This window comes from Tachypleus tridentatus, chromosome 6, assembly GCF_004210375.1.
Source record: "Tachypleus tridentatus isolate NWPU-2018 chromosome 6, ASM421037v1, whole genome shotgun sequence".
Classification (NCBI taxonomy): Eukaryota; Metazoa; Arthropoda; class Merostomata; order Xiphosura; family Limulidae; genus Tachypleus; species Tachypleus tridentatus.
Window position 1 is genome coordinate 119,782,213 of NC_134830.1, and position 144,179 is coordinate 119,926,391.

At 34.0% G+C, this 144,179-nt stretch overlaps 6 protein-coding genes across 9 annotated transcripts in view; 3 read left to right on the forward strand and 3 right to left on the reverse strand.

Annotated features, from left to right (window-relative positions):
- The first annotated feature begins 20,570 nt into the window (after positions 1-20,570).
- On the forward strand, positions 20,571-24,485 carry LOC143251697 (uncharacterized). Its single transcript, XM_076502946.1, has 3 exons — positions 20,571-20,624; positions 23,502-23,572; positions 24,362-24,485. Exons 1-3 carry the CDS (start codon positions 20,571-20,573, stop codon positions 24,483-24,485), a joined length of 249 nt encoding a protein of 82 aa, XP_076359061.1.
- On the forward strand, positions 21,314-60,046 carry LOC143253446 (xibalbin-1-like). 3 transcript variants are annotated; one of them, XM_076507350.1, is made up of 4 exons: positions 21,314-21,446; positions 54,071-54,158; positions 56,123-56,177; positions 59,365-60,046. In XM_076507350.1, the coding sequence occupies exons 2-4, from the start codon at positions 54,083-54,085 to the stop codon at positions 59,492-59,494; spliced, it is 261 nt and encodes an 86-aa protein (XP_076363465.1). In that variant the 5' UTR covers positions 21,314-21,446; positions 54,071-54,082; the 3' UTR covers positions 59,495-60,046. The 3 variants fall into 3 exon arrangements, with proteins under 3 accessions (XP_076363465.1, XP_076363462.1, XP_076363464.1); XM_076507347.1 differs by lacking the exon at positions 21,314-21,446 and adding an exon at positions 32,481-32,552; XM_076507349.1 differs by lacking the exon at positions 21,314-21,446 and adding an exon at positions 32,481-32,552 and having other exon boundaries at positions 59,368-60,046.
- Positions 60,047-75,570: 15,524 nt separating this feature from the next.
- On the reverse strand, positions 75,571-88,911 carry geminin (geminin DNA replication inhibitor). The gene is made up of 6 exons (XM_076507351.1): positions 88,664-88,911; positions 86,563-86,658; positions 85,778-85,952; positions 80,227-80,309; positions 79,363-79,452; positions 75,571-77,013 (listed from the first exon to the last, which is right to left on the reverse strand). The coding sequence occupies exons 1-6, from the start codon at positions 88,760-88,762 to the stop codon at positions 76,993-76,995; spliced, it is 564 nt and encodes a 187-aa protein (XP_076363466.1). The 5' UTR covers positions 88,763-88,911; the 3' UTR covers positions 75,571-76,992.
- Positions 88,912-98,173: 9,262 nt separating this feature from the next.
- On the forward strand, positions 98,174-105,371 carry LOC143253448 (uncharacterized). Its single transcript, XM_076507352.1, has 2 exons — positions 98,174-100,963; positions 103,319-105,371. Exons 1-2 carry the CDS (start codon positions 100,278-100,280, stop codon positions 103,509-103,511), a joined length of 879 nt encoding a protein of 292 aa, XP_076363467.1. The 5' UTR covers positions 98,174-100,277; the 3' UTR covers positions 103,512-105,371.
- Positions 105,372-110,573: 5,202 nt separating this feature from the next.
- On the reverse strand, positions 110,574-115,733 carry LOC143253449 (LYR motif-containing protein 9-like). Of its 2 annotated transcripts, none has more exons than XM_076507354.1 (3): positions 115,575-115,733; positions 112,309-112,401; positions 110,574-110,847 (listed from the first exon to the last, which is right to left on the reverse strand). In XM_076507354.1, the coding sequence occupies exons 1-3, from the start codon at positions 115,686-115,688 to the stop codon at positions 110,833-110,835; spliced, it is 222 nt and encodes a 73-aa protein (XP_076363469.1). In that variant the 5' UTR covers positions 115,689-115,733; the 3' UTR covers positions 110,574-110,832. The 2 variants fall into 2 exon arrangements, with proteins under 2 accessions (XP_076363469.1, XP_076363468.1); XM_076507353.1 differs by having other exon boundaries at positions 115,500-115,729.
- A 12,027-nt stretch (positions 115,734-127,760) lies between these two features.
- The window catches only part of LOC143253450 (G protein-coupled receptor kinase 1-like), a 54,235-nt gene continuing 37,816 nt past the window's right edge, over positions 127,761-144,179 (reverse strand). Inside the window, exons 16-21 of the mRNA XM_076507355.1 lie at positions 141,013-141,175; positions 140,592-140,757; positions 139,273-139,406; positions 132,164-132,289; positions 128,497-128,649; positions 127,761-128,170 (exon numbers count right to left, since the gene is read on the reverse strand). Of these exons, the coding sequence (XP_076363470.1) occupies positions 128,500-128,649; positions 132,164-132,289; positions 139,273-139,406; positions 140,592-140,757; positions 141,013-141,175 (739 nt within the window). The 3' untranslated portion in view covers positions 127,761-128,170; positions 128,497-128,499. The remainder of the gene's footprint in view (positions 128,171-128,496; positions 128,650-132,163; positions 132,290-139,272; positions 139,407-140,591; positions 140,758-141,012; positions 141,176-144,179) is intronic.

A 144,179-nucleotide genomic window follows, 5' to 3' on the forward strand; every position in this document is an offset into this window, starting at 1 on the left:
TTTGCCACAGTTTGAAAAATTACAACCTAACGTGTTATTCCAGCAATATAGAACACGATGTTAGATGTAAATACACAGAGCTTTTCAAATATAGAACACGATGTTAGCTGTGAATACACAGAGCTTTTCAAATATAGAACACGATGTTAGCTGTGAATACACAGAGCTTTTCAAATATAGAACACAATGTTAGCTGTGAATACACAGAGCTTTTCAAATATAGAACACGATGTTAGCTGTGAATACACAGAGCTTTTCAAATACAGAACACGATGTTAGCTGTGAATACACAGAGCTTTTCAAATATAGAACACGATGTTAGCTGTGAATACACAGAGCTTTTCAAATATAGAACACGATGTTAGCTGTGAATACACAGAGCTTTTCAAATATAGAACACGATGTTAGCTGTGAATACACAGAGCTTTTCAAATATAGAACACGATGTTAGCTGTGAATACACAGAGCTTTTCAAATATAGAACACGATGTTAGCTGTGGATAGACAGAGCTTTTCAAATATAGAACACAATGTTAGCTGTGGATAGACAGAGCTTTTCAAATATAGAACACGATGTTAGCTTAAAGGGCTCTATAACAGTGTAGATTGACAGAACTTTCCAAACATTCAACACAATGTTAGCTTAAAGGGCTCTATAAGAGTGCGGATAGATAGAGCTTTCCAAACATACAACACGATATTAGCTTAAAGCGTTCTATGAGAGTGTGGATCTACAGAACTTTTGAAACATAGAACGCGATATAAGTTTAAAGGGCTCTTTAAGAGTGTGGCTAGACAAAGCTTTCCAAACATACAACACGATGTTAGCTTAAAGATCTCTTTAAGAGTGTGGCAAGACAGAGCTTTCCAAACATACAACACGATGTTAGCTTAAAGGGCTCTTTAAGAGTGTGGATCGATAGAGCTTTTCAAATATAGAATACGATGTTAACTTAAAGGGCTCTATAATAGTGTGGACCTACAGAATTTTCTTGTTTCTTCTTGGATAGATTCGAATTATTTATTGTGATAACAATTATGACACAGCTTAAACTATGATAATAGCTATGGCAGAACTCAGACTATGATAAGCCTAAATCAGTGAACAAGTGTCTTGTTTTTATTGATGAAGCCGTAATGGCGGAACAGTGGCTTAACTAAAAACAGTTATAATTTCCAAAGTCGTCTCCGGTCGTGTATTATTTATCCTTTTAACTATGATAATAACTGTGGGACAGCACAGACTCTGATGATTATGACACAACTGAAATTATAATAGACATTGTTGTGAAACAGTTCGCACTATGAGCAAACCGAGTTCACACCCTGCCATCACTTGCGGCACGACTTACACGTACTCTAGGTTAAAACTGGCATTATGCAATGAATATTTTCTTTTTCCTTAAGAAAATTTTGTATTGATAAAAGTTGTAATATATTCGAATAACACATCGGAGGTAGTGACTTCTAGTGGCACAGTTGTATTTCTGCGGACTTATGTCACGAGAAACTTTTGTTAATGTTCGTTTGATACACAGTGATACAAATATCAGTACAAATGAAGTGAAAATTAAATGTTGAAAGAGCTAGACTGGCCTCAATACACAATAACAGAGAAGTATATATCGGATAATGAAACGGAAACGGACTATGGGGACAACACTCTTAAGTTTGGTAACTTAATAGCGAAAGCACTAGACCTCAATATGTCATGAAACTAAACACCAAATTGGGCAATTGCTGCGGTTCTGAGCAAATTAGGTGGTTGTATGTTTTACTGACCGTGTAACCAGAGACGGAGAATGAACGAAAACTGGTCGAATAAAAGATGAAGTGTGCTAAACCTCTCATGCGTTTACGAGGATAATGGTGCTACATTATGATTTGTTATATGTTAGTAAAAGTTTTGACTAATTAAGAGGTTTGATGAGTATTACTTAGACGTGTTGTTTCCTTCTTGTGTCTGATAATCGAAACACTTACGTTTTACCTTCCTTCAGCCATAATTAAATAATGTGATAAAATTCAGTGCGAAGTAAAGCACGTGTCGATTGAAATTCAATAACATGTGCAAGGTGCTCACAGAAAACCTCGCGTTCGGTGAGAGTTTTGAACTCACATTCTCGGGTTCGTATCCGATTAAGCCTCTGTTTTCACTCGTTTAGCTAAAAGGGTTTAAAGGCACCCGAATTGTTGTAATAAGCTGTCCCATGGTGAATGGTTTATGAAACAACTGTTACAAGTCACTGACACTGTAAAAATCCTACCGACATAACCTACGCATGGCTGTATGTTCATTGACTCTCATAGAAGACTGAAATTATGCATGAACAACAGATAGAATTGCTGGAAGAGTGAGTGTGTGTATGTGGTTTTTTTTATAGCAAAGACACATCAGTATATCTGCTGGCTCCACCGAGAAGAATCGAACCCCTGATCTTAACGTTGTAAATCCGTAGACTTACCGCTGTATCATTGGGGATCTACTAGAATTTAAACTGGATTATACATGAAAATAAATCCGAATTAAGATGAAGGACAAGATAGAAGAAAAAGAAAGTCTGAATAGCATAAAAATAGTCTTCGATAATATTGACTGGGTTGTAAAGGTAGCCTCAGAGAATGAAAGCTAATAATATGTAATATAGGCTACATTGAAAGTAACCATATGTAAAGTGTACCAATTTAAAAAGGTCCGGCATGCGGCCAGGTAGTTTGCACGCTCGACTATTAACCCGAGGGTGGCGAGTTCGAATCCCTGTCACACCAAACAAGGTCGTCCTTTCAGCGGGGGCGTTATAATGTGACGGTCAATCCCACTATTCGTTGATAAAAGAGCAGCCCAAGAGTTGGCGGTGGGTGTTGATGACTAGTTGGCTTCCCTCTTGTCTTAAACTGCTATATTAGGGATGGCTAGCGCAGAAAACCCTCATGTAGCTTTGCTTGGAGCGAAAATTAAAAACAAGCAAACAAACCAATTTAAAAGTGGCCATTGAAAGCATTAGATATAATACACTTCTACAGGGACACAATATAGCTTAAAAGTAACCAGCAAGAACATAAATTAAACTCAGTTTAAGCAAAGAAAGTTTGGTTGTTGCTCAACATAAAGCTATAGATCCAGCTATCTGTGTCCTGTCGATCGAGAGTGTCGAAACCTGATTTTTAGCGTTATAAGCTCTCATCGTCCGGAGGACATCAAAGAAAACGTAACTTAGAAGTGTTTTGAGCCACCAACTACACGTGTAGTGTCTAATAAAGCAGCATGTGCCCGAATTGTGAAGCTAAGCACTCACGGTTCGTGACAAGTTTTCGCAAAACATTGCGTTCTGCACATGACGTTATACCCAAGATATAAAGAGAGTATCAGTCAAGTATCCTGCTGTACAATTAGATTAGTCCAAGAAGTAGCGGTAGGTGTTGCTCGCTAGCTCCATTCCCTCTAATAAATCGTTTTAAAGTTAAGACTGTCATACGTAACTAATCTATGAAGTAGGATGTAGAAGTTAGTCTTATTATATGTTTACAATATGAGGATCAATACACATGAGTAGTTAAAACACTGACGAGAGCAATAAACATAGGGAGTTGAAAATGTGACAGGATCGATAAACATGGATAGTTAAAACACTGACAGGATTAATAAACATGGGTAGTTAAAACACTGACAGGATCAATAAACATGGATAGCTGAAACACTGACAGGATGAATAAACACATTTAGTTAAAACACCGACAGGATCAACAAACATGGATAGTTAGAACAAAAATGGGTAGATAAAACGCTGAAACGATAAATAAACACGGATAGTTAATGATCCGATAGGAAGTTAAAACACTAACAGGGTCAAAAACATAGGTATTTAAAAGACCGCCCGTACCAATAAACATGGGTAGTTGAAATACCGACATGATCAATTCACATGGGTAGTTAAGACACTTACAGGTTCCATAAACATGAGAAGTTAACACACTAGCAGGAAAAATTAACATGATAGTAAAACACTGGCAGGTTCCTTAAACATGGGTAGTTAAAACACTAACAGAAAAAAAAAACACGAGTAGTTAAAACACAAACAGTATCAAGAAACATGAGTAATTAATACACCAACATAATCAATTAACATGGGTAGTTAAAACAACTACAGGTTCCATAAACATAAATAGTTAAAACACTAACAGGAAAAATTAACATAGGTAATAAAAACACTAATAGGAACAGAAAAACGGGTAGTTAAAACAGAGACAGGATCAATAAACATGGGTGTTAAAACATTGACAGGATCAATAAACATGGGTAGTTGAAACACTAATACAAACAATAAACATGGGTACTTAAAACAACAGGAACATCAATAACCATGGGTAATTCAAACGTTGATGGATATATGAACGTAGGTAATTGAAATACTGACAGGATCAATAAACATGGGTAGTTAAAGCACTGACAGGATGAATAAACGTGTGTAGTTGAAACACTGACAGGATCAATCAAAATGGGTATTTAAAACACCTGCTTTATCAATAAACATGGGTAATTGATACATCGAGAGAATCAATAAACATGGGTAGACGAAAACCAAAAAGGATCAGTACAGTTGGGTTGTTAAAATACTGAGAGGATTAAGAAAAATGGGTTTTTAAAACACTGGCACGATCAATAAACATGACTAGTTGAACACATATGAATAATATATACAGGTAGTTGAAACACTAACAAGTTCAATAAACGTTGGTATTTGAAACATTTATAGGATCAATAAGCATGGGTAATTGAAACACATATGGTCAATAAAGATGGATAGTTATAACACTGACAGGATCAATGAACTTGGATAGTTCAAACACTTATATGATCAATAAACGTGGGTAGTTGAAATTGACAAAATCAATAAACATGCGTAGATGAAACACTGATAAGATCAATAAAAATAGGTAGTTAAAGCACTGGCAGGATCAATAAATACTGGTATTTGAAATGCTTGTAGGACTAACAAATAAGAGTAGTTGAAACACTGACAAGATAAATAAACGTGGGTAGTTGGTTAAAACATCGACAGTTTCAAAAAACATGGGTAATTAAGATAGTGAGAGGGTCAATAAATATGGGTACTTGAAACACTAACAGGAACAATAAACATGGGTAGTTAATACACCAACAGGATCACTAAACATGGGTAATTAAGATGGTGAGAGGGTCAATAAATATGGGTACTTGAAACACTAACAGAAACAATAAACAAGGGTAGTTAATACACCGACAGGATCACTAAACATGGGTAATTAAGATGGTGAGAGGTTCAATAAATATGGGTACTTGAAACACTAACAGGAACAATAAACATGGGTAGTTAATACACCGACAGGATCACTAAACATGGGTATTTGAAACACTTATAGGAGTAATAAACATGGGTAGTTAAGACACTGACAGGATCAATAAAGAGAGGTAGTTAGAACACTGACAGGTTCAATAAATATGGGTATTTAAACCACTTAAAGGATCAATAAATATCGGTAGTTTAAACTCCAACAGGATAAGTAAAAAGCGGTAGATAATCCTCAAACAGGATCAATAAAAATGGGTACTTGAAACACTGACAGGATCAAAAAACATGCATATTTCAAACACCAACAATATCAATAAAATGCGTAGTTAAAACGCTGACAGCATCAATAAACATGAGTAGTTAAAACAACAACAGGATCAATAAAATGCGTAGTTTAAACGCTGACAGCATCAATAAACATGAGTAGTTAAAACAACAACAGGATCAATAAACATCGGTATATAAAGCACCGATAAGATCAATAAATATGTGTCTTTAAAACACTGAGAGGATCAATAAAGATCGGCAGTTGAAACACAAACAGGATCAACAAGCATGGGTAGTTGAAACACTAACAGGATCAATAAATATGGTTAGTTGAAAAACTTTATGAACTATAAACATGTATGGCTCAACAATGACGGGATCAATAAAGTTATTCTTAAAATACTAACAGGAACAGTAAATATGGAAACTTGAAAAATCTGACAGGATCCATAAATATGGGTATTTAAAACACCGATAATATCAGTAAACATGGGTGGTTAATACACCGACAGGATAACTAAACATTGGTAGATAAAACACCAACAGGATTCGAAAACATGAGTGGTTAGACACTCTCAGGATCAATAAACATATGTAGTTAAAACACTGGCAGGTTAAAAAATATGGGTAGTTAAAAACTGACAGTATCAATAAACATCGGTAGTTAAAACACTGACAAGATCAATACAGTTGGGTAGTTAAAACACTGACAGGATCAAAAAAGATTGGTAGATGATACACTAACAGGATCAATAAACATGGGTAGTTAAAACACTAACAGGAAGAATAAACATGGGTAGTTTAAACAACATCAGGATCAACAACACTGAATGGATAATAAATATGAGTAGTTAAAACATTGAGTGTTCAATAAATATGACTAGTTAAATATTTATATGATTAATAAATATGGATAGTTGAAATATTGACAGGATCAATAAATTTGTGTAGTTGAAACATTTATATGATCAATTAAAATGGGTAGTTTTAACACTGACAGAATCGATAAACATGGGTAGCTGAAACACTTATATGATCACTAAATATGGGTAGTTAAAACACTGACAGGATAAGTAAATATGCGTAGATAAAACACAAACAGGATCAATAAGCATGTGTAGTTAAAATACTAACAAAAGCAGTAAATATGGGTACTTGAAACACTGAGAGGATCAATAAATGTGAGTAGTTAATAGACGAACAGGAAAAATAAGTATGGGTAGTTAAAATGCCAACAAGATTAATCGATATTAAGTTAAAACAACAACAGTATCAATAAATATAGGTAGATGAAACACTGATAGGATCACAAAACATGGGCAGTTAAAACATCGGTATCATCAATAAACATGGGTAGTTGAATCTCTTATGGGATCAATAAATATGGTTAGTTAATACAAAAACAGGATCAATAAATATGGTTAGATAATACAAAAAACAGGATTAATAAATATGGTTAGTTAATATAAAAACAGGATCAATAAATATGGTTAGTTAATACAAAATCAGGATCAGTAAACATGGGTAGTTAAAACACTTACAGGATCAACAAACATAGGTGAATAAAACACTGACAGGATCAATTAACATGACTGGTTGAAACACTTATATGATTAATAAATATGGGTTGTTGAAACACTGCCATGATCAATAAACATAGGCAGTTGAAACACTTATATGACTAATTAACATCGGTAACTATAACACTGACAGGATCAATAAACATGGGAAGCTGAAACACTTATATGATCATTAAATATGGGTAGTTAAAAGTGTGAGAGGATCAGTAAATATGTTTAGATGAAACACAAACAGGAACAATAAACATGGGTAGTTAAAATACTGGCAGGAGAATTAAATATGGGTACTTAAAACACTGAAAGGATAAAGAAAAAAAAACGCCAACAAGATCAATAAATATCAAGTTAAAACAACAACAGTATCAATAAATATGGGAAGATGAAAAACTGATAGGATTACTAAACATTGGTAGTTGAAACACCGACAGGATCAATAAACTGCAAACGTGAGCAGTTAAAACAAAAGTAGTATTAATAAACATGGGTAGATGAACCACATATATGATAGCTAAATCGGAGAGGTTGAAACACTAAGAGTTTCAATAAAGATGGGTACTTAAAACTGACAGGATCAATAAACAAGCGTAGATAAAACACCGACAGAATCAATAAACAAGGGTAGTTAAAAAACTGACAGGATCAAAAACACGGGTACTTAAAACACTCATACAATCAATAGGCATAACTTGTTGAAGCATTTATATGATCAATAAGAATGGGTAGTTATAACACTAACAGCATTAATAAATATGGGTAATTGAACCACTTATAGGATCAATAAACATGGGTAGTTATACCACTGACAGGATTAATAAATATAAGTAGTTAAGACACTAACAGGATAAATAAACATGGAAAGTTAAAACACAAAAAGATAAACAAGTATGGGTGGTTAATACACTTACAAATTAATAAACATGGGTAGTTAAAACACTCACAGGATCAAAAACAGGGAAAATTAAAACACAGAGTCAATAAAAATGACTAGCTCAAAAACTGACAGGATCAATAAACATGTGCAGTTAAAACACTTGCAAAATCAATAAAAATGGATAGTTAATCTCTGATGAGATGAATAAACATGCCTAGTTAAAACACTAGCAGGATCAGTAAACATGGGTAGTTAAAACAGTGAGAGGATCAATAAACATGGGTAGTTTAAACAACAAGAGGATTAATAAACATCGGTAGTTAAAACACTGACAAGATGAATAAATATGGGTAATTAAAACACTGAGAGGATTAATGAACATGACTACTTGAAACACTTATAGAATCAATAAATGTGAGTATTTAAAACACTTATAGGATGAAAAACATCGGTAATGAAACACCAACAACATCAATAAATATAAGTAGTTAAAACAACAGGATCATTGGTAGTTAATACTCAAACAGGAGCAGTCAGTATGGGTAATGGAAACATTGACAGGATCCATAAATGTGGATATTTAATGCACCAACATGATAAATAAATATGGGTAGTTAAAACGCCAACAATATCAATAATTATGAAGTTAAAACAAATACAGTATCAATAAATGTGGGTAGTTGAAACACTCATAGCATCACTAAACAAGGGTAGTTAAAACACAAACAAGATGAATAAACATGGGTAGTTAAAACAAAAACAGGATCAATTAAATGGGTGTGGAAACATTGACAGAATCAACAAACATAGGTAGTTAAAACACTGACAGGTTTAATAAACATGGGTAGATAAAACACTCACAACATCACTAAACATGGGAAGTTAAAGCACTCACTCAATCATTAAAAATGTGTAGTTAAAACACTGGCAGGATCAATAAATTTAGGTTGTTAAAAACTGACAAGATAAATAAATTTGAGCAGATAAAACATTAACAGGATCAATAAAGATGGGTAGTTCAAACACTTATATGATCAGTAAACATGGGTAGTTAAAACACTCACAGGATCAATAAACATAGGTACTTAAAACACTGACAGTAACAATAAACATGGGTGGTTGAAACGTTTATAGGATCAATAAACATGGGTAGTTAAAACAGTATAAGATCAATAAAAATGGGTAGTTGAAAAACTGACAGCATCAATAATAAACGTGGGTACTTAAAAACTTATAGGACCAGTGAACACGGGTAGTTGAATCACTGACAGTATCACTAAACATGGGTAATGAAACACCGACAGTATCAATAAACATGGATAGTTAAAACACCTACAGGATCTATAAACATGGACAGTTAAAACAAAAACAAGATCAATAAAAATTGGTACTAAAAACACTGACAGGTTAAATAAATATGGTTAGTTGAAACACAGACAGGATCAATACAGTTTGATAGTTAAAACACTGATAGGATCAATAGAGATGGGTAGTTGAAACACTGCCAGGTCAATAAACATGAGTGGATGAAACACTTATGAAATATGTAAACATGGGTAGTTGAAACACTTATATGATCAATAAACATGGGTAGTTATAACATTGATAGGATCAATAAACATGGACAGTTCAAACACTGACATGTTAAATAAACATAGGTAGTTGAAACACTGACAGGATCAATAAATATCGGTGGTTAAAACATTGACAATATCAATAAACATGGTTTGTTAAAACACTGACAAGATTAATACAGTTGGGTAGTTAAAACACTGAGAGGATCAACAAAGATTGGTTGTTGATACACTGACAGGATCAATAAACATGGATAGTTAGAACAACAACAGGATCAATAAGCATGGGTAGTCCAAACACTTATAGGATCAATAAACATGGGTAGTTGAAACACTGAGAGGATCAGTAAAGATGGGTAGTTAAAACACTGATAGGATCAGTAAGCTTAGGTAGTTAAAACACTGACTGGATCAAGAAACATTGGTAGTTAAAAATTTGACAGAATTAATAAACATATACCACAATAATTGTTTTCCAACTTTGTAAGTGGTTAAGACTCGAAAACATTTGGTCAATTTTATCAATAAATAATACAAAAAGGTCCTACATAACTCAATAAATCATTATAAAGTAGTCCAACATAACTCTAAGCAGTCAGACTTTAGCTTGTGTCATGAGGTAAGCTTGATTAATTACTTCTGTGGTACATGTTCGATCACAAAGTTAATGCATTGCTTCTCTGGATCGAGCTGCTAATATCGGGGTATCCGAAGCGACAAGGTTAAAACTACTGGTCTTTACTGATTTACGTTTGTATTCGTACGACACCAAGTGTCATCGTGAAAGTTATATTGATAATGATAGGGCACGAGGCTGAGTCTTCAAAACTTAATCGAGTATTTCGAGAACTTCGGAAACTAGAAGTCACGAACCTTGTTCGTTTTTTTTTCGTTTGACCTTGAAACCTAATAAGACATTCATCAGGAAATGGAACAAGATCCATAGTTGTATAGAAGGAAAAAAACATGAGAACCCGTAACAAACTGCCATCATCCGGGTTTGGGAGGATACCTTGTTTCTATTGGTTCCTTGAACTTGACCATCAACTAGGTAAAGGCATCATAACGACATACAACAGTCAAGCTGGTTCTTTATTTTGTTGTGTTTCAGTGAATTTTCCTATGCTGTTTCTAAATTAAAACTTCAGTTATTTGTTACAGATTTTATCCAGAATTTCATGTATAGATATTTATATTATATATATATATATATTTTCTATATGTTGTTGTTGTTAATATGGTAACAGTGAAAAACTTTTGTGCGTTAAATTATTGAAAGAAATGATAACAAATAAGTTGGATAATTGGTTCTTCTTAAATATGACAGGTTAGGATCGGTCTGTTCCTTTGTTTTGAGGTCATTCACAAAGATAAACATTGGACTATCTGTGCTCGTCCCATCACAGGTTTCAAAACCCGATTTCTAGCGTTGTAACATCATAGATACACTGTTGTGCAACTGGGGAAGGGGGCGTTAGGATAAGCGAACTAGGTAAACATGTGATGAACAAAATGTGAATGTTCTATATACAGGCATCGTCAATGTTATCAGTCTAACCTGAACACAATACCCTGACTAATGTGTGTCCTTTTATAGCACCAGGAACTGACGTATTATCAAGACGGCTTATATGGATATTAAAACTTTAATTAGTATAAGTTACAGTATACATTTTTATTTCAAGTTCGTTCCTCTTCAGCACGAATGACGGAAAACTTCGTTAGTGGCGAAGGTACCTAACCTTTCATTCAAGACAGATCAATTTGACCGGACTTTTGTTTCGACACAAAGCTGCACTGTGGCTATCAATGCTGTGACCACCGCTGGGATCGAACCTCGAATTTTAGTGTTATAAACCCCAGCACTCACAACCGTTTCCAATTATTAAAATTTTTAATTTCTTAACGTAGTGCTTTATCACGTTCCGTTTTTTTTCCTGATTTTTATTACGCAGAATTACCTTCGTTAAATAATTACACCTCTCATCTATGTAGATTCCTTCTCTCCCTTCACAAATTCTTTAGCATTTACATGCTTAATTCAAGTGTGAGTATTTATATGCCACGCGTTTTTATACACTAAACGAGTGGTATACTTGAACAGACATTAGTGCCACTCATCAGCGCCGTCTGATAAACGGATTCTTGTATAAGGAGATTCCTACTTTTACGTGACATTACACATTCCTACCCCTCTAGCGGTAATGGTCTCTAATAGGTATCATAATTAATTAGCAAAACGACTAGAGCGCTAATTAAATGTAGGGAAACACAACTTACGGGCTCATTATCAGAGTAATAAGTGTAAGACGGTAAGGAACATCAAATTAAAAGTCTGGCTTTCAGAGACACTGGATTTTGAAACATTTTCTGATTGCTTAATAAATTATCTGCATCTTGGTATGCCGCGATTTCAGCCGCATCATTTCAATAAACGATTCTCTGAAAAAACGAAAATTGTTTTTCAATAACCACACTTTCAGAGCTGCATTGCCATAACTCAGCTTATCTGATTAGGATGCTACTGACATGAAGGTGCTTCTTTGAACAGAAAAAAAACGATTTTGGTGTAGCTAATTTGATGTTTAAAAAAAGATGTAATACACATATAAACTATCGGGGTAGTTAGGGATTTTAGACACCACTGACTTGTTAACTGCAAATGGTATTACAAAGATACTCACAGATCGCTGCTGATATGTTATCGAAAAATAATATCATATATAAGAGATATATGAAGGATACTTCTGTCTTGCTACCTAAGAGTGTTACTATTAATATATTAACAAACTACAGTATTACTTTCAAACTTATAAACGCGATGCTTTGGACATATTACCGTTACATCTGTAGTGAAATCTAAGCCTAAACCTGTACTTTTAATAGCGGACAAACATGTTTTACAAACAAACATAAATAACTCAGGCTTTATATAAAATTCGTAGATATTTGAGTGTAACTCATGTGCTCTAAGTTCACAATAGCACAATCAGAAGGGACTGTACATACCATAATGGTTTCCATGCCCACCATATGATTCGAATCTTTCTACGAGCACACTAGAAATTAATATGTTTGCGTGGGTCATAAGTAAACTGTTTATATTAAAAACCAACGGTAAAAATACATCTGTAGCTATTGTAGTTACTGTGTTTTATGCATACAATAGGCTTATGTTTTTTTTATCTGCACATTTTGTTCTAAGATAATTGTTATTATAGTCAACCTGTCTCTGCTGCAGAAGTGAGGTTTTATTGAGATCTTTCTTTATCATTTAGTTCCAGCCTGTTCGATCAAATAATATGTAAAATTCAATTTCCATACTTCCCTAAAACACACAACCAGTCTCACATTCTAACTTCTATCTCCAGTAACATTTTAGTATGTTTCCTAAACCCGTTTGATATTCTATGTTCTATCTCCAGTAACATTTTGATATGTTTTCTAAACCAGTCTGACATTCTAAGTTCTATCTCCAGTAACATTTTGACATGTTTCCTAAACCCCTCTGATGTTCTACAAGTTCTATGTCAAGTAACATTTTGATATGTTTTCTAAACTCGTCTGATGTTCTACAAGTTCTACATCCAGTAACATTTTGACATGTTTCCTAAACCCCTCTGATGTTCTACAAGTTCTATGTCAAGTAACATTTTGATATGTTTTCTAAACTCGTCTGATGTTCTACAAGTTCTACATCCAGTAACATTTTGATATGTTTTCTAAACCCATCTGATGTTCTAAGTTCTATCTACAGTAACGTTTTGATATGCTTCCTAAACCCATCTGATGTTCTAAGTTCTGTCTCCAGTTACATTTTGATATGTTTCCTCAACTAGAGAATAATTCTCCAGTTGCATTTTAATATTATTTTTGAAATTAAACTTCATTGTTAAGTCAATTATTTAATTAGCAACGATCTAGATTATTTTAAATAAGAGACACGAACAGAGAGAATTAGAGATTTCCACAAGTTATATAATATACAAAATTGCAGTCTGCGCATGTGCAATATTCATTTAACATCTCGGTCTGTATGTTCGTGCATAAAATTCTAATTATGCTTATTACACGCTGTATAATAAAGCTTTCTGTTTTTTCATATAATTGAGTCTAGAAAGAGGAACACAATTTATATGCTAATACTGTATTTTTAATATGTTTACAAATTATGAAGTTAGCGAACCATAAAATTCAGTTACGCTTTTATATGCTGAAATTGTTCGAACATTTCGCCATCGGTTAAAGTTTCCTTCGCCAGTAACTTTTATCGCTTGTTGCGTTCGTAATTTAACTTTTTATTACGTTTCTCAAAATTTTCTGAAACATTAATATACTGTTTTATGGCTATATTCCACCAGGAGCTCTCAAGTAAAATGCGAACAGTTATCTCCAGGTTGTTGCTAGTGCATGGTTATTGGCTGTATATCCATGATGTCAAAAGACGTAGATACAATTTCCTCCAATGAATGGCTCTTTCAGAACAGCGAGTTATCGGTCTCATGTTATTTTCACACTTACAAAGCCTTATACGAAAACTTTACTCTCTCATGTGAAAAACAGAAGAAATAATATTTTTCTTAAAATAAAATTATTACATCGTAATCTTGTTGTTTTGTTAATATTATATATAGTTCATATGACATACAGACGAACTTTACTCACTCAGACCTTACTTAGAGCATAAGTTTGTTTCTACAAATTCACGTAGGTTCTAAAAATTATATCAAGCGTCGAATTAGGTTCTCGTGGTTTTCATTAAGGGCTTCTACTGATCTAACAACTAGTACACGCTGCCACAATACAAGAGCTTATAACAGTTAATTTTCATTCGTTAGTTATCGATATTTTCGGCCATAATACCAGTAATACCACACGAGGTTTAGCTAACTGAAGACTTAAATTAGTCCTAAATACACGCATACTAAGGTAAAAACGCTATATCGTCCTCATAATGAAGATAAATTATGTATATCTGAAACTAACAGTAAGAGAAATAATGGAATATAAATTTATTAACAAAACTGGTGTTTCACTTGCTATTGCTTATTGAAGTTAGATCAGGTTTATAAAACTTGTGGTCTTTATTTGTAGTTTACGCTTTAATTTAATTACGTTTAATTTAACTCCTAAACAGAACAGTTTATGCATTTCACTTCTCTACTTTTATTTAAAGAGATAATAATATAAATACTGTTTATTTCAGAAAATTTATGGTAAAAAACCACGAGTTTTATAAATCTTTGTAAAATCAATACATACATGTACTACCTTTCGTAGGCCTTTCAACTGCTTGGAACAAAACTGATTTAATATTATAAATAGAAATTTGTATAGCATTTTCATAATTACACGCGTAATAGATTTCATCATTGAATACATGAAAATAGAACTAACTTGGATTTACTTTCTTAGGAAAATGATCCAAAACATTCCATTTAACCTACCCAGAAAACGTAGGAGTAATTTTTCATGAGCTCGACATGGATCGAACAGTTAAAAAAACAATATTAGTCTAAATATTACCTTCGCTTTTATATGCATTTTGTTATAAAATTGAGTGTAATACAATCTAGTTAGTTCAGTGTAATGGACCAACTGTTAAACCATTCAACACATCAGCATGAGATAACGACCACATCCTCAACATAGTTTATGGCCAGCTTCGATCTTCGCATATGTTCGAGTGTTTGTTTGTTTGTTTTTGAATTTCGCTCAAAGCTACTCAAGAGCTATCTGCGCTAGCCGTCCCTAATTTAGCAGTGTAAGACTAGAGGAAAGGCAGCTAGTCATCACCACCTCTTGGTAGCCAACTCTTGGGCTACTCTTTTACCAACGAATAGTGGGACTGACCGTCACATTATAACGCCCCCACGGCTGAAAGGGCGAGCATGTTTGGTGCGACCGGGATGCGAACCCGCGACCCTCGGATTACGAGTCGAGCGTGTTAACCACCTGGCCAGTTTGATTTTAGTAACCCTATTTGGAATTTCAATTACATGTTTTGTTTTAAAGCATGTACTTTGGCATCACAAACTGTATATATATAACATAGAAATCACCAAATAAAGTCGCCTAACTGATAGAAATGTCTTAAAGTGCTAAAATTATCGTTTTCTTAGGTTTCATTGTTATTATGCTCCTTAAATAAATTCAGATGGTGAATAGTAGTTTTAGATGAAAAACATTGTGCTTGCATTATTTCTAGTTACAATCCAAAAGTGAGGCTTGCAACTAGGATTTAAACATGATAGACAAAGCATCCCCATTGTGTGTGCGTGCTAGTTCACATATGCCTCTCTTACTACGCTACATTTGTTATTTCTTCCTTATACTTTATCTTAAGAGTTATTTGTCTACCCTCTGTAGGCCACAAATTTTAATTATTTGAATTACACAAAGAGACACGGCAGATAAATACATAGAAAGAGAGAAAGATACTGTAAATTAATGTAACATACTTTATAGATGACGTAATTTCAAACATTCATCAGGTAGGCACTTTTGAATTATGACATCATATCCATCCTGATAGCTTCACGTGTCAACGGTCTGTATTAAGAATAAACTCAACGCACGACTTCCTCAACGCTCAGTGGATAACGATGCGGAAAAATCTACTTCCATATTTTTTAAGTGAGAAATACTGCAGACGAAGAGCCATTAAAGATACTGATATCAATGGGTGCAGTTCATTCTTCCGAGATCTAATTTTGTACAACAGTACAGAAATATTTGTAAAGTTCACCAAGAAGGCACATGCAATGAGATAACGCGAGTTCTTTCTCATGATGTGTAACATCAGTCAGTGCGTGTGCGTTAAATGAAACAGAAGGTCCAGTTGGATTTCTTTACAGAAATAATAAGAAAATAAGTGTGAAATTCTTTAAAAGAAAAACTTTTTTATTTTAAATGCCTTGATTGTTTTTTACTAAGCCTTATTCAACTCATAGATAAAAATTAGTTTGTTCCGTGTTAATGTTGTGATTGTTTTTTTTTAAAAAGAAACCTGACCACTGACGTAATTTACTAACACCAGATGTCGGTTGTATCCGTGTGAAATAAACATCTGGCTCCATGGAAATCTGTGGGAATCAGCGTAGGTAGCAAGTACAGGGATTTGGAAGAGAGTAAAAAAGGAACAGTCAGTCACCACCAACTTAGAGACCTTGATGAACAGTCGCCTGTCCTCAAGAACTACAGGAGTTTCCTTTACCAAAGACCGCGAAAGATCTCATTGAACATTCGTCTCACAAGAACAACGATCTGTATAATCCTTGCTGATCATTTTAGCTTCTCACAAACGGCACAAGAATGGAACTGGATACCATAAAGCAGTCTGTCTTCTCTGGACTGCTGAAAGTGAAGGGAGGTAGTACATAAAATCTAGACTGGTTGGTTCCAAGACTGGGGGCAGAAATACAAGTAACCGAATCCTAAGAGCACCATGGTCAGACTATGCATGGTTAAAGTTAAAACAAAGAAGGTGAGAGGTTCGTAGAAGAAGCCTCTTAACCAAATCTAGTACATCTTTACTGACAGGATGTCCATCTTATCTCCACTAGTAAGGTGAAAGTTCAAGACTTATAGAGTACTCTATACAATAGCTGTTAAAGTATAGATATGATTTCAAACACTTTGAAATATAAATGTTCTTACTTGGCCTATTCATCAGTCCATTTGGATTGTATCGCCTTTTCTTGAGCCTAAAGACTCCTGCTCATGTCCACGTAAAGCCTATTATTCATTTAAATCTATACAAAACAAAAAGACCTGTATGCTCTAGTTGTCCCTAGTTTTGAACTAATAAACTAGTTGTTGTATACATATACATACCACTCAAAATAAATAAGGTATAATACATTTTAATTAGATTCTGAATAGAACAAACTTTGTATATAGAGTGACACTAAAAATCATCCTCAGTCATTAGAATAGCTAATTAAATGTATTGTTCTTACGTATCTATTAATAAAGATTACTATAGATATTACAAGACTGCCTTCTATGAATCTTACAGCACTAAATGAGGGATGACTATGTTTGAATTGTGGTGTTCGTGAACTGTCCGTTGAAAACACAAATTATTGTGAATATATAGGCTTAAACAAATATCTATATCTAATTTTCTGTTCCTATATGTGTCTTTAGCCTTATTCTGATACAAGTTTTTATACTTACACGCCTGTATTAATATAAATTATATATGTTCTCAAAATCTTTATATGGCTGCAAGCTTGTTTTTATATGTTATTCACATCTGTAGGCTAAAGCTAAAATAATTTATCTATCGATTTATGCAAGACTTTATTAGTATAAACCAGTATATATATAAATATCGTTAGAGTAAATTTGCTCTATAATAAAAAACAAAACTGTGTGCAGCAGTTAGTTAATAACTAGAGTAAAGAGAACAAAATATCAGAAGTCTCGAAATCAGAGACCAGTTTCCACACATTCGTGCATTTTTTTCAATTCCATCTTCTCATGAGACTAAAGAGGGCCCTTCTGTAATTTTAAGTCTTATGATAATTTGTTTCATTTACTATTGTTTTCCACTAAATTCGTTTATATTTAAACATATGTTTAAGTCTAAATTGTTGTTGCTCTAAATATTTATCATTGATAATAAATAATCATGTATAGCAACATGTTAAACACACAATATCTGGTATATTCGTTGTTGACTACGTCCTTCGTTCAATATCAGGGCTCCATCAGTATAGAAACCAACAAGAAGTAGTACCACCAGTATAGAGAAACCAACATGTAGTACCATCAGTATATAGACCAATGAGAAGTAGTACCATCAGTATAGAGACCAACAAGAAGTAGTACCATCAGTATAGATAGACCAACAAGAAATAGTACCATCAGTATAGAGAATCTAATAAGTAGTACCACCAATGCATAAAGATCAACAAGAAGTAGTACCACCAGTGTTGACAAACCAACAATTAGTAATATTATTATAGAGACCAACAAAATGTAGTACCGCCAGTATAGAGAAACCAACATGTAGTACCATCAGTATAGAGACCAATAAGACGTAGTACCAACAGTATAGCGACCAACGAGAAGTAGTACCACCAGTATAGAGAAACCAACTTGTAGTACCATTAGTATAGATAGACCAACAATGATTAGTACTGCCAGTATAGAGACCAACAAAAAGTAGTACCATCAGTATAAAGAGACCAACAAGGATTAATACCATTGTCGGAATCACAGAATACAAATCCACGTTCAGAAGATGGTTTAAAAGAATGCAAAGTCCTCGGTTAATGGGCAGTTCAAACATTGTTCATTGTTATGTAGTCCAGTTTGTTCGACGTAGTCAATAAAAGCCATGGTACAGGTGAATGAAAATCTTTTAATTGTTCTAAAGAACCATCAAAGTCCTGATGAACGTGTACTTACCCATCAGGTGCCTGATATTTTTTAAACTTTCACGTTATACTGTATAAAATTAGCTTATTCAACTGAAATAATTTTGATACAATTGAGAAAGAAATTGTGTCAACGGTCCTGTGATGGCTAAAAAAACGTTTGGTTAGCGAGATCCAAAGATAATGGATCGTAACACTTCACAAGAAATTATTGTAGTTAATCTAGTTTCGATCAAACTCTTTGCTGCAACAAAGTTGAAACTAGACAAAAAAAAAGTATCACAAGATATAAAGACTTCCAATTTTATGATCATGAGAGAATTATCCAGAAATTTAACTTTCGTTCTATGGTTGATTACTTCAGTCTCCAAAATATCTACTAGGACTAATAAATAAGAAACAGTATTATAGCCCGAATATTCGTCTCTCGTGTTACTTTTTATTTACTAATGATTTTTAAAAAATAACGTTAATTGAAACAAAGTCCTAATACTTGATGGTATAATAACCTTTATTACTACGATAAAGAAAATATGAAAAAGAAACATAAGTAGATCTCTTTTCAAAAGAAAAGACTGCTGGGGGAAGAAAATTAAAAAGTGAGAAGACTTCTTAAAACATCAGCCTATCGATAGTTTGTAAGTTGTGAAGTTAAAATTAAAAAATATAATAAACAGCAGCCTAGCGATGACATGTAAGTAGTTGATATTAAGAAATATAATAAACAGCAGCCTAGCAGTGGCATGTAAGTAGTTATATTAAGAAATATAATAAACAGCAGCCTAGCAATAACATGTAAGTAGTTGATATTAAGAAATATAATAAACAGCAACCTAGTGATGGCATTTAAGTAGTTGAGGTTTGAAAACATAATAAATAGCAGCCTAGCGATGACATGTAAGTAGTTGATATTAATAAATATAATAAAAAGCAGCCTAGTGATGGCATGTAAATAGTTGAGATTAAAAATATATAATAAACAGCAACCTAGCAGTGGCATGTAAGTAGTTGAGATTTGAAAATATAATAAACAGCAGACTAGCGATGGCATGTAAGTAGTTGAGATTTAGAAATATAATAAATAGCAGCCTAGCGATGACATGTAAGTAGTTGATATTAAGAAATATAATTAACAGCAGCCTAGCAGTGGCATGTAAGTAGTTGAGATTAAAAATATAATAAACAGCAGACTAGTAATATTATGCAAGTGGTTAATATGCCAGATTATAAATCCACAGGTCCCTGATTAGCCTCACGTTGCAACAAAATCGAGCTTGTATATTGAGGCTTTGGGTGCATTAAAAAATAAGTAATAAATCCCTCTAGTGAATCTAATAATCCAGTAAGTTCTATAAATGACAAGCCGCCTGACTCTTGGTTTATAAGCTCAAAACAATGGACGACTAATGTAGATAACTCACACTTGGTTTTGAATATGAGAAACAAAGAAACAAACCGTTTCTTTGGTATCTTTATTTTGTTTCATTTTTAATGGCAAATACACCACGATGTCTATTTCAGCTATAAGTTGTGATACCTATTTTTAAAGTAGATACTAGATGAATTATGGAGCAGACACAGGAGGGTCATATCCCATCGCCAAAGTCCCTAAGGTTTGATGACAATCAGTTCAGCAAACAGAACTCCCTTACATAACTGGGACTTCCCAAAATAAGATGAATTTGCCCAAACTAATCAAGGTTATGGTAAATTACCCTATTTGGGGCGCCAAAAATCGCTTAAAACCTCAACACAAATTCAATGAAAAGTATACTGTTCGAAAGCCATTTTAAAATGTATCTCTCTGGCTGAAACACACACGAAATTCCAATCCATATATAAATTGGTTTAAAATTATTTATTTTGTGGAAGTTAAATTTCCAACAAAATATTTCAAGTCCATGTCACGCTGCAGTCATTTTGTCTTTACATTTTCTCTCTGTCTTTAAATACTACAAAATAAGTGTTATGATCAACGAGTACTGTACAGGACGGATGGTGCTTACAGTAGTTTCCTGTACGGATATGTTGACTGAGGATGACGGATATCGTGTTGAAGTCCAGTGACGTAATAAAACATTCTTTATCCAAACTTTCCATGGGATAAAATTCGTGATTCTCAACATATCCAAGAAAAAGAACTATTTCATAGCTTTCGTTGTTTTCTTATGCCAAAGGTCTCTGTACTCTGTCTATCGTGGAGAATCACACCACGGATTTTATCATTCTAAGTCCATATCTGACCGTTGACCAGTAGGAGGACTAGTGTTTCATATATAATTATTATTATGGTGAATTTATGGTGAACACGTAAGTTATATTGGAGATACATCTGTGGATCAGTCTGCGTGACGAAATGTAAAGAATGATTGAACTTAGATATACTGATGATTGGTTACTGTAGGCTTAACGTTCCAGACTGGTAAGATATTTTGGTAAGTTGTCAATTTATTTTCATACCAACGTGTATGTATCATAACCTTACTCACGGTAACATAGAGTGAATATAATGTCTCCCTAAGGGTGAGTGAGACACGGTAGGGGACACAAAATTAAGCTAATATGCGTTTCATTCGTGAAAATATTAAGTAATTCCTAGAACACAAACAGCGTGTTAACGATTTTCCATGTATTATCTCTCGTTACTAAACTAACGTTTTAACTCGTTAAAAGAGAGGCAGGCAACAGAGTTGTTTATATTAAGCACAAAGCTAAACTAAGGGATATTTGTGCTCTGTCCACCATGGGTATCTAAACCTGGTTTCTTGCTATATAAGTCCACAGACGTAACGTTGTGCCACTGGGGAGTAGGCACACAAGAAACCGTATTTTTTGAAAAATCGTGTGGATGAAAAAAATTCAGATAAAACTGGCATAATGCACTTTAAGAGAAGAAATGATGGTAACTTTTCTTTTTTTTAGATTTCGCTCAGTTGATCATTTTTACTGTGCAGCTTTGATTGCTCTAGGATTCGTGCTAAGAACAATCCTACATTTCTTTTTTATCTCAGGAAGAAAAAATTACCAAAGAAAAATAACCAGTTTTTTAGCCTTTTAACTAGTGAGGAAAGAAAAAGAAAGGTTCTGATAATGATATGAATTGAGCACCCCAAACATGTAATCTTTCATATTAACCAGATCGCCATTTTGTCGAAACATGTTGAACTGTTGTCTTTGATTAGTCTCTGACCTCCTCACAAAGGTTTTTCTTGAGATACGCAATAAAACAAAACACTAGTTTTAAATACCGTAAAGATGAAACTGATAAACTTTGGGAAGTTTAAATGCGGCGATACGGGTTAAGGGTTGTGACTTTGGTACGATCGTGGTACAATCGCGCTTCGCTCTCTCTCTTATGTCCGTCAACTTCATTTCAGTTGTACTTTCTCTATCAAGAATTATAAATATAGCAACAGAGTAATCCGTAACATGTAGAGTTGAAAAACAAAATTTTACTTCTTATAAGCTGTATATTACTTTCTTCTGTCGCGACTCTCTCAGTTTATTCGTTCTTTCTCACACATCCTAGTCTTTTTATTTCTTAGTTTAATTGAACTCTTGCCTTTTATATTCTTTTCTCGAACCCACTCCGAATAGATTCCTATCTTATGACTTTGCGCCTGTTTTCTATATATATTTTTATAAAGTTTCGTAATCACAGGAAGTCTTGTAGTCTTCCATCTGGTTGGACTGAGGAAAGTGACCGCTTACTCCAGTCATTTCCTTGTCTTGGAAGACCATAATCTCGTAATTCCTTAGAGAATGATCAGAAGCAGGCGGCTTATCCACTTCTCTTAACCAATAATGATGTTCATTACATATAATTTTATAGAAAGTGCTCTTTCTTCAAGGTGGAAGGAGACAAGTGGCAATGAAACGGTTAACTTTGTGTGCAGATCACATTAAGCTTCCTTATATTCCAACTTGGGTTACGTGCTATAAGAAACTAAGAACAGCGAAAGAAAAACTATTCCAAACTTTGATGTTGTTTTTCACATGTCTGTTGGCAAATTATGTAAATTTGCTTTGTGAATTTGACTGTTAGAAACAAAATGAAAAAGTTAAACATGAGGTCTTTCTTCTCACAAGTTTCTAGTGGTTTTCTTTAAAGCCAACAAGTGAAATCTAGCATAAACGCAACATATTTATTCATCCTAAATAACCAAGCCTAGCTGATACAGAGGAGGTTAATTATGAGTATAACGTGTAATTGTTTTAGGAAGATTATTCTATTCATTGGAACAACAACAATAAAAAAGAAGACAGAGAAAGCTAAAGGTAACAGAGAAAACTGAAGACAGAGAAAACTAAAGAAGACAGACAATGCTAAAGGAGACAGAGAAAACTGAAGAAAACAGAGAAAGCTAAAGAAGACAGAGAAAGCTAAAGACGACAGCGAAAACTGAAGAAGACGGGAAAAAAACCGAAGACAGATAAAGCTAAAGAAAACAGAGAAAACTGAAGAAGATAGAAAAAGTTGAAGACGACAGAGAAAGCTAAAGAAGAGAAAGAAATCTGAAGAGGACATAAAAAGCTCAAGAAGAGAGAAAAAGGTAAAGAAGTTAGAGAAAATTGAAGACAGAGAAAGCTAAAAGAAGCAGGAAAAGGTGATAGAGAAAGCTGAAGAAGACAGAGAAAGGTAAAAAGGACAGAGAAAATTGAAGAAGACAAAGAAAGGCAAAAAAGACAGAGAAAACTGAAGACAGAAAAGACTGAAGGAGACAGAAAAACTGAAGAAAAAGAAAGGTAAAGAAGGCAGAGAAAACTAAAGAAGGCAAAAAAGGCTCAAGAAGACAAAGAAAGCTGAAGGAGACAGAGGAAACAGAGAAAAAAGACAGAGAAAGTAAAAAGACAAGAAAAATGAAGAGACAAAAAACTGAAGAAGATAGAAAAAGGTAAAGAAGACAGAGAAAACTGAAGAAGACAAAGAAAGGTAAAGAAGACAGAAAAACTGAAGACGGAGAAAGCTGAAGGATACGGAAAAAACCGAAGAAGACAGAGAGAAAGCCAACGGAAGACGAAAACTGAAAAGACAAAGAAAACTAAAGAAGACAGTAAAAAAGAAGACAGAGAAAACTGAGAAAACCGAAAACAGATGAAGAAAAAAGAAAACAGAGAAAACTGAAGACGATAGAAAAAGTTGAAGAAGACAGAGAAAGCTAAATAAGAGAAAGAAAACTGAAGAGGACATAGAAAGCTCAAGAAGAGAGAAAAAAACGGAGAAAAAAGATAGAAAAACTGAAGAAGGCAGAGAAAGCTAAAGACGAAAAGAAGAAGCTAAAGACGACAGAAAAGGTGATAGAGAAAGCTGAAGAAGACAGAAAGCTAAATGAGACAGAGAAAACTGAAGAAAACAGAGAAAGCTAAAGAAGACAGAGAAAACCAAAGAAAGAAGAAAGAAAGGACATAGAAAGCTCAAGAAGAAAGAAAAAGAAAGAAATAGAAAAACTGAAAGCAGAGACAGGAGAAACTGAAAAAATGAAACAAAAGCTAAAAAGACAGAAAAAAGAAGACAGAGAAAACTGAAGAAGACAAAGAAAGGTAAAGAAGATAAAAAAAGCTGAAGAAGGCAGAAAAAGCTGAAGGATACAGAGAAAATCGAAAAAGACAGAGAAAACTGAAGAAAACAGAGGAAAGTGAAGAAGACAAAGAAAGCTAAAGAGAGAGAAAACTAAAGAAGACAGAGAAAGTTAAAGAATGCAGAAAAAGCTAAAGAGAAAACTGAAGTAGACAGGGAAAGCTAAAGGATATAGAAAAGGCTGAAGAAGACAGAGAACACTGAAAAAGACAGAAAAGGCTGATGGAGACAGAGAAAAGTAAAGAAGACATAGAAAACTGAAGACAGAAAAGGCTGAAGGAGACAGATGAAACTGAAGAAGACAGAGAAAGCTAAGGGAGACAGAGAAAAATGAAGAAGACAGAGAAAGCTAGAGAAGATAAAGAAAACTGAAGAGGACAAAGAAAGCTGACGGAGACGTAGAAAACTGAAGAAGACAAAGAAAGCTAAAATAGACAGTAAAAAGCTAAAGGAGACAGAGAAAACTGAGGACGACAGAGAAGGCTAAAGGAAGCTGAGAAAGCTAAAGAAGACAGAGAAAACTGAAGAAGACAGAATGGTAAAGGAAACAGAGAAGGCTAAAGAAGACAGAGAGAGATACTCTAAAATGTAAGCCATTTTATAATGTGACTGTTTTATAAAAACGAAGGCTTAGTTGTCGAAATCCATTGTACTTAAATATTTTATTACATGTTCTGTCATTTGTTTTCTTTACAAGTTATATAAAGACCGTGAGAAAAGCGTATATATATTTTATTTGCTGTTATATTTCATATAATAATATTACACAGTATATAACTTGTGTTGCCAACACTAATATTCATTGTAATATTTATATATATTAAATCCTTATGTTGAAAAACATTAAATGTTCGGTTGGATGCACGACAAGCTTCTGTGCTTTACCAACCATGGGAATCGAAACCCGATTTTAAGTGTCCGCAAGCCTGCCTCCTGGAATATTTGGAAAACAGCATTAATTGAAGCTAATTGATTGGCAATGTCCCATTATAAAAATGGTGTGGTGTCCTTTTTTGGATATAGAATGGCTCTGTAATAAAGCTCTGCATATTGGAGCATGTGGGCCTGAAATTCTTTGATCGTAAAATGGCTCTCTGATAAAGGTTGTAGCACGTGGGCCTGATACTAAGATGTAAGATACCACAAACTATTCCATGCAATTTAAATTTTTGACACATTATAAGAGCAGCACTCAACTTCTTACGGTGTTTGGTAGTTTGTCTGATTCTGCTGACTAACTGACCTCCCTCTGGTCAAAGATTCAAAATTAAGAACGAAGGCAAGTACACGTAAAGCTTCACAATGTATAAAAAAGGTTATTTAAGTAAAGACGTTGAATTTATCTAAATTTTTGTAGTCTAGTTACCTTTTGAATAAGAAATAATATGAAATGAATACTTTCAAACAATTGTGGTGATGTGCTAAGACAGATAACCTAAAGAATCATATAAATCGAATTGCTCGAATATAATTTCAAAACAGTTAAAAGATAACTTTTCATATGAATTATTTTATTCCTTAGAACGTGTTTCTCACATAAAAGAGAAATTCAGCAAAAACATTACGTCAGCTAAAAGGAACAAATTATCGTTTAATGGTTTATAATAATCCTGCAACCAAATAAAGTGTACCTTGTGAATCCTATTTTGGCACAAAATATATGGGAAAAAAGCCTTGCTTCCACCAAACCTGATATCCTTTCTTTACCAAAATAGGCTTGTTGTTTATAGAAGTTTAAGTGTAATGAAAAAGGAAAAACTCCTCGCATTGGCCGCCGAATGTACAATTGGTTCATCTTTCATATCTGTCATTCTTACTAGTGCCATCCCTCTCTGCTAACGAGAGAAGTCCTAGGATAAGAAACCTTATTTAGCGTAAGAAAACGCTCATAGGCTTAACTGTTCTGTATCCTGGTGACAGCTGTAATTACGTCATATGTCTCGTTTATTGGTTAGTTAACGGTTATGGAACTTTTTCGAGAGCTATTATCCGGCTCCTTGCACTTTACTATGAAAAGACAAAACCAATGTTAAAACAGAGTAAACTTTTATCAGGTCAGATTTAATATCTTTAATTTCTTTGCAATGGAGATGTTTTTTTTTAGAGCAATTCAAACTAAAATATTAATCGCACGCTCCCTAAAGATTCAATGTACAATACTTGTTCTGGTCCATGTAAATGATAAACCTAACCAATACTTAGGTTTATTGGAGTATATACTAAGTGTAATAGTATATATTATTGTAATATATACTATTGGACCAATGAGTTTTAGGATTTAAAATACAGAAACATGGCCAAACACTAACAGTGGATCAACGAGTGTTATGGTTAAAAATAGAGAAACATGAAACACCGACTGAGAATAGATCAATAAGTTTTAGGGTTAATAGAGAAACATGAAACCCAGACTGACAGTAGACCAACGAGTGTTACTGTTACAAATACAGAATAATGAAAGAGATACTGGCAGTGAACTACGAGTGCTAGAGTTACAAAAAGAATTGTTTTTGCTTTTGGAATTCCGCGCAAAGCTACACGAGGGTTATCTGGGCTAACTGTTCCTAATTTAGCAGTGTAAGACTAGAGGAAGGCAGCTAGTCATCACCACCCCCGCCAACTCTTGTGCTACTCTTTTACCAACAAATAGTGGGATTAAGTGTAACATTATAACTTCCCCACGGCTAAAAGGGCGAGCATGTTTGGTGTGACAAGGATTCGAACTCGCGACACTCGGATTACGAGTCGAGCGCCCCCTAACCACGTGGCTATAAAATATTATATTGTTGGTTGTCTAGTAAAAAATTTTATGTTATCAAAAATGTAATGCCATTTCCCCATATACGCAGCCCTGATTTAAATAAATAACTTTTCAACTACTATTTGTCCATATTTCACTGTTTTATTGGTTAAATAATTTCTATGTGGGTTTGGTTTTTGAATTTTGCGCAAAGCTACACGAGGGCTATCTGCGCTAGCCGTCCCTAATTTAGTAGTGTGAGTCTAGAGAGAAGGCAGCTGGTCATCACCATCCAATGCCAACTCTTGGGCAACCCTTTTTTAACTAGCAAATAGTGAGATTGACCGTCACGTTATAACACCCCCACAGCTGAAAGGGCAAGCATGTTTAGTGTGACGGGGATTCAAACCCGCGACTCTCAGATTACGAGTCGAGCGCCTCGACCACCTGGCCATGCCGGAGCCAATCATTGCGAAAGTAATAAATTGACTCAACCCACGTTAGACCAGTGATCACTTCAACTGTCAATTTCAGCAGACAGTTTCAATTTCATGGAATTGCCATTTTTAGTTTAAAGAAATAAAATAAAACTGACGCATTTTTCTTCACAATAGATGATTTCACTTTTGAGGTATCATTAGTTAGATGACGTCACGGTCTCTTAGTTGACGTTGCAGTCTCACAGTGACGTCACAGCCTCATAGCTAGCTATCTTATTATTTCAAGAGAGCCGATAATATAATTCAACGTTTCGCATTGTAGGAATACTTTTTAGATCTTAAATGCTTTACATTTGTTTGCATACACAATTCTTGAATACCAGAGAGTTCTTTTTTGTCTTGGAGTTTTAAATCCGCCATTTTTTGTTTTTTAAACTGAACTCTAACACAAAATCGATAATCGACTACTCTATGCCTACTTTGATCAGCCCACGTTAGTAGCTTTGTCCTATTTTACGAATATGAAACGTAAACAGCAGATTTAATGAGTGAAAAACAAAACAAAAAATGCAGTTTCTAAAGGTTCATATGTTTGTTTCTTATGATAAAACGTACAGCCGACCGCATTTTATGTGTTGCAGAAAAGCCTTTAACTGGGTGTACTGAGTGTTGGTTTTATTGATTGTAAAAATCAAACCCTTAGAATTTTCAAACACCTAATTTCAACATGTTCTAACCACAGGGTTCTTCAACATAAGCAACCTTTATCATGTTCAACAATATCAAGTAATTGTTAAAATAACTTCTCTGTTACAGTTCACCGGTGGAATTTAACGGACTTACAACGAAAATATCAGGGATTCGATTCCTCGCCGTAGACACAGCAGGTAGTCCCCTCTGGATTTAATATAGAACAAGCACTCCAGCTCTTACATAAAATGAATTTTCACATACATTAAGATAATTAAAAAAACTCTTAACCTTCAATTATACTGAACTGCTCAGAAAAATTAAAGGAACAAATACGTTTTTTTATATAATTTATCTCATTGTTCCAAATGTGACAATATTTTTATTTTTTTAGATAATTTGCCTCATTTCAGTTCCATCTGTATCCATTTTTAATGTGTGATGAACGGTAAAACATGGAGAAATATTTTTTTTCACAAAATGTCCAATATCACCAAAACTGATATCCCATACGAAACAATACTTTAAACAGTTTAAATGCGTTTATTCAAGAAATGTTTGAAACATTCAATATCTATTGTGACCTCCACGGGCTGTGTGATACATTTCTGACACCGATTTGGCACACTTCGAATCAGTCTATCAATGTTATCTTGGGATATGGGAGCCCACTTGTCTAGCAGGGCTTGTCGGAAATTCTGTACATTCTGAGGAGGGTTCTGGCCTTCACTAGCATGCCTCGACAATATATCACAACAATGTTCACTCAGATTTAAATCTGGAGATCTAGTGGGCCACTCAAAAGTCTCTATTCCTTTCTCATCAAGGAAGTCCATACACAGTCTGGCGACGTGGGCTCGCGCGTTAACCTGCATGAAAATGAACCCATAGCCGACAAAACCGGCTAAAGGCCTGACAATAGGTTCCAGAATTTCGTCTCTATATCGTCGTGCGTTCAGAGCGCCCCTGTTGAGTATGAATAAATCTGTGTGGCCATCCAAGCATCGCTTGCCTGCCCAGACCATTACACACCTCTTCCATAAGCGTCAAATTGCACAATGTTCCAGGCGGAAAATCGCTCTCCTCGGCGTCCTCACACTCTCGCACGGCCATCGTCACGAGATACAGTGAACCTTCTCTCGTCTGTCCACAGCACGGTGGCCTATTGACGAAGCTCACAGTCCAGGTGCTGACGAGCAAACTCCAACCTGGTTTCACGGTGTTAAGCTGTCAGAATAACGCCTCTTGCAGGCCGTCTGGCCCTAAGGTGTCCTTCGTGCAGTCGATTGCGACCTGTTTGGATCGACACATGGGTTCCAGTGGAATGCTGAAGATCATTTCGCAGTGACCGAGCCGTAGCTAACCTGTTCCGCAGAGCGATAGACACGCTGTAGAGGTCCTCTCTGGCTGTTGTGCAGCGATGACGACCTTGACCTGGTCTCCTGCCATAATAATAATTCGTCTCCCGGTAGCGTCGCTAAAATCGATTGTCACACCAACGCGTTGTGCCACCCTCCTTTGGGTCTAGCCATCCTCCAGCATCTGGACCACCCTGGCCACTTCGTTCTCTGTCAGATGGCGCCTGACTGCTTAGGTACACAAGATGAAGGTACACACTGGCAAAAAGGGCCGGAAAAGATCCATGTTGGTGTTTGTTTCGAGAATTAATGACGAATGCATAGTTTCACATAACAGCCTTATATAGGATACCTTGAGCTGTATTCTCCTTGAGTGAGGTGAGTTTCGTTTGAGTTGCTTCAAACTTCACTCGCAAGCTTAACAAATACACATGTGGACGAACGGATATGGTTTTCATACATACATTTTGTCATTACAAAAATATACTGAAATATGTACTTGTTACTTTTATTTTTTTAGCATAATATTATTTCCATCAGACATAGTTGCGTAACCCCCTTAGAAGGTCATGCTCCACAATTTGCCCACCACGGCAGTGTGAGAAAATTGTTGGAAAACTCATTAGCTCTTTCTTTTTCATACATTTCGAAAGTAAGTTTCTACGCGTGTTCCAATTTTACACAACAAACAATATACACGTTTTCGTATTTCCTAATACCACAAGTTTCTGATATCTGATCTTGTATAGATCACTTATATTTAAATTTCCATAAATAACTGATAAAAACTGTCAAAAATGACAGATAAATTTGTTGTTGGTTTTTCAGTGCTGACCTTACAAAATGTCACAACCTAACACATTTGATAATTATACAAAAGTTGGTTTCGTGACTGAAATTAAATTAAATTATAAAATACTTAAAATAATTCTCAGAGACCAACTTTCTGATAAACAATGCTAGTCTGGATTAACTAACTTATTGTTAAATATACAAAAGGTAGAGTATATTACATTAAAATGAAAACTGGATATTCAAGTCAACTAGTAATGTGACAAACACAGCTAGTAAAAAGTGGCGGTGGAATGGAATGTATCAGTACTACATTACTATTCATGTTGGTATTGTCTGAGGTTGCGCAGGTAGTGTGATGCCACCGCGAGTTTAACGCTCTTCCTTGACTCAAACGATTCGCACATTCATATCGTAAAGGTGTATTAAGTCGGGGATTTAAAATTTTAAATGAATATGTATCATTTTGGGATACCAGCCCCATTCGGAAAGATAGCTCAAACACACTGTATTCCAGCCAAGAAAAACAAAGTATGTTTTCTTGCAACAGAGGAAATAGAGCGTCATTAAATGGATCGTGTCCAGCCGTGACGTCATGGACTGTTACGACGTGGTGAGGCTCCCAAAATATTTTGATATGATTTATTTTTTTTAATTTCGCGCAAAGCTACACGAGGGCTATCTACATTAGCCGTCCCTAGCTGAAAATATTAAATAATTCATAATCTCATATTTATTATTACTTTAAAATTTACTTATACGACCCCTGAGATTCAGAATAGTGAACTAGATACTCGAACAACTCAAAATATTAGTACTTTCGAACAGACATAGAGAAATATAGAAGAGGCATTACAACGATATACCCGCAATGCTAAGTTTTTATTTGCTTTCTTAGAAGTCAATTTTTGCATACAAAACAATGTTATCCACAAACAACAATCTTTAAGCAATACTCGTCCAAGTGTCGGGAGAGTTCTTTCTGTTTTCACTGATCAAATTATGAATATCAAAGGGCCATATTAAGCTCTTGGAAAGAACAAAAGTACGTGGCACTCATCAGTATCACAACATTACATGCTTATAGGTTTTGTCTTATGTAACAACTGCCGTATAATGTTAATAAAAGAAACTACGTTTCTCAGAACTCATGTTCCAAAATAGAGTACAAAATTTAATATGTACAAAATATAGTATTCTATAATAATATACCACTATATACCAAACTGGCTCTATGAAGTACACAGACTAATACAAATATTAGATTTCACAACAAATATGGCACATTTATTTTAAGCGGGGCTATTTCTCCTTTTCTTTCGATGGATAGGAAGAATTTCTAGAAATATCTCGCATTACCCATGTAAAAATACATGAGCAGCAGCATAAAAATTTGTTTCTTATTCAGCCCCATAGGGGCTATACCAACCTGAGGTACTGGACCAAGAATTTTAATGTTATATAACCTCTAGAGCTCAGTGTTGAATCACCAGGGATTCCGTGCAACTTGTGCTAAAAATAATTCTTTTATAGAAAGTTGAGAGGGGATATTGTAGATTGTAAGCCTAGAAATGAACTAAAATTTAAAAAGAAAAGTTCAATCAACATTACTTTATTTATAAATATAATACCATCAACATAATGATTACAACGTGATTACAAAGAAATTCAAAATGTAATATTACTGAACTTTATCTCTGAGGTATGTTCGTTTAATCACCTTTAATATTTGTTCGGCAAATAGTCATAGAGTTTCAATGTTGTTATAACTTCCACCAGTCTGAGGAATCCATTCTTTTTATTATTATTAATCATATTGTTTTCCGTCTCAATGACGTAATATCCTGTTACTCTTAAACGAACCTCACGAAGCTAAACTAGAGTATAAATTTAGCGAGATGAATGTCAACGGTGTGGATTTTAATTATTACAATGACCAGTATGTAAGTATCAACTGAGAGGTTTCCAGCCAACTTTATATTTATCAAAATCTAATTTGTTTATTTTTTTCAGTTGAGTAATTAATCAAAAAGGAAAAGAAACAGAAAGGAAATTTGTCCATGGTATAATTCTTTGTATTATGATATAGTCCTTAAGCTTAGTGAAAATTGAAAGGAAATTAGTCCGGGATCTAATTTTTTGTATTATGATTTAGTTCTAAGGCTTAGTAAAAAATGAAAAAATATGTCCAAAATCTAATGATATAGTCCTAAGGCTTGGTAAAAAATGAAAGAAAATTTGTCCAGGATCTATTTCTTTGTATTATCATACAGTCCTTAGGCTTAGTAAAAAATGAAAAAAACAATTGGCCAGGATCTAATCCTTTGTATTATGTTATAGTCCTTAGGCTTAGTAAAGAATGAAAGAAAATTTGTCCAGAATCTAATTCTTTGTATTATCATATAGTCCTTAGGTTTGGTAAAGAATGAAAGAAAATTTGTCCAGAACTAATTCTTTGTATTATCATATAGTCCTTAGGCTTAGTAAAGAATGAAAGGAAATTTGTCCAAGATCTAATTCTTTGTATTATGTTGTAGTCCTAAGGTTTGGTAAATGATGAAAAAAAAAATTATCCAGGATCTAATTCTTTGCATTATGTTATAGTCCTTAGGCTTAGTAAAGAATGATTAAAGAAGGACTTTTCGACCAGTGGATTTCAATAGGCAAAATGTTTTGTTTTTATACACTAAATATCTTTAATTTAATGACCAGAGTTGTAGTTCTCAAGTAATGTTCCTTAGTGAAGAGAGATGAATTATATCAGATAAAGAACGTGAAGTCGTTTACTTCTTGGTTACAAATTGATTAATTCATTTTCTCTGTTGGTATTGCTCTAAGTTCCTTATAAAACTGACAAATGTACCGATGTTAAAACCCTGTATTTCTTTCTTTACAAACATATTGAATAATATCAGAAGAAAGCTTTCTAAGCCCCCACCCCACGATGGCACAGCGATATGTTTGCAAATTTACAATTCTAGAAACGGGGTTTCTATACTAACAGTAGGTACAGCACTCACAGCCCATTGTGTAACTTTGTGCTTATTTCCAAACAAACAAACAAAAGCTCTCTGAAATACGAATGGCAAACGATCACATGAATTGTCAACATGCTTGCAGTGGTCAATTTTCACTTACCCGTCGTTGTCCCCCGCTAGTACAGTGGTAGGTCTACGGACTTCCACCGCTAAAATCAGGGGTTCGATTCCCCTCGGTGGGCTCAGCAGATAGCCCGATGTGGCTTTCTTATAAGAAAAACTCTTACACACACCCACTTACCCGTCATAAAGAAAGAGCTTATTTTCGAAAGCGTTCCAATTATTGGCATTCTTTTCTGAGAGTCCCGGTGAGGGAATGGTAATTTTACGTACTTAAAATGCTAACACTCAAGGTTCGATTCCCCACGATGGACACAGAAAATAGCTCAACGTGGCGTTGCTCTTGAAAAAAACAAAAACAGTAACATTCCTTTCAGGCACTAACTTGTTTTCTGTTGATCCTGCAGTTCTCGATTATATTTTCTATTAATCGAGTTTGCCGGTTGAAAAACAAGTGTTACTGTCACATGACGCACTTCATGGATCTTAGAGCAACAGATATATTTATACTGTTTGTCAGCTTACAGTAAAACAACTACTAAATTAAATTATCGGTTCTTTGTTAAATTCTTTTTACTTTTAACTGTGCAAAAATAAATATTACACTTACCAACTAGGGCTTAGCATTGTCCTATAATTAAGGCGTTCAGTTCGCGATCTGTGGGTCGCGAGTTCCAATCACTTTCATTTAATACGCTCACTTATAATGTTTCAGCTAGTCCCACTGTTCATTAGTGTAGCCCAATTGGTACTAGTCGGTACTGTTGACTAGATGCATTCCTTCTGCTAAAGTATGGTGGCTTTGTCTGACTTCAAAACAGAAAAACAAAACATACCTTCATTCATCCTACAAGTTAATTTATTTCCATCATCTGATCTCGACTCCACTCATCTTAAAAATTGTCATCATCTTTCCAGCGTTTTTCTAACAGGATGTGAGTTACTTAGACCGTTAAAATGTTTATCTAAGAGAAGCTCACATGTGAAATTTTACTAATTTTCCTTTGTTCTTTTCCAAGTTGATAATTCGAACACCATAACAAACTTTTGCAATGCTTTGTAGGTTTCGCCTGAAAGGTCAGACTGGTCGTGGAGCGTTCTTAAAGATGTCAATGAACTAGCTGTATGTAAACAAAGGTGCAACTTAGGGGCCGCTTCTTCGTTTATTAAAAATAATGCTATTTCTTATATTGCCCGGCATGGCCAAGCGTGTTAAGGCGTGCGACTCGTAATCTGAGGGTCGCGAGTTCGCATCCCGGTCGCGCCAAACATGCTCGCCCTTTCAGCCGTGGGGGCGTTATAATGCGACGGTCAATCCCACTATTCGTTGGTAAAAGAGTAGCCCAAGAGTTGGCGGTGGGTGGTTATGACTAGCTGTCTTCCCTCTAGTCTTACACTGCTAAATTAGGGACGGCTAGCGCAGATAGCCCTCGAGTATCTTTGTGCGAAATTCCAAAACAAACAAAAGAATTTCTTATATTACTTCCACACTTTAAAAATACACCACGTTTCTTCAGCCATTTAAAAATACTAATGACTCCAGTTCCAAATAAAGTTTGATAGCACAGTATTAACCCCATCTCATAAATAAAGGTTAATAGAATACTAATGATTTCAGCTCCCACATAAAGGTTAAGAGAATACTAACGATTCCAGCTCCCACATAAAGGTTAATAGAATACTAACGATTCCAGTTCCCACATAAAGGTTAATAGAATACTAACGATTCCAGCTCCGACATAAAGGTTAATAGAATACTAACGATTCCAGTTCCCACATAAAGGTTAATAGAATACTAACGATTCCAGTTTCCACATAAAGGTTAATAGAATACTAACGATTCCAGTTCCCACATAAAGGTTAATAGAATACTAACGATTCCAGTTCCCACATAAAGGTTAATAGAATACTAACGATTCCAGTTCCCACATAAAGGTTAATAGAATACTAACGATTCCAGTTCCCACATAAAGGTTAATAGAATACTAACGAACGACTAACAATTCCAGTTCCCACATAAAGGTTAATAGAATACTAACGATTCCAGTTCCCACATAAATGTTTATATAAGATTCCAGTTTACATAAAGGTTAATAGAATACTAACGATTCCAGTTCCCACATAAAGGTTAATAGAATACTAACTATTCCAGTTCCCACATAAATGTTAATAGCATACTAACGATCCCAGTTCCATTATAAACATTCGATTGTTTCCTAACTTATTTCATAGAAATTTTATTATTTGTAATTCCGACTTCAAGAATAGCTTCAGTAATTCATTAAAGTCTAACTAACAGAGAAACGTTAAAGGAAAAATTAAAAACATTTCAGAATCTAGACGTTTCATGATTAGGTATCTAGATAACAGTGAGCCATTAGCCACTTGTAAATCCCATGATGCACTGACTCATGGTTTATTTGCGGTTGTTACAGTAGGGGGACTAAACTTTTCGTGAAACAGACGTATGATTTAGGTGTGGCTGCTACAGTAAGGGGACTAAACTGTTCGTGAAACAGACGTATGATTTAGGTGTGGCTGTTACAGTAGTTGGACTAAACTTTTCGTGAAACAGACGTATAGTTTAGGTGTGGCTGCTACACTAGCGGGACTACCCTGTATAAATGTCTCAAAAACAAATAATGTCAGAAATACCTGGAATAAATTGTTCTTATGTTTTGTTAATCACGATAGTTGTAAATATAATATCTGTGTCTTTCTAGTTCACTTAATTAAACAAAAGTAATGAATTAAATAAAACACTATAACTCATACTTTTTAGAACAACGAGATTGAATTTTTTATATTTATGTAATTCAGTAAAAAATTAAAATACTTTATTAAATGTAACTATATTGAATGGCGGCCATGTTTAGTTCTATCTTAAGACACCTATTTACCTATACCAGTGGTGCACAAACTTTTTGAGTCAGAGGCCACAAACAGACTTCTCGTAACCGTTAGGAGCCGCAAAACAGTGAAGATTAAAATCGTCCCACAGTTGTTTCACACAAGATGGACATCACATTTAAGAACTCACAAATAACGATTACATCAAAGAGTTTGCACAACTGTAACAAAGTCAGTGCGATGGATGGTGCTGCATGTCATCTACGAGCTTAGAAATGTCCGGCCTGATGTTTGACGTTAAAAGACGCAAGACTGCTTCCAAATGATCATCAGTCAGCTGATTGCGAGTGTTGTTTTTGTTCAGTTTTATATGCAAGAAAGCCTGTCATCTGTTTTAAACCTGTAAATTCACTTTGTTTCATGTCTTGTGAAGTACGCTAACGTTGTTTGTTTATTTTTCTTAACTGTTCAGATACAGGCAGAAAATAGGTGCTGACCTTCATTATTCTAATGCAAAATATATCATGTTCGGCAGGGGACAAATGCGTTCTCTTTCAGATTAGCAAATGTATCAGACAAAGTTTTGTAAAAGTCAAGCAAACTGTTTTCTCGATAAATAGCACGCAGTTCATCAGATGCCTGGAGATCAGTAAGTTCGAGCTGATATTCTGCTGACAAGTCATCCACTGACACACTGAACGGATCAGCAAAAAGTTTCTTCAACAATCTGCATTGGTCAAAGTCATGAAACCGTGAGTTGAAGGACTGTATCAAGATATCTAGCTTCCCAACATAAACTTCTGTGTCAATGTCCTGATTCTTCTGTAGCTGTGACTGAAAAGTGGGAAAGTGCACAAAGTTGCCTGATGCTGCTTGCTGCCAGAACAACTGCAACTTTGTCCTGAAAGCTGAGACGTGATTTGCAAGCTAACAGACAAGCTGATTTTTGCCTTGCAACTTCAAATTTTTATCATTCAAGTGTTGTGTCATGTCGACCAGAAAGGTCAAATCAGCTTGCCATGCTGGATCAGTTATGGAAATTACTTCTGTGTCTTTGTTCTTGCTTCTGATGAATTCTATCACCTCATCAATCAACTCCCAGAATCTTCTGAGCATCTTCCCTTGACTCAGCCAGCGTATTTCACAGTGATACACAAGGTCACCTTAGTCTGAATCAATTTCTTCAAGAAGACTTCGAAACTGACGGTGATTGAGCCCTCGTGATTTGATGAAATTAATGGTTTTCGTCACTAATGCCATCAGTGCCTGAAAACCAAGTTCTTTACTGCACAGGTTCTGTTGGTGAATAATACCGTGCAACTTCACCAACTGTCTGTTCTGCTTTCCTCGATGCTTCATCAACAGTGCTACCAACCCGCTACTTTCTCCGGCCATGTATGGAGCTCCATCAGTTGTCACACTTACCAGTTTCGTGAAATCCAAAGAAAAACTACTACACAGTCGTACTGTCTCCTCGAATAGAGCAGACCCAGTTGTCTGACCCTTCATGGAACCCATGCCGATTAGTTCCTCTGTGATATCAAACGACGACGACACACCACGAACAAAAACTAGTAGCTGTGCGGTTGAACTGATGTCAGTTGACTCGTCTGCTGCCAAAGAGAAGTAGATAAAGTTGGCTGCTTTATTTGTAAGCTGCCTTGTCACGTCTGCTGAAAGGTGTGAAATTCTTCGTTGAACTGTCATACGATTCAAAGCCACCGTCTGTAGCTTGAAAACTGCTTCCGGACACAACTTTTTCGATGCAGTAATCATACATTGCTTGACAAAATCACCATCAGTGAACGGTCGACCAGATTTCGCTATCATAAACGAAATATGCTGACCTCACATGCTGCACCTAAATCTGCTTGGGTCGGATCCCTGTTACCGAACGTGCTAGCCGTGGGGGAACTACAATGTTGCGGTGAATCTCACCATTCGTTGGTAGAAGAGTAGCTTAAGTGTTAGTGGTGAGTGGTTTTCTGACAGTACAAAATGAAATGCAGATAGTGAAGATAGCCCTAGGGCAATGTTAAATGAACAAACCAGCCCACTTTTTTCCTTATAACTATTTATTTTACGGGCTCTACGAAACCCGATGAAATCCAAGGAAAGCTGTAATATCAAGAAAACCTTAATATTTTTTGTTAAAATCCAATTTAAAGGGAATTTTTTAGCCAAACAAGAAATATTGGATTACGAACATTGCGATGGGGGGGTAATAAACTTTCATTACATTTTAATACTTTTAAAAGCGGTCAGGTGGTTAGGACGCTCGACTTCCATTCTGAGGGTCGCGGGTTCGAATCCCCGTCGAACCAAACATGATCGAATTTCAGTTGTGGTGGTGTCATATGTTCGTCAATTTTAAATAAACAAACAAATAAATCCATCTCAAAATTATACAATGCAATATAGTATAGTAATTATGCCGATGTTTATTCTAAAAATTCCGTGCACAGCTGTAGAAGGGGCGCTACCTGCACATGCCGTCCCTAATTTAAAAGTTATAGACTAGAGAATCAGCACCCACCGCCAACTTTTGAGCAATTTGTGTTTCACTCAACAGATGCATTTGGTTGTCACTATTATATAGAGTACCCACGATCCCAAAGTACGGAGTACGTTTACGTTGCTTGCAACAAGACATGAATCATGAACCTTCAAATTCAAATTGCGAGCTGGTTAAGCGATATGTACCAGCCACACACACACCCTACACAGAAGGTAAAATAATCAAAAACGTTATTCCTACATGAACGACACTCAATGGCTGCGTACAGAAATATCTATCTATCGATTATATTTATGAACGTTAGTCACTTGAGTACTTGTACCACTAGTATAGCTCTCTTCAGAGTTGACTTATCACTAACCATTACAATGCATGTTTGCATTGTGGCGATGATTATGGCTCAATTTTTACAATGTATGTTTACATTGTTCTGATCAACGGTGCCCAATTTTTACAATGTATGTTTACATTATGTGATAATCGAGGCCAAATTTCACGAAAAACCTCTTGACAGTTGTTTCCTAAGTCAATGAAACTGTAGCATTTTGTAAGACACATCACAAATTGTTTTAGAAACTTATATTACACATAATAAATAACAACACAGTGTATCGCAAAAACGTGAACCGTTAAAATCAAGTTCGACGATAAATCAAATTAAATAAATTGTGTATTAATCATTTAACAAGCTTTGCTTTATACAGTTTTCACAATAGGTCCGACATGACCAGGTGGTTAAGGCGCTCGACTCCTAATCTGAGAGTCGCGGGTTCGAATTTCCGTCACACCAAACATGCTCGCCCTTTAAGCCGTGAAGGCGTTATAATGTACGGTCAATCCCACTATTCGTTGATAAAAGAGTGGCCCAAGAGTTGGCGGTGATGACTAGCTGCCTTCCCTCTAGTCTTACACTCATGAATTATGGATGGCTAGCGCATATAGCCCTCGTGTAGCTTTGCGCGAAATTCAAAAACAAACAAACAAGTTTTCACAAATTAATGTAACCCTCTTTTACTAAAGACTGGATTTCGATCCCCGCGATAGGCAGAGCACAGACTGCCCAATATACTGCTTCACGTTTGACAACTAACATACAAACAACCCTTCTTTTAATTTATTTTGACAAGATTTTCATTTAATTAAGAAAACTGATTAACCAAAACACAGTAATTCGTCAGTCGCTCAGCGATAAGCCTGTGGAATTACATCGGTAAATAATGGTTGTGTAGACTTGTGCTTAATTTGAAACAAACAATCACAACATATTTTTTTCCGTTTCGTCTAACAACGGCCAACCTTTATACATTCTTTTTTTTTCACTTACAAAAGTATCTTACTCAAAAATATTTTTAATGTAAAAGATGAAATTATTATTCTATGTAATTCTAGACGGCGGCCATCTTTAATTCTGTCTTAAGACACCTATTACCTAGTTTACGTTAAGAAATTATTTTTGAAGATACCGAATCTTCTGTGGAACACTCTCGGGGAGAGAGTGTTCTGACGGTGAAAAAATATTGTTTGTTTGTTTGTTTGTTTGTTTGTTTTGGATATCGCGCAAAGCAACTCGAGGGTTATCTGCGCTAGTCGTCCCTAATTTAGCAGTGTGAGACTAGAAGGAAGGCAACTAATCATCACTACCCACCGCCAACTCTTGGGCTACTCTTTTACCAACGAATATTGGGATTGACCTCACATTATAACACCCCCACGGCTGAAAGGACAAGCATATTTGGTATAACGGGGATTCGACCGTCGGATTACGTGTCAAGTGCCTTAACCACCTGGCCATGCCGGGCTAAAAATATTGTATAGACGGTTGTTATCAAATCTTCATAACGCTTTAACTTACTTTTTATTTTGCTGACATTTTGTGTCTTTATGTAAGAAAACCTGTTGATTAGTCTACACCCACATTTTGTGTCTATTGCATTTGAAACCACAATACTTGTGGTTAGTCTATACTGACATTTTGTGGTACTTTTTCTTCTTCTTTTTATATTTTATTTCTTATTTACGTTTTTCACAAACTTTTTGCAACGAATTATGGTTATTTTCCTGTCTCGTTTTTACGTAAAATAAGTTTCACTCCTTTTTACGAACTAACGCTTTATAACTAAAATACTGGCTTAAAACGAGTCCTAAAAGAGCAAAGAAAGAAGAAAGTGGCTGAAGCTTTATTTCTGAAAAACTTCAAGTGTCGTAAATGGGTTTTATTTTCTCACAAAAAAGAATTTTGTGAAAAGAATGCACACTATTCGAGAAGAGGAGATAAAATGTCGAAAATATTCAGAATATCTGACTAAGTCTGAAAAATCAATAGACGAACAAGAAATTTAGTCTGATTTATTCTACCTTACACCCGATGTAGGAAACATTCCCGGAATCATTCACGATTAAACGTTTCTATTTCCTTAGATCTTATTACAAAAATAGAAGTTCGTCGTAAATTTTTTTTATTATTATTTGTAATTGTACAGTGTTTCTAACCAACCCTGATCCTTCTATATGTGAACATGGCAGCAGTTATCTTATTGGTTGCTTCTAGGCCTTTCACTCCGTCACACATAAACACACTTTTAAACGCTCTCCTATATATCTCGTTAAGAGAAACACACGTTTGGCAAATTCGAATGTACATGATGACCTCTGCTGGTTGAAATGTTTCTATTTGTAATTTAAGTTTCCTTCACAACACCCATTCCAGTCGCCACCAAACTTTATACTCGAACATAGATGGAAGCTATAGCTCCAAACTCAAGTTTCACCTCGATGTAGCATTTGTTGTTTATTAATCTTTTCAATTAACAAATGTTCCTAGTTTTTTTCGACATTCATCCATCTTGGTACTCTCTGCGTAATACATATCAACAACCAATTAGTTAATAATCTAATGTCGATGTTAGTGTATCAAAATAACAATATAAGTTCATTGAAAGTTAATGAAGAGTAAATGTTATTTTATCTTCATTAACTTCACCATAGAAACCGGTTTTCGATACCTGTGGTGGGCATAGCATAGATAACCCGCTGCGTATCCTAGTGCTCAAATTTAAATAGATGTAAAATAAATTAACCATAACAATTGTTGTTTATGCAACTGATACGTAAAACAATGCCTAAGCTATTAATGTGTCTGTCGTTTCCCAACGCGCCTGATAAGACCAGGTATTGTACGAAAGGCTTCTTCGTTACTGGACATGGTAGGTATAATGCACTATTTTTTCACTTTTTCTCGCGTAAGTTCATAGTATATACAGAAGACAAAGGTACCTCACAAAATAACGAAGTCAGCGACACCGAACAAACGAGTTTCGGTTACATTGGCTATGATAATTTCTGCCAAACTGGCGAGTGAATTTATGGATTAGTATCGCCAGGTGAAGACTTCTATCTCTACCAGTCTCGATAAATAAAAAAACAAACAAACTTCGAACTGTCATTTTAAATAAGCGGTGTTTGTAGTACAGTGGTAAACAGGCCTTTCAAGCCATACTCAGTGTATAATACGCGAACTGAATCCAACCAACAACAAGAAAAAATGTTTTCGTGAAACTCTTCCAGAAGACGACAAGCGGGTTCTTTCTGAAGAATATATATTGTCGTATATAGATGACATTTTATTAGAGTTATTTATTCTGAACCCTCCATTCGGCTGCTTGACAAAAAGCTTAGCAACATCAGTAGGCCTACAACTAAACTCGAAAATAAAATGTCAAAGCTGTGACGTTTTGGCAGTGTAAAAATTGATTACTTGCGGGTGTAGCACGTACAAACTGAAGCCATGTTTATTGACAAACAAATGTACGCTTTAATAGCAATAAATATTCTACTAACTCACTCCACTTGATATCTGAAAACCTTAAAAAATTATCAAAATATTGGTTTGAATTTAGCGCAAAGCTACACGAGGACCATCTGCGCTAGCTTTCCCTAATTTAGCTGTGTAACACTAGAGGGAAGGCAACGACTCATCATCACCCACTGACAACTTTTTACCAATTAATAGTGGGATTGACTGTGCCTTTATAACGCCCTCACGGCTGAAAGGGCGAGCATATTTGGTGCGATGGGGACTCGAATTCACCACCCTCGGACTACGAGTGAAACACCTTAACCCACCTGGCCATACCAGGCCACTTCACTTGATATTTGAAAATCCTGAAACTTATTAAAATATTGGCTTAAATTTAGCGCAAAGATACACAAGGGCTACCTGCGCTAGCCGTCCCTACTTTAGCAGTATAAAACTAGAGAGAAGGTAGCTACGCACCACCACCCACCGCCAACTCTTGGACTACTCTTTTACCAACGAATAGTAGAATTTACCGTGGCACATAAAGCCCTCACGGATTAAAGGTGAGCATAGTTGGTGCGACGGGTATTCGAACTTGAGACCCTCAGATTATGTGTCGAGCGCCTTAACCACCTGGCCATGTCTGGCATGTTAAAATGTTAATTGATAGAGTAGAAAACATTTAACATTTTCAGACAGGCCGTAAGGACCATTACATGCGCGAATATCTGTGACTTTCTTTCTTGTTTTATTTGTTTATTGTTGTTGGATTTTTTTTATCTTTTTTTGCTCGTTTTAAAAGTTCGGACATAATTTTAACCAATAGGCTAGAGAGAATACAACGTATAAATAGCACTCGCTGCCTAGTGTTCAGCTACCGTTGTCTAACAAAATATTATGATTTGACGGTCAGTCTGATAAGGAACATATGAAACGCGAGCCACGAATTTCACGCAAGACCATGCGCCAAGGGGCAAAATTAATGAACTCACGATTGACGGTTTACTGGTTGTTATTGAGCACCGAGCATGCGCGGTTCTAAACAACCAATATAAACGATGAACTTCGCTAACCCGATTCATCAGGTGTTGCCAAGTAACGGAACCTGATAGCCGAAATACCAAACCTATCTCCAAGTGTTGCAAACAGCAAGTATCTCCGTCGCTGTTTTATCTCAGAGTAAGTACTTTGTGTTTTAACACACAAAAACGTATGAAAAACACACCGCAAAATTAGCAGAAAATTTATTTTCATATTTTATATTTAATATCAATGTGTTACAAAAATCAGCTGAGAAACAAACTTTTTTCTTTAATTCTTGATGACGATAAACCCACATGTAACAAAAATGTATCTTAGATACACTTCTGAAATACACTTTTTTCTCTTTCTCTTGTATTTAACAAAGTTCCCTTTTTGGTTAATTTCTTAAACTTTCAAGTATGTGATAAGAGTTTCAAACCATTACATAGGTAGCGTCGCTACGCGTTAAACATATAAGGAGTTTCATCTATGAACAATTTTGAATGTTCGATAACACCAAAAGAAAACTTACGTCGCGAAGTGACTAAATTACCTCCTGAGAAAAAAAAAAAAAAAGTCTAAGTAAACGATATATAATCTGTGTTCTACGTTCACAAGTACAACAAAAGTTTGTTGTTGAGGTTAGTAACACGGGTCAGATAAGTTTGTTCGTTTTGAATTTCGAGCAAAACTACACGAAGGCTATCTGCGCTAGCCGTCCCTAATTGAGCAGTGTTAGACAAGAGGGAAGGCAGCAAGTCTTCCCCACCCATTACCAAATCTCAGGCTACACTTTTACCAACGAATAGTGGGATTGATCGGCACATTATAATGCCCACACGGCTAAAAGGGCAAGCATGTTCGGTGTGACGGGGATTCGAACGCGCGACCCTCGAATTACGAGTCTAGTGCCTTAACCACCTCGCCATGCCGGGCCCAAAGAGTCAAATAAGACCATCAGAAAACAAAAATATTCTTGGTTTCCTCTGGAAAATTATGAACATCAAAAACTCAATTTATTTTCCTTCGTGACTATCATTTCTGGGGTCAATCAACATCAAAAGTTTGATATCCAGATAACTCTTAACAGTGACGAAATATTTAATAAATACACGACCCAATGCCCTTCAGAAATGTATATATACAACATGATCATCTAGAAATGCATTGCTTCTACATAGTTCATATTATAGAGCAGTGTTTTAAAAGTAATGTTATTGTAGAGTAAATACTAAAGTGTTTCATTAGTAATGTTATTGTAGAGTTCATACTTAAGTGTTTTGTAAGTAATGTTATTATAGATTCGATACTGGAGTTTCCTATAAATAATGTTATTTTAGAGTTGATACTAAAGTGTTTTATAAGAAATGTTATTGTAGGGTGGATACAGAAGTGTTTTATAAATAATGGTATAGTACTGTTGAAACTGGAGTGTTTTACAAGTGATGTTATTATAGAGTTGATACTAAAATGTTTCAAAGGTGAGGTTGTTGTATAGTTAATCCTGAAGTGTTTTATATCTAATGTTATTTTTGAGTTGATACAGAAGTGTTTTATAAGTAATGTTATTTTTGAGTTTATACAGAAGTGTTTTATAAGTAATGTTATTGTAGAGATGATACTGGAGTGTTTTGTAAGTAATGTTATTTTTGACTTGATACTAGAGTGTTTTATAAGAAATATTATTTTATAGTTGATACTGAAGTGTTTCATAACTAATGCTATTATAGAGTTGATACTGCAGTGATTTATAAGTAATGTTATTGTGGAGATGATACAGAAGTGTTTTATAAGTAATGTTATTGTAGATTTTATACAGAAGTGTTTAATAAGTAATATTACTTTTGAGTTGATACTGTAGTGTTTTATAAATATCGATTTCATATATTTGACACTGGAATGTTTTATAAGTAATGTAATTGTAGACTTGTGACTGAAGTGTTTTATAGATAATGATATTGTTGAGTTGATAAATGAGTATTTTACATGTAATGCTATTATACAGTGGATACTAAAGTGTTTTATAAGTAGTGTAATTATAGAGTTCATACTAAAATCTTCAAAACTAATGTAATTTTTGAATTGATACTGGAGTGGTTCATAATTAATGTTATTATATAGTTGATACTGGAGTATTTTATATGTAATGTTATTGTGGAGTTGATATAAGAGTGTTGTATATGTAATATTATTGTGGATTTGATTCTGCAATGTTTAATAAGTAATGTTATTATAGAGTTCATACAGAAGTATTTTATAAGTAATGTTACTATAGAGTTGGTACTGGAGTGTTTTAAAAGCAATGTTATTACATAGTTTATACTGGTGTAATTTAAAAGTAATGTTATTGTAGAGTTGATACAGGAGTGTTTTATAAGTAATGCTATTGTGGAGTTTATAATAAAGTGTTTTATAAGTAATGTTATTTTTGAGTTGATATTGGAGTGTTTTGTAAGTAATGTTATAATAGACATGATACTGGAGTGTTTTATAAATGTTATTATAGAGTTGATATTGGAGTGTTTCATAAGTAATGTTATTATACAGTTGATACTGGAGTGATTTGTAAATAATGTTATTGTAGATTTGATACTGGAGTGTTTCACGAGTAATGTTATTGTAGAGTTGATACTGGAGTGTTTTATAAATATTATTATTGTAGAGTTGATACTGGAGTATTTTATAACTAATGTTATTTTAGAGTTGATACTGAAGTGTGTTATAAGTAATGTTATTCTGCAGTTGATACTGGAGTGTTTTAGGAGTAATGTTATTGTAGAAATCATACTGAAGTGTTTCATAAGTAATGAATGATATTACAGAGTTGATACTGAAGTGTTTTATAAATAATGTTATTTTAGAGATGATAGTGGAGTGTTTCACGAGTAATGTTATTGTAGAGTTGATACTGGAGTGTTTTATAAGTAATGATTTTGTAGAATTGATACTGGAGTGTTTTATAAATAATGTTATTTTAGAGTTGATAGTGGAGTGTTTTATAAGTAATGATTTTGTACAGTTTTATGTGTTATATTATTGTGGAGTTGATTCTGCAATGTTTAATAAGTAATGTTATTATAGAGTTCATACAGAAGTATTTTATAAGTAATGTTATAAAAGAGTTGATACTGGAGTGCTTTGTAAGTAATGTTATTATAGAGTCGATACTGGAGTGTTTTAGAAGTAATGTAATATTTGAGTTCATACTGAAGTGTCTTATAAATAGTGATTTTGTGGAGTGAATACTGGAGTGTTTTAGAAGTAATGTTATTATAGATTTGATACTGGACTATTTTATAAGCAATGTTATTGTAGAGTTGATATAAGAGTGCTTTATAAATAATGTTCTTGCAGAGATCATACTGGAGTATTTTATAAGTAATGTTATTGTAGAGTTGATACAGAAGTGTTTTATAAGTAACGTTATTATAGAGTTAATACTGGAGTGTTTTATAAATAATGTTATTGTGGAGGTGATACTAAAGTATTTTATAAGTAATGTCACTGTGGAGTTCATACTGGTGTGTTTTATAAGTAATGTTATTATAGAGTTATTACTGGAGTGTGTTATAAAAATTGTTGGTATAGAGTTGATACTAAAATGTTGTATAAGTAATGATATTGTACAATTAATGCTGAAGAGTTTTCAATGAGAACAAAAGTGTAATAAAAATGGGAATATTTGTATCCAATTGTTAGGAGGCACAACAAACCTGTTTTAAATATTTGAAGTGTTTTTCTTTGTCTTTGTGGTTGTTTTAATCCAGACAGGTGTTTTACAGTTCCATTGAGACACGCTTTATCTACACAGGTATTTTATTTCAAAAACAAATTTTTATTAAGCCATTTGTTTATCATTACACGGGGGGTGACATAACATACAATGTTTAAGGAAGCAAATTAGTTTCTCCTGGATTCTTCCTACATGCCCACTCTTTAATATTTCGTGTCACAAGTTTTAAAGTTGAACTCTGTCATTTTGCGTAAACCCACTAGAACAACGCTCATTTTACGAGTCACTTCGATTTTCAAACTGAGCTGCTGGAGGGCTATCAGTGCTAAGTTTCATTAATTTAGAAGTGAGAGTCCATGGACAAGTCAAATGATCAACACTCTTGGATTCTCACACAAGGATGAGAGAGCAAGCATGTTTGATGAAGTTCCTTGAGTCCAAGAGCCGAGCACACTATCCACAAGGACTTGTTTTATGATAATAAGTTTGTTAACACGTGGCCGAAAAACAAAAAACGTGGACTAATTAACACACATTGTTACAGATTATAATTAACAGTAAATGAGGAACTGGAGAAAGGAAAAGATAAAATAAACACTGAGTGTCTTATGTTATTTTACTTGAGTATACTTTAATTAATTTCAACGTATAATACTTTTGTTGAAGCAAACACCAGAAGAACTTAATTACCCAACAGGCATAATTATACGGTCTTTGTTGTTTCTGTTGATCAGAAGATAGATATTAGAACCGTCAGTTACTTGTTTATCTTTCATCATAAACATGTTAGTTGTGGCGATTTCTTCATTCAACTTTTACAATAAATACTTCGTAACAAGGCAAATTTCAAAGTGAAGGCAATTAATGGAAATATTAATAAAAATAGATGTATCTTTGAGTTTATTGATAAGTTAATTACAGAAAATTAAAGTAGTGTTTGGTTTTTGTTTATAAATTAATTGTTTATTTGCATATATTTACTGATAAGATGATGGAAGTATTTGTTCATAGTTCTTTAGTGACACTAACTATTAGTAACAGATAAGTTCCTCATACTTCCTTAGTGGAACTATTGGCAACAGACAACTTCCTCATACTTCCTTAATGTAACTATTGGAAAGAGACAACTTCCTCATACTACCTTAACGTAACTATTGGCAAGAGACAACTTCCTCATACTTCATTAGTGGAACTGACTATTAGTAACAGACAACTTCCTCATACTTCCTTAACCTAACCATTGGCAACAGACAACTTCCTCATATTTTCTTAGTAGCATTTTAAATGTCTATCAATTGAACTTTATTGTCCATGTGAAGTCGAATGAGGCCAAATGCTTAGTGTTTTGGGCAACTTATAGAATAGCCCAGAATTAGCGACGTGATCCAGTTAAACACACTCCGTACTAAGCGTTATAAAAATGATGCCCAGTATCATTATTCGATTTAAAAACAACAGCATAAGAAGCCCTGTGTTTAGTACACATGTGCTTCAAGTGCTGTTAAAAAAACATACAATTCGAATTCCATTTCTCATCCGTGAATTCAATCATTTATGAGCTAAAAAAATTTTGAAGCAAGTTATGTAGTTATATTGAACTCTGTATGCCACTACTAATAAACTAGGAATTAAATAGTATTTGTATATAATTACACGACAAATGCTACCACATGAATACAATCCTTACATAGAGGACTGGGATGGATCCATTCAGAAAAGCACAATGTATAGACGTGATAAAATTTCATATAGAATTTGCACTATGTGATATATGTAATATACAAGAGACATATACGTCATAAAGAAAAACTGTTTTATACGTGGGGTATCGACCAAATCAAAGGTCCCTTTTTTGCCTTAGGTTAGTTGACATGTCACAGTACTGGACTTATTGATGTAATGAAGTTACCATGTAATTATATCTTCAGCTAAATAGAAGTAAAACTTAACCAATTAACTACAATCTGCTGTAATTCATCTACAGTTTCTGCAAGAACACCAAATATAAAACCTGAAATATATACATATGTATTGCAGATACCATTCATTCATGTTAAGAAGGTGATGATCTATTTATGAAGGAGATAATGTATTTAAACGATTGGTTCATGTAATAATTTTATTGGACAATACTGTGATAGGAAAAAGTGTATTTCAACACTGAGTTGATGTAATAATTTATTGGATAATACTGTGATGGGACATAACGTTTTTCAACAGTTGGTTGAGTTAATAATTTTACTGAATAATGTTGTGATAGTACCTGATGTATTTCAACAGTTGGTTGATTTAATAATTTTATTGAATAAAGTTGTCATAGGACATAATGTATTTCAACAGTTGGTTGATTTAATAATTTTATTGAATAAAGTTGTCATAGGATATAATGTATTTCATCAGTTGGGTGATTTGATAATTTTATTGAATAATGTTGTCATAGGACATAATGTATTTCAACAGTTGGTTGATTTAATAATTTTACTGAATAATGTTGTAATAGGACATAACGTATTTCAACAGTTGGTTGATTTAATAATTTTACTGAATAATGTTGTAATAGGACATAATGTATTTCAACAGTTGGTTGATTTAATAATTTTACTTAATAATGTTGTAATAGGACATAATGTATTTCAACAGTTGGTTGATTTGATAATTTTACTGAATAATGTTGTAATAGGACATGATGTATTTCAACAGTTGGTTGATTTAATAATTTTACTGAATAATGTTGTAATAGGACATAATGTATTTCAACAGTTGGTTGATTTAATAATTTTACTGAATAATGTTGTAATAGGACATGATGTATTTCAACAGTTGGTTGATTTAATAATTTTACTGAATAATGTTGTCATAGGACATAACGTATTTCAACAGTTGGTTGATTTAATAATTTTACTTAATAATGTTGTAATAGGACATGATGTATTTCAACAGTTGGTTGATTTAATAATTTTACTTAATAATGTTGTAATAGGAGATGATGCATTTCAACAGTTGGTTGATTTAATAATTTTACTGAATAATGTTGTAATAGGACATGATGTATTTCAACAGTTGGTTGATTTAATAATTTTACTGAATAATGTTGTAATAGGACATAATGTATTTCAACAGTTGGTTGATTTAATAATTTTACTGAATAATGTTGTAATAGGACATGATGTATTTCAACAGTTGGTTGATTTAATAATTTTACTGAATAATGTTGTCATAGGACATGATGTATTTCAACAGTTGGTTGATTTAATAATTTTACTGAATAATGTTGTCATAGGACATAACGTATTTCAACAGTTGGTTGATTTGATAATTTTATTGAATAATGTTGTCATAGGACATAATGTATTTCAACAGTTGGTTGATTTGATAATTTTACTGAATAATGTTGTCATAGGACATAATGTATTTCAACAGTTGGTTGATTTGATAATTTTACTGAATAATGTTGTCATAGGACATAATGTATTTCAACAGTTGGTTGATTTGATAATTTTACTTAATAATGTTGTAATAGGACAATGTATTTCAAAAGTTGTTTGATTTAATAATTTTATTGAATAATGTTGTCATAGGACATTATGTATTTTAACAAATGGTTGAGGTCATAATCTTAGAGAACCACATTGTTCTTCAAGGTAATGTGTTTTATCAACCGGTTTAGGTAACGATGACATATGCTTAAATGTTGTTATTAATTATCAGTGGCATATGCAAATCTCTCCTGTTCTTATGGTCGCACATGAATAACAGAAATTATATGTAGTACTTACAAATATATACATATAATAATCTTCAATACGTCTAATAACTTACAATGTGAAATATCAATACCGCATTTCGATAGCAAAAAATGTGATATCCTACATTATTTTACAATAACATATTTTAGGTTATATATAATGAACTAGAAAACCATATTCGACATTACAGATCTATGTTTACCGATTCACACGTATTGTAATTATAAATTGTAATGACTATTACTAGAAAAAAAATTCCTTGTAATATGACATTAAAAAGCAGCCCTGAAGTATACAACATTGTTGTTAAAACACCAGTAATATGATAGAAACAAGTCCCAAAAACAATTATTTGTCTATAAATATACTCGTTTTGCATTAACAATGCCCATAACTCATTGTTCAAGTTGTCATGGCAACTGTGATACACATGGATATATTCACTCTACAGTAACAATACTCGTAATGCATTGTTCAGGTTGTCGTATTCACTATGATAAACATGGATATACTCGTTATACAGTAAACATTCTTGTAACACACTGTTCACGTTGTCATAGCGACCATGATAGGTATTAGCATGTCCATGCTACGGTAACATAAATAAATTGTGCAAACTCTTCTTTCCCCTAATCCATTAATTGCAACTCTAGAGGGGGCGAGATGTCCGAAAAATTATTATTAAAAAGGAATCTGAAAACTCAGTTTAATTTAGCTTTTATCAGTCTTAGGTCCTAAAAAGTCTACACTCGTTTCATAATCGATATGTGTTACGTTCTGTTCAACAATTTGCAGTCAAGTTCTAGCAATAATATAATATAAAAACGAAGTTATAACCGTCTGAGTCTTAAATGTGAGGGGTTAGACAGAAATAAACAATCAAACACGTCCATATAAAAATCATGTAGGAAGTTTTTAGTTTTTGTAAAAAGTCAGAATAAAAACTTTGTACAGTATTTTGCCACCGTTGTTACAAAAGCATGAACCTTTCTGTGAAATTTCATTTTACAAATTTTCCCGTTAACGTTCATTCTTCTACTTCTAATTACCTAAAGAACAAAAAGATAGAAAAATTTCACAAATTTAAGGTCTTCAAAATTCTGTAATGTATAGGGCCCGGCATAGCCAAGCGTGTTAAGTCGTTCGATTCGTAACCCGAGGGTCCCGGGTGTGAATCCTGGTCGCACCAAACATGCTCGCCCTCTATTCCAACTATTCGTTGGTAAAAGAGTAGCTCAAGAGTTGGCGGAGGGCGGTGATGACTAGCTGCCTTAAATGTACTGGTTTGGAAAACTCGTGAAGTTTCCTACATTACCATACGTAATTCAATTCTGCTTTATACGAAAACATTTGGGAAAAGAAAGTGCACCTGTCGTGTTCAACAAAACAGAGAGACGGTTCTCTAAATTACACTTTTGGTGTTGAATAACTAAGAAGAGATTAAATATTTGATATTTTCTATATAATTGTAGATAAGAATATTGATTTAAAGACCCAAGTTTTAAGAATGTTTATTAATACATTAAAAATAACCAAAACATTTAAATAAAAAGGTTCTAGGTTTTAAGATCTCCACAACATCTGAATATTTATATCCATACGAAACTGAAAGCGGAAGAATTAGATTTCGAATGAACACAACGAGAGAATCCAACACAAACAGAATTAGATTGTGAATGAACACAACGAGAGAATCTAACACAAACAGAATTAGATTGTGAATGAACACAACGAGAGAATCTAACACTCTTTTGTTGTTTGTTGTATATAAACAAATTGCTGATTACATCATATACACTTTTACTGACGGACCAGGAAAGTCCTAGTAGTTAAACTATCTGGATTATCAATCAAAGAGTTCGGGGTTTGCGTCCTGTTACTGGAGAAATGCTCCACGCAATTTGGAGTTGTAAAAGCGATATAAAAATGACAATCAAATGAATCTCCAAACCAACTATTCGGTAACAGTATATCAAGAGATGGCAGTGAGCGCTGTCACTTACTGCTTTCTATTTATCTTATCAATTTATATTAGAGCCACCTATGCGTACATAGCCCTTGTGTAACCGAGTAAAAAATGATAAAACTAGCAAGCAAACTTTATTAATGAAGAGAGGAGCGTACAAATACGAAAGTTTAAAAACTTCTGACATTATATAAACGTGCGTGGATGAGTGTGTATTATTATAATTAAAAAAAACTGTTATCTTACTTTGATTAAGAACCCGCATTCACGTCTACTTATTTTAATGTCTTCTGTCGTGTTTCTATTTTAAAATAGATTTATCCGTAAACACTTAAGAAATTAGAATATAATTACTTTTATAAAGTCTCTCAAATAGGTATTATGAATATTATAAAATATAAGTTTATGAGAGATTCCTTCTTTAGCCAGTAGCTATAAAATAAAGCTGAGTTGTGCTATGCCCAACACGGGTATCAAATCCGATTTATAGCGCTATAAACCATCATAATTAGCACTGATTTTCTGGGGTAAGGGGATCCGCTAAAGTGTTAGTTTGCATAAACAATGGGAATTGAATCATGATTTTCACTTATCGTTGAATCATTGCACAGATGCTATTTTTAAAATATTGCACAAAAACTATTAAACCCCATATGATAATGTTTCACTAGCTAATGTATTTTACAGATAGGTTATTTTCTTACTGACTAATGGTGTTTTATTTTTTCTAGGTTTGGACTACGATGTTCAGGTTCAGTACAGTTCTGCTTCTGCTTCTGGCTGTTGAAGGATTCATGGTGTCGGCTTATTTCATTTCCGGTAAGCAGAACTGTTAATTAGGACTTGATAACTATTCCACTCTGACAGGATGTGTAAACTTGTTCTTAAATCAGTCGACCCAGCTGCTATTGAAGCCAAAGACAGTGGCTTTCTTTAACGTGATCGCACTAAAACTAAACTAAGAATACTAGCTTTCCTTAATATAAACGAGTTTTATGAACTAGCGTAGTAGCACACGTCGACGTTTCATTTCTACAGCAAGACACAACTTTACGCACTTTATTAATGATTCATTCATATGTTCGTTGTCAAATGCATGAAGTTTGAACATTTGTTAACAGCTATTAATATTTTCAACTAAACAAAAATATGAAAATATTTAACATATAATATTCAAACGTTTTGCTGTTGAAAATTCAATTAATTTCACGTAACTTCAAAAATACATAAAAGCGATTCTCACGATTTTCATAATTACGTAATAATAACTATAGGAGTAATTTGTTTGGAATTTCGCGCAAAGCTACACGAGGGCTATCTGCGCTAGGCATCCCTAATTGAGCAGTGTAAGACTAGAGGGAAGGCAACTAGTCATCATCAGCCACCTCTAACTCATGGGCTACTCTTTTTACCAAGGAATAGTAGGATTGACCTCACATTATAACGTCCCCACGTCTTAAAGGGCAGGAATTTTTGGTGTGACGGGGATTCGAACCTGCGACCCTCAGATTACGGGTCACACGCCTTAACACGCTTGGCCATGCCGGGCCATATTTTCGTAGTCAAATTATCTGTGACGCGACCTCGTTTATAGCTGGATTTTATGTCACAGACCCCAGTAGGAGAAAGACATGCAAGATAGGAAAGGAAAAAAAAAAATCATATAACGTAAAGCAGCGTTTCTCAAACTGTGGTCCGCGAATCATGTCCGAAATTTCATTTTAAAAAAAAGTTTTAAGAAATGAGATTTATAGAATACAAATTATTTTTCATAAAATTAAATTTACATGAATAAAAAAAAATATATTTTGGGGCACAACTTTTCATGTTCACGAATTTCACCTTCAAAAAAACAAAACAAAACAGCGACAGATCTGGGGATCTTCGAGTTACTAAAGTTTGAGAATTGCTGATATAAAAGATTATTCTTAGTGAGGTTAACTGGAAACAATTGATCGATAGATGGTGAATCGATAGAAAACTGAATGGATAGCGGACAGTTAGATAGTTTTGTTTTTAGTAATGGATGACAAGGAACAGTTATTTCTGAAAACATTTATTGGGCATCTTGTGACTCGTTTAATGTTTTTGGTGAATTCATTAAAAAAAAACAGTTTGGTCTTCGGTTCCTTCCAAGCATAATGTCAAAACATCTCTAATTATTGAATTTCATTTCTATTGTGAAGTAGTCTACGATTTTTATCATTCAAACTGTTAATACGATTTTTTGTGTGATAGGTGCATGTTCAAATATTTGATTATTTATAATTAAGCACAAATATAAACAATGGGCTATGTGCTCTACCCACCAAGAGTATCGAAATCCCATTTCTAGCGATGCGATTCCGCAGACATACGGCCATGCTACTGGGCAGGGAGGGATGTCATAATCTTGTTGTTGTTTTGAATTAAGCACAAAGCTGCACGATGAGCTATCTGCGCTCTGCCCACCATGTGTATCAAAACCCGGTTTTTAGCGTTATAAGTCCGCAGACATACCGCTGAGCCACTGGGGGGCATGTCTTAATCTAAAAACAAAATGTGTGTAGATGTTTCTAATTTTGGAGATAATACTTTGTTATAATTGTTATTAAAATTACCAAACCAATTTTTACAAAACCAGCGGATAGACAGTAAATTTTAACAAAAGTAAATGTTTGGTAATACTCTTTATGTGAACTTCGTCACCCTTACTAATCAGACCAGGTGATAAAGAAACCTTTAGTTTACATCATGAATTAAATGATGTCTCACAATGATTTTCTTTTTCTCTTTTATTCCAGGCGATGGCAATGAATACAACAGAAATTTAGCCCGGTTGTTATACTACACACGAAAGTAAGTGGTAAATCTAACCTATATATATATATCACCTAGAACAAAAGTTTATAATAAAACAATCCAACATTCAATATTATCAGAGTAGCGGTACAAAATATATACAAACGCAAACAAACTTGGCAGGGGTTTAGTTCAGAGAGAAAAGTCTGAAGAATTCTCTCCCCAACAGTTGTGGTCCCTCTTCGTCCCCTCACATGAAAGATTATTTAACTATGCTTGGAAATTTACCTGTATTTTACTTTTACTTGCTTAAGGTGATAAAGTGCGGTGGAGCATTATAAAAATGACGGGTGAGAAAGGGGGGAGCGAGACAAAAGCGGCACAAGAGAAGTGAGCCAGGCCGGAGCCTGACAAGCAGATATCAACGTAAAACGATCCGATTCAGGGCAGGGCAAGAATATTGCCTTGGCTGGGATCTAGAGATCCAATGTATGAGATTTAGATGTGGGGGGAAACGGGAGTGCCCCGACAAAACCCACTTTCACAGGACAGGCGCCGAAAGTTTTACCTGTCCTGCACCCGGATCAATATACACAAAGACGTCCTAAATGTCTTTTATATTCTTCTTGTACGATGGTTTTAAAGTTTCTAATGTCAGTACACAGCATTAATAGTTGCTGTTAAATGTGTTATTGGCTTGGCGTTGGAGTAACAGCTAAAATCGTATGGTGTTTATTTTTAATGTATTTTTAAAATTTCACATGAAAGCAAATATACAAAATGTGTAAAGGTGTATGGTTAATTCATGGTTAGACCTGGGGGATTTGGGACCCATTGTTCGTTTTTTACAATGCTCAATGGTCTACAAGCGCCTGGTTCATGGCGGTATAAAGCTTAGAGGTATAACTGTGTTAATTACGTGTATAATAATAATGTATAGTGAAAGGACGTGAATGCGTTATATACCATAATAATACGTTAGCGGTAGTCTTTTTAAAACGCTCTCCAAACAAAATATTTCGTCGAATTCTCTTAACAGAGATGTTTACTGTAACCTTCAAGGTGAAGGAATATTTAACTTTCGTCAAAGCTATTCCTTCAACTTCATAAGTTGTTAATGTTTTCTTTGGAACTATATCGTAATCGAATTATTATTATGCAATTAAAATTACAACGGTTTTATCCGTCTTTAATTACAAATTCTGTGTGAGGGCGCTACTCTATTTTTAAAACGTTCGTGTTTAAATCACCACAACCAGTTACTGGAATATAACACCTTAGCACAAACCAACAAAGAAAAAGCAGAAGCTTTCAAACATCAATTACAAAGCACATTTGAAACACATAATGACACGGACATGAACAACTATTACTACAATAAAATAAACAACCACGTATCAAATAACAAAGAATTATATAAACCACACTTTCCAGTCAACATTAGAAACAGCAACACTAATAATACATATGACTACAATACCCAACTACTCACCAAAAAAGTCAAACTAAATGAATTTGAACAAGCAATCAAATATACAAAAACAAAGCACCGGGAAATGATGGAATACAAACAATACTTCTCAAAAAAGGCACTCCAAAATTATTTGACCACCTATTACCAATATTTAATTTATCTCTATACTCTGGATACATCCCAGTTTCTTGGAAGCAAGCTAATATTTTAATGTTCCACAAAGAAGGAAAACCAGCCAATAAACCAAACAGTTATCAACCGATCAGCCTAACCAGTTGTATAGGCAAAATTCTTGAAAGAATAATAAGCAATAGACTCTCCACATTTTTGGAGATTAATTCAAAATTACCAGAACAAAACTGATTTAGAAAATATAGACAAACAACAGATCACTTACTTAGGCTAACTGAAACAATAATAAACAGCTTTAATAAAAAAGAATGCACCGTCGCCTGCTTCCTCGATATCGAGAAAGTATTTGACACTGTATGGCACAATGGTCTTCGGTTCCGTATGTATGAAATGAGACTACCGCGAGGAATTATTCGCTGGTTATCAAACTTTCTCTAAGTTCTTCACTCCAGAAGCTGGAGTCCCTCAAGGAGAGGTTGTTAGCCCTGTTCTCTTCATCATGTATGTAAATAATATGCCACTCAAAGACCCAAACCATGGATACGCGTCTCATTTCACTGATGATGTAGCAATTTGGAAAAGTGCCCCTACACCAGAAACAGCAGCCACTAACTTACAACCACAACTAAATAGATTATGTGAATACTGCGAAAAATACAGAATTAAACTAAATACAGCGAAGACACAATTAGTAATATTTTCAAAATCAACGAAACATCAAAAAGTTCAACCCCAGATCTACATGAACGGAAAGTTTCTCCAAACTGTTACGTCTGCAAAATTTTTAGGATTAACATATGATTCGAAACTTACATGGATAAAACATGTAAATAACATAAAAACTAATATTTGACGAAGAATAAACTATGCTAGGAGTTTAACTGGTAAAAACTACGGAACAACACCAGAAAACATCATTAAAATATACAAGACATACATTAGACCTGTAATAGACTATGCAGCTCCTGCATGGATCAATGTAAGTGAAAAACAAATACAAACCAAACTCCAAACATTACAGGATACACTAATTACATCAGCAAACAGAGTACCTAAAACCACTTCATCAAAGTTCATGCATAATTACTCAAACACACAAACAATACCTGATAGACTTCTACATAGTACAATAGAATATTTTGATAAAAATTGGCGAAAAAATGAGTTGTTATGCGAACTAGACAGATATTACATATATGATGAAGAGAGACCTAAACACTTCTCCCCGTTAAATTTCTACATTAGATCATTTAGATAAAAGTATTTAAAATAATAATAGAATAGAGATAAAATAAAACAGGTCACCTACTTTCTAGACTTATTAAAAAAAAATAATAAAAATCAAAGAACAATATAAATGGATATTGTCCTGAAAAGGACCTGATTAAACTTATATCACTCCAGCCATTCAGTATTTACTCGAAATATATTAATCTGGCCACTCCAACAAAGTCATGGAAGGAGGAAGAGGTCTAGTGTACCTGACCCTACTGGGTATACAAATAAATATACGCAAATACCAGAGAGAGAGACAATCAGTTAGGGTTAAAGTTATCTTTACTTTACCAGTTTTTATTTAACGAGTCTGTATATTTTATCCTGTTTATTTGCATGCCTGATTTCCACTCTTTCTTTCAGAAGAAGCTGTATTAAACGAGGAAACAGCTGTGACGAAAGACCCAATGACTGCTGTTTTCATTCTTCTTGTCGTTGTAATCTGTGGGGAACTAACTGTCGCTGCATGCGTAGAGGACTTTTTCAAGGCTGAAAACATGCCCTAAATGTTTCGATCAGTGTTATGTTATTACTGTTATAAGGAAAGTGCAAATGGTTGATTTTTCAGTAATCAACCCTATTATGAAGATTTATTTTCATCCTTCTTGCTTGAATCAGGTGTACTAGCTTCCTTTTTTCTTTTTTTGTTCTCTTTTCTGTAGTTTGTTTCATAACGATAATTTTGTCTATGCCTTAAACTAGACGTTAAGCCTTTTTAGGGTTTTCTTGCTTTTAGTATCACTAGTCTATGTACTTTTAATACTAATTGTGATAAAACAATTAAAACGGAAATCGCTTGGTTTATTTAGAGTAGAGATCAAGCGGGAATATATGTATGTCTCTTAGCAACAGGAGCTTTGTTGGTGTTACTGAAGTTGACGTATTCTAAACACTAAATGTCAAATTCGGCGTAATAAAAGGGTAAAATAATTCATTCAAAATAAAATGAAAGTATATATAAACAAACAAAAAGAAAGAAATAACGAAAAAATTATTATTGGCCATCAATGTAGTCGTACTTAAGAAATTAATAAAATGTTGTGTAGCAAGAGCATTTTTGTAAATTCCTCTAATCACCCCCACGAATCTCAAATGAAACGTGCCATGAAAATAATTAACGAAAATAACAGAAATGAAGCTACATTTAATTAGGGTTTAACGTTACCACAACATATAATACAGGACCTCACGATCTTGGGGACAAAACTAATAAAGACTTTATTATAATCGTAACACGTGTCCTAACCGATAAGAATAAATATTACACGAACTTCTTCAAAGATAACTAACGTGATTTTAAGCAACTTTGCCACAGTAACATACGTAACACGTGGCGGTTGTTTGTTTGTTTATTTTTTTTTTCTTACAAGAGTTGACCTCTGATGGGGGAGCAGTAATTTTAAGTACTTGCAACTCTAAAATCCACAGTTCAATTCCACTCTGTGGAAACAGCAGATAGCTCAATCTGGCTTCGCTCTAAACTAACAAACTGGCGAGAGCTGGCGGAGGGTGATGTTGACTAGATGCTCTGCTCTTCCTCTAGTGTATCACTTCAAAACGAGGGACGGCTAGTAGTAGATAGCCCTTGTGTGTGTGCTTCTCTTATAGCAAAGCCACATTGGGCCACCTGCTGTGTCCACCAAAGGGAATCGAACCCCTGATTTTAACGTTGTAAATCTGTAGGCCTACCGCTGTACCAGCGGGGGACCTGACCAGAGGGAAAAAAAGCCAGTCAGCAACACTAACTTCCACAAGTTTTTTTGAAACAAATATAAGGAGTGATTGTAACTGCCATCAGTCACAGGCTGTGGACGTTACCCAATGAGCCTCGTCCGAACAAGACGTCTTAAAATTTGCATTATAAGACAAGTTCACTGAATTTTAGGTAAGACATTTTTATTGTCTTATAAATATTGTAGTGCCAATAAAGGAATAACGCAATCATATTTATTCAAAATGTGATAAAAATTTTGCACTTAATGTCATATTTAAAAAAAATACGAGAACGTAATCAAACTTAAATATACACAATTTCAAATTAATTCAGGTACAATATAATTATTAGAATCTAAGAAAACTTGAAAACTCATTTTACACTACACACCCAAAGAGTGATTCCCAGAAAACTTGTTTGTCTATTGCTAAGCGCAAAGATACACATTGGATTAATTGTGCTGTGCCCACTTCGCGTATTAAAACCCGGTTTTAGCTTTGTGTGTGTGTGTTTTCTTATCGCAAAGCCACATCGGGCCACCCCACCGAAAGGAATTGAAACCCTCATTTTAGCGTTGTAAATCCATAGACTTACCGCTGTTACAGCGGAGGACTTTAGCTTTGTAAATCTATAGATTTACTGCTAATAAGTAATGAACTGATTTACGATTCTAAGTTTTGTAAACTTGTGTTTAAATCGCAAATAAATATAAGAATTGGATACTCAAATTTTTCTATAATTGTAAAATGTCTAGAAACTTCGGTTTATCTGTGTTAAATCATATTTAATATTTAAGTTAATAAAATCCAAGTGTGTTCTCAAAAACATGTATTCTAAATAAATCTGGTGGTATTATATTTCTGATTACCTTACATTTTCTTACAAGACAACCACCAACAATATAGTATTTTGTGGGTAGAGCACTCGACTCAATCTGAGAGTCGCATGTTCGAATCCCAGTCACACCAAACATGCTCATCCTTTTAGCCGTGGGGGCGTTATAATGTGATGGTCAATCCCCCTATTCGTTGGTAAAAGAGTAGCCCAAGAGTTGGCGATGGGTGGTGATGACCAGCTACCTTCTCTTTAGTATTACACAACTAAATTAGGGACGACTAGCGCAGATAGCCCTCGTGTAGTTTTGCGCGAAATTCGGAAACAAACAGATAGTATTTTATACCACGGTTAAAGAGAGTGGACGTTCCTTTGTGTGTCCATCGTGTGACATCGTATTAATAAGAACTATTAAACAACTAACTACTTTGTTTTTAATAACTATCGTTTTCCTAATGTGGAAACGAGAATACTAATTTGATATAAACTCTCGTTCACATATCTATTTCACATTCGACGCAACCTCGTTTAATATCATGCAAAACCATGACCCAACGCAATTGTTGTCGTTTGAGCGTTCTACAAGTTAAAGAAGTTACGTTGTTGACATAACAACCAAGTTTACGTAGGCTGAGAAAGTTCGATGAAAGAAACAAACCAGATAACCTCATAACTTTGGGAAAGCAGAACTTGTATCATTTTACTTCTGATGAAAATGTCTTTCTCAATAACCGCTCGAGTCACCAGATTCCTTTAATTAAAATTTAACATAGAATTATATTTTTTTGTTTTTCCACTGAACAAAATAATGTTCAACAGCTTAAAACAATCATGGTCATACAGTAGTGAGTAGCGTACATTGTAAGGGTAGTCTTAAATGTCACATATTATTGCATTTCAACAACACATCTCTGAATACCATATTTGTTTTAGTAAAATAGTAACATTAACCACTGAGCGTGGGATACTCTAATTTAAATTCTTAAATCACGAGTATGTATTTTGTCGAAAGTTATAGAAATTCTTCAGAACTTAGTTCAAAACTGGAAATAAATTTATTCCTTGTTTCATAACGACTTTAATCCGAACATACTGCGTTTCAGAAGACCCTGGAACCTTCAAATACAGTCATGTGAAAAAGTTAGGACAGCCTATGAAAACCTGTGTATTTTTGTAAGATTTTTGGATATATAGATATTTAATCTCAATTTTAACAATACTAAGAGATTATAGGAATATAACTAAACAATTAAAACAGAAGAAAAGACTTTTCAAGATCTTCTGTAAATGTAATTCTACAAAAATGCATATTCTAACTGAGGAAAAAGTTGGGACACCCCCACATTTAATCCCACTTAAAATGTCTCAACTCACACACAGGTGCATCACACCAGGTGCACATGATTAGAAGATCGTTACTCAGCATTTTGAATGAGGCTTGCCCTATTTAAACCTCAGACATTTAGTTTGGTGTGCTCCTGACTGTTGAAGTGAGAGTGAGCACCATGGTGAGAGCAAAAGAGCTGTCTGAGGCCTTCAGAAAGAAAATTGTAGCAGCTTATGAGTCTGGGTAAGGGATTTAAAAAGATCCCAAAATATTTTGAAATCAGCCATTCCACTGTCTGGAAAATAGTCAACAAGTGGAGGGCTTTCAAAACAACTGCCAACATGCCCAGGTCTGGTCGTCAAAGCAAGTTCACCCCGAAAGCAAACCGCAAGATGCTGAGAGGTCTTCAAACACCCTAATATGTCATCACAGGACCTACAGCAAGCTCTGGCTACTGTTGTTGTGAAAGTGCATGCCTCTACAATCAGAAACTCCACAACTTTAACTTGCATGAGAAGTGTGCAAGGAGGAAACCTTTGCTCTCTAAGAGAAACATCAAGGCCAGACTGAAGTTTGCCAGAGAGAATGTAGACAAAGACCAGGACTTCTGGAATAATGTTCTTTGGACAGACGAGTCCAAAATTGAATTATTTGGACACCAGAACAGAAAATATGTTTGGCATAAACCAAATACAGCATTCCAGGAAAAGAACCTCATACCAATTGAGAAACATGGAGGTGGAAGTGTCATGGTTTGGGGCTGCTTTGCTGCAGCAGGACCTGGACAGCTCACAATCATAGAATCCACCATGAATTCTACTGTGTAGCAGAGGACGCTTAAAGCTGAAGCAGAACTGGACCTTGCAACACGACAAAGACCCGAAACATACCAGTAAATCCACCAAGGATTGACTGAAAACTAAGAAATAGAGAGTCCTGGAATGGCCGAGTCAAAGCCCAGATTTTAATCCCATTGAGATGTTGTGGAGTGACTTGTAGCGTGCTGCACAAGTATTCTGCATTGAGGAGTGGGGCAAACTTTCTTCAGACCGATGTCAGAGACTGGTAGATGGCTACAAGAAGCGTCTCCCTGCAGTTATTTCAGCCAAAGTTGTAGCTATTATGGAGTAGGGTGTCCTAACATTTTCCTCAGTTAGAATATGCATTTTTGTCGAATTACATTTACAGAAGATCTTGAAAAGTCTTTTCTTCAGTTTTAATTGTTTACTTATATTCCTATAATCTCTCAGTATTGTTAAAATTGAGATTAAATATCTATATATCCAAAAATGTTACAAAAATACACAGGCTTTCATAGGGTGTCCTAACTTTTGCACATGACTGTACCTGACTGATTACGGTGCTGTCATATCATGACAACTTTACAGAACACCTCTCCCAGAAGGCAGTTCAATTAGTGTAGGACTAATTAACTGAACATCTCTTTATTACATGGTTTTCAATTCCTTCTGCCTCTCCCTGATCCAAGACTAATGATACAGGTCCACTGATGACACCATTCGTTAGTCCTGGTTACATCCAGATCTTATAACCCTCTACAGTTGTAGCAGTTTCTCTTTCAAATTGAAAAGTCCAGCTAGACTTCTACATTAGGTTTAATATATTACTTTGTCTTTTTATACACCTAACAAACAAGAACGAATACCAAATTTCAGTCAAAAGTACTGAAGTTGCCTGGTATGTATATACGTACATATAGTTTTTTCATATTACATCTCATACTGTAAGAGGGAAAGAAAGGTCTGTTTCGTGTTAAGCAGAAAGCTAGACAACAGACTATCATCCATGATATGTCCACCATAGGTATGGAAACCTGGTTTTTAGTGTTATAAGCCTTCAGACTTACTGCTGGTTTACTTTAGATTTATTTCTCATGGTAATATAAACGAGCCAAGCGTGGTCTGATGATTAATACATCAGACTGTGGACTTCCATGGTTTGTGTTCCGTTACCGCCGAAATAAAATCACACTCCAAGGGTGCATTATAAGAGTGACGTTCAAACCCTCTCTAATCAGTCTGATAAGAAAATGTAACGAACGATGTTGACTAACTGCCTTTTTTACTTTGAAATAAGTTTCACCACCGTTACCATGCAACCAGATTTTTTCACTTTTGTCACCCATGGCCAGGTGGTGGTTTAAGCACTCGACTCGTAATCTGAGGGTCGCGGGTTTGAATCGCCGTCACACCAAACATGCTTGCCCTTTCAGCCAGGGGGGCGTTACAATGTAACGATCAATCCTACTATTCGTTGGTAAAAGAGTAGCCCAAGAGTTGGCGGTAGGTGGTGATGACTAGCTACCTTTCCTCTAGTCTTACACTTCTAAATTAGGGACGGCTAGCGCAGATAGCTCTCGTGTAGCTTTGCGTGAAATTCAAGACAAACCAAACCTTTGTTACCCTGGTAACAGAAATTATCACTTGTTGATCTCTGCAGTCTTTCCGATGCATGACATCCAACTCATAACGTGTAACTCAGTGCTTCAAGTTTGTCGTGTAGAAGGGAGAACTTGATCAACTCTTTAGGGATACCAATAATTGAAATATTTAATGGAAATATAAAAAAAATCGTACGTTGTGTAGCAAAAGCCACATTGGGCTATCTGCCGAGTCCACCGAAAGGAATCGAACCCCTGATTTTAGCGTTATAAATCCGTAAACAAGAAAAAAAGCAGTAAAAAGAGTATCTTGTTACTTGGTATGCTCACGCACGCACACACAATCACGTGTACATGGAGCTAGACAAAATATCAAATTTTGCTCTATGACAGACCGAGTAATAAATCTACTTGCTGAAAATATTGACCTTATAGGTAAATACCGAGGTGATGAGTACCTAAGGATCTGTCATATTAATCGCTATTATTATAAGTTATTACATCATCTTAATGAACATGTTAGTTTATTTAGTTTTAATGAATCTCAAAGAATTGACACTCAAGCGACCAATGAATTAATTTAGTTTTACGCGTTAATTAACTTACACATTTAATATCAGCGAGTCTGAAATCTGTGTTGAAATTACCATGGTTTAATTTTTTCATTTCTTTGAACTAAAAATCGAAATCAAAAATAAAGTTTACTGTAAAATAATGAAAGGTAAACAAAGGGTGTCACTAAGTTTTTTTGAAACCAAAAACTTCATCATAACTAATAATTCCACTATGAACACTGAAATAAAGAAAAAAAAAAAGTTATGAAACGCCGAAAGCGTAATAATAACTAAAATTAACACTACAAATACTGAAATAAAATACAAGTCAAAAGAATAGGTTTTCCGAAAGATATTAAAGATCAAAAGTGTCATTATAACTAAAGTGTCATAGTATCAACACAAACATTTTTTTCATAATTTACGAACAATGAACACAAGAAATGTTTGCGTTTCTAAGATTACCCCGAGGTGGAAAGCATTCGGCGATAATAAATTAGACTGACAAAACGCTAAACTATAAAATATTTATTATTATTAGAAATAACCTGACATTGTACTTATATCTGGAATCTTAAATAAAATGTCAATTTTCCAAACGGAAAAAAACCAACAAAGCAACAACCTCGTTTCGAGAACTTTCTCATGTTAGAACTGGTAGTAACACAATGTTTATTTCACTACGTGCGTCGCGAACTATACAGTGCTTGTTGTATCTCTTTACTATTCGTTTCTAAAAATGCCCCTTGAAACTCCTCCAACGCATCGAAAGATCGACAGCAAATACCCGCCTTCTCTCTTCATTAATATTCACTGCTTCTCACGATGAAATCAGCGAGCTCATTAGATACTTTGATTTATCGAATCAATATTTTTGAAGCTTAAATAACTCTCATCTAGTCACCTGCTCGTTTTCAATACTGTGTCTTCAAAACAACATCTAATAAATTACTTCTATTCTTCGTTTCATAACACCAAATGTGTGTCAGTAATATATAAAAATTCCAAATCAATTGAAGTTTAGTATTTCTGTGTCTATACAAATTGCTTGAAAATTTAGTTCCTGCTAAACACCTTGTTCGAAAATCATTTGTTTTACAAAACAAACATTTACAATTTTCAAGCTTCAAATATGCTGTAACAACCTAAACACAGCGTAATCAACATGTACATTAACTACTAAACACAATACAATGATCATTATTAGTTGTTACCTAACCGTCACAGTAAGACTTATCTAATCATCAGGGTTAAAGTTGTTGTCTAATCATCACGGTTAGCCTCGTAACCTGTTGATCACATCATACATTCGTTATCTGATAAAGTTTCATATTACTGTATTATTTCTCTTTTGAAAAAAATTGACAAAATAGCAAGAATTATGTTTTAAGCGAAAATACGTAATTAAGCTTTAAGTTTTAGTTTATTACATGTAAGCAATTTGTAAGTAAAGACAGTTGCTACGGACTGATCGTGCGTCCTATGCATCGCTATAGTTAACTTTCTGTACGTTCAAAGATGTTCTGTGATTAAAAAAACAATGTTGTAAAGTGTAGTGAATTATTTAAACAAATAACAGCATTTTTTCAGTTTTGAAGAAACCAACAACACACACGTCTTTATCAATGTACTTATATAGAGAGCGCGCGTGTCTTTTCTTATAGCAAAGCCACATTGGGCTATCTGCTGAGTCCACCTAGGGGAATCGAACTTCCGATTTTAGATTTGTAAATCTATAGACCACTGTTCCAGCGGGGGAAATTGAGAGAGGATGTTGGATTTACCTATTAAAAGGTAATATAAATCGCCTTGAGAAAGCTGAATTTTTTTTATAGCACGTGTTGTTTTGAGCCAATTTAAGTCTCTAAAGTAATGGCGAACAAGTTATTTTTACTTTTACTAGCTTAGTTTGAATCTCAATGAACTGTTTGGTTTTCAAAGGATAAAGATATTCAGTTTGAAAAGCACACCCACTGCGTCGGGCACTACAAGCACTCCAGTAATGTTTGTGTTTTAGCGCAGTTTTATGAAGCGATCTCTGGATCCGATAAACTGACAAGAATATTGAATATTGGATTTACCTCCCACACTCGCTTGGTACTCGACTGCAAGACGAGTAACGAAACAGAATCACTTCCAATGTTGACAGAACTAACAAAGTTAATTCTCTCAAGCCAATACACGGTTCCTGTCTAAAATAACTACAATCCTTTGACTGAATGTGTGTCTCTCTCTCTCTCTCCATGTCGCTTTTATTTATCTTTCTTTGAACTGAGCTTAAAGTTCACGTGACTTTCAAAAATACCAGTTCTTTTATCGACGTCTACGAACTTTGTGAATTCGCACTGAATTACTGGAATATTTTTGAATAAGTTACAAGCTTTCACAATTAAGTTTAAAACAGATGCATTGTCATTACAAAACATTCATTTTAGTTATTACCAGCTGACACAGGGGTCCTCAAAGAGAGGGTAGTGACGTAGGGGTTAGGTTCGAACACAGGTTCTCCCATGTCACATACCAGGTATGGTGACAATCGGTACAGCGATTCGCCAGTAATACGCTGAAAATCACACAAACTTTTGTCAAATAACAAATAATCAGCCATGAATAAAAATAACGATAAAAACTAAATTGGGTTTTTATTCGTTTCTGCCAAGATTTCTTTCTACACTTTTTCTCTAACATCATGAAATATTCAGATATATCTAACTTAAGACCTATTCCCGATACTAACAACCCACACAGGATCAATAATATACAAATTACGAAACCGGAGCTATTTTGGAAAACGCTCGGGTGAATAAGGCCTACTTTCTAAAATCTTTGGAATTACCGAATGAATCGCAGAGTAGTAGATTCTACCTCGAAACCACTCGAATTAATCACAAAACATAAAACAGGAGCCTTACAGGAACTCTTCGGTTGAATAAGAAAAGTTTACTTGGATTATTTTTGCCGCTTTGTTTGTTTGACCATTTATACCGTACCATTTCTTTCATTTTTTTCACTCGCAACCTGAGGGTTGCAGGTTCGAATCATCGTTATATCGAACATTCTTGCTCCTTTCAGCCGTAGCAGTATTATAATGTTGCGGTCAATCCCCCTGTTCGTTGGTAAAGTGTAGATCAAGAGTTGGTGGTAGATGGTGTTGACTAGCCGCTTTCCATCCAGTCTTTCACTGTTAAATTAGGGACTGCTAGCGCAGACGATCTTCGTGTAGCTTTGTGTGAAATTCTAAACAAATCTTTATTTTATATTTCGCTTATCTTGAATAGAGACGCTCACGGATCGATCAAAAAGAAAGAACGACCCAAACATCTCCATGTTTTAGCAGTTGAAGTTTCTTCTCTGGACATTTTCTTGTCGGTCACCTTTGTTACAAGGCACAACGCTGAATTGTGCTTTAAAAAAAAACACAACATTGTTCTACTCAGCCACTTTGAAATTATTTTCATATATTCCAGTACATTAAACCAATATTTTGAAGCAAAGTAATACAATATTTGTGTCAACTTTGTATTCTACAGTTCTTATCACAAGTGCACTCAAACTCTTATGCGAATACAACTCCATCTATGAGTGAATGTAAACGCGATATGCTGATTGAAACTTATTTTTAAACGTCATAAGCCTTCAGACTTGCCACTGAATCACCGGCAGACTGTCTATGTTAAAGTAATGTGTAAAGAAAAACATTATTTGAAAACGAGGAATTCGTGTCAATTTTAACAAAGTGCATCAAAACAAAATTCCTCTCGTGTTACAAAGTTTTAGTTCACGATATTTTCGATAAAAAAAATAGTATCTCAATATAATTTGGTTTTGTCATATTGCGGTTTGTTGCCATCTATTGATAACAACTCATAAAAGTAGGTATACGAACTAAAACTCAACTCCAAAAAAGTACATTTAAATAAGTATTTTAACTTAATTTCTTCTATATTAATTTGCGAAAACATAACTATTAATATCATTAATGCTCTAAATGTAACTTAGAGTTCTTCTATTTCTAAAAAAAACGTTAACAGCAAATAGAACCAATTAATTGATAGCATATATAAATTAACCATTTTCATTTTTATTGGATTCAATTTTTCACAGTTAAAGTTACTTATGTAACTAGTTTATCTCGTTTTTTTCTAATTAAATCCATATCATTATAAAAACACAAATAGATATAAACTTTGAAAGAATATTATATTTTATTAAACCTCTGTGACAAATGTGCTACTTTAAACATTTAATCACAAACTAACAAACACCCTATAACCTGGGCGGTGGACATTTCTTCTTCAGATTTCTCCTAAAGAAATGTCCACCTTTTAAAAGCGCTCAGATTATAGTATTGTCATTTTAGATCACAATTTCTTGAAAACTTTTTCTGAAATAATGCATTTACCACAAATGTTAGGGTTAAGCATTATCGATTATAACTGTTGGTGCTATGCATTATTAGTTATGCTTGGTCGTACATTAATTTTTAAGGTTTAATTACATTTAAGACAGAATTAGATGTATATCCATTTACATTTAAGTAACTTCCATATATGTACTATTCATACGGTCTATGTTACGTTTGTAATTTTTGACTGATTATCGTAATCAGTGCTGGCGTTTGAACAAACTGAAATTCCTTTGTCGGAGTAACATTATATTAAAAAAAAGTTCAAAACTTACGTTAACATTTATTACTTGCAGGTCCCGCATCTGCAGAGTAAAAACCATAAGGTATGCAATTCCTAATAACGCACATGAAAAACAAATCTCGACATACTCCGTTTTTACGAAAACAACTTTTCGCGCTTCTCCTTTTTAGAGTCTTCTGCACTTTAAAAGTTAATGATTAATCATTACATTAAATTAATTGACGAAATTATTCTCGTGACGAGTTTTCATATTTATTGCTAGATAGCGAAAGATACCCTTTAAATAAATGTTTGAATCGCATTCTAGGCATCTTTTTATTAAAATGATGGCTGACATAAGGGACGATTTAAAATAGTTGTAACATATCGAGGTGTGTGGGTATGTAATTCTAAATTTTAACAAAATTTTCCTGTTTTGAAATGTTAACTCGAATGTTATCTAGTTACGTTTCCTCAGCGATTAGGCTTAACACATGCCCATGGTTATCCACAACTATTTCTACCACTCACAGTTTCAAGAACTTCTGGATTACAAAAAATCAGTAATCTACGTCTTGGTGCCCTCTATCTTGATTTATCCTCATGTGGGTAACATCATTGCAAAAGACCCTGTTCGATTACGTTTTCTGTTTGAATAAAACAAATTGAGATAGGGCATCTAAAGAAACGATAAGACTGAATACTATGCAAATCTTGTTCAACTTTGTGCCATATTGAAGATCAAGTCATAAAAATAAGTTTTCTCAGAAAAAAAATTGCACATTTTAGCAAAGGAGAGAAAAAGGCAATTTCTTTTTCTAACTTTATTCAGTCGAAAAGCTTCGCCACATTAGATTTATCACAGTCAAGTGAGCGTTTCTATGGTATATGCGTGATATCTTCACAAAATAAATGCTAAAGGTTTTACTAAGAAACATGATATACGGATGGATTTTCACGCTTGACAGATTTTTGATAGCTTGTAACACACTTTTACCAAAAACAAGTTTCGAAACTGGATCTCAAAAACTTAATTTGCCAGTTTGCAATTTCTTTTAAATTGCTAGTTTTGGAAAAGTTAGAAGGTAGCCCGTGTTTTGAATAAAGACCATCAAAAGTACAGAATGTGGAGTTCCTTTAAAAAAAAAACTTAGTTTCACTAATATAATGATCAAAGTCTTAGGACAGACAATCACAATAATAATAATGATTTAATATAACTATTGAAAACATAAAATTTCGAAGTAAAGATTTGAAACGACTTTGGCCTTAGAAATAGGCATAAGTATTTGGTACACAGTTTTAGTTCGAATTTTAAAACAAAACTAGACAGTGAAATATACTTTCTAATTTCACAGGCCTGCGACGATCTTAATATTTTCACAGTTGTTCCTGTACGTTAAATCCGGAAATGATAACCAGATTTTTCACAAAAAGTCATGTACTTTTACTGAAGTGAAACGTTTTAAATCAGGTCACATTTTATGTTTAGAATATTGACAATCACTATTTCTCTAGATCAATCGTGACGCAAGTCTTATTGGTCGTTCTATAACTCAAAAAATAATTTAAAAAACGTTCATTGTGGTAAACGAAATAATTACTTGATCTACGCAATTTTTTTTCTTCCAGATTTGTGACTTATTCTTACATGATTGGGGAGAAACTTTGTTTTTGAATTTCGCACAAAGCTACTCGAAGGCTATCTGTGCTAACCGTCCCTAATTTAGCAGTATAAAACTAGAGGGAAGGCAGCTAGTCATCACCACTCACTGCCAACTCTTTTGCCAACGAATAGTGGGATTGACCGTCACATTATAACGCCCCCACGGCTGAAAGGGCAAGCACGTTTGGCGAGACAGGGATGCGAACCCGCGACCCTCGGATTACGACTCACACGCCTTAACACGCTTGGCCATGCCGAGCCAGGGAAGGAAAAGGAAATCCATTATTAAATACCCCAAGTGGCACAACGGAATATCTGCAGATTCATACTGCTAAAAATCGGGTTTCGATATCTTTCTTAGAAAAGCACAGATAATCCATTGCACAGGTTTATGCTTACAATCACAACCCTTATTAAAACCTAAACTTTCATGAAGTTTAAATTCGAAGACCTGTTTTATTGTAGAATAGGATATACAAATAAAGCCATATATTAAATGGTATACATGCATGTTAAATATACTTTTACATTCAAAGCGGACATATTTTTGGATCACATCACATTTTTTATTTTTAACGTTAGAATTGCATTCTTAACTAAATGTTCGCAAATTTTTGCGATCTTTGTCCCTTAGATCTACGGATAAGTTACGTTACGGATTTGGACTCTTGAATTTAGAAACATTCAGATTTATAAGATTAAACAAATACAAGAACTGATATTTCTAATAAATAACGTGTTGTTCCTTAACTGCGATGTTTCTTTCGTAATTATCTGTGATGAGTTTTATCAAAGAATATTACACGTTTTGTAAAGTTCTTTAAAACTACTTTTTATGAAAATAACTTAGTTATTGACGAAAGCTAGACGAGGGCTAGCCGTCCCTAATTTAACGGTATAAGACTAGAAGAGAAGGCAGTTCCTAATCACCACTCACCACCAAACTCTTAGGCTACACTTTTTCCAACGAATAGTGGAATTCACCGTGACATATCATCCCCACGGGTGAGAGGACGAGCATGTTTGGTGCAACGGGAATCCGAACCCACGATTCTCAGATTACTAATCGAGCGCCCTAACCACCTGGCCCTGCTGGACCGACGAAAAGAAAGCCCTATTCAAACTCAACAAACTCGTCTACGAACTAAGCTTGTTTAAAAAAGTAAAGAGTAATTTTCCTTCCAAGAAGCTTGTGTCTAGTAAAAATATAAAATGTGGAAATTCGTTTTATAAAACCTTCCTGCGAAATTGCCTTATAATGAATTTATTTTTATCGTTTCTTTAACAAGGCTAAACTTCAAGTTTTTCTATACACTATTATTTAAAACTGCATACGACTAAAGAATTTCTCAAACTCTACAAGTTTTTAAATGGGGTGGGAGAGTATATATTTCTCGTCATTAATATTAGAAATAAGTTTCTTAGAAATTCAATCTAAAGCTTAGTTTAACAAGAATCGATATAGTATCAATTAAATTTCCAAAACATTCATTTTGTTGTACTGGTACCTTCACAGTAACAGAAATAACCAATTTTGTCAAACTTTATGAACTACAGGATGCGTCAAAAACGAAGCCACAATGTAATTATACACGTTTTCCTGCGATTTATTTAAACACCATGATGGGCTGTGATTCCAGTATTGTGAAACAATATTGTACAATTATGGGATGGGGTTAAGTTTTCTTTTTTAACCGCCAAGAAATTAAAACCTGAACTAATTTAGGGGTGTGAATTATTCTACAATTTTGCTGAATCTTCATTCCAAATTATACATCTGGCCAACTATTTTTCTTTTTTAATGAAGGTAAAACTAGAAAGAATCTTCAATATTCTTTGATTGACAGTACCATCTATGTTATGCAGTTTTGCATATTCAAGGTTCATCAGCATAGCTTGGACCAGAGGTTACAAAAATAGCTTGTTTTCACATCTAATGACACCTTTAGCAAATATCCTTGGTGTATTTATTTCTAATTTAGCATCATTGACCAAAAGGAAATACATCAGCTGCAGCACTCGCCTCCTGTGTAGAAATAGCAAAATTTGTCTCAGCTAAATTGAGACTCAAACCTTAGATCTTCTGATCTACCAGCTACACTTAAATGAAATTTTCAATCTACAGCCAAGTATTGTGATCTCCAGGTCACACCCAATCTATGTGCACACATATTCTCACACTTAACAGTAGCAACGTCACAAATACCCCAGTAATAAAACAGTTGTAGCTATAATTCTCATACAATACTTACATTATCAAACACCATTACTTTTTATTTCAGTCTATTCTTTGTGTTATTAAACAATAGCAATGTTAGATTAACACAGATTTAGGCCTAACCTAAATCTTCTAAAGTAGATAAATCCTGAGAGATAAGTATAGTTAAAAGCCACACACGCAACTCGTGAAACAACTTATTCTAATACAAGTAGAAATGTATTTAAGTTAGCTATGCTGATAACCATGCTAAGTTCCACACTTTCAGTATTGCAACTTTTTGATTAGAAGTTTGTACTGACATCTAAAACTAAAAAAAAATTAAAATTAGGTTCTTAAAGCAGGACATTCTTGAATTAAACAAGATAAACTATTGAAGAGTTGTTGCATAGAACTCTGATGCAATCTAAAGTCCAAGACAATATTAACAGTTTTATCAAAATGTACTTAAACGTTGCCAAAGCAACAAGCATATCACACCAGCTAATGACATTGCATATATACACAGAGATAATTTAAAATAAGCCTTAACACTTCCTCCTATTATCTTCTGCTGTTAATAAGGACAAACCACCAGTTCTTTGACTTGTCATACTGCATAAATGGATTCCAAACTTTTTACCATTTTGTTCACTTAGGTAGGTCCACAGAACTGGTACAGACCAGCTAGTGATTAGTTAAATTACCCTGTATGGTTTTAACAAGTTATTCTTCCCAATAAAATTGCAAACTTTCTAGTTGAGTAGTTCTATACAGTTACAAAAAATTAAATTTTAAACAATAACAGTTTCATTCTTATCAAAAACTTTACAAGTCATATAATGCTCAGTTCAAATCTGTGGCTAGAGGTAAGACCTTGAAGAGATCCGTTTACTAAAATTGTTCAAAAGAACAATTACCAAAATGGTAAGTTTTATAATAAGTATAGCAAAAAACTTAACATTTCTTGTTGGTCAAGTTTGTTGTATATTTTTAATGTTTTTCAAAATTTTATTTTCAGGTGTTAATTATTTTTATTAATTTTCCATCATGCTTAATGGCTAGCAACTTTACTACTCATCTGCTGGAATGTTTCACAATGTTATGGTATTAACTGTTTCACAGCTAACATTTGTTTACACTGGTTTTGGTCCAGTGTTCTTATAAGATTTGTACATTCTTCGTTTTGCTTTAGTTTTATTTTGTTGACTCAAACTGAAATAAATTTAAGATTTTATTACAGTAAGTATACTTGGAACAGTAGAAAGTTGGACATTTTAATACATCCAAGTACAAAATTTAAATGATTTTCATTGTAACAAGTTAAAGACAAGTGCTACAATGGTTATTATTGGAAGAACTACACAAAGTCTGAAGTAACTTTAAACATACAAAACAAGATTGTTCAGTGTAGTGGTCACATTTTCACAAGAAAACATACTTACAAATATTTCTGTCTGCAGTTTTGTACAAGAAATAGAAGCTCAAATTACAAACAAACAAATTAATGTGGCTAAATTTAAAACAATTTTTAATATAGTTCTAAAAATTATTCTATGGCCAATACAATTAAAAATATTTTAAGAGCTGTACTTAAAGAACACAAGTAAAAGAAGTTACAGGCAACCATTTACACATTGACCCAATACTGTTACTACAATTTTTTTTTTTTTAGCTACTAGATAATGTTCTTTCGTAATGTATTAACTATTTTCCTTGTGATTTACTCTTTTCCCATTTACTTTCTTATACTGTTTTTATATTTCTGATATAGTTTAAATTAATTACATCAAGCTTGGTTTGGAGAGTTCTTTTCACAACTACATCACCATATCAGTCGTGGTTGTGGCTAGTCCAAGAATAATGTATGACCCAAATTTTCATGCCCAGGGCATCCCTTAAACTCACATGATACATTGCATTATATTTTTTAGGGCACTTGGTGAATAAAATTTTGTGCATGGAGGTGGGGGGGGGTCAAGCCCTTCTTAATCAGAAATAAAAAAATGCAAGTAAAATAAAAAAGGTCAAATGAAATAATCTGGAATTAATAGAAGGTTTTTCTAGAACACGACTTTAGCCAAAAACCTAGTTTACTTAAAAATCATTTACACTAACAAACAAACATTCCCTGTATGTAGCTGATTAGCATAGTTACAAAATATCGGGCATGTTCATAATTTTAGTTTTACATTTAAAAAGGAAAACTTTTCAATCAAATACTGTCATACTTCTGTAAGTGGTATTTAAATTAACAAAATAAAAACTACCAACCTAACTTGTATCACCAAATAATTCCAGGCTATAAATACCAACATTAATTAAATCCACTTCTTACAAACTAGTCTCAATACTGGAAGTAAGATGTAAGAGAAACAATTCACAAACTGAAAATAAGGTCATTCTCAGTTGGATTTCCCTCAAGACAACACAAATTACAGGAATTAGAAAGACTTAATATTTCACACCATTTTTTGAGACTTCTTGTCACAAGATACTTTTTTACAGTAATGTTAAAATCAGCTTTTCCACTGACTGCAACATAAAGACAGGAAACAATCCAGTGATGACCAGAAATGATTTGTTGAGTCAAAACTCCAACTTGGTTCAGAGAAGACAGAATAACTTCAATCATATTCATAAAACTAGTTTGGAGGTTCCATGTTAAGCTTACAAATCTTCTGCTATACTCTAAAATTAAATAATAAAAGCATGAATAATTATTAATACCAACAATAAAAGAATCATTCACATGAATATCTATGACCTGATAAACACCAAACTTTACACTAAATGTAGATTAAACCTTTTACTTTACAATACTCTATGAAAAGTTACCATTAACATTTAAGTCCACTATTTAATATTAGTCTAATATTTTCCTATTCTTTCCTTTAACCAAGACAATCCATATCGTGTCAAGTAACTTAATTTTTGGTTACAATCAACATGACACTTATTTAAGGGGGGGAGATAATCCTTCATTTTCTGTGAAAAACAAGAAACCAAAGTACTGTTGGAGGAGTTAACTGGAATATTTCTTTGTATGGTTTAAGTAATTAGGTGTACAACAGTTCAGAAACATGCATGACCAGTTTCATACTATAACATGTTTTCACATCTTTATAAAAATGCTCAACTTCAATAAGTACACATTAGTCATCTGTAGACAACAAATTTTAATTTGGTATTTTTTACAAGAATTTATCCATGAACATGGAGTCAGGGTGACTGCTCCAAGTACTCAAGATTAAAGATACTTTACTTGAAAATTAAGTTTAATTGTTTTTAGAAAACTATTGTTACATTTTTACTCTTAACTGAGCTTGTAACCACCAGGTGTGTGCGTATGTATATAATATTCTTAAAACAAACAAAAAAGTGATAATGTATTTATTACAAAAGTTAATTTGTACTTCCATCATTCTTGTCAAGTCTCATTTATCTTTAAATGAAGAAACAATACAGAATACTCTTTGTGAAAACTTTCTAGTTAAATCTTTTTCAAATGTTATTGTAACCAAAGACACTAGAAATAGCCAAAAAATATACATCCAATTATTTGAGCTTACCCATCAAATCTTACTTTTAACAAACTAGCAAGTTAAAGTAACTGCAGAATGCCATCAAAATATTGATTATGATTTTAATAGTTTCTCAAAATAAAGAATAAATGTTAACCCCACTGAGATAGGTCATGGGTCAAAAACCACACTGATTTATTGGTCTGCATTCAGAATTTTATTAACTACTATTTTACAAATTTGTGTGATTAACTTTGGTATCAAACTAAGTATAATTCAGGTTTTTATTATACATTAGTTAAATTTATGTTCAAAGCAAATAACACATATCAATTTGTGTGTCATGTGGTGTTCTGAATGCAGCACTGGTTCAAGTGAGATGTTTGATATCAGAATATAAAAAGGTTTTTTTCCCAAATTAGAAACTGAAATTACCAATCTGGACAAGCTAAAGTATAATATAAAAACCTACCTTTTGTATATGCCGAAATATTGCTAAAGTACTAAAATCAAACAGTAGCCTAACTCACTTGAATTTTTGAAAATGGTCCCTTATATACACTTAATTCTCTTATGTGAATAACCAATCAAAAGATCAAAATTGTCCCACAAGTGTTTTCTCAACTATTTCCATATATAATGGCACTGACTCTTAAGACAAACCTTCAAGCTAGTAAGATGAGACTTTAGCCTGCATGAAATACAGCTCAGTTATATGTAAACTATAACAATTCTACAGCACTGACATTAATTCCCGATTATTAAATGTACGTATACAGAACAAAATATTTCACATCCTCCATGTGGAAACATTAAGGCTTAGCAACATAAGTAGTAGTAACAAGTAAACAGATCATAACTAGATGAGAATTGCTTTACTTGTTTATTTACTGTTCTATGTTTTAAGAAAACAGTTTAAAAACTTGTTCGTAAATAGTAATAGAGAGAAAGAAAAAAGTTAAGTAAAACGTCAATATCTTAGAAAACACCTCTACTAAAACAGACAAGAGAGGTCACTGTGTAGGCGAGTTTTATACTCTTGGATAAAATGACAAGTGTACATGCATTGTTATTATAACTTCAAGTTAGTCAGCAATGGTTGAAAGGTCAATATAATAAAAGTGGACAAATGTGTAATGTAATGTGAAAATTTTCATACATAAAAATATGTTTAACCTTAATCAAAGTTACACTGGGCTATCTGCTGAGCCCACCAAGGGGAATTAAACCCTGATTTTAGCATTGTCACTAAAAGAAAACTGCATCATTAAATACTTAATTAAAAAAACTAAGTTTACATACAAAAGCCTCGTAATGTTTGCCAACAACCTGCAAAGTTGTGTAAAAACATGCAGGCATATATTATCAAAAATCATATAACGTAAAAACAGTTGAAAAAATCCAAGAACTCTACAAAAATTCAGACTTAACAGAAATATCATTTTAAACTTAACAAAATGTTATATTAATTTACAAACAGCTTGTCCAGTTTAAATAAAGTATAAAACCAACTCACATCCACTGTTTCTGCTAGTCCCTTTGCAAGGTTTATTATTTCTCGCAGCTGAGAATTTTCTTCTTCAAGAACTTCCAGTTGTATGTGCAGCTTAATTAAAAAACATTTATTAAATGTACAGTTGACTTGTATAGTAACAGAAAAATATTGAAGATTTATGCAGGATATAAACAGATGTTAAGAAACTGTCAACACACAGAACCAACCCCTTAACGTATATTTAATTATTAGATTTCTTAGAGTCGCAACATCAAGTAGTCTAAGTACTGAAAAACTTATTTGCCAGACAGAGTAATGCATTGCTTTAGAAAAAGTCTACCTTCTAGTATTAAGTTTTAAATGCATTTGTTGCTGTGCTCCACTAGTGGATCACTTAGAACAAATCGCTTCAAACTTAGTAGTAATCCATACAAATACTGTACATCTGGGGTCAAATATTGAAAAGTGTAGATGGTGCACAGGCATGTTTGGTACATGGAGTTTTGTGTAAAGCTACAATCGCTATCTGTGCTAGCCGTCCCTAATTTAGCAGTGTAAGACTAGAGGGAAGGCAGCTAGTCATCACCACTCACCAGTAACTCTTGAGCTACTCTTATGAACAAATAGTTGGATTGACAAATTACAATATAAATGTCCCCATGGTTGAAAGGGTAAGCATATTTCATAGGATGGGGATTCAGACCTTCAACCTTTAGATCGCAAGTCAAGCATCCAAATAATCTGGCCATGCCATATCTGTCAGGGTAGGAATTAATAGTACAGGTGGCAGGAAACGTGCTAATTTTATATTAATCTTTTAATAAAAAAAATCAATAATTCTCATATGAGATTCAAGAGATGAAAAATCTAATAAAATCATCTTACAGATTCATTTTCTTTCAAGGCCTCCTCCAATGCTTTCCTTCTCTCTTCAGCAAGGTCCTTCCAGTAAGCAGATGGAATATCTTCTGTGGAAATTAAAGTTCAGGCATGTACTTGTCTGAACATTACCATATTTCAACAACCTTACATCTATTACTTGAATATAGGACTAACATTAAAGGAAAAGCAACATCTAAATACTCTACAATTATTCTTGTAATTTTTTTGAATGCTAATTAAAAAAAGTGTTTGATGAAATACATGAAATTACAGCTGAACACGACCTAATTTCTTAGACAAGTGGAAGAAATACTCTGGTGCATAAAAAGTTAAAGTCCAAGATAAAGTATGAAATTAACTATGGTTATAATTACTTAAAAAAAATTCTGATAAAATTAACAACTAGCTCATTGCTATATAAACAGTTGTATTTGCTTCCTTTACACAAAACTTAAAATATTTTCACACAATTAGTCACTACATACAAAAGGTTAAAACCTTTAACTCAACTGTAACATCCATTCCAAAATACAAATACAAAAGTTTAAAAGAAAAACATGTTTGGTAAGGAAGATATGCATCATTCTTTAAATTTGTCATCACTATTAGCATTATAAAAACCAGTGTTCAGATAAGTTTACTGTTAATGTATTTAGCACCAAGACTGTACTCAAATGTTCAAAATCAATTTTTAAACAATTACTGACAAGTTCCTCTGCACCTTACCAGTTTTCTTCCATATTGGGAAGCCTTAGTTAACTTTAAAAAACACCTGTCACCATATAGCAACCACACAAGTGTTGAAATTTCCTACTAGAAAATCAATTCAAACATAAGATCAGAGACTAAATTACACAGATTACACTATAACAAAATTTTTACTTTCTTGTTCCTGGGCAGAAAGTGTTATTTCCCACTTGCTTATGCCTAAGGTAAATAAACCTATTTTTCTCTTCAAACTTTGCTTTTGTAACCTGGGTAATGAAATTTTCAAATTTATTCATTTTCCAAAACATTCCAGGTAGATTTAGTGCTGAGTAGCTGATAGAGAGTTTTCTCAAACTTTCAAGAACTTTCTAGAATATTGTAGAACTTACAATAATTTTCAAGAACCTTTTAGAAAATTTTCTAGAACTTTCTATAGTAATGTATACATACAGGGGCTCACCACTTCAGTTCAGTTCTGGCTGCCTAGGTGAACATAGACCTGATTTTATCAGATATGGCATCAAGAAGCTGCAAGCATTATCCAGATACATTCTGCTGTGTGTGTGTGTGTGTGTGTGTGTGTGTGTGTGTGTGTGTGTGTGTGTGTGTCAATAGCAAAAAAATACTCTGACAGCATCTGCTAAAATGTGCAAAGCCTACAAGGTATATTTTGCAATGCTTGTCAGGGATCAAGACAAACCCTGGGCACCTCCTTTTACCTGTGAGCACTGCAAAAAAACTAAAAGGTAAGTCAGACAATTTTTACTTGATTGAATAGTAAGATTTTATATTATACAAATTTTAGACCTTTTAATTTATTTATTTTTAATTTCCAATAGCATAGGCTGGGAGGTTATCGGAGACTTCATAATATGGGCATTCCCAATGGGTCTCCAAGAAGGCTTTACCCAGTTTCCCCATTATCTTTGCTTTTGGGACAGCAGGGACACTGCTCAGCACTATAACAGGAAGCACTGGCCACAGTGGATTGAGTTCTCTGGGAGGCACAATGTCAAGTGTGAGCCACTAGTGGACCTTGAGAAGGTGTTATTTCCACCACTGCACATAAAATTAGGTCTTATGAAACAATATGTCACAGCTATTGACAACAAGCCTGCAGCCTTCAAGACTTCTTCCCCGAGTTGACCAAGACAAAGGTCAAAGTTGGTGTATTTGTTGAACCTCAAAGATCCTGGAGTGCACAGAATTCCCAAAGAAGCTCAGTGGGAAGGAAAAAGTTTGGAGCAGGTTTGTTGCAGTGGTTCAGGGTTTTTTGGGCAATCACAATCCCAAAAATTATGTGGAACTGGTTGAGGCTCTAGTGAAGAACTATGGACAAAATGGGCTGCAGGATGTCCCCAAAAGTCCATATCTTTGATGCTCATCTTGATAAATGCAAGGAGAGCATGGGAGAATACTCAGGAGCAAGGTGAGCACTTCCACCAAGATATACTAGACTGATACTTATGCATTAACCCTTTCATAACAGATGCAGTACAATATAAACAAGTTCATATAAACATTTGCATGCACATGTTAAGTATGTACACTAACTTTGATACAAGGTGTGTGGAGGGGGGGTATCTTCACAAAATCTGGTAGACTTTTAGTAAAGATCAAAAAGGTTTTATTGCACACAAAAAAGATTTTTTACTAAAGCTTTGTTTTAAGTGTTTAAGTAGTACAATTGTGATTTCATGTTATGACTGAAAACTATTTATACCAAAATTCAGATATTTGTAATATATAAATTCTAAATACATTAAGCATTTGTTTTCAGTAAGACTTAGTTATTTTCAATACCTTAACTCTGGTTTATGTCAAGGTTTATGTCTGACCTTGTAACCACCATAATATAAAATGTGAATTACTTTTTTCACTAGAATAACTACATAACAAAAATACAAATGTTTAGTCTAAACAGCTTAAGTCTCAATTATATATATTAACCTTCCACTCATGCCTAGTTAACATTACATAATTTGCATTACAATGTTGCATATGCACTCATGTTACATATCCAGTAATCTAATACTGACCTTTAGTCTTTACAAAGTAACCCAGTCTTGGCTGGGTTTTAATGGACTAGTATTTTGTAATACATAGTCACATTAAGTATTATACATTATATACTATTTAAAAACAAGTTATGAAACTTTTCTTAAAATATAGAACAATAAATGGAGTAAAGCAAACAATTCTTTTCTAGCTACACTTTAAAAACTCAGTTGCTGCTGGACAGGGGTTTAAGCTTTTCAAAATTTTAAAATGTGGAGTGAAGAGGATATCAAATTGGATGTTTTAGGTTTAAATGTTTTTTTTTGTTAAGTATGTTTGATTTTAAATATTTTACTATTTAACTTCATTAAAATGTATTTATTTTCACTAAAATATATTCAATGTATGTGAATGGTTGCTGACTGTCGCACTTTCCATTACATTGTTCAATCTTTATGAAGTATAACAGCCTTAACTAGTGGCATTGTGAAACTAATTTAGCCTAGCAAGCTAGTTATATTGCTGGAAATATAAAATGTAACAGCAAAAGATGTCTCATCTTTCGCTATATAATTTACCTTATTACAAATTAATTTCGTAAAATAAAAATCTATTAAAAATAAAGGTGATGTGGGCTTGAACACCCATATGTCTCTTAATTTCTATTTCAAATTCTACATCTATTCCTACTTTATTTCTTATGCAAGACTAGCAAATGGAGGTTAAGACTGGTAGATGGTGTATCCCCACCACAATATGGGTCCTTCAGTCACCTCCAAAATCTGGCATACATTTCATAATCCCATATTGTAGTTAGTAACCTGGGATCTTTTCAGTTAATGCAATTTTTTTTTGTTTCAGCTTGAGTTAACACAATGTAATTAATCAGAGGTTTAGATTTTCTGTTTTTAACAGTCCTTCCTTGGGATTTTACTTATTTTACTATTTAACTTCATTAAAATGTATTTACTAGAAAATTATACAGACAGTTGAGTCGCCTAATGATCAAAAATAACTACAGATATCACAGAATTCTACAATAATTTATTGAGCTTAGTAACTAACATGTATTTAGATTTTAGAAATATGAATCTTCAAGCAAACCAAAGACAATGTACCTCCTTGAAATTTGGATTGAAAAGAACATGGTAGCCTTTTCACAGATTAAGAAGGCTGAGAAAACCACTAGGGACATTCTAAGCTATCAATTGGTTATTCAAGTCAAACTGAAGAAAGCATATATAAGATTGCATTTTTAAAAATGCAGTGTTTACACTCTGCCATTGTGTTTGATTCAGAACATAAGCCATATTCCAACAAAATAAAAAAATAAGAGGTTCTTATCTATTCTAGTTTATCAATGTTGGTAATTCAAGTTCTTAATTTGTACTAGACTTAATACCTGAACTTCATAAACATCTGATTTGAACTTTTAGTACATTCAACAACCACTGGATTCACTAAAAATTATTTAAATGTGTTAGTTTAATATTACATGGATTAATTTCTTAATTTAAAAGTTTAAATTATACAGTTTGATTCCATACTTACTGATAAATTCATAAGATAGTAGTTTAATAAAGTTTTGAATGCAAGTCAACAAGCACAGTGACGTGGCCTTTGATCTGCAACCTGTTTAGAAAGGGTTAAAATTGGTTTGCTGATGGTGTAATCACCAAGGAGCAAATTTCTTGAATTCAACAATTCATTCTCAGTGAATGAATTTATTTCTGGTTAACATTCAAGTGTATAAAGTGGTTAAATTCAAAGTATATAACTTGCAAAAATGTTTGAGATAGTTTTGTAATAGAGAATTAAAGATATAATTGGTTGGTTATAAATATGGAAAATGAGGTCATAAAAAGGAACACGAAAGCGAACTTAAAACAATTAAAAACTACTGTAATCTCTAGGTGTAGTTTTGGTCCCTGATGGAAAGTACATTTTAGAAAGTGTATAAAGACAGACCAACAGAACAGCAAAATTTTATATAAAGAAAATATAGTACTAAGACTTGACCCTAGGACATCTACCCATCAGGTCCAGTACTCTAACACTAAAGAAACCAATGGAATAATCCACCCTCCATATTTGTTCATCCATAAGACTTGACTATTAGTACATTCAGATTTACATGTCATGCAGTTAATGGGTTAATTTAGTACCATCCAACCAGGTTATATAGTATCAATTTTCAATTACTTTAAAATCCATTATAGAACAATGAACAATTCATAACGAGCATTTATTCAGAAAAATCTGATACATAAAAGATACTCCAGAAATAAGAGTTGAGCTCATAGCATGACTGGAAGGGCCATGCCCTACCAGAGTTATTCAATGGTACACACCAACCTGACCACAGAAAGATGTACATTGATACACAAGAATCAATGAAAATAGAAAAAAAAATTATGTAACCTTTTAATCCATACATTTACACAAGAATTCAACAAAATATCAGCCAACAGCATACATACCACATCATAATTACTTTAAGAGTTCATACACAAGAAAATTGCCAAAACTAAATAACTGAACAATAAAGATAGAAGTAGAATACTAAATAAACAATTCAAGCTTTAGAAGCCAATGTTCAGTGGTGGAAGTACAAATTATAAATTTGTCAAATATTTCACCCAACTACAATTTCATTCAGTTATTGTTTTAAACAATAAAGATAACAATCTTTGAAAGTTTTTTTCTTTCTTGGCCCCTTTTGATTGAAGATGCAACTCTCTCAAATAGTCTACCCCCTTTGTTTTTACATTTAGCTATAAGACACAAAGACAGGATCCCTATTAAGATTCCATATTTAAAATAAGGAATATTTTATAAATTAAATTACCAGACATTAAGAATGATGCATCTTTGGATCCTTGAATAGTTTCCTCTGAGCACTTGTGAATTTCACTTCCACTGGTGCCAGTGCCCTTTCTAATTTTGGCTGGACTGTTGAGAGCCTCACAGTCTGTGTCCAGAGTTCTCTTCTTCAGTTTCTCTCTTTTGGACTTCATCTTAGGCTAAATATCACAAAAACCCAATAATTATTTAGCACAAATCTTGAATTGTCAAAAATGTAACGATAAAAAAACAACAACTTAGAAACTACTTGTATGTGCACATGTAACAAAATTACACCAATTTTACTTGCACACAGAAATAATGACAATGACAATCATATTATAGTTATATGCAATTACAAATAATGTATGGTTTAGCCATAGTTAAATGTGTTATGTCTTTATTCAATAAATATTTCACCATCAACTCTTAAATAAAAGAAGTATTTAAACAGAAAAATTCAAAACACTGTCTTTTATTAATTGAGTGAACAAAAGAAATTGAGAAAATGGTCTTTTATTAATTGAGTGAACAAAAGAAATTGAGAAAATGGTCTTTTATTAATTGAGTGAACAAAAGAAATTGAGAAAATGGTCTTTTATTAATTGAGTGAACAAAAGAAATTGAGAAAATGGTCTTTTATTAATTGAGTGAACAAAAGAAATTGAGAAAATGGGATTTCATAAAATTATGAAAAATCTGGTTAAACTAATAAGACAAGACTAGTCAATCTTTTCCCATGCATTAGAAAATTTTGTTGCATGTAGGTTATATGAAAAGAAAACTTACTTTATTTTTGCTCACATGTATGCCATCTCTGCCAACTAGCACCTGTTGATTTGTAGCAGAAGGTTGAAGGACCTGCAATGATTTTCGTTTGTCTTCCTGCACGTAGAAAAGTATGCAGTTGAAACTGTCCATATTAACAACACAAAACTGTATGGTGAACTATACAGCTACTTTATATATTCCCTCCTAAATTTTAATAAACTACAGCACACATCAGAAGGCTAATTAATACTTAACCTACAGGCAAAAGATTAGAAATAACTCTTACAACTTTAAATTTTCAGTAGTTTTGTATAGGAGCATTAAACATTCAACACAAACCAAACTTTGGTTTACAACCACAAGTGTTTCTGCAGTAGCCATACAAGTGGAACAGAGGTAAGTTCAAGGAATATTTACCATTTTTTAGATGGAAGGAGCTACCAAACATATCCCCACTATCATGAGTATCTACAGTAATCTGATTATCAAAACTGAAATGTCGAGTCCAACATAAGCAAAAAAGTCTTTAAAAATTAACTGAATTTCTCTCCCATTTCAGTTCCATATTCTGCAAATAGCATCATACATTAAGATATTAAATAAAGAATCTTCAACCACACCCATAATTAAGATCTCAAAGGAGTCAAGTAATGGAACCAGAAGCTAGAAGTTTGTACTTAAAAAAAAAACAAAAAAAACTTGGAGTCATGCTGTGAGCAACTATGCTACAGCTAATCGAACTACTGGTCAACTTGATCCTCACTCTGTGCAAGGCTAACATTTAATTTAGTAGACTGCTGTTGCATATTAAAGCCCAAGTGAAATGTGTTTAAATATAATTATCCCCTCTATGATGTACCAGTTGACAAGTTCATTTCACCTACCAGCAATTGTGTTACACAAGTATTTACATTAGTTATTAAACAACTTCACAAAATGAGTTAGATCTGGCAATTTTCTGCCTTCATGTAAAATTATAGCAGCCATAAAATGAAATTAAAACAATTATGCTAGGGCTTAAATCTGGCAAGATCAGTCTCAAAATAATTATATGCAACTTACATTCTATCTTTCCTTTAGTTTTACTAAAATTGTATTAGCTTTCTACAAAAGCTAACAAAGGATAATCTCCACCCTAATTCTGAAATAAAAAATAGGACAGTGGTTTAAAACCCGGGTCACAGCTTGGTTTTGTAATGTTGAGAGTTTGAAAGAAAGAAATCATGTAGCAAAAAATACATTTTTATTTTTAAAACAGGTCAATACCAAACATTTTGGGAACTACTAACCTAAAAGGCAGTACCATGTTAAAATATCTCAATAACTAAAACAATGAACATGTTTAACAACGACTTTTAGCCCCACCACCTTCACATTGCAAGCTGAATACCTTAACCATTAGGCCACGTTTATTTGCTAACATATTGGTTTAAAATGGCAAAATATTTAAAATAATCCAGAAATAATACTTTTATTTGTACTAAAGTTATTTTATATGAATAAAGATGAAATAGTGGTACAAGCAAAATGTAACAATATTTATGTTTAGAGTTAATTCTAGTAACCAGTTGTACCTATAGTGTTATCCTCCACATTTAATTCATTGCTACTTCAGAACTTGTTCTCAAGTCCTTAAAATAAGTTTCAAAATCTGGCCATGCATGTGCTTAAACAGAAGCAAGTTTTACTAATCTACAGAAAAGAGTTATTTGAAACAGACTAGCAAGAGTAGCAAGTTAAAAAAAAAAAAAAAGTCTACTGAAATTTATAATAAACCATTTAGTTAAACTTTAATTTAACTAACTACGTTTTTGTTTTGGCATTTATTGTCCCAACAGACAAGTGAAGAACCTAAGCATGTTTCAGTTTAATAATCTTAAATTGCCAAGCTTATTGAAAATACTGATTTATTACAGTTTATACTAATTCGATTAATAAATCAATGCTATATTTAAGTTACATGAAATACAACCTGAAATTACAAAGACTAGACTGCACATGGCTTGCAGATCACCTATTGTTTAAATACTATTATAATTTGTATGTTTACAATAATAACGATGGGAAAAGAAAAACTACTGTTTCTTGCATTAGGCTTAACAACATACACCCAACTCACCGTCTTCCTTTTACTTCTAGTCGAATCAACATTTTGACACTTCTGCACAGTGTTCACATTCGATTCTCGCAGAATACTGTCTGAAAATCTGGAATACATAGTCAAATAGTTAAATTTCCTAAACTCTAACTAAATCAAAATTTTAAAGGCACTGCAAATTCTACAAACTTTCCCTAACACAGAAAGCAAACTTTAAGTACTAATCTCAAAATTCCCACCAAAATAATCTCGTGTCTACAGTTAAATAGACAATGTAAATGCGGCCTCTATGTTGAATAAATAAATTATTTAAATTCTTCACTATATGTATATACAATATGTGATCATTTTCAAAATGTTAAGATTTGTTGTTCATTCCCTCAAAGAAACGATAATCAAAAGAAAGATACACTTTACATAACAATAAAATATATTATCCAAAATACACGGTACGTGAACTTATGAAACTTTTTTTTATTTTGAACTCTTAAATTGCCTTTTATTTTTCCTTCGCTCTCTCTGTATGACACAAAAGTTTATTATCAATATAATATTTTTCGGGTGGAAAAAAATCAATAAGGAAATGTACGAGGTGTGGTCAAAAAGTTCTAAGCCTTTACTTTTATTCTGAAGGATAATGTACATACATCAGTATTACCCCAGTTGATACACATTTGTTCCAACATTCCTGCCATTTTCGGAAGCAATGCTGGAAGTCTTCAACTATTATGCGACTAAGTTCTGCTTTCACATTATTATGGATAGTTGGAACGTAATCAGATTTCTTTCCTTTCAACCAAATTTTGATTTTTTACAACAGAAAAAATCACAAGGGGCAAGATCGGGAGAATACGAGGGGTGTAATATTACAGGAATTTTTTTTTGCTGCCAAAAATTCTTAAACAAATACAGCAGTGTGTGAAGACACATTGTCATGATGAAGAAATCAATAACAATTCTCCCACAGCTCGCGGCGGTTTCTTCTAACTTTTTATCTCAAGAGAATTAAGACCTCTTTATGAAAGGCATGGTTAACTTTCTTTCACCTTAGCGATCGTTTCATCATTGGAAGACGTCAACGATCACCCAGAACGTGGTTCATCTTTGATCGATTCAAGGTCATCGTGGAAGCGTTTTATCCACTAATAAACGGCAGCCTTACTTAAGCTGTCATCACCAAAGACAGTTTTTAATATTTCGAGGATTTCTGTTCCTTCTTTACCATTTTTTACAAAAAAAAACCTGATGCAAACACGTTGCTCGTCTTTTCTGTCCATTTTTATTACGACAGGGGCAAGAAAAACGTCAGTCTTTGAACACTTTTTCCGCAACACAGGTATAAGGTCTGGATAAATAGCTTGTTCATGGGGTAGATCACTATTTGTAGTTTGTACACACTTCATTGAAGCTCACTTCCTCTGTATTGGCACCTATAACAGGAGAAGTCTTAGAACGTTTTGATCAGGCCTCGTATATAAGTGTCTCTAACAATAATTGTGTGAAAACCAACAAGGATATCACTTGTAACATATTATTTTTACGCAGAGAAACATGCTGTCTTTCCATCAAGGATGATAATGCTGTTCCTTGATCCAGCGCATCGAGAAAATTTTTTCATTTAGTCGTTTTTTAGGATTTTAGGGGGTCAAAAGTCAAACAACCCAAACCATTTACAGTAAATAAGATGAAAATATAAATTTATATGTGCCCAATATATTGACCATAAAAAAGGTTGGATTTCCCCCTCTTGAGTTTTTTTAATGGCGTCAGACCCCCCCCCCCCCAACACATAATTTTGAGGGTTTTGTTCAACTACTCTTGACCAATTCACATGGGATTTCGTGCAAAAATACTTTTCTACAGGTCTATTTAGCATATACTCATTTTTGGTTATTATAGGAGTATCAAAAGGTTAATTAATAATTAAACCCATAATTTCAGTAGTTTTGGTCAATTGCTAAGCAATATACGTGGGATTTAGTAGAAAGATACTCTTTGCAAGGACTGAAACAGAGATAAGGAAAAAATTTGAAATTTTTGTCTTTTGCTCAATAACTCAGCGAGGAAAGCACAGTTTAGGATTTTTCGTAAGCTATTGATATATATGTCAATCAACTTGCATGAGATTTGGTATAAAAATGGCTTCTTGGCATCTTGGAGGTCCAAGGTAGCGATTTTGACAGTTCTAGGTTTTTCTTATGTCAAAAGTGGCCGTGTTGGGGGGCATTCGTGGTGAAGACATGTTTCATTCGCCTGCAAATATTTACTTCTTCAATTATTTCATTATTTTAACGCTTTATGAATAAAAAGTATACAATATTAAATTTATATTTCTTTCAAAGGTCGAAGTGTAAGAGCATTCGACTCGCAATTTGCAGGTTACTGAATCATTATTGTCACTAAACAAGCTATCCACTTCATCCATGTGGGCATTATAATTTTCTGGTCAGTTTCATTATTAATTGTAAAAGAGAAGCCCAAGAGCTGGTGATGGCTGGTATTAACTAACTGTCAACTCTTTAATCTATTACTTCAAAATTAAAGACTTCTGGTGTAACTAGTCTTTGTGCATCTTTATTCGATATTCAACAAACAAACTGTTCAGCTGTGAGACTTAATATTATAGCCATTTTCGTACATTAATTTTACTTTAAAAAATTCATTTAAGGTATAACATCAAACAACTAATTCTGTGTGATTAGAATGTTAAAGAACTGTACGATTGTTTGTTTGTTTTTAAATACAAGTTAAATTTCAAACGTCTGTTATTGTTTTTTATCACTAGTGTCAAGCTCACTGTGAATTTTCTGTTAAACGAAATTTATCAGATTGATGTGATGTCATTAAAATTACTTCCTCGGTTACCAAGCAAGATCAGCCAGATAACCATGATTCACTGTTCTTTTCTGGTTCTATTATACGTTTATGCGACGAACGACAAAATCAATTTTAGAAATTGAGTGATGAACTTCGAAAACCTGGAAGTCGCCAAGGAAACCTAGCAAAGTCTCTGTATGTCACTATTCAGACATCCTAACGATGTCAAAAGTGTTGCTAAACAAAGTTTTTAGTCTATGTATATCACTATTTAGACATCATACTGGTGTCACAAGTGTTATTAAACAAAATCTTTAGTCTTTTTATGTCCCTATTTCGACATTCTAATGCTGTCAGAACTATTGTTACACAAAATATTTAGTCTCTGTATGTGACTACTTGGACATCTTAAGGGTATTAGAAGTGTTATTGAACAAATTCTTTATTCTCTGTATGTCACTTCTGAATATCTTAAAGGTATTAGAAGTGTTATTGAATAAATTATTTATTCTTTTTATATTACTACTTGGACATCTTAAGGGTATTAGAAGTGTTTTTGAACAAATTATTTATTCTCTGTATGTCACTACCTGGACATCTTGAAGGTATTAGAAGTGTTATTGAACAAATTATTTATTGAATTGAATATATTATTAAAAATAGGTATAATATTTAGAAATTATCTATCTACATTATAAAACTGTTATTGCAATGAGAAAACATTCCTGAAATAACACATTATAGAATTTCTCTACTTATTAAACATTGAATATTTTTTACTCTAACACACAGCTTAATAATTATTTGTCATTGAACTTTAAAGAACATACATAAATAATCATAGTATTCTTATCCGAAGCCTAACCCCTCTTCTTTGGACGTAAATGGAGCTAGATGAAGATGTAACTGTCTACGAGCAACAATCATCAGATGCTAACATTATATAGCCCCTGCTAGTTAGGGGGCTTGAATTCTAATCTGTATCTTTCAACAGTGGGACATTTTAATGTGACATTGGTGTTTGTTTTTTTAAGCTAAGCCACATCGAGCTATCTGTTGTGTCCAACGAGGGGAATCAAACCAATGTTTTTAGCGTTGTAAATCTGAAGATGTCTCAGCGGGGGTCATTACGTCGGTAAAGATTATTGTTTGTTTTTTGCGCAAAGCTACACGAGTGCTATTCACGCTAGCCGTCCCTAATTTAGCAGTGCAAGGCTAGAGGGTAGGCAGCTAGTCATCACCACCCACCGCCAACTCTTGGGCTACTCTTTTACCAACGAATAGTGGGATTGATCGTAACGTTATAATGCCCTCACGGCTGAAAGAGCGAGCACGAGCATGTTTGGTGCGACAGGGATCGAACCCGCAACCCTCAGATTACGAGTCGAGCGCCTTGACCCACCTGGCCCTGCCGGGCCTGATACGGTAAAGAGTATCCTAAGAGTTAGAAGCTTGTGGTATTAACTAATTAACTTTTTATTTCTTCTAAATTAAAAGATGGTTAGCACAGATGGCCTTTGAATAGTTCAGCGTCGAAATTCAACAAAACACCATCAGGTGCCACTTACTGTCCTGTACAAGTCGTAGCTCATCAAGACTGTGTAAACATAATAATGTCAACGTGGCGTACAACAGAGTATTTTTAGAACAGTGTGGACTGTGGTTGCACTACTTAGGTGCTTTTGAGTGATTTTGTGACTATACAAAATGGCGACTTCTTTTTCTAAATATTAGTATTGTCAGTAGTCAAAGTTTCTAGGAGAGCCCATATTGGCAACGTTGATCTTAAATCACATAAATTAGCACATTTTTCACAGTCCCTACGATATACGAGTACGTCGACTTCCAAGACTTAAAGTCACTAAAAGCCATTAAAGATGCATCCGGGAACTTGAACTTCATGTGATCGAATATAATTACTTGAGGAAATTTGTTTTCAACCATCTTTTTCACCGAATCAGCCTTTATTTCGTGGTGTGTTTGAGAACATATGATCCTTCATCAAGTCTAATTCTATGTTTAATATATTGGTTAAAACTGTGTTTGTGTGTGTGTTTTTTTGTTTTTTTTTTTGTAGTAAAGCTGCATCGGGCTGTCTGCTGAGTCCACGGAGGGAGTTAAAATCTCTGGAAATATATACAGCTTTGTCAAAACGACGTTTCAATTGAAGGATTTTCTTTCGTAAGCAAATAAATTTATTTCTCCTAGGTTGTATGTTGTCCTAAACGTTTTGCTGTTGGAGTTTCTCTGCTATTTTGGAGAACATTATAGGACTCTGTATTCAGAATTTTACTTTATTGTTGTTTGTTTTTTAAATATACCTGCTTAACAGTCTCAACATATATACGAATATCCTTCCACGGAGAGAGTTGCGCATTGCATAATTATATCGTAGTAAGACTGCTCTGTTCAATGCTCAGGAATCCGCCGTGAACCAAATATACAAATACTAAACGTGTTACCTGTGACGACACAGCTCACATCGTTGGTAACAAACCATAACATTAGCTCAGGTATGTAATCTTCGTAAAATGCTATTAACGCTCCTAATCTTCCCCCCAATGGCTTAGCAGTAAGTCAACAGATTTATAACGCTAAGAATTAGGTTTCGATGCTAATGGTGGCCAGAGCACAGATAGCCCATTGTGTAGCTTTGTGATGCTACTTCTTAATGAGTGAAACTTTAATATATATCGTAAGAATAAATGAAAATCAGCACATTGAAAATTGTAAATCACTAGCTAAGTAATTTGGTTTAAAAACGGTTTCGTATTGTATTATATTTTTCGTCTTGAGATTCACTGTCTTTCATTTCTTTATTCATTGAATTTAGAAATGTCAATTTGAATATCAGAGCATTATATATGAGCTATGAAAGCACGTATATAAACACGCCGTTTGGCAAAATTATTTCTTGATTGAAATCGAACATCGACAAAATGCCCGAAACCACTTTATCTATAGCGTTTGAAGTCGTCATATTGTGAGAGAAAAGATGTGAGTTAGCGTTTAGTCCCATACTAGTGCTAATTAAAAGATGCTTTATGTTAGTTGCTGCAACGTTAGACTATATATTGCCGCCCCCCCCTTTACTGCAGCATTGAATGAAGTGTTAGGATGTTGAAACATTATCCCCCAAAGTAGCAAACAGCTCATATGTTGTGTTTGTGTGTTTTTTTCTGCTAGTACAGAATTACATGTATTACAGCGTTTGAATTACATATTAGCCAGAAGTACTATAACTTTTATCTACAGAATGAAAACGTTCACAAACTTAAAGTGAAAATACAAATTAAATTCTACGGATGTTCACTAAAGACCTCTGTAGAATATGTTAATTTTGCTACTTTTCTTCTCACACTAGAATAGCCTTGTTGTGAGGGGGCTCAACTCGCAATCTATGAGTCGCGGGTCCGAATCCCCATCACACCAAACATTCTTGTCCTTTCAGCCGTGGGGGCGTTGTATTGTAAAAGAGTCACTGATGGAACATATTTCTTGGAACAGAATACATATGTGTGTGTACAGATATATGTATATATTATTTACATGCACATATACATTTATAAATAGAAACAAGTAGATCAAAGGTTAAATTTAACTAAACTAACATACTTGCCAAATGTTTAGATATATTTACATACATCTGGAAATTTTCAAATTTACACATTCTCTATTCCATGGCCCGGCATGGCTAGGAGGTTAGTGTTTGAATCACCATCACACCAAACATGTTCGCCTTCTCAGCCGTGGGGACGTTGTAACAATCAATCCCACTATTCGATGGTAAAAGAGTAGTCCAAGAGTTGGCGGTGGGTTGTGATGACTAGTTGCCTTCCCTCTAGTCTTACACTGCTAAATTAGAGATGGCTAGCGCAGATAGTCCTAGTGTAGCTTTGCGCGAAATTCAAAAACCAACCAACTAGAGGGAAGGCAGTTAGTTAGTCATCACCACTTACTGCTAACTCTTGGACTACTCTTTTACCAACGAATAATAGGATTGCCCGTCACAACGTCCCCACGGCTGAGAAGGCGAACATGTTTGGTGTGATGGTGATTCGAACACTAACCTCCTAGCCATGCTGGGCCATAGAATAGAGAATGTGTAAATTTGAAAATTTCCATATGTATGTAAATATATCTAAACATTTGGCAAGTATGTTAGTTTAGTTAAATTTAACCTTTGATCTACTTGTTTCTATTTATAAATGTATATGTGCATGTAAATAATATATACATACATCTGTACACACACATATGTATTCTGTTCCAAGAAATATGTTCCATCAGTGACTCAACGGAAAGTCTGAAGGCTTGTAACGCTAAACACGAGGTGTCTATATCATTGGTGAGCACGTCACAGATAGTCCATTCTGTATATTTATGCTTAACAACAAAATAAACAAACTGAGCACAGTATAAAAATTAGGCTTGTTTGCAGTTTAAGCGCAGAAACCACACATTGGGCTATCTGTGCTCCGCTATTCACGGATATTATAAAATCAGGTCTTGGTCATAATTTCTGTTGTATATTTGATACAGCGTATGGTCAAATGCTATATATACGTATATAACAAAAACAAAAGCGTACGTGCAAATTCTAGCTCGGTGGAAGAATATACATATTTTTTTATTCTAAGTAGAAAAAGAAGAATGATTTTTTAAGGCACTGGTTTTTTATATTTAAATAGTTCTATATTCAATAATATTATTTCATACCCTGGAAATTATATGTTACTTAACACTTTATTTAGATGAAGATTAAGTAAGTAAGTTACAAAAAATAAATAAAATTTATACCAAGCAGATTAAACTTGATATATAACCATTAGCTATCGGCGTCTCTCATTAGGCGTAACTGAGATCTATCGGATAATAAAAAATATATATATATATATAGATGTCTCTGTTGTAGTTCGCACATGACGAAATCAATCAGTAAAGAATTACGTAAACATACGTTTTACTCCTGTATGTTGGTACACGTACACTGGCAGTTAAAAAAAATATTTTATGCAAATAATTTCATATTTAATTATTCTGACTTTTATCCAATCAGTACTGCTCCTGTATTAGACAGATAGATAGAGAGAATCATTAATTGTTTCTTTAAAATTACATTAAATGCACTCGCAGTGAAGCTGTTGAGATTATTTATTGCTAAAGGAAATAATTTTGCAAGAGTTATTTTGTTTGTTTGCTGAAAGTTGCTCAAAACTAACACGAAGGCAATTGCGCTATCTATCCCTAATTTAGAAGTGGTACATTAAAAGGGAGGCAGCTAGTCAACACATCCATCGCCAGTTTGGGGCGGCTACTCTTTTGCTAACGAATAATGATACTGACCTTCATATAAAAAGATTCAAAAGCTAATATGACGAGTTTATTAGATGATAAGATTCGAACCTAGGTCGTGAGCTCTAACCATCAGGCTATGACAGGTTTGTTTTGCAACTAAAAACATTTGCAAAATACATCTACGCTCATCAGAATAGTTGAAAGATAATCACAATTTTATATATATTCTGGCTACAATAAAGCAGTGTTACTATTATGAAGCTCACGGATGTCTCAGCAGCAAGTCTGAGGACTCATAACGTTAAAAATTCAACTTCGAAAATCGCAGTGGGCAAAACACAGACAGCTTGTTCTGTAGCTTTGCTCTTAACAAAGAAGGAAACAAAAACTGTTATTACATGATATAACTAGCTCCTCCTGAGTTAATTTCAAAGCAAAACAAGTGTCACGTGACCTGACATAAACAGTTTAGATCTATATAAAGGTGAAGTAAACATGGTGTTAGCAGTTTGAAGGAAAGCAGAACATATAATAAAATCGGGCGTGGGGTTTTTAGTTTCGCGCAAAGCTACTTGAGGGCTAGCCACTGAGCCAAAGGGTTGGCGGATTTGAGGTTGTGTGGGCCCTGCATCCCATGTAATTTTACACAGAATAAAAATTATCAGTGGGTTCATATTAAGACCATGGACCCTGGGACTGAGCCCCATATAACCCTTACCAAAATACGCCACTACTTGGACTAATCTTTACCAACAAATGGTGAGATTGATCGTCACATTATAACACACCCACGGTTGAAAGGGCAGGTATGTTTAGTGATTGTATTCGAATCTCCGATTCCTGTACTACGACTCAAATGGCCTGACTATCATTCCATGTCAAGCTCACAATTTCTGAAGTGTGTTAAAACTTAAAAGGTGATTAGCTCTGTATCAATATGAGTTATCTGCCGTGTCCACCGCCGGAGATCTAACCCATGATCTTAGCGTTGTAAGTACGTAATCACCGCTGTCTCACTGAGGTAAATTTCGATAACTAAAATTCTGAAACACAAAGGAAGAGATCATAAAATTTCATAAGAATAAATCTGTCCCTATGGACGAGCTGCCGAACATAGGAAAAAGTGGAATAAATACCGAGAAAAACCGAAAACACAGACTTGTGGCACATGTTGGAACTACAGTTTAAATTTGTAATGACGGTTTTAACTGTCTGTGACTGGTTTGATAGGGTCAATGAGTAATTATCAACCTATAAAACAAAAAAACAAACTACCACCACATGTGGTTAAACTATGGTTGTTAAGTAAGTCGTGAATGGTAGGCCTACCGCAGCATATAAGTCCATTTGACATTTAACAATGCTCACGAGCGTGTGAAAACTGGATAATTCTCACCACACACACCACCCTAGCGAAACTCCTGTGTATTACGAGATTTAATGGGGCGTCGGATTTTAGAAAGGAGGTTGAGAGTGTGAGGAAAGTGCTGGAGAGAGGCGGGCCACGTGCTTCTTAATCTGACTGGCCCACCCACATTTTTTTGTCCTGCTCTTCTCTGGAATTTAAGGCCGTAATTTTAGCCTTGTTTATATAAAGAGAATGTTTAAAAAACTATCTTTTTTAAACTATTCAATTTAGTAAGACAAAAGCTTTTTGTGGTCAGTTCTGAAAAACAACGTATTATGAACAAACAATAATAAGCAATGGTAGGTCAAAGAAGAAGGTTTATAAAACATTGTATCCGCTTTCTTTCGGCTACTTATCTGCTCCCAAAACCATTTTACTTAAAGATATACCATACAAGGCGAGTTCTGGAAGTTTTCATTGTGGTAGAAGCGTTACAAGCTACTAGCCTTACAGTGTGGACAGACTGATAAGAACCGTGAGAGCCATCATTTAACCTATCAGCGGTGAGCCTGTGAAGTTAAGACGAGTCTAAGCTAAGACGTGAGAAAATATTAATAGACCTTATTTTATGTGAAATAGAAGTTCATTTACGGGGGATTTCAATTAATTTTGATACACGTTTAGTTTAATTATTTATGGGTTTTTTTCGCTACTGGTCAGCAACAAAACCTTATCAGTGACTGGAGAGAACATTCATGAGAAACATTAACAAAACATAAAATAGGGTTTGAAACATAAGGTCGTGTCAATAATCCCCTCACTGGCGCAGTAGTAACTTTACAAATTTATAATATTAGATAGTCCCTTGTGTAGCTTTGTGCTTAACTACAAAAGCAAACATATTTATTCCTGTAGTTGCTTCTTAAAGACTTCCATTAATATTCATTTGTAAATAACCGTTTTATTGTTATTTTATTCAAAATGTACACCAGCAGAAGTACCTTAAAGACTTCTGTTCATACTAGCAGTTATGCTATAAAAGATTCTTGTTTATATCAACAGCTGCGCCTTAAAAGCTCTTATTTATATCAGCAAGAGTGCCTTAAAATCTCTTGTTTATACCAGGAGTTGTACCTTAAAAAAACTCATGTTTACCAGCAGCTGCACTCAGCTTAAACACTTGTGTTTACCAACAGCTATACCATAAAGACTCATGTTGTCCAGCAGCTATGCCTTAAAGAACCTTGTTTATACCAGCAGCTGTGCCTTAAAAGCTCTTGTTTATACCAACAGCTATACCTTAAAGGCTCATGTTTACCAGCAACTATGCCTTAAAGAACCTTGTTTATACCAGCAGCTGCTTCTTATAGACTAGTGCCTGTGTAGCTATGTACGAATACATAAAAACAATTTTTACTAAGTAAACCTTTTTATATTATTTCTTTCAGCTAATATCAAAAATCGTTCCATTGAAAACTAACTCAGTCACTCAATATCTACAATCTTATAGTGAAGTCCATTTTACAAGAAATCTCAACGTAAATTCTTTTGTTCAGGCGCTAAAAGGAACCCCATGCTTACGATATCCGACACCCTTAATTGTTTCGATGGCTCTCAGTCTCGGGTCTCCTGCCATAATTTAAGTGTCTCGTGCCATAAACCAGTCTTGCTGGAAAGGTCCGTGTCTGTAATAAGTACACAGATTGAACTGTTTCACAAAAACCCAAGGCCATGAAAGGAATTCGAAAATTTTAAAAGTGCTATTATTCATGTAGATAGGTTGTTTTTGGTTTTGGTTTTTTTAGGGGTGGAGTTTTCTAAAAATTCCTTGACATTGTTCATTTTTAGTCTTCGAGGATAAACTGACTGTCTTTAACCTAACACCAAGTGAATAATTTTTTTGTTCTCCTTGAAACAACCACGCGTTAGCTTTAACTGGGGTAAATAAATTGCTTCTGGTTCTTGTCATGAATTTTCTCACCAGGGGGCTTTAGTTGCGTTAAGAGTGAAAGTGGTATTTTATTGCACGAGCTCCGGAAGAATGATAATATAGTGCGGCTGGTGCAGATTAATTAGAAACACGCTGTTGAAGCAACTCTAACGAACCAGGAGTGTACTTGTTGGCTAAATTATTTGTGACAACTGTTGATTTTTCCTTTAGTGTATAAAGAGATGATTTTTATCGTCGTTTTTGTGTTTTTTATCACGCTGGTCAGTGGTCATGCACAACGACGCCAAGAACTGGCACACGCTATAGGATATTTAATTACTACGGAGTTTCCAAGTGGTGAGGTAAGACGGAGATTGCGATGCAGTCATTTCGTTATTGACGAAGTGACTCACGACCTGACCACTGGTCAGTTAAAACTACAACAAGTCACGAACAATCAAAGTTCCGTTCGCATAATCTACGGCTCGGACGGGAGCGTATCAAAATGTGAACTTTTGTCAAACGTAAAGCACGAACGTTTAAGAGATTCTGTAACAGGGTACCTGAAGAGCAGGTGTGAACTTTGTATCGTGCGAAGCGTCCCGATACGCAACTGGGATGAAGTGCCACCTGACCTAATGCCGCTCCTGGACACGCGAGAGTTATACCAGCGATGTCACCACCAGACGACGGAGAGGAAGACCTACTTGCCCCGAGTGAAGCGTGCCCTGTATCTCCTACCAGGGACTAACTGGTGTGGGAAGGGAAACAACGGACGAGACTACCAGCAGCTGGGAACCCACGCTGCCGCCGACCGATGTTGTAGGGATCATGATCATTGTCCTTACATGATTGAAGGTCTGACCACCAAGTTTGGCTTATTCAACTTTCGCTTTTATACTATTAGCTACTGCAAATGTGACGAAAGGTTAGTTTAGCATTTGTTTTTAGGTAAATAAAGACAAAATCTAACCTTAGGTAACAAAGTTCGTATTATTACCAGCTGGTCATCCATTCATTGGGATTTTGGTTAATACAGATCTGGGAGGGTGAGGTGTATGCTTGACCTCTTCTTCTGATGAATTACGAACAGTTTGTTTTGAATTTTGCCCAAAGTTACACATGGGCTATCTATTATCCTTCCTTAATTTAGCAGCAATAGACTAGAGGATAGGCAACTAAACAACACTACCCATCGCCAACACTTGGGATACTCTTTATAACAGCCTTATGGCTGAAAGGGTGAGCATGTTCAGGAAATGGCTTCGAGCCCGTTATCATTAAATTGCTAGTCGAGTGCCATAACCACCGTCTGGCTCATCATTATGAGTTGGGCCAAATAGGTTAATGAAGCATTATATCACTTAAGGTGAAAAAAAAAAACGGACTAAAAGAAACGTTTGAGGTCAATAAACTTATGCAAAAAACACTGTGGCTACACAGGATGCGCCGGATAATGTAAGGTTCAGTTTCATACACCACTTAGTATATTTTAACTTCAAACATTAAGCGAGCCTCTCAGTTTGAAGAAAGATGTATTCTGAATACCATAACACGCTTCTATGTATGACAATTTAGTCTTGGTTTGTCTTAAACTTGCGTAAAGCTACACGAGGGCTATGTACGCTAACCGTCCCTGATTTAGCAGTGAAAGACCAGAAGGAAGACAGCTAGTTAGCACGACACATCGTTACCTCTTAAGCTACTCTTTTACCAACGAATAGTGAGGTTGACCGTAAGTAATAACGAGCATGTTTGGTGTGAAGGGGATTCGAATCCGCGACTCTCAGATTGTGAGTCTAGCCATGCCTCTTTGAAAAAGGTTATAGACTTTGGAATATGTCTGTTTTTAAACGTTACGATGCATATCAGTCTTTAAAACATTAAAGAAAGTGAATATAGTGTTTGTGAATAAAGTCATTGCGTAATTTGTTTTTCCATGATGGAGTAGCGTCTCTAATAAAAGTGGTTTTCTTGGAGAAGCAGTCACCGTGGGGAGTAGCTTTTACGATTACAGATTTCTTAGTGTGTGGGTGGGGGTGTAGTTGCTCCAGGCTAAGTAGCCTTCCTGATAAAAAAAAAAAAGCCCCTTCGATAAAGAGGTTTTCATAATAAAAAGGTACTCCCGATAAAGAAGTTTCCCTAATAAAAAGATCCCCCCTCGATGAAGAAGCTTTCCTCATAAAATCACTTTCCTTGGAAATGTAGTTTCCCTCAGAAAATAACTTTCCTGATAAAAAAGTTCTTTTTAATATAATAATTTTCCATAATGAGACAATTTTCGTAACGAAATAATCTTTCTTATAAGCGGAATTATACTAAACCTGTTATTCATTGAAGTTTTAGGCAAGTTTGGCTGCGTGTCATTTCTGTACAAGTGTAAGAAAGTCAAGAATATTAAACAAACTGAATAATTTATTCTGTGTGAACGAGATGACTTTGTAAAGAAAAAAGTGTAAAACGTTTGCAGTCGATGTACTTGGTTGTGTGGTGCACAATGAAACTGAACAGTTTGTGTTATTATTACAATTAAATGTACAATGAAACTGAATTTGTGTTGTTATTATTATTATTACATGTGCAATGAAACGAAACAATTTGTGTTATTATTTACACGTACAATGAAAGTGAACAGATTTTATTGTTATTATTATTAAATGTACAATGAAACTGAATAACTGAACAGTTTGTTATTATTATTATTACATGTGCAATAAAACTGAACAGTCTGTATTATTATTATTACATGTGCAATAAAACTGAACAGTCTGTGTTATTATTACCATTAAATGTGTAATGAAACTGAATAGTTTGTGTTATTATTATTACATGTGCAATGAAACGGAACAGTTTGTGTTGTTGTTATTATTATTACATGTACAATGAAACTGAATAACTGAACAGTTTGTGTTGTTATTATTATTACATGTACAATGAAACTGAATAACTGAACAGTTTGTGTTATTATTATTATTGCATGTACAATGAAACTGAATAACTGAACAGTTTTGTCTGAATGTAAATATCCCTCGGAATACGCTGAAATTTCAATCCCTATAACGTACACAACATACGTTCCACGGTGTAGTTTTTGCACAATATTCACATGAAAGTGAAAAAAGTAAAGAATTGAGTAGCTGGTTAACAAAGACATGATTTAAACAATTTATATTAAAATTTCTTATATAAAATTTAGTTCCACACCTTTCAAAAATTTTGAACTTTAACGCTGTAGTTTAGTTTAACAGTTGTTCCCTTCTTAAAATAACTTTTTTGATTCCAGGTTTCGATCCTGCCTGAAATTAATGGGTACCACAGCGGCTAACTTCGTGGGTCGACTCTATTTTAACATTATTCAGACTAAGTGTTTCATGTTTCGTATAGAAAGAGTCTGTGTGGAGAGGTCATGGTGGGGAAGGTGTCTAAAATATAAGGAACAGAGAAGAGGTTATATTCGTGAGGGACTACGTTATTGACCAACCACTTCCTCTAACGAGAGGACATTTATCAGTTCATATATAAGGTTCTCAAAGTCTGGAATCGCATTACGAAATGTTCACTGTGAGGAAATATTGCAGCGGTTCTGACATTAATCTTCTAAAGACAATGTAAAGGTGGACGAACTATAGGTATCGCTGAAAGAGTCTTATGACAAATAGAAAAAAAAAGGGGGGAGACTTCAAACCAAACTACAATACGTAGAAGGAAATAACATTGTTAATTTTCTTATTCTTAGATAATACGTCCAGTAATAACTTAAATCCTTTTATCCATTTCCTTCTCTAGTAAATAAATCTACAATAAATTTATTTTTCATATAACAGAAAATAGCTGAACATAAGCTATATGGCATTATAAATAGAAGAGGCATCGAACCTTCTACCATTCATTATTTTCACACGTCACCAGCAAACTTTTCTCTAGTTATATAAACCATATCTGTTTGCTTGGACTAGTTCTCAATATTCAACTCTTTTTGAGGTGTTTGTATGATACTTTTTTTTATTTTTTACTTAGTCTGTTTAGTAGAAATATGCACGTAGTAGACTTCGAAGAATTCTAACTCCTTACCAAACTAACACTGTATTCTGTTTTGAAGTTACCATTTAAATAATTGTTTTAAACACGCTGTATTCACTTAAGCTTTGATTTGTTATTGTGAAAATGGCTGTTTGGTGTATAATAGATTGAATACATGACGTCCAGGTAGATTCATGTGTTGTAGGTTAAATATATAATGTCTGAAACTAGTTTCCATTGAAGCAGAGGTTCAAAGCTTCTTTCTGTCAAAAACATATAAACAATTTACTGACACACTTTATAGTTAATCTATATATAAATAACGATTTTGCTTCCTTGCTTTTCACTCCTGTGTATATATATCTATACTTAGATTAATAATCAGTTTTGATGTTTCGTAATGGGTCGGTTTGGGGCTTGTAGTTATTCCAACCGCACTATGGATCCAAAGATTCATGGTTCGTGTCCCGTTGTTGCAAAACACTTGTTTGGGACCGTGTGTACGTTACAAGAATGACAGCTAGCTTCCCAGTATTCCATAAAAAAAACACTAACCCAAGAGTTGGCGGTGGGTGTTATATCCCTTTAATATTAGAGACGATTATATAAAAATAATCCTTGAATTGACTTCTCTCGATATTCTGAAACAAAGAACGTTTATAAGTCACGTCTCATTATGATGTTTTATGTCTAGAAATGGAACTCTTAACATCCTAATCCCCGATTTGTAAGAATCACGGGGGTTGGGGGGGGACTGTTTATTAACGAGTTATTGAAGTACGTTATATGAAGAGTTATCTGAAAATAACTGTAACCCCATTTTGAACTGCTATAATGGAGAGAAAACGGTTAACCCACAGCACCCATCGCCAACACTCAGAGCTGTAAGTGCGCAGCGCGGTTCGACAACACGGGCTCGCAAACCATAAACCTCTCGACTCACAGTCCGAGTAGACTAACCAATAAGACCCGCTTAACCCGAGAAAAGGAAGGCAGAAGTGAAACCTCTCACAACACAGTATTCACAATGAACATTTACAAATAGCTTTTTTTTTGTGTTATTGCAAACCTATGAAACGCATCTTAACCCTTAAACGGCGGCCATCATCAATTGATGCTGCTACCTACAATATTTCTGCTATTTAAAAATTGAATGTAAATTTAAAGGAGATTACATACGGGCATTTTGTTTTTAAATCGTGCGATTGAAACGTTTATTTTTATTCTTGTTTAACGGGAGTTAACATCTTTCTACCAAAGCATAAATTTGTGTTGAATGTTTTGATTTGTTATATGACTAATAAAATGGATGAAAACGTAGCCAAAGATGTCTTGGGTTGAGAGAATGCTTTCAACATAGATTATTGAGCACGCCCCCTAGCTACTCAGCAGTAATTCTGAAGGTTCATAACACTAAAAATGAAATTCTTAAAAAAAAAAAATCTTGTTTAGATTCACACTGGTGTCACTACTATGGGATTTTGCTATCGTTACATTTACATTATTTTCCTAAAAGGGTGGTTAGTCTTTGGAATGGGTTATCATCAGATGTGGTACATACAATATTTAAAAGAAGGCTCGATAAACAATTAAATGATAATGGCTGGCACTGAGTGTACAACTTTCATTTTAAAGTTTAACACTGGATGAAATGCTAGAGCTAGTCTTTTGCTGTTCTTAAACTGTATGTAAAAACCAAGTTTCGATACCCCTGATGAGCACATCATGGATAGCCCACTGTATATCTTTGTGTTTAACAACAAATAAGCAAATCATTGGAGACAAAAGAAAGGTTACTTTGTTTTAGGATGTTCTTGCAAAGCTACTAGCTGCGTCTAATTTGGAATCGATACGTAAGAGAAAACATAACTAGTGAACAGTACCTATTCTGGTTTGTTGTCTGAAGGAATAGTGACATGACAATCGTCCTTCAACGCACTCACGGTCTTGAAATTCAAGATTAGCTAACCACCATGCCACGCTCCAGGAAATCTGTTTTTAATGAAACACAAAGCTGCATAACGGACTATCTGTGCTCTGTCAATCACCTACCTGTATCAAAACTCGATTCCTAGCGTTGAAAGTCCGCAGATATGCCGCTGTGCAGTGTGGAGAGGGGGGGACTAAGATAAAATGCAAAGCTACACAATAATCTGTCATTACACTGTACATGGTGGAGAACCGAACCTTGGATTTTTGCGTTGTCAGTTCGTGAATTTACCACGATCTATTCAACTGTCATTGTGAGTGAACTCATTATACAGGGTGGCCCGCAAGTCTCTACCGATCCATGTATCCAGTGTATCTGTGTGCTGTCCCTCATTCTCGCTGCATAATATTATGTGACGCCATGTTCTGCGAGACATTTTTCTCAACATAGCAGGGGTTATTGTTCCAAATGCCACGGTAAAAAGAAACAAATTTACAATACATACGTAATTGAATATAACATAATAACATATGGATGGGTAAGGACTTATGGGCCACCCTGTATATATATATATTAATGTACCATCGGTCATTATCCACTGACAAGGAACACATTTATTCACAATTTCCATTGCTAGACTTTAAACACACTTCTGAAAACTTGGGTGAAGCAACAATTACATCTGCAGGTTTCCTTCAGGTTAGTTCTTTACAGAAAGAAATTTATCATGTGGTCCGACGACACAAAAGATAAAATTTAGGTGGACTACAAACAAACTAAAGACAACCTTTATTGTCTACTTATTTTGTTGCTTTTTTTCAATTCGACACAAGTAAGCTAGAAATCGTGAATTATTTGGTTTCAGTTTTGTTTTTGCCTATGAAATATCATTTTACGTTTGGTGATACTTGTTATTAGATATCAGTTATACCAATACACCAGTATTTAACGATTACCTTCACATTATCTTTACCACTTATAACATTAAATTCATTTTAAACCACAGAGCCATTGACGGGTACCATAATAAAAAGTATCTTTGTTGTTATGCACAACACATAATAGGCTATCTGTGGTCTGTCCACCATGGGTATTGAAACCCATTGTAATTTGTGAGACTTACTGATGAGTCACTGGGGAACACCATAAAAGTAAATCCAACCATATTGAGAAGAACAGATATACTCTTCAAAACAAGAAACGCAAAAGGGATATTTTTGTTATTTTAAAGAGAAATATATGTAATAACGTTACAAGCTCAGAGTATGTGATGTTACACGTGTTAAGGCATTGATTGTCAGACCAAAATGACAATAAAAGTTGTGCACTTTGAAAACGGAGGAAAACATCGAATTTTTCGCCAAAACGCATGCGTGTCCAATAAATTTGTTTGAGAGATCTGCATGTTCTGCAAGTGCAACATGTGCAAAATCCCTATAAAAGTGACGGGTTCTCGGTTTCCATAGCTCAGTGTTAAGCCACCGACACGCAATACAGTTACGCCAAGACTGACTGAAGCACAACGCAACAACGCCATTGGTCGTTGGAAGCAGGCGAATCTCGATCAGATGTTGCCAGAGCTGTGAATGTCCACCCAAGCACCATCACAAGGTTATGGAATCGTCACCAATAACATGGATCAACTCGTGACCGTCCACGATCTGGCAGACCTCGTGTGACCACGTCCGCACAAGATTGCAACATCCGGTTACGTCACCTTCGGGATAGGACCACCACTGCGACGTCTACTGCCTCAACCATACCAGGGCTGCGTAGGATTTCCGATCACACCGTACGCAACCGTCTACGAGATGCAGGAATCCGACCTCGACGTCCAGTCAGAGGCGTCATCCTCACCCAGCAACATCGTCAAGCACGGCTGCAGTGGACTCGGGCACATCAGGTATGGCTCATCGACGATGGAGGCATGTTTGGTTCAGCGATGAATCACGTTTTATGCTTTGTAGGCAGGATGGAAGGACCCGTGTTTACCGTCGCCGAGGTGAACGTTTTGTAGCAAACTGTGTGCAGGATGTTGACAGATTTGGTGGTGGCAGCGTCATGATGTGGGCTGCCATCGCCTACAATGCCAGAACAGACCTTTTGCACATTCGAGGGAATCTTACGGCTCAACGATACGTCGACGACATTGTTAGGCCCCGTGTGCAACTCATAATGGTGAACGTCAACGACGTTTTCCAACATGACAACGCCCGTCCTCACACAGCCCGACTCACCACTGTCTTTTTGAGACACCACAACATCAACGTTCTTTCCTGGCCCTCCAGATCACCAGATTTGAACCCCATCGAACATCTTTGGGACGAGTTGGACCGACATCTGCGATGGCGACAACCTCAACCGCAGACTCTACCTCAGCTTGCAGCAGCTTTGCAGGCTGAGTGGACAGCCATTCCACAGGATGTGATTCGTCATCTCATCGCTTCCATGGGCAGGAGATGCCAAGCAGTTATTGATGCTCATGGGGGGCATACTCGTTACTGACGTTGAGTGACGTTAAACTTCACCTAGTGAGCGTGGACTTCGCCTTTGCAGACTTTGGATGTTCAGCAGTGAATGTGGAAAGTTTCACACATGTCATACAGAACTACCCGGAATAAACATGTTAACAATTTGTCTCATATTTTGCCTTTTGCGCAAAATATTTTTTCTTTTTTTGAAGAGTATATTTAAGCCAGTAATATAGGGATCTTTACCACAATGTGTACTCCCAATAGTTCAATGGTAAGGCTCAAGGCTAACAATATTAAAAATCTGAGTTTGATAATATCGGTGGGCACAATCCAGAAATCCCATTGTGCTTAACAACAACAAATACTTAATGTGTTATTGAACAAAAACAAGCCACTCTAAAGCAAAGGTTAACCAATGCACTTCTGTTCAAAAGCTGTCTTAACGTTGGTAAAAGAGTAGTCTAAGAGTTGGTGGTGGGTGGTGATAACTATCTGCTTTCCCTTTGGTCTTACACTGCTAAATTAGGGATAGCTAGCACTGATAGCTGTCATGTAGCTTTAGACAAAATTAAAATACAAACAAACAAATAGTGTCTTAATATATTATGTACATTTTATAACACCTCCCAATAAACCAGTTACCCAATCCTTCTTTGATTAGTGAAACTGGTTAAAATGCCTTTATTGAAGAAGTAATTCCCTTGATAAAGTAGTTTTCCTGATAGAAGTGGTTGTCTTGGTGATGCACTTCTGCTGATGTAGTTTTCCTGATAGAAGTGGTTGTCTTGGTGATGCACTTGTGCTGATGAAGTAGTTTTCCTGATAGAAGTGGTTGTCTTGGTGATGCACTTCTCCTTAAGTGATCCTTCTTGAAGAGGTAAAATTCCATGTCATCTTTTTAAAAATAAACTACAGCTTCCCATGATGTTCCTTATGGATGGTTGTACACTGCAAAATTAATCATCAAAACCTCTTCATTTCATGGCCAAGTTTAATTTCAACCATGTGACAATGGCTGTGAAAGTCTTCTATAAATATTTCTAAGAACACAACAGTCTATATGTTGTCTTCTACACTAAAGAAGACACGCAGGTTTGTTTCCAGACAGTAACTAGAAAATATTTCATAGTTTTACTGCTCCAAAATTCTCCACAATATGGCATCACGAGTTTTTAAAAAAGTGCCTGGTTAGATTTCACTTTACATGTAACCAATCTCGAGTTCAAGTTCTCCTCTTAGTAGATGCAAAAATGGGTTTACTAAAGGAAAACTGGCCCCCCATTAGTGTTTGTTATATAATTTGAGAATGGGCCTTGTTTGTGATAGAAGAAGAACATGGAAGTTTGGAACTTTAACCTTGCGTTAGTCTTCTGGGATTTTCACAAACCCCAAATATTTTGTAAATATTGGCACCAACAGATAGAAGCACATACATGTTTGTTGTTCTCAGTAGCTTCAGTTTGTTTTGAATTTCAAGCAAAGCTACACGAGGGATCTCTGCACTACTCTTGGACTACTCTTTTAACAACGAATACTGGGTTTGACTGTCACATTACAATGCCCCCACGGCTGAAAGCGTGAGCATGTTTGGTGCCACAGGGATTCAAACCAACAACCCTTGGATTACAAGTCAAGTTCCTTAACCACCTGACCATGCCAGGCCCAGAAGCTTCAAGATTCACCTAGTTTGGGATAAATCATTGCATTTAGTTTAAATGATAAAAAATGAAACAAGTTTTAATATTCAAAATCCATTTACTAATCAATAAAGGGAAATGTTTTAAATGTTAACATTTTTTTGTTTCCAAAATAATAGTTATCAGTTATTATTATTTAAATATATTTGTTAATAAATCTTTTATGATTGGGTCTGCTTGGACTCCAAATTAGTGACCACAGAAATGTTTTTCCAGAGTACTAAAGCAGGGTTAAAAAAAATGCTGTACTAGCAACTATTTGGAGGTTAATGTTTTAGCTCAGCTGATAAACTGATGGGAGAAAATTATCACACTGACAAAAATTTTTAGACATTTTGTTTTGTTCAAGTATTTACAAAACAAAAGTAACTCCTATCTGTCCTCAAGACAAGAAAAAAGCAATAAGGTTCAACAAAATACACCTATTAGCATTTTTATTTTTTGAAATCTAAAGTCTACTGCAGACTTAACAGAAGAATGGAAAACTGGATTTTTTTTAAATTGTAAGAGTTAACTTATAACCCTGTCCACACTTCTAATTTCAGTGTTAGGTAATTCTACCCTTGAGTGTCTTGTAGTACACAGACTGTTTAACTATACCCTTCTCTTCTCAGATCCCATGTTGTTACTTTAGGAAAAGTCATAGTATCTCTCAGTCCAAAACTTTGAAACACAGTCACATTCTGGAATACTGAAAAAAATGCATAAACTTTAGCTAAGAATATTTCCTCTTGTATTTCAGGCTATTGGTAAGCAAGTGAACCTAAAGAAGCAAACTGGAAGTATATACTTTCTAAATGGTTTAAAGATAAAAATATTAACAACAATATATGTACTTATTCTTCCAATAAATCCATGAACCACAACTTCTATATTCCTATTTAAGGTAGAATTGACAAGACGTAACTAAATATTCACACAATACAGAAATGTTTATAGAAGTTTAAGGATACTGTTGGAAAATGACATAAGAAGCTTTAAAAATAAGCTTTATAAAGAAACAAATGCAAAATTAAAGAAGCCTTACTTATACAACAACTTAAACCCAAAATAAACCAATATAAAGGAACACCTTTATACCTATATTAATACAATAAAATAAATAAAATTATATATTCAAACATCTAACACCGCCCTCTACATTCCGACACTCAGTTACACAACCCCTTCCAAACATGTGGTCAGCTTCCGGTCAGTTACCTCTTTCTCTGTGAACCTGACGATAAGAAGCTTTCTTTTAATAATCAAATTTAAATACCTGTAAAATTACTTAAAATAACCATCATGTTTACCTGTCATCTGATTCACCACATGTCACCAAGTTACTCCACTCCTAAAAGTCTAGAGTACAAGTTACCAGGGTAAAGTAAATTTCTACTAAAGGATAATGTATATACCCAAACTTACCAGCTTGTTGTCCTTAACATGAATCATGTGCATTAGTAAAATGTTTATCTCGTGCACAAACACAAGATTGAAAACATTAAAAAACAAAAAAAACAATATTTTTTATGTAATGATACCCAATATTTACCAACACTTAAAAGGTGATACCCGAGATGTAGCAATACATTAAATGGTGATATCCAATGTCTACCAATATATTAAATGGTGATACTTAATGTCTACCAGTACGTTAAATGGTGATATCCAATACCTACCAATACGTTAAATGGTTACATCCAATACCTACCAATACGTTAAATGGTGATGTCCAATACCTACCAATACATTAAATGGTGATGTTCAATACATTATATGGTGATATCTAATACCTACCAATGCTAACCTTTTTCAAAATACTGTGTGTTTTTTATGTCATTCATCCTACAAAGCTCATACGACTGTTGTTTTATGTCATTCATTCCACAAAGTCGTACGACTGTTGTTTTATGTCATTCATTCCACAAAGTCGTACGACTGTTGTTTTATGTCATTCATTCCACAAAGTCGTACGACTGTTGTTTTATGTCATTCATCCCACAAAATCGTACAACTGTTGTTTTGTCATTCATCCCACAAAGTCATACGACTGTTGTTTTGTGATTCATTCCACAAAGTCATACAATTGTTCTTTTGTCATTCATCCTACAAAGTGATACCACTGTTTTTGTTTAATAAATATTTAGTAGTAATTCCAAACAAGTCTTACCTTACTGACCACCCAATCAGAATCTTGTATGGCTCTGTTGATGATTTGCTGAATTCGTTCTGGTTCAGTTTCATCTGAATGGCTGTTGAAGGACTAGTAATAAAATTCATTGTTTAGTAAAACATCCAACAACAAACTAATGTAATAAGAACTATGTACATTACGGTGGACTTACATGGATCTGACACTAATGACTTAATAATCTATATATACTTACGCTATACCAGTGAGTACCAACTGCAAAATGAGTCACACATTAATCCAGGCTGAAACTGGAAAAACAATTTAAGATATCTCAGTGTAGTATATCACAAATTTTCTTTCAAGGTATCACTTACATGTGTTCACAAACATAAAAAGACAGAATACACCATCTGGGTTGAGTGTAATCAAAAAACCATAATAACTATCTTTCGAAAACAATGACTTGTGTAAAACTATGTTCTTAGGGTAAGAAAATATAGTGTCAGTATGAGAAGTGTGATGTTCTAAGAACTTAGGAGTACAATAAATATGTTATCCCAAACAAGCTACCTTTGTCATGTCCACTTTTGACAAGGCCTTTTGTCCACTACCAGGGCTTGTCAAGCCAGCTGGATGTAACAATCACTGTAGTGAACTAAACACTATTTATAACATTCAACTTTCTTGAATGATGACTGTTATGGTGTGATTTTAATTATGTAAGTTCATTGTTGCTGTTACCAAGTTTATTTACAGCATTTAAAACCTAGTTTTTTTTACACAAGGATTAATAATATGTTAATTTTTAATTTTTCTACACTCTTCTTTTTAAAACAATTTCACAATCATTAATTAAGAAGTAGTGATAAACAAACTAGTTAGTCTTGTTATGGAACATAACAATAACCACAGGATCAACGGAACAATACTATAATAATAATTCTAAGACCTTATGAGTGAAGAGTAAATAATGTGTGAACAAAATGACATATATTGTATCCAGTGTCAATCAAACACGACACGAAAGAACAACAAAATTATTCATCTGATATCTTCCTAAGAAGCTTGAAAGATACATCAGAATGGTATATTACAAAAAACATGATATCCCACTTTTGGTTTGCCACCCGAGTTCACTCAAACAAAAAAGCTTCCTGAGGTATTACATTAAGGATCAAAGATTTTATTGAGGCTTGTTGTCATAGGTCAATCAAGACACTCTATCATAGGGTAAGCAAATCTTAACAGCTGCAAGCAAAATTGAGTCACATTAATTTCAAAGGTTCTAGAAGTTAAGCAAATACAATATGTAAACTGTGTGATGAAAAAAGTAGGTTTATCCTTGTTGTAAACATCATCTCACACTCTAACTCATCAGAGCCAGAGAAGGTTGACACTGTTGTTTCACAGGTATAGCTTTAATATAAACACTTCTGTAACAGATCTGAGTTTTTGTGTATAAAATTTTTTTTTACAAGCTTTCCACATTTTGTATAGATAACATAGTAAGTTTTGAATTATAATGAATATTCTTTCTCCAACAAGGAGTCAATCCATTGGACTTGGATCCACTCAAGTATGTTTAGTTAAATCTGTAAAGCTCATGTTGTTGTCCTGAAAATACTGCTGCATTATAATATTGTATTTTAGTTTATATGTATAGTAGCCTTAAAATAAAAAATTCCTTGCAATACAAAAACACATAAACTCACATTAATTAATAAAATCCCATAAAAAGACCAGAAACTTAGATTAAATTCACTTTCTACAGGCTTAATAATAATGTAAGGCAGTGGAGATTTATACATACTAAAAACAAAAGCTATGATAGGGAACTAACCACTGAATATATTTGTGCATTTGTTATTCTGAATGAAACAAGCATGTATATTAATAGTAATGTCTGATCAAAGCAAGTTACATATAAAAACTATAAACATATGTATTTTAGTAAAATTAAATTATTACATCCAAATGAAGTTAAATGAATAAACAAAATCATGAGGAAGGACTGTGTTAAAAACAGCAAATCCCAACCTCTGATTAATTATATTACAACCACAAATTTTTAAGCCATAAACAAAATACACTGCATATTTTTGAAAAGAGTCCTATTTTGTTTCATATTAATGTGTTTTGTTTATGACTTAAAAATTTATGGTTATAATATACATATGTATAAATAACAAATGCAAGAAATTATGGTAGGTATCTAGTTTTTAAGGAAAAGATTTTTAACTTTCTTAAACTGAGGTTGTTCAAGGCTTATTTTTTTGGGGGGGTAATAAGAATTTTGGTAATTGTTGGTATTTGTTAACTGAAAGACTTGGTGGATGTAGAAACAAAGAGAAGACCAAGCTTAGTGGCTTCGGTGGTGAGGGTAACTTTGATGAGAAGTAAATCGACACTGTTAAAACATAAGATCCAAGAACACCAGGAAATTTGATGGAGGGGAAGAGCTCCCTGAGAAAAACCCACTTTTACAGGGTATGTATTTATACCTAATAATGATCAAAGTTAATTAAATATGATGTTCAAGTATATTGTTTATAATGATAAGAATACATTACTTCATCAGTTTTGTACTTTCACTAAAAGGGCAAGCATGGTCAGTAATGTAGATTTAAGCCCAAAGATTGTGAGTGGGGCAATTTAACCACCATTATAATGATACACTTCAGATATCTATAGCATCAGTGTGTAAACACACTGTGGTAAAAGTTTCACTTGTTTAGTGCAATGTTTCAAAACTAGATTGACACAATATAATGTTATAAAGGAAAGAACAATTCACGTTTAAAACTGCAAGCACAATGCTTGGAAAGGTATTGTTAATTTAAGACATTATGGGATATCTTCTGAAATGAGATTAATATCCATCACATGAGCAACACGTCTAGTATTACATATGCAAATGTCAAACACTGGAGAATGGGAGTCACTAACAAGTTCTTAATCCATTTAATCACTTAAAAAGGTTTAAACCTCTAACTTCACCAATGGTTCATCCTATTTGAACAAATTGGAATATATTTTAGGATTATTTATACCAATACAAATAAGTTATTTACTGCATGTCCTTATTCAATGCCAATTATTTAAATAATTTAACTATAGAAATGAATGATAAGGACACAGTACAATGTTTAACTGTACAACATCAGTGCACCGAGCTCTAGGTCGCAATTATAAAATAAGGAATGTTCAATTATTAACGTTCAACTAACTTCACATTTCTTCTGAGAGAATAACAAAAAAGTGATAATTGCTTTTGTCATATCAAATTTCTTAACTAATCTTACTTGTCTAATTAAATGTTTATAATATCCTTGAGCTTCTGTTGGGAGTTTTTTACACTGACGAAGTAAAAACCTATAAAGATGAACAGGTAATTTTATACTACTGTATGATGCCATGTTTGTAAGCTTTTGCAAGATATTACCGAAAGAGAGCGAATTTTAAATAGTGTCCAATATGTTTACGATATTAATTTTTTTGTGAACAAAGTGGATAATAATGTACATTTAATACATTTACCGACTTTTAAAGCCTTGAATGTATTACTTAAAATGTATTTGCAGCAGTTGTTGCGACATAATTTAATACAAAAATTACATTTAAGAAAACTACAAAACGAATATAAAAATATACGTCTTTAGAATACATTTTCATACAATTGTTCTTGCTTTACATTTAATTGAAATAGAAAATTACTTGTTGTAGAAAATATTTGCAAAAATAGAACTGGTTTGGTTTTTGGAATTTCGCACAAAGCTACTCGAGGGCTATCAGCGCTAACCGTCCCTAATTTAACAGTGTAAAACTAGAGGGAAGGCAGCTAGTCATTACCACCCACCACCAACTCTTGGGCTACTCTTCTACCAACGAATAGTGGGATTGATCGTCACATTATAACGCCCCCACGGCTGAAAGGGCGAGCATGTTTGCTGCGACCGGGATTCGAACCCGCGACCCCTCGGATTACGAGTCGAACGCCTTCACACGCTTGGACTTGCCGGGCCTTTCTCAGTAGAATCAAGTTTTCCGTGAGAAACTCTTTTAACAGATTTAACTACAGATTATAAATAGAACAAACAAGCACTGATAAAATGAAATAGTTTTTGTAAAATATCTATTGACATTTTCTCTACAATTTATCGAAATGCTGAAAATTGGTTTCAGTTTTTAATACAAATAACTTACAAAACCACAACTTCCTGTTAAATGTAATATTAAAAACTTTTATTTTATTCGCTATTTAAATTACACAAAATAAACCACGCACCCGGTTTAGAAACAGATACTTTATAGATATATTTATGTCTTTGTTTTCTCATCTGGCATTTATTTTTTCTTTATTTCTGTATTTGGGTAGAAATTACATAACCTTATTCACAAGGTGGAATTCCATTCTGACAAATCCCTTTCTGAGTGATACCATGCGAATTTTGATATCGTTCCAATAATGATTCGTTCTGTACCAATATTTTCTTATTATGTTCATTTATTTCAAATAAATAGCTTACATTACGTAACACATAAACATCTAATATTTGTTTACAAGTGCCTCCTAATCACAAGTCGTGGTTCGAATCCCCGTCACACCAAACATGCTCGCTCTTTCAGCCATTAGGGCGTTATAATGTGATGGTCAATCCTACTAATTTTTGATAAAAGAATAGCCCAAGAGTTGGCTGTGGGTGGTGATGACTAGTCGTCTTACCTCTAGTCTTACACTGCTAAATTGGAGACGGCTAGCGCAGATAGCCCTCGTGTAGCTTTGCGCAAAATTCCAAACAAACAAAACCGAACCTCATTATAATAACTGAACTACATTAATGTACGTATTTCATGAGTGTGTATAAATAAGGCAGGTCAACACATCCACCGTTAACCTTTTTTTTTCTGATCTAACTGCAGGATTTTACCGTTGCTAACACATTAACAGCCAAAAAACTTGGAGTGCAATTTTGCGACATGATGTGGACTCTTAGATTTTCATATCAAACTTCAATCGTTAGGTAATGGACGTCACGATAGGTTAAACATGTAATTTGTAATATCAATGTTACACAATAAATAATTAAAATACTTTGTATAATTAAAGTGGTTTCTTTTCAATTTTGTGTCTGTCTGTTTACCAGTCGAAAAGTCAACAACAAAAATCAAAAGTAAAAAAAGGTAAATGAAGTTTACGTTTTCAAACTTTACAGATTTATACATTTTAACTATTAACTTCACCAATAAATATTACTTCTGGCCAACAAGCGTACCAAAACATGTCTAAGACCACAACAAGTTTGTTTTCCAGCTAGCCTAATCAATAGATAACTACGCTAACCATCTCTAATTTTGAACTAATAGACTACAAGCAGGGACGTAGCTAAAGTATTTGGCATCCCCCCCCTGTGAATAATTTTAAGATTTAAACACACAAAAAGATATATTATATTTGCAAGTAGATTTTCAAACAGTATAGTGCTGTCATAAGTAAATGGGAAATAAGAAAAATTATGACATTAAAAATTCAGTGAACAGGTAACACTGCACTTTATTTTATACAAAAAATATAGTAAATATCCAGTCTCAACGCTCAGCATATTCTTCAAAAATAAATAGAGAAGATTCACAGTCTGTGCTTTCGAGCCTTAATTTCTGCAAATTGATCAATGACCTCATCAAATCTCACCTTCTTTACGTATTCATGTGGCCCGGCATGGCCAAGCGTGTTAAGGTGTGCGACTCGTAATCTGAGGGTCGCGGGTTCGCATCCCCGTCGCGCCAAACATGCTCGCCCTTTCAGCCGTGGGGGCGTTATAATGTGACGGTCAATCCCACTATTCGTTGGTAAAAGAGTAATCCTAGAGTTGGCGGTGGGTGGTGATGACTAGCTGCCTTCCCTCTAGTCTCACACTGCTAAATTAGGGACGGCTAGCACAGATAGCCCTCGAATAGCTTTGTGCGAAATTCAAAAACAAACGTATTCATGTTAACCTAAAAGTAAATCCAGACTTGTCAATTTTGTCTGACTCATGGTCAGACAGAAATCTTTTATCAGCTTCAATTTGGAAAAACAAAAAAACTTTCACATGAAGCAACAGACACACAGATAGTCAAAAATAATCTCAAACACAGTGACAAGCTTGACAGATTCCCCCAAAATTCCATTCCACAATAAACTACAATGCTGTCCATTTCTTTGTTTCTTCAACGCTGACTCTGGCAGCTTCCAAATTCCTCTAAAATAGTCTAATTTTACAATGATATATTCATCACAGAATTAATTAAAGATCTGAATCAAATTTGGAATACACTTCCTAATTTCTTCTTCTTTCCAATAACCAAAGTGTTTGGCTTGAAAAACAGCAAAGGTTGTCAGAATTTGATCCATTACCTTAGAACGAATCCCAAATTCATGATGAAAGCGAACAAGACATTCAAACATAGTCCTTTTTACTTCCTCTGACAATGTGAGACCAGCAACCTTTACCATCTCTTCTGGCATCCTTTTTCGGAGCTTCAACTCTTCCTCTTCTCTCCATAAAAATGTCCATTTCCTCACACTTTGTAGTTGCATAATGAATGGTCATCTCTGATCTTCTGCACTGATCTTGAAGAAACAGTTTTAAAGCTTGAAGCTTCACAATGCACTTTTCAAGACTGATTCCAAATGTTTGCAAATACTTTTGTGTCAGATTCATATCTTCAGGACTTCACACCAGAAAGAAAAGTAATTCAAAAATTGTGAAAAAGTGAACAATACTTGGAATGTCAGTTGCTCAACAAACTGATAACTAAAACGTCAATATACGTTCGTCTTTAGATGTAATTTTTATCAAATATTCAATTTTTCGTTACTAAATTTTGTATTGTCTTTCCCCTACACTCTATGTATTAGTCATTGAAAATTTCGTAAGTAATGTTAACCCATATCCGAAAATAGTTTAAGTACATATTCTAGGGAACTACGCCCCTTGCACATGCTGATGACGTAACCCTGACAGTAACTACAGAAAACTCAATAACTCAATGTATTAACATATTAAATACATATACTAGGCTTATAGGGGTGGAACACCAAAAGAAAAATGTCATGTTGATGGGGCCATGTACGGAATCAGAATATGGCAACCTGGCGAGCTTGATAGTTTGGAACAATGACCCGAGGTCACTTGGTAGAGGTAAGAGTTTAAATTCTGAATTCAAATCGAGAGTAGCCTGTGAACGCGCATCGGCGGTAAAGCTAACAGTTCAAGCTTCCTTCTGAATTTCGCGCAAAACTACTCTCCGTTAGCCGTCTCTAATTTAGCAGTGCAGTGTAGGACTAGAGGGAAGGTAGCTAGTCATCACCACCCACCGCCAACTCTTTTACCAACGAATAGTGGGATTGATCGTCACATTATAAAGCCCCCACAGCTGAAAGGGCGAGCATGTTTGGTGCGACTGGGATTCGAACCCGCGACCCTCGGATTACGAATCGAACGCTTGGCCATGCTGGGCCTAACAGTTAAAGTTAAAAATTGTATATCATTGGCTCAAAGTGTAACAGACAATATATTGTATAGGATAAGTGACAGCATAAGATACTAGAGTGCAAAAAAGAATCGTTATCCTCTAGTATCAGTGATGCTCAGAGCAAACATCTGTGGGAAGATGCCGGTTTCACGTGAATAAAAGATTGACAAATTTTAAGTACAGACAAGTAAAGTGTGTTGTCTACGGAAACATCGAACATTTTCCATGTCTTCATAGACAGACATGCTGTTTTTATATCATTTCTTTTTGTTTCAAACGCTTTTCAATCGACCGCCATTCCTTCATTTCTTGGTGGACTCACTAGAAACCTATCAAGGTTATCTTGGTAGAATACCCTCATACAACTTTTTAAAAAATGATTTTATTGTATCAAAGGTCTAACAACAACAACAAAATGTATATTTTGCGCTCCTGTGCTGTCACATTTACGACAATCAAGATGCAAGTTGGCACAAATAATCATGCGCTCAATAGTTTGTCAAACAGAAGTAGAACTTGCCCATTTTGAGCTTTATCAGGGACAGCCAGTATAATTTTTGGTCATATTTTGACCAATTTAAATAGTTGATGGTACAGTTTTCGAATTTTTTTGAGTTTTCACGGTTTTTCTTTAGTCAAATTAGCCATGTTGCATTTGCCCGCTAATGTTAGTCTCTTTAATAATAATTAGTTCCATTAATACTATTACTTATATATATATATTTATATATACATACACACGCTACTTTCTAGGGTCAGGTAAGCCTATTTTGCATACGGTATATATATTTGTTTGGTTTGTTTTGAATTTCGCGCAAAGTTACTCATGGGCTATCTACGCTAGTCCTCCTTAATTTAGCAGTGTAAGACTAGAGGGAAGGCAGCTAGTCATCACCACCCACAGTCAAGTCTTGGGCTACTCTTTTATCAACGAATAGTGGGATTGACCGTCACTTATAACGCCACCACGGCTGAAAGGACGAGCATGTTTAGTGTGGCAGGGATTCGAACCCGCGACCTTATGATTGCGAGTCAAGTGCCCTAAACACCTGGCCATAGATTTAGAACAACACAAAATTTCCCGGGTTGTTCGAGCTTCTTGAAATATATTTAGTATTTCGAAACAAAATATACACTTACCATAATGATTCAAACCAGTCTAACAATTATAAACTTGACTTTCATTTTTTAAAAATTAGTTTGGGGCACCAACACTTAAAATTCATCCATACAATCGCTCTGTAGCTTTTTATAAATTATTTGTATTCCTCAAGTGTTGTTTTGGTTGTCATATAATTAACAATGAAATGTTATTTTTTATTCTCAAAAACTAAAGGGTAACGTGCGAAAAAAATGTTATTTTTGGATTTCATTTTTAATAAGCGTATGGTATATTTAACATTAAGTAAACAACAATTTGTGTTGAAGCAGAATGGAAGGAAGGTTCATGAAAACTGTTGGATATACGTAAGATATATCTGCAAAACCACACATGGGAAGGCAGTATTTAATAAAAACAATTAATGATTTTATTTCACTGAAAAGAAACGCTTCACAATTGTTACTATATGAACAGTTGATACAGTTTATTCCTATACACTATTCTTGTAGCATACATCAATCTTCAGCAGCCTGCTACATGACTGCCCAAACACAGTATTACAGGAAGCCATGTCACAGGCGTGTAGCACACAACACAATCATATAGGTACAAAATTATCACGATTTACACCTAATTTTGGTCAAAATCACAAAAGCTGTTGACATTTCTAAACATGTAATCTAATGCATCAATAAGAAGCATTCTAATGATGATTTATATTATAATCAATTACTTCCTCCTTCCAGTGTACAGGAATCCTTACATCTCTCATCATTGCTAAGACTTCTGGTATTACTACTGTCACCACACGGTGATTCACTTGAAATAATGGTTATCATGGTACAATAAGTTCTCGTAATACTAACATTATTTAATAAGATTGATTACAACAAAGGACAAAGTAAAACATGTAGATTATAAATCTACTGGTACTCACCCTGGCCGTTTTAAATTTATTGCAAAATATTTTTTGTTTAAAACATTTAACAGCTGAATTAGCATGAGATTCGAATATGAAAAACAAATGACCAATAGATAAAGAAAGTATACATCAAAACAGTTAATAAGCTTTATTTATGTTCATTTCAGTTCTTATATTTACTGCTCACTTCGTTTTCTATAGAAGACAAAAAAAGTGTAATTTTATTAATTCCGTTAACCAAATTAAACACTTATTAATAATATCTGAATTATATTTTATTGATATTTATCTTGTATCATTTTTCTGGAGCACATAAAAAATCCGTTGGAACCCTCGAGTTTGAAATAAAATAACTCTGTTGTGGTTCAAACGTTTTATTTGTAACTGTGCCAGTCAATAACCAAGTAGTTGTAGGTTAATGAATTCTTTTAACAACACGAAGGAACCTGTTGTCCCACACGAGGTGTGATCAGCTGTTGTTGAAAATAACAGTACTTAAATTAATCATTTTCTTGACTGTTTATGCAAAAACAAAAAGTTAATGCTTCCTGACCACACAACATTCTCTTCATAAAATGTAGACTCTTATTAGTTAGGTATACTAGCTATCTTAACGTCACGACTTACTCGATTGGATGGTTGGATGAATAACGAATTGCATGTTTACACAACAGACCACGAAAGTGAGTGATAATTACACTTGTTCAAACTAAAGTGCTTGTGGGATAATCACACACCAGTCAAGGGAAGTTATAGAAATAAAACTTTAAAACTCTGATGGTTGACATTTGTAGAAACGTATTGATAAGTTTGTCATATATATAATGGTCAATTTTACTGACTATAAGAACGGCAATAAATTACTGTTTTACGAAAATTTGTTTTCATAAATATAAATAGATCACCATATTTTCCATATATGAGTTTTTAAAATAATTGGAAACGACGACTGGCAGGGTGAGCACTATGTGTATATATAAACATATTATACCAACAAAACAAAAATATAACAACACATTACAAACAACAGCAACATAATTATTACAGACCATGGTGTATTTCTGTTAAAAGTTAAACTATTTTGATATTAGCTCGTTGCCATTATCTTGTATGCTAAACCAATTATCTCTGTGAGGACATCTCACTAAATCGTTAGGCTAAACTTACAAACCATCTCGTTTGGGTGTACATAACTATGGCTTGGGGATATATGTGGTTCTTCAACAGTACTGTTTGTTTACACGTTAAAAATTAAAATTTAATTTAGCCCGTAGTGGAATTTCTAATACCAACAAATGCAAGAAACATTTGAAAACGAATGGCAACACCGTTTAGACAAAATTCCTCCATTAAAAGTACTGTTACAGACAACAATGCTTACCTACACTAGATTACCAGACTATAGCTATCATACCTATATAAAAATATTTCTACAGGTTTGTAAACATATTTTCATCTCTTTAACAAACATTTGAAACTAATCCAGGAAATTAAATCATCACAAAACGTTTAAGTAACAAGCCTTAATAAATACAACCAACTGAAATTATCATTAACAATTGTTTTTTATCTATTAATTCACTTATTGGTTAATGTGAGGAATAAATGCTGAAATATATGATTACGTTTATGAAATCCAATCTGACAGTAACGTTAAAATTAAGAAAATATGACCATGTTGATTCAGAAAGCCAGTAATGAATACACGATAAAAATTACTTTTAATGCTATACAATAACTCAGCAGGAGTTTCCTGGTTGTTCATAGCTATCTTCCATTTTTGTAATTCAAAGCATTGCGTAAATTCTTAACATACCTCTATTTCACATTAACTTGAATATTTCTAGAAGTGTGTCTAAAATTCTTGGAAGTGTAGAGAATTATATGATGCCGAGAATCAACGAGACACTTTTAATTCTGAAAAGACTCCTAGTGATAAGCAGTAAATCTAACAGCTTATAAAGCTAAAATAAATTGGGTTTCAATATCCATGGCAGACACAGCATTGATAACCCATTGCATAGTTTGGTACTTAACTAAAAAACAACATAAGTCTGCTCTGAACAACTAATAACCACTACTGAGCCTTTATAAGTCATGTAGTACTTTATATTCAATTTCCAAATACTCCCTGAATATCTCCAACAGAATATGAGGTAATAAGTAAACTACAGTCACAATGAGTAAATCTGTACAGAATATTTACACTTCCAGTTCTGTCTTCATACAGATACGTAATTTGTTTTTCACATTAATCACTCTTAATAATGTTTCTTTTCTTTTAACAGATGTCAACAGTTCTTTTATATTCATAAAACATTAAAAAACATCTGAAAATTTAATACTATTGTTTTTGATATTACAACAAAAAGCATGTTTAATGAAATTTGATAAATCATATCACAAAAAACAACAACATTAATCAAAACCTAGTACTTTAAACAAATGAGCCTATCTTCTTTGGGAATAAGGGACATAAGAACATCTGTATTAATCTTAAGACAATTTTAAATATGAGGATGTCTGATGCAAGAAAAGATACAACCTATTATCATACTGGATGAAATGTTGTTAAAATTCTGTTCCTGACTAACATCACCAAAAATCTCCTATTATACACTTATCAGTCAGTTATCAAACCTTTGCTGCCGAGTATTGGGTTTGTTTTTTTGTTTCCTAACTGATAAATATATAATGATGAGTGAAATGGAAATTCCCAAAGAATGAAGGTCTACCTTCTGAATGTTATCGTACTATTGGTTATTTTGTATCATAACAAAACAACAAAAATCGTGCCAATACGTTGACTAGAGTGTCATGCACACATTGACTAGTGTTAACTGATAACATAAATTTAACTAGTAAATGAACATTGATATAGTACAAAACCTGTAGATTACGCTAAAGACAAGTAAAATATCCCATACTGAAATTATGTTGGCACAATAAACCAAAAAACATCAAAAGTTTTGTTTCAAATTTCTCTCTAGAAACACCCAGAGAAACTTTTAACCTATATAACAAGATTCTTGTTCTATAAGAATGGCTGTGGTGCACCAATACAAATAGCATTGAGATATTCTTAAAGGTTTCTCCAAAGTTTTAAGGTACCTTCTGTATTTGAAGCTCCATGGAATGGGCATTTCTGTTTGGAACTGTTTTTACAACTTAATTATAATTGTAACAAGCTGTCAATTTTTGATTCAGCACAAATAAACATTTTGTTACAGTACTGCAACTTCTGTTCAATGTTATTAATATATATTAATATACATGTCCTACATGCAAGGTCCCATTTAATCAAACAGTATGAATTTTAGGAATGTCCTCTTTTAGAATAGTTTCTACTTCATATTCATGAAGGTATCATTAGAGAATTAACTCGAACCACCTTAAAAAGCAACATCTTGTTCCCAAATTCAGTTCTACTAGCACGTGCCAAAAGTGTATTTTGTTTTGTGGCTTTGGCATCTACTACATAATACGAAATCATTTAAATAGTTTGATATCAGTAAAATTGTGTTAGAAACATCCAGACATTCCACACTCTGTTTTATTCTCAATCAGCAAAGTGTTTTTTTTTTCACGTTAAAAAGAAAAGAACACCAGTAATTGTATTTTCTTAATTTGTTTTAAAGATACATGGCCAATGTAATATAAAAGTACATTGAAAAAGATTTCTCTTATAGGAAGTACACATTTTTTAAATTGAACCCACAGCTACGAGCATCCAAGACAGTGACTAATTTAATGAATATGCAGAAGACAGTTCATTTCTAGCTTGTAAGCCATTCAACAGAACAAAATTAACCACTTATATAAATGTCAGTTGATGCTGTGTATAGTAATCCAGTAAATGTTAATTTGGAAGATAAATGCTTACACAAAACAATGGCTACATATAACTCTATAAGATACAAAGAAACGTTTGATAAAATAAATACAATATAAAAATGTTAAGCTAATTACATAAAAATTTACATAATAACATCAGGTACAGTGGAAAAAAGTGACTTTTATTCACTTAAGACTTGATAACATAAATAAATGTATAACAGGATATCATGTGCCACTGGAAACTTCCCGAGCTAAACTTTAAACTCAAAGGAAGAAACACCTACACTAGATAGCTAACCATAAATTGTTTTGTATGTAAAACTATGTGTGTATATAAAAAAAAAGTAGATCAAAGTTGTGGTGAATATATTACAACATAAAAATTAGTCATGTATCTAGAGTTCAACAGTTAACTCGCGTAGGGCTCTAAAACAGGCAGAACAGAAATTATGCAGGGTAACATTATATACAGTGTTTTCAGTTGATAACTATGTATCTGGTAAATAAAATTTGGGGTCAACTTTAAAGTATACAAGAAACAATAGTTTCACACTATGATGAATATATTTCTTTATAACCTTCTGAGACTAATCTTTCACTCAGTGGTGCAAAGTTGGAAAGGGGGTAGCTTTCCCACCCTTAATATTTTTTTTGATAAACGTAAAATGCCTGAATAAAAGGATATGCTTACGAGAAACTACTAATATATGTACATCACCTTCAAAAGTTCATGTATTTTACACAAATTAAACCTCCCCTCTCTACAGATCTTTCTAATATGGTGCCATTGCACTTATTCAGTCAATCGAAAGTATAAAATGATAAATATTTCACAACAGCAGAATAAAAACAGTCAGCACAGAAGAACATTGTGTCCAGTTATTTAACTAATACATAGTTATATCTAAGTTCAACCAACTTGTGAATACTAGGCATAGTATTCTGCATGAAGTATGGAAAAGCCATTCTACTAGCCCTCTCTAGTATCTGTACATTTCTTAAAGATGTATCATTCAGAAGGTTATAATCCAGCCCATTTCTGATTATAACCTCTTTATTTTACAAATTCCTTTCATTTCATGAGTAACTAAAGACAATGTCATTCAGTGTAGCCAACAGCAAAACGTTCAATCAGTTCTACATGTCACAAGTAGCACTTTGATTACAGAGTATCTAAGAAATATCATGAATATGACTACCAGTCAAGTTTGAAAACATACCATGAAAAAGCAGATCTTGATATATTTAATAATGAAATCAAGTGTATAAAAACATATATTTAAAGTAGTATACCCAAGTAATTTCAATATGGTCCCCTAACATAAGTTTCTGAAGAGGAGTTACCTATCAAAGTACTTGGCTAAGGTTTGAATTTGATAACTTTAAACTGAGCAATAGGTTAATGTTCACCCAGGAACATTAATTCTAATGTACAATGGAAATTATAAAGAATATAAACAATCATAATAAAAATGGTGGCTTCCACTAGTTATATACAAAAAAGTCATAACAGATCATTATATAAAGATTTAACGATACCAATTTTCAGAACAGGTGGAAAACACTGAACAACATCCTTCCCAGGTAAGGGAGATTTATCATAAATGAACATTCAGAAGACCACAGTGATCTATTCAGCATGTTTCCACTGACAATAACATTCCGAAGTACTAAACGGTTGGTATTCATTCATCACACAACTATTCTCTATAGAATGAATTTCTGAGAATGTGTTTCACACACCCACCACTCAACTGGCTAATGATCACAAGTTGTACCTGACAGTGACTTTATTACACGGTAACTTTCACTTAGAATAGCCTGTATTCTATATAATGAATATTCACAAACTACTGAGTTATGATACGACCAACAATAGTAACAATAAAAAGTAACAGCTAAAATAAACTATAAATGAAAAAAACTCTACTACTATGTGTACACTTATGTACTTGTTAAGGGCTACAAAATACTAAACCACAACTGGTATACATCAAAGAAGATTTAACTTCTCTATGTAAATGCACGTTTTACTTTATAAATAAAAACTTTCCATTTCACAGTTTTGAAAGTATTTAAATGTACCTTTTGTGCTATTTTTCAAACCCATTCTTTTTCTTTTCCAAAGTTGTTCTGCACATTTTCACACTGTCTGCCATGAACACATGACTTACAAAAGCCAGATTTTGTTTTCTAAAGAATGTACTTTCTCTAAATCATTTGTGTGAACTTAAATGTTTCACTTCTTTCAAAATTGTGCATTTTCCAGCTAACTGTAGAGGTCTCTTTCTTCAATCTTTTGTAGATATTTGCCTGTACCCATTTGCTAGTCTTCTTAAAAAGAAAACTTTTTCAGTACCTTTCAAAATTCAAGAAATCCTAATGCTAACATCTAACACAAGAAATAAACAATGGACGCTGTGAAGGTTTCTTGCTAGACATGTTATGGTCTCACTTCACCAATAACTGATGGTTACTTAATCCACTGTTTACATCATATCTCATTAGATCTGTGGAACTTGCTGAAATAGATAAAATAACAGTGGGAGAAACTACCTTAATTTTGTTTACTCTTTAAAAGATTAAACAATTCACAAACATTTAATACAAGCCAGAAACTGAGGGATAAAATCTAAATAATCAAAACAAAAATCATTTAACAATAACATATATGGAGAAGGAAAACATGAGATTAAGCAGGTCTAGAACAAGACATCTAGTCCATTAGATTTGCAAATATTGTAATATCTGTAATTATTTTCAACATAGAAACTTTACATTCTTAAAACTATGGGTCATCCTTATTATCACTATACTCAATATTGATTTTCAGTATAAATCTGCCCACCTGTCAATTGCCATTGGCATGTCGAACAGCGACACTGTTCGCATCAGTACCATATATCTTCCCTGCTTTCTTGGCCATGCTGCTTAGCAACTCAAGAGAGTTTTTGTGAGTAGACTTAATGGAGATGAGCCATTCCTTTAATCCTATCTCATCCTACACAGTGAAAAAGAACATTTGATTAACTTAATACAGATAAGCCATTCCTTTAATCCTTTCTGATCCTACACAGTGAAAAAAGCATTTGATTAACTTAATACACATAAGCCATTCCTTTAACCCTATCTGATCCTACACAGTGAAAAAAGCATTTGATTAACTTAATACAGATGAGCCATTCCTTTAATCCTATCTGATCCTACACAGTGAAAAAAAAGCATTTGATTAACTTAATACAGATGAGTCATTCCTTTAATCCTAGGTGATCTTACACAGTGAAAAAAAGCATTTGATTAACTTAATACAGATGAGCCATTCCTTTAACCCTATCTGATCCTACACAGTGAAAAAAAGCATTTGATTAACTTAATACAGATTAGCCATTCCTTTAATCCTAGGTGATCTTTCACAGTGAAAAAAAGCATTTGATTAACTTAATACAGATAAGCCATTCCTTTAACCCTATCTGATCCTACACAGTGAAAAAAAGCATTTGATTAACTTAATACAGATGAGCCATTCCTTTAATCCTAGGTGATCTTACACAGTGAAAAACAACATTGGATAAACTTCTTGGTGATGAGAATCCCACTTGAAATAAAAATGTATCTCAGAACGGCTGTTATGGGTATTAACACTGTTATTGACAAGGAGAGAATCTTATCTCATCCTAGACAGTGAAAAACAACATGAATTGGATCAAAGCTTACTGGGAATGTGTCATTCCAATACCATTGATAAAACAGAATAAAGCTTTCTCCATAATTCTATAAAAAGAAAATTATTTAAAAAAAGAAAAAAAAAAATTTAAAGATTCTTCTCAATATAACAGAAAATATTCACTTGTCCACATAATGAGTGTATCTGGGACAACCTATTGATTTGATTTGTGGACAGGTTCTGCATAAGTAAACTTTCATTAATTAATTCTTAAATACGGTTCTAATGTTTATATCTCTACAAATTATGAAGAATTCAGTGCCTTTCTTGTATCTTTTTCTTTCTGACTCCTTACTCATCACTATGGGTATTGAATCTTCCTACTGAGCAGTGTTAGAACACATAGGATTATCTCTTGACTTTTCATAGCAAAGCCAACATTTACTCTGTGTTAATACTTTTCAATTAAACCCTCAGCAATGTATCTCAAAATTGCCCTTTGTCATCTGAACCCTTTATTATATCTCCCCATACATTTAAGACAATGACGGTAATGTAAACAACTCACCAGTGGACGATAAAGGGTTAAACTGTGAATGTAAAAAGCACTGTAAGGACAGCATCACTCAATATACAGGAGCTCAAAGAATTATCTCCAATCAATTTCTTCATGTACAAAATAAATTAGCATCAGCTATTTAGATTTGACAAACTTTACAATTATGGTTTTATTGTATCAATTTATTTTAAAACTCACAAATACACATCCTAATTCTTCTCAATTTTGCACAAGAGTATCCCAGTTTAATAAGGTTCTAGAAATAAAAGTGAATATTTTAAAAATGAATTCAATAAACTGCATGTTAACAAACATCACACCAGACAGCTGTCATGCTTTATAACAAGTGAAAAAAATATCACTGATAAGGCAAGTTTGCAAAAACAGTAGGCTGTAGCAAAGATATAATTCATCTGATTTACGCAAGTCTGGTCATCAAAGATTTATAACAAAGATACACTTAATCTGATCTACACAAGTCTGGTTACCAAAGATACAGTTCATTTGACCTACACAAGTCTGGTTACCAGAGATACAGAGTTCATCTGACCTACACAAGTCTGGTTACTAAGGTTACAGTTCATCTGACCTACACAAGTCTGGTTACCAAAGATACAGTTCATCTGATCTACACAACTCTGGTTACCAAAGATACAGTTAAGCTGATATACACAACTCTGGTTACCAAAGATACAGTTAAGCTGATCTACACAACTCTGGTTACCAAAGATACAGTTAAGCTGACCTACACAGGTCTGGTTACCAAAGATTTGTAACAGAGATACAGCTGATCTGTTCTATAGAACAGTGGATTAATTCCAATTTCAAAAATTTGGTTCCAGTTGATATGGATGTTGAGAAAGGGAGATGCCAAATTCTCACCATAAGTAGTGTGGGCATCAATTTGACATGATGGACAAACAGACCTCATTTCCTTTGAAAGTTGCATCACTGTCATACAGACTAATCTCCTAACGTACTTTCATTAAAGTGATTTACGTTCTCACACCCGTACATGTCAGGTAGATAGTGGCACTTGCCACATACTCAAAACTACAACAATATAGAAGAGTAAGAAAAAGTATAAACGTATGCTGTAGTTCCCACATAGTCTCGATATGAACCACACAGAACACACAATGGAGAACCTATACAGGAAACTAAGAAACATATGTCCATTTCACTAAAATTCACAGCAGTTAAGGAGGGACCACAGTCTTCTATATATGGTAGAACATGAACAAACATGTTATTCAGAAACTGGTTGACATCATGTCAAATTGCATCAGTGCACTATCCAATGCATGTGGTAATGCAACTAAATAGCAATGCAAACATGTGGATCGTAGATCTGAAAATTTACTTTCAATAACATAAAATTGTTGTACTGTCAATGGTGCAAGGCACTGTATGATAGAAATATCTGTAATCTTATTTACTTGCTCATGTGTTAACTATACTTGATCAAACCAGAAATATAAATGAAAAAAAATTAAGAACAGTTATCACACTGCTAAAGTCAAAACTATCTAAAGTATCATAGTTTTTCTCACTGGTAATCTATGAACACCAGATAATTGAAACCTTTCGGTAATGACAACAATGCTTTGAGTTGTTTAGAATTTTTTTCTTGTTGCTGATCTGATAAAAATACAATAAAGCGTCTTTTCAATTTTACTGCAGAAGTGTAATTACCACATCTGAATTTCTTTTGTTCTTTTCATATGCTGGGAATATCCCTTACAAAAATGTAAGACTTACATATATTCTCCTTGAAAGAGTTTCAACATTTACACTGTTGCTTTAGTACTGTTTCACTAAAAAGCTTCTTCACTGTTATTTTTCACTCAAAGCAGTCATGTAAGCACATTCTTTTGTACTGTCTTACCAGCTTTGAAGGTAATCTTCATGAATTTTGAAAAAAACACAGCTACACAGATAGATTTTCATTGAGTATTTGTGCATGTTATTCTGTTGAAATAGCCCCAGCATGGCCAGATGGTTAAGGCACTTGACTCGTAATCTGAGGGTCGCGGGTTTGAATCACCGTCCCACCAAACACACTCGCCCTTTCAGCCATGGGTGCATTAAAATGTGTGGTCCATCCCACTATTCATTGGTAAAAGAGTAGCCTAACAGTTGGCAGTGGGTGATGATGCTTTCCTTCTTGTCTTACGTTGCTAAATTAGGGACAGCTAGTGCAGATAACCCTTATGTAGCTTTGTGTGAAATTCATAACAAAATTCTGTTGAAATTATAGTACTATTACTTTTCAAGTTAAGGAAAACTTACAGAATTTGTCAAGACCACTCGAGAATCCCTTTCTTTGTCTCCTCTCATCTTAAGGACAATGCAGTGTTCACCTTTCACTTGGACATAGTCAGAACACACATCTTCCACTTGGTCCATGAAAATCAGCTGTGAAAACACAATAAATATTATTCCATTAAATTCATATTCACTCACCCTTTAATCCCAAAGATACTGTACTATTAAAAAAAAACATTCATCATAAAATATAAAAATTCCACGTATTTTTGTTTGTAAGACAATATTCTTTCAGACAAATCTTATGTATTTTGTAGAACTGAATATAAACAGAAAGCATAGTCATTCAAAAGGGAAAACATATGAACAATTGCAAAATTAAAGTAGTATATTATTTTCTTTAAATAAAAGTATCCCAAATCTCTTACTAAAAAGAAAATTTCTATTATGAATTACTTCTGATGCTGTACACAACTACACAATATGATTTTTTTACCTCGGATTTCCAGCAACATTGTTGGTTGCTTATGCTACATTAACCAATATGTACTGTTTTGTAAACTAAGGATATATAAATATATGAAATTATTTTGTTTTTACTTAGATTTAAATGTAAAATAATTTGTTTTATTTATATCTTTCATCAGACAATAAAAACAAGAATGAATAGGTACTATGAGAAATCTCATACCCTAATACATGCTATTTTGGACTTATTAAAGAAAATGTTGCTAGTCCTAGCAAATAAAAATTTCCTTAAAAAAATGGAAATATTAAAATCAGATATATATATACATTATATGGCTAAAAGTATGTGGACACCCCTTCTAATTAGTGGGTTCAGCTATTTCAGCCACACCCATTGCTTACCTGTGCATAAAATCAAACATACAGCCAAGTAATCTCTGTAGACAAACATTAGCAGTAGAAGGGATCATACTGAAGAGCTCAGTGACTTTCAACGTGGCACTCTCATAGGATGTTACCTTTCCAACAAGAAAGTTCATCAAACTTCTGCCCTGCTAGAGTTGCCCCAGTCAACTGTAAGTGCTATTATTGTGAAGTGGAAATGTCTAGGAGCAACAACAGTTTAGCCACAAAGCAGAGGATCACACAAGCTCACAGAAAAGGACCATCGAGTGCTGAAGTGCATAGTACATAAAAGTCATCTGTCCACAGTTGCAACACTCACTACTGAGTTCCAAATTGTTTCTAGAAGCAACGTCAGCACAAGAACTGTGTGTTGGGAACTATAAAATGGGTTTACATGGCCAAGCAGCTTCACACAAGCCTAAGATCGCCATGTGCAATGCCTAGCATTGGTTGGAGTGTTGTAAAGCACACCATCATTAGACTCTGGAGCAGTGGAAATACATTCTCTGGAGTGCTGAATCACACTTCACTCCAGTCTGGCAGTCTGACGGAAGAATCTGGATTTGGTGGATGCCAAGAGAATGCTACCTGCATGAATGTATAGTGCTAACTGCAAAGTTTAGTGGAGAAAATATAATGGTCTGGAGCTGTTTTTCATGGCTTTAGCTTGGCTCTTTATATCCAGTGAAGGGAAATTTTAATGCTACAGCATACAATGGCATTCTAGAGAACTGTATCATTCCAACTTTGTGGCAACAGTGTGAGGAAGACCCTTTTTTGTTTCAGCATGACAATGCCCCTGTGCACAAAGCAAGGTCCATAAAGACATGGTTTGCCAAGTTTGGTATGGAAGAACTTGACTGGCCTGCACAGAGCCCTGACCTCAATTCCTTCGAACACCTTTGGGATGATCTGAAATGCCAACTGGATGCCAGGCCTTCTTGCCCAACCTCACGAATGCTCTTCTGGCTAAATAAGAGCGAATACCCGCAGCCATGTTCCAAAATCTAGTGAAAAGCCTTCTCAGAAGAGTGAAGGTTGTTATAGCAGCAAAGGGGGGACCAACTCCATATTAATGCTACTGGTTTTGGAATGAGATGTTCAACAAGCACATCTGGGTGAGTTGGTCAAGTGTCCACATACTTTTGGCCATGTAGGGTTTGTTTAAGAGGAAAATAGCATTTAAAGATGGAATACTGATAAAACTGTGTGATGTTTCCTTTTAAGCAAGAAAGACCAAGAGATCTCATTCTACAACTTGACTTGAACGTTATTCAATCCAGGAGATTAACAGATCCTGCTGCACTCTTGGAACTATTTATTTCATTGTTGATTGTGTTTTGTTTTCAAACTGATTGCCACAATTTCTTCTGTGAATGATAAATCTTAAACCACATTTCTTGATACACTTTACATTAATCTCCAATGTGCACGTGTATTGGCTTTAAGACTCATGTAAACCAAAGGCAACAAAGACAACTGAGGCCATCTCTCTAGTGATTCAAGAAATATTTGATTAAGGAAACTGATGTAATTGCAATTTTTTAAGCCATCCTTCTCAATAAGGGTACTGTTCCAACATGCTTGGGTTATAATTTTGTGAATGATAAATCTTAAACCATGTTTCTTGATAAACTTTACATTAAACTCCAATGTACCTGTATATTGGCGTTAAGACTCATGTAAACCAAAGGCAACAAAGACAACTGAAGCCATCTCTCTGGTGATTCAAGAAATATCTGATTAAGGAAACTGATGTAATTCCAATTTTTTAAGCCATCCTTCTCAATAAGGGTACTGTTCCAACATGCTTGGGTTATAATTTTGGAGTCCCACGCTGTCTTAAACATCCTTTGCTGTTTTCATGAAAAACACTGAATGTTTTATGTCATTTCATAATTATGCTGTTCCCACTTCATCCTTGAAAAGGGATATAACACACACTTTAAGCAATAAGTCTATTCTTAGTAGCAATGCACTGTCAGATGGTCAGAAACTTGCTCTCAACCAAATGTATGTGAGTGGTTAGCAAGCTACCCATGGTGTCATGGGTTAGTAGAAATAGTTTATATCCAACAAAGAGTATGTGATGTGTTTTTGTTTTTTTCAGAAAGAAAAAAAAAAGCATTACTGAAATCATGGCTGAATTATATTCTACTTGTCACATCATAAAGTTAGATAAGCTATTTCTAAATTGAAAAACATGTAAAAAAATTAAAAAAATGCAATTTTTACAATTGTGAAGGAAATGTCACCAAACCATTGGATCTATACAGAATATAAACTACTTAAAAATTTCTAAATTACAGAGGAAAAAGTATGCTTGTAAGATATTTCTCTCTTATAATGTACAAGCAAAGGTGCATGGCTATGTTGAGTGCAAAAAGCAATGTTAAAAATTGGGGAATGGGCAGCCATTTTCAACCATTTTGAGCCACAGCACATGAACTATATACTCAATGTAAAGGAACCCTTGCTGTGTATGGCAGTCAAATATCAATTTCAATTGGTATTAGTTTTATGCATTTTGTAACTAACATCCTTCCTAAAATGAGTTCTTAATAATGGAGTTAAAATGGTGAAATTGAAATGGTTGTCAATTTCAAGCAGTCAGTCCAATCACTTATCTGTTTAACTCCCTCAACAAAAACTTGGTCAATTTGACTGACCACGTGACCTCTTTGTACTCATTTAAAGTGTTTATAGATTTAATACTTCTAATTTATAATAATGCCTGTATATCTTTATAAAATTTGGTAATCATAAGTCTTTCAGAAACAAAATATCATGTTTCCTAGTGAGGTGTTTTTAATAAACTAAAAGATTAGTCCATTAATATGTTGAGTGTTTGTTTTGAATAGACTGTGTGCAAGGAAATTTTGATGTTACGATTAAAAACACCTTTCTTCACCTCCAATTTCTTTTGTGTAATTCCTAAAATCTCCTAGATACATTTTAAAATTTGTATTTTATCTTTTCTCTACCCTATCTCAAAATGGGATTGGTCAATTTGATTTAACTCATAACAACCAAAAAAATAAAAATCCAATAAATCTCTATTACCCTCTCTCTTTTTTTCTTTCTTTCTAGAATGACTTCAAATTGTAACACTTATCTTAAGTAGCTCTAAGCATGTGACAGTATACATCTATTTATATTTTACTTACCTTTGAATTGTGTCTAACTACTATCTGTGCCAATATAAACTGTAAATAATTTATGGCTGTGACACTTATATAACACTATCAAATTACATTACCCACAAACTACTACAGGCTACCCGTGTGCATGCCTCGAGAAACATTATTATATTACTATTCATTTTACTTAATTTAATTTTGACTAGCCTAAAAAGATCACTATTTTTACATCTTAGTTAGTTTTATAATAATAAATATGAAAAACAAGAAACAAAGTACTTTTTCTTCATGTCGATTGTCAAAAACATTAAAGTCTACTTTTTAATACTAATGGTAGTAATGCAGTAAATAATTTTTATTTAATTGAATAATGCACTTAAAGACATAAATTAAGAACAACATGGAGAAAGTAGAAAATTTCTTCTAACTCTAAAAAATGTTTTGGCTTTCTAAATATGCAACAAGAGCTGTTACAAATTCTTCCAGACTAGTAGCCATTGTAATTCCTGTAGAACCAAAGTTGTATTATAAACAAAACTGATGTTTATCTTTCAGAAAACAATGTAATACTATATGCCATTTGACAGATGAAAACCTTAACCTTGACTTTCTGTTGGTTATAAATACTATATAATACAGGTAAGAGAAAGAACTATTAACACATCCTGAAAGAGAGGGTGTGACTTGTGGGTGTGGCAGAAAGGTTCTATTTTCTTTTGATAGCTCTGAAATCAAACAAAATTGAAGGCTACAAAAATTATGGTTTGTCTGAGCAATTACAATTTTATAGTGATTAATTTATGTTTAATTTCATACTTTTTAAAAATGTGGTGAATAGAATAGAGAAGACAAGATACCTACAAAAATATTTAACGTGTGTCACACAAGAAGTTCAGGCTTTTTTAAATATTGTCATGAAGAATTAAAAACACAAAACTTGTATACTATTAAAACATAGCTTATTAGCTAAAACTAATTGGTATAGTACAAATAAAAAGTAGTTTAATGAAATTTTGAATGTAAGACACTAAAACTTCATGCCACGCACAGAAAAAGATACCTGGGATGAAAAGTTTATGCTAATCTTTGAGGGATGAGATAGATTGTGGGTTGACTGTTGGAGTTCTTCTATCAAACTGCATTTTTTATTGGTTCATTCATTTATTTAAAACAACGTGCAACACCATATAGACATACAAATATATGGATAACTACTCTTTATGTGAATCAGTCAGTCAGTCAGTCACATACATCTGGCAGTCTGTCACTACATTCTCCATTATTCTCCATGCTACGTAGTCCTGTAACTGATCCTCAAAATCTTCTTTTATTCCTACCTCTCTTATGCCATCCTTCCATCTTCTTTTCAGCCTTTGTTCTACATCTTCCACAAATATTCTGCTTCCCAACCAGTCCAATCAATATACTTTGTACAGCCTTTCTCATTATCTCCTCCTTTGTCATCTTTTTCTGCCAACTTATCCCTAAAATCCATATTAGACATCCTCCATTAAAACCATTCAATCTCCATTTCTGTTGTTTTGTCCATATCCAGCTTTCTGTCCCATGCAATACCACTTATTTTACTGCAATATTATACATCATGACTTTGGTCTTTATGCTGCCATCTCTTCATTTCCACAACATTTTACTCAAGTTATTAAACATAATTCCTGCTCGTGCTCTTATTCCACAACTTACTTTTAAGCTTAATTTTGCAGCTTTATCACTGACCTTTCCAAGGAGTGAAGTTGTGCCACAATAATTACCATAAGCATTGCAGCTTTGCTACACACTCTAGGCCTTGGGAGTATGATATCTTTCACCTTCTTATTGCTGAGTTTTCGTCCATAACGTACAACGCAGTCATGGTGAAAAGATACGCCATAGCCATACATCAATCTTCATCTCAAACCAGTTCAGTCTTTTTCCTGCCCTCTACACACATACTCTAATGCCTTAGTACAAACTCTTAATAAGTTGTATAGTTTTAGTTGACATTCTGTAACTTGTTAGCAAGCACCACAGTTCTAGTCTCCAAAACTTTGTATCAGGTCAACAAAGCAGACATACAGATTTTATTTCAGCTCGTACCTCTACTATCAGTCCCCTCTCTGCTCCGAAGCCATGATTATTGTTTTTCATTCTTCTGCTGTTTTTTTTTTTCATATAATCCTTATCAGTATGTTTAAAAATATTCCAGTGAAAACCTTGCCATCTATGCTTAGCAAACTTATGCCTCTTGCATTCTAATGTGTTACCTTTCAAATGTAATGATGTGGTGACAGTCTTGGTTCAATCATCAGATGATTCTTCTGTTCTTAACACAGCCTGCATCAGTCTCCTTCATCCAAACTTAAACAGATCTGCAAGTAACTAATCAACTCCTGATGTCTTCTTGTTTCTCATGTTTTTGGGTTTTCTAAAGTTCTTCCTTATTTGGACACCTCTGTCATGACCAAAAAATGATCCAAATTAACTGGTGCTGCCATGTAGTTTCTAGTTTTATATGTCATTGGTAGATCACTGTCTCTAGTGACTGTATAATCAATTCAAGTTTTGGATTTTCTCATCCAGTGTTCTCACTGTAACTATTTGGCTCTTCTACTGTCTAAGTAAGGTGTTCATTATGCTCAGTCCTTTATACCTGCAGAACAGCAGCAGCCTTGTGCCATTGTTATTTAACAATCCTATGTCATATTCAAGTACTCTTCCCAATCTTGATTAAACAAACAAACAAACCAAACTTCTGAATAAACTAAACATCAATCTTTCAAGTGTTATGAAACATAACTTATAGCTTCTGTAACAAAGCACAAAGCTAAAAAATCCCATAAAAAAGCAAGTCACCTTTCAACATTTCTTTAAAGGCATTTTTAACTTTGTGCTTTGTTACAGAAGCTATGAGTCATGTTTTATAAGACTTGAAAGATTGATGTTTAGTTTATTTGTGCTGACGACTTTTTCTTCCAAAACCATTTTATCAAAATTCTTATAAACTTTATGGCTAAACTTCTTTTTCAAGTTTTGTGAAAACAACAACATGTGTGATGGCAGAAAAAACACTTTTTTAAATTAGCAACTTATGCAGACAGTTTGACAGTAATATAATTAACCCACCTCTGGCTTAGTGTTCCCTGATTCTGTATGTAATTCCAGTCTGTTAGGGTAGAGTTTGCCATATCGAGTTAACCATGCAGATGCAAATGGTCCTCCAAGTTTCTTTATAAAGCCGTGAATGATGCAATCTGACTCTAAGCAATAACAAAACGATAGGAATAAACTATAAAAAATGTATTTCAACAGTGTCTGAAAACATAACACCAAAATGCAAACAAGTAAAACACACTAAATGTACAAATTAATCGATAACAAAATCAAATTTGTTACTACTATTTGTAATCAGTATAAACAAAAAAAAACAACTGAAATATGTTTCACAATTGAAATTGACTTCAAAATTCCTTCTGTTTGTAAATCAACAAACTATGATCTCAGTAAAGTGCTCAGACATAGTTACTTGTTACATATGAGTTTCTTGTTATTGTTTTTATCTGTTGTTGATAGTAACTTTGCAGATAAATAAATGAAATGGAGGCCTTGTTTGTTTTGGATATTCACACAAAGTTACACTAGGGGAATCTGCACTGGTTGTTCCTCATTTTGAACTGACAGAGGAGAGGAAAGGCACTTAGTCAAAATCACTTGGCACTAAGACAGGTTGACCTACAAGGATAGCAGGTAATTGCCCAGTATGCTGATACATTTGTTGCATTCTTAGAAATTGATCAGCCATTATGCAGAAAGCAATATTGTCCAGACAGGTCCCAATTTGCCACTGCTTAGCACCATTTCTTGAGCTATTCTAATCAAATATTGGGATATGATTGTTACTGTTAAAACAAATCCACAGCCACCAGGTACCAAGCAGAATTGCTTTGGTCCTTATGTAGCTGCACACAACATTTTGAAACAAACAATCAAATGTTTATAAATAAATAGCCACAGCTCCAATTTAATATTCCTCAAATGAAAACTTTACTAAAGACAGAGGAAAATTTCTTGTATTACTCTTAAACTATTCTTGTCTGACCAAACAGTTCTTATAAAATGTGGCACCATAGTTACAGTGAAACAATTTAGTACTATAACTGAAATCACATTTAAAGGACACTTGTTAGTTATACTGAAAGAGTTGTTTTAGTTTATTCAGTTATTCTACCAACTGATTGCAGCAGAAAATATTCTGAAAAGCATATTAAAAGTGTTTCATTGTGTGAATCTTAGTCTTAAGAGTCAGATTCTTTACTTTAATTGTAAACTTCCATATTTAAAACAAATAATTTGTGACTGGTAGTACCAGTTGAAACTCCAACAGCTAGCCTATCTGGTCTGGTTATGGGTGATAACACTTTCTAAGAGCTAAAAGAACAAATAACCTTTTTCATCTTCAAAAATTATCTTCATCTTGGCTTTCCTCTTCTGTGCCATTTTGTCAGCTTCCTGGTTAATGGCATCAAATACAGTTTCACTTATTTCTTGCTGCCATCGATCAGAGATGACTACCGGGAAATTTTTATACAGTTCTTGGTCAGCTTCAGTTAGCTAACAATAAGTGACAAAATAATCAGCAAACATCTCAGTATATATATTAATAATAAGATGAAATTATTTAATTTCTTCTTTAGAATATATGGTCTAAGTAACTGGTAAAACTGTGAAAGGTTAAAGGTCAGAATAAGATTCTATAAAAAATACAAACTATATCCGAGGCACAGTAGGAACCAAGATAAAAAAAATCATTGACAGCACATGACAAATATCTATTAATAACAGAATATGCAACTGCAAACTATTCACCTTGATTCCCCTTGTATCTTCCTCATCAAAAGATCCAATATCAAATGCATCTGCAGCATTCACCTCCCCTCTAGGTGGAATGAGTGGTGGGGGGTATTTCTGTAGGTACACCAGTTGCCAGTCCATACCTTGGAAAAAGGAATGCTCCTTGACTTCATCAGCTCTGGACAGAAAAATTACCAGATAAGGATGCAAAGTGACTACAATGTTCTTCATATGGCTTTAACCGATCTTAAAAGGTCAAAGGCCATGTCAGTGTGTTTAATGAATTGCATTCAAAATTTTATTGAATTACTATTTTATGAATTTATGTCAATAATTTAGGTATCAAATGGTTGATTATAATTTAATTTTTAGTATTATACATTAGTTAATTTCTTAACTTAGAAGTAAATATTAAAAGAACATACCTGAATATCGACTGTTGTGTGTCACGTGGTATGTTGAATGCAGCCACTGGTTCAAATTAGATTTTAATGATGTCAAAATACAAGGTCTATACTTTTGTACAAATTAGGAACTCAATCTACCAATATTTAAAAGCTGGAATATAAAATAAGAACCTCGTATATATGTAAAAATTGCTGGTATTGATAGAGAAAATTTTTATGTAGAGGAGCGAACATCATGTTCTCAACCCATACCACCCATTTTTACATATATATTTTTCGCTACAAGTGGGTTTTGTCATCATCACAAATGAAATTTGTATCTTTTCATTTTACTGAGATGTAGTTCATGTATTGAAGTAAGAGTACATAAGTGATCATTTTCAAAAATGGAAAGAGGTGAACTGGGTCACTAATCAACAGCTGAGAATGTCTCCAGTTTCCCAACCATTTTAATCTGTTAAAAGGCTACCATGTTCTTCAAACCAATATCTGAAGGAGGAATCTTTAGTCTGCCACAAGATTTACACTCTTTTTATGCATAAATACAGCTTAGTTAGTAAGCTTGATAAACTATAGTGAAATTCTATGGTATCAATATAATAATTTATGAATTTTTGGTTATTTATATTTATATATAAAACATAAAAATATATTTTGATTCATTGTCCTCCATGTGCAAAATTTTGAAATGCTTAGAAACCAACTTTAAAGGTCATAGTAAGAAGAGATAATTGTTTGTTTTACTTCTTTATTTATTGTTCTATATTTTAAGAAAAATAAGTTTAATAATTTATTTCTAAATAGTAATAATCTACATACATACATAATGTAGAATAACTGAAATGTGACTATATATTACTAATCCACTAAAATACAGCCATGACAGGGTCATTTTGTAAAGACTAAAGGTCAGTTTTGCATTATTGGAAATGGTAACACAGGTGCACATGTGCTAAATCAATGCAAGTTATGTAATGTTAGCCAGGCATGACTGGGAGGTCAATATAATAAAAAACAATAAATATATATAAATATATTATGTTATGAGACTTAAGCTATTTAGACCAAACATTCATATTTTCATGTCATAATCTGTTGGTGTTCTAGAATGAATAAAACATAATTTATATTTATTTCCTAATTTTTTCATGGTGGTTATGAAGTCAGTCACACTAACAGAACCCAAATAGTTAGGGTACAGAAAATAACAGATCAAATATAAAGTCTTAATGACAATAAACATTTAAAATAATATCTGAGATTTTGGGGACAAAGAATCGGTTTTAAATCCTAGCATGAAAATCACTTCTTACTTGGACTAGTAACAAAAAAAAAAAAAAAACTCAATATTTTCACGAACAAATATTTAGTAAAAAAAATTTATTAAAAAAATCTTATTTTTTTGTGTAAATAAAAAAACTTCCATTCTTTACCAGAAGTGTACAAAATGTTCTGAAGATACCCATACTGCATTAAAAGTTACAGTATAAATAATTAAGGTATGTATATGTGTACACAAGCTCATGTATATTATAGTGACCCTATTGTGAAAAAGAGTCAATGCATCTGCAAATGTCTGTTCATGGTTTTGTTTTTAACAGACTGATAACACTGAGAGATTCAACAATAAAAAAATTAGCAACTACTTACTCAAGTTATGTCACCTCGCACATTCTCGAGTTAAATTTAGATACATTCTTAAGCCTAACACAAATTACAGCAATTTCTCAAGTAAAAGGTTTATAAGCCTGCTTTCAAACTTCAAAGGTAATATAAGAATATAAATGTACTAAAATGTTTATTAAATATTACTAATTCCACCACTAGGTGGTTGTCATTTCAAATATTAAGAAATATGTATTAAATTAATGTAGTGACCCTATAACTTAAGAATCCTTGGTGAAAACCTATAACTGTAATTATCATAACTCGCCAGGAAGACTAACAGGTAAGTACAAAAATAACCGTCAGTCACCTGAAATTGGCCTGTCCAGTCCTGATTCCGAGTTATTTGACGTCATGGCCATTTTCAAAAAGGAAAGTAATAAAAAGGTTTTAAAAGACGTGTAGCAAAATTATAATAATAACTCACCAGGATGGCTAACGGGTATTTCAAACAGCAGCATTAGTCACCTGAAGTTGGCCTTTCTAGTCCTGCTTTCGAGTTATTTAACGTTACGGCCATTTTTCAATTTCAAATCGAGCTAGATGGACTTTGATTCTTAAAAGGGAATCACATTAAAAAAGGTCTAATGTATAAAGTAAAAAGATTAATGGCCTTTAAAAAAACTACAAACATTACCAAGGTGGACAGTGTCACCATCACCAATAACATTGTTTAATGTTATGGACAAACCTTGGGACAGAAGACGTTTAAAATGGTGCCGTCATCAAGAGTTGTAATGACGACAAGAAAGTAAAATGTAACTCATTGTGACCTGAGTGTCACACAAACTATAAACTGGTTCATCAGTTCCAGATAAAAGAAAACGATGAGTTAAAAAACTGTGACCAATGCGTAGTCTAGTAAGAACAACTTTGTCTTTCCAATCCTTGCAGAAGCAAGAAGGCCAAAGTCAAATATATGGTTTTATTTGGAAAAGCTTGTTTTTGCATTGATCACTCCAAGTGACTGCCAGCTGGCACGGAGAAGAGCCTTGAATACAGGACCATAGTCCATGTATGGAACAGGCACAGTAGTGATAGTGCCAGAGCAGAAAAACTGGAGAGAAGTAGATATTAAAGAGAAATGGGCCAGTCGGTTTTGAATATCAG

Coding starts and splice junctions, on each gene's coding strand:
- LOC143251697 (XM_076502946.1), top strand. CDS start 20,571: ATGAATTATGGAGCAGACACAGGAGGGTCATATCCCATCGCCAAAGTC. Junction 20,625..23,501: donor CCATCGCCAAAGTCCCTAAG/GTTTGATGACAA, acceptor TGAAGACGACAG/AGAAAGCTAAAGAAGAGAAA. Junction 23,573..24,361: donor AGAGAGAAAAAGGTAAAGAA/GTTAGAGAAAAT, acceptor AGAAAACTGAAG/AAAACAGAGAAAGCTAAAGA.
- LOC143253446 (XM_076507347.1), top strand. CDS start 32,508: ATGAATGTCAACGGTGTGGATTTTAATTATTACAATGACCAGTAT. Junction 54,159..56,122: donor GTCGGCTTATTTCATTTCCG/GTAAGCAGAACT, acceptor CTTTTATTCCAG/GCGATGGCAATGAATACAAC. Junction 56,178..59,364: donor TTGTTATACTACACACGAAA/GTAAGTGGTAAA, acceptor TCTTTCTTTCAG/AAGAAGCTGTATTAAACGAG.
- geminin (XM_076507351.1), bottom strand. CDS start 88,762: ATGTATTCCAGATTTTCAGACAGTATTCTGCGAGAATCGAATGTGAAC. Junction 86,659..88,663: donor CTAGAAGTAAAAGGAAGACG/GTGAGTTGGGTG, acceptor TTCTACGTGCAG/GAAGACAAACGAAAATCATT. Junction 77,014..79,362: donor GACTAGCAGAAACAGTGGAT/GTGAGTTGGTTT, acceptor ATTTAATTTTAG/AGTATAGCAGAAGATTTGTA.
- LOC143253448 (XM_076507352.1), top strand. CDS start 100,278: ATGATTTTTATCGTCGTTTTTGTGTTTTTTATCACGCTGGTCAGTGGT. Junction 100,964..103,318: donor TACTGCAAATGTGACGAAAG/GTTAGTTTAGCA, acceptor TTTTGATTCCAG/GTTTCGATCCTGCCTGAAAT.
- LOC143253449 (XM_076507353.1), bottom strand. CDS start 115,688: ATGGCATCATACAGTAGTATAAAATTACCTGTTCATCTTTATAGGTTT. Junction 112,402..115,499: donor TCTCTCAGAAGAAATGTGAA/GTTAGTTGAACG, acceptor TTTTATTACTAG/TCCTTCAACAGCCATTCAGA.